Below are 135,271 nucleotides of genomic sequence, written 5' to 3'. Positions count from 1 at the left end.
TTCTGAGCACATCTTGAATTCGTGGTTTTAGTTTTGGAACATTCTTGGCATTATCTCTTCAAAAATTTCTTCTGCCCAATTCTCTTTCTCTCTCTTCTCCTCTGGGACTGCCGTTTCAGAGAGACTTTTTCCTCCATGCTTAATTTGACTCTCTTCTATTGATTTGTTCTCCAGCTCACCAATCTTCTCTTCTGCTGGGATTAATCTGCTTTTAAACTCATTTATGATGTTTTTAATTTTAGTTACTGTATTTGTCAATACTAGAATCTCCATTAGATTATTTACTACATATTTCAATCATCTGCCAAAATTCTGCAGATTATCATTTATTTTCTTGAATATAATAAACATATTTTCTAAAGTCTGTGATGAATAACTCTAATACCTGGATCTCCCATGGGCCTATTTCTATTGTCTATATTTTCTCTTGGTTCTCAGTCATTTGGTCTTTTTTTCTGTTATGGTTGGTAATTTCTCATTGAATGCTAGATATTGTATATAAAAATCATAGAGATTAAGTCAGGTTCTGGATACTGTTAATATCCTCCAGAGAAATTTCCTTCTAGTAGGCACTTAAGGTAGGACACCATAACCCAGGCTGATTTAAATAAGGTTTCAGCAGACAACCAAAGCAAAAATAGACAAATGGGACTACATCAAACTTTGAAACTACGGTTCATCAAAGGACACAATCAACAGAGGGAAAAGGCAACCTATGGTTTACGAGAAAATATTTACAAGTCATAAACCTGATAAGGGGCTAATATCCAGAATATATAAAGAACTCCTATAACTTAACAACAAGAATTAAATAACCCAATTTAAAAATGTCCAAAGGATTTGAATAGACATTTCTTCAAAGTTGATATACAAATGGCCAATAAGCATATAAAAAGTTGCTCCATATCACTAACTATGAGAAAAATGCAAATCCAAACTGCATTGAAGGGGCCGGAGCAGCCTGTGGCAGTAGCACCTAGGGGCTGCCATTTTACCAGGGTGTCTGTCTGCTGGACGGTAGAGAATGTGCTGAAAGCTGAGGTTCTGCGAAGATTATAAGGACGTGCTATGGGATAAAAAGGTGTGTAGAAGTCTTTGTACCTCCTTTCATGGGAGAATATTTTCCCCCAGAGTTCAGCTACAGGAGTTCTGAGGAGGTGGAGACAAGATGGTGGAATAGAAGGACTTGAGCTCACCTCCTCTCATGAAAACAGCAAAATCACAACTAACTGTTGAACAACAATTGACAGAAAAGACTGGAACCTACCAAAGAAATATGCTACATCCAAAGACAAAAAAGAAACCACAATGAGATGGTAGGAAGGGCACATTCGCAATACAATCAAATCCCATACCTGCCTGGTGGGTGACCCACAAACTGGAAAATAATTATATTGCAGGTGTGCTCCCACAGGAGTGAGAGTTCTGAGCCCCATGTCAGGCTCCCCAGCCTGGGGGTCTGATATCAGGGGGAGAAGCCCCCAAAGCATTTGGCTTTGAAGGCTAGCAGGGCTTGATTGCAGGAACTCCACAGGACTGGGGGAAACAGAAACTCCACTCTTGGAGGGTGCACACGAGGTCTCATGTGCACCAGGACCCAGGGAAAAAGCAGTGACTTCGTAGGAGCCTGGGCCAGAACTACCTGCTTGTCTTGGAGAGTCTCCCTGGGAGGTGGGGGTGGCTGTGGCTCACTGTGGGGACGAGGACACTGGTGGTGGAGGTACCGGGGAGTACCCATTGGCGTGAGCTCTCCTGGAGGCTGTCATTTTGACACCAAGACCTGGCCCCACCCAACAGCCTGTAGGCTCCAGTGCTAGGATGCCTCAGGTCAAACAACCAACAGGGTGGGAATACAGCCCCACCCATCAGCAGACAGGCTAATTAAAGTCTTCCTGAGCCCCTAGCCCCCTCTAAATGCATCCCTTGACACAGCCCTGCCCACCAGAGGGACCAGACCCAGCTCCACCCACCAGTGGGCAGGCACCAGTCCCTCCCACCAGAAGGGCTGCAAAAGCCTCTAGAACAGCCTCACCTACCAGGGGGAAGACACCAGAAGCAAAGAGGAACTACAACCCTGCAGCCTGTGGAACGGAGACCACAAACACAGAAAGTTAGATAACATGAAATGGCAGAGAAATATGTTTTATCTTGCTCCCTCACCTGAAGGTAAGGGAGCAAGATAAAACCCCAGAAGAACAACTAAGTGAAGTGGAGACAGGCAATCTACCCAAAAAGGTATTCAGAGTAATGATAGTAAAGATATCCAAGATCTCAGAAAAATAATGGAGACACAGACCAAGAAGATATAAGAAATGTTTAACAAAGAGGAGATACAAAGAACAAACAGAGTTCAAGAATGCAATAATTGAAATGAAAAATACACTAGGGACTTCCCTCGTGGTCCAGTGGGTAAGACTCCACACACCCAATGCAGGGAGCCCGGGTTCGATTCCTGGTCGGGGAACTAGATCCCGCATGTATGCTTCAACTAAGAGTCCGCATGCCGCAACTAAGAGTCGCATGCCGCAACTAAGAAGTCCACATGCTGCAACTAAGAAGTCCACATGCTGCAACTAAAAGACCCTGCACATGGTAGCAAAGATCCTGCGTGCCTCAACTAAGACCCAGCACAGCCAAAATAAATAAATAATAATTTTTTTTAAAGAAAGAAAAATGCACTAGAAGGAATCAACAGCAGAATAAATGAGACAATAGCCAAGACATGGAAGTAACATGAATGTCCATCAACAGATGAATGGATAAAGAAGATGTGGTACATCTATACAATGGAATACTACTCAGCCATAAAAAAGAACAAAATAATGTCATTTGCAGCAATATGGATGGACCTAGAGATTATCATACTAAGTGAAGTAAGTCAGTCAGAAAGACAAATATCATATGATATCACTTATATGTGGAATCTTAAAAAAACAATACAAATGAACTTACTTACAAAACAGTAATGGACTCACAGACATAGAAAACAAACTTACGGTTACCGAAGAGGAAAGGTGGAGAGTAGGGATAAATTAGGAGTTTGGGATTAACATAAACACACTATTATATATAAAACAGATAATCAACAAGGACCTATTATATAGCACAGGGAACTCCACTCAATATTCTATAATAACCTATATGGGAAAAGATTCTGAAAAATAGATATATTTGTATGTATAACTGAATCACTTTGCTGTATACCTGAAACTAACACAACATTGTAAATCAACTACACTCCAATATAAAATAAAAATTTAAAAAAAAGAAATTCCTTAGTTCTACATACTGTTAAATGTCTTTTAAAAAAAATTGCATCTAGAGTGGATGTGAAATACATGTGATCTCTGAAAAAAAAAATGATTGCTTCATTGTGAGATAAATGTAATTACTCTTCAGTAATCATGTGAAATAATGAAAATTCAGTACTGTGCTATAAATACTGATAATTTTCCAATCATTTTTAATTTAATAAGGAATTATTTCAGGGCCTTTGAGTATATAACATGTCTTTCTAAAAATTAAAACTATCTTCTAATTTATGTAGCTACCTATTCTTAGGACTTCAATATTTACTTCCCAAATATGATTCAGTATGTTTTTGAGTGAGATGGGAGGGATTATTTTTAATCCCTTTACTGTTGAGGATTCAAAAAGAATTTTTCCTTAAAACAGCTTAAATAGTTTTGCTTTTTAAAAACTTACATACAAATTAATTACAACGAAATATAAAATTTCAGAGAAAAACGGTAAAAGCCATCTAAACATTTTCACAGACAACTTTCTCAATATACAGGCACAGAGATATATGCATAAAATTTTATATAAATAGGCTCATATAATATGTGCAACCTTTAAGATGTTTTAGTACTTTTTTTTTTTTTTTTTTTTGCTGTACGGGGGCCTCTCACTGTTGTGGCCTCTCCCGTTGCGGAGCACAGGCTCCGGACGCGCAGGCTCAGCGGCCATGGCTCACAGGCCCAGCCGCTCCGTGGCATGTGGGATCTTCCCGGACTGGGGCACGAACCCGTGTCCCCTGCATCGGCAGGTGGACTCTCAACCACTGCGCCACCAGGGAAGCCCTGTTTTAGTACTTTTATCTTTAAAATGAAATAATGTATTTTATATACATGCACATCTATGTATACACACACATCTATGTATACACACACATAGGTGTTGCTGAGTTTTAGTATTTCATTGACTTGGAGGCATAATGTTATCTGTGGGCAGATTAAAAGCTGATAGTGCTTATATGTATATTATAGGTTTTAATAAGTTTTTTATTCGGTGCATACTATGTATTAAGATTGGTGAATTGGGAAATGTTAAAGCAAGTATTAAGATCCTAGTATCTAATACAGCTTAGCAATACAGTAGAAGTTTTCTCATCCATTTATTCATTTATTCAATAATATGAGTTGAATTATTTGAGACTATATATTAAACTTACATTGTGGGTTGAACTGTGATAGGCAATTAGGAATATAAAAGTAGAATGATTTGGATTTGTTGACAGTTGGGAACTGTTGGATGTACCTGATTAGAAAAGTGGCATCTTGAAATATATTAGGAAAGTTAATCTGGCAGTTCCATGTCATTTGAGTCAAATAAAAAGAGACAGTATAGCCTAGTGATAATAGCATGGACCTTAGAATTAGAGGGACTAGGGTTCAAATTCCAACTGTGTCCAATAGAGAGACCAGAAATAAACCCACACACCTATGGTCAATTAATCTTCAACAAGGGAGGCAAGGATATACAATGGAGAAAAGACAGTCTTCAGCAAGTGGTATTGGGATAACGGGACAGCCACACGTAAATCAAAGAAGTTAGAACACTCCCTCACACCATATACAAAAAGGAACTCAAAATGGCTTAAAGACTTAAACATAAGTGGATGGACATAGAGTCCGTCATACAGAGTGAAGTAAGTCAGAAAGAGAAAAACAAGTATCGTACATTAATGCATACATGTGGAATCTAGAGAAATGGTACAGATGAACCTACTTGCAGGGCAGGAATAGAGACACAGACATAGAGAATGGACATGTGGACATGGCGGGGGAAGAGGGGTGGGATGAATTGGGAGATTGGGATTGACATATATACACTACCATGTGTAAAATAGATAGCTAATGGGAACCTGCTGTAGAGCACAGGGAGCTCAGCTCAGTGCTGTGTGGTGACCTAGATGGGTGGAATGGGGGTGGGGGGGTGGGAGGGAGATATAAGAGGGAGGGGATATATGTATACATATAGCTGATTCACTTCGTTGTACAGCAGAAACTAACACAATATTGTAAAGCAACTATACCCCAATTTAAAAAAAAAGACTTAAACATAAGACATGACACCATAAAACGCCCAGAAGAGAACATAGGCAACATGTTCTCTGACATAAATCGTACCAATAGTTTCATAGGTCAGTCTCCCCAGGCAGTAGATATAAAAACAATAATAAACAAATGGGACCTAAACAAACTTACAAGATTTTGCACAGCAATGGAAACCATAAACAAAATGAAAAGACAGCCTACAGAATGAGAGAAAATATTTGCAAATGATGTGACTGACAAGGGCCTAATTTCCAAAATATACAAACAGCTCATACAACTCAACAACAAAAAAATAAACAACCCAATCGAAAAATGGGCAGAAGACCTAAAGAGACATTTCTCCAAAGAAGATATACAGATGGTCAATAGGCACATGAAAAGATGCTCAACATTGCTTATTATTAGAGAAATGCAAAGCAAAACTACAATGAGGTATCACTTCACACCACTCAGAATGGCCATCATTAAAAAGTCTACAAATAACAAATGCTGGAGAGGGTATGGAGAAAAGGGAACCCTCCTACACTATTGGTGGGAATATAAATTGGTGCAGCTACTATGGAGAATAGCATGGAGGTTCCTTAAAAAACTAAAAATAGAGTTACCACATGATCCAGCAATCCCACTTCTGGGCATATATCCAGAGAAAACCATAATTCGTAAAGACATATGCACCCCAACATTCATAGCAGCACTATTTACAACAGCCAGGACATGGAAGCAACCTATATGTCCATCAAGAGAAGAATGGATAAAGAAGATGTGGTATGCGTATATATGTAACAGAATATTACTCAGCCATAAAAAAGAATGAAATAATGCCATTTGCAGCAACAGGGACAGGGAGGGACCTAGAGATTATCATACTAAGTGAAGTAAATCAGAAAGAGAAAGATAAATACCATATATCACTTATATGTGGAATCTAAAATATGACACAAATGAACTTATCTACAAAACAGACTCAGCCATAGAACACAGACTTGTGGTTGCCAAGAGGGGAAGTGGGGGGAGGGATAAATTAGGAACAGGGGTTAGAAGATATAAACTATTATATGTAAAACAGATAAACAACAAGGTCCTACTGTATAGCACAGGGAACTATATTCAATATCCTGTAATAATCCATAATGGAAAAGAATATGAAAAGAATACGTATATATCAATATGTATAACTGAATCACTTTGCTGTACACCAGAAACTAACACAACATTGTAAATCAACTATACTTCAATTTTTAAAAATTAGGATAAAAAAATAAAACCTTACAAACAGTGAAAAAAAAACTTAATTGAAATATTGCCTCACCAGGCAGAGCCCCGCACCCCTGGCCTGGGGAAACCTGCTTCCCTAGAATGTGGGCCTGGCTTCCCTATGGGTTCTTCTGGAATTACTCCCGGAAGCCGGTGCTGGAGCTCGGGCTGAATCGAAGTTTAATCACGGCAGTTGGTGCTAGTGCTCGGGGATCCAATCCTCCCGTAAAACTCGACCACGTCTCAAACCCAGGGCTGGCGTCTTGGTGGAGGAGCATTTGAGTTAATGGAGGGCTGCGTCCCAGCGGAGCATGGGCCGCGGGGGGCCCACCTGGTCCCCTGTGCCCTCCACGCTTCTGGAAGGGCCGCTCAGTAATCGGGGCTGGGGTCCCCACCGGGCAGACTCACGCACACTTCAGTTTAGGGGCCCTCACGCTCTCCTCAACCCTTTGGGGAGGGGGCGTCCTCCCAGTTAGGATTCCAACCCTGGGCGCGGCCGGGGTGGGTAGAGACATAGACTTGCCTTGTCCAGGGCCCGAGCCAGAGGGGTCGGCCATGCGCTGCTGAGATGAGGCCCGGGTCCTGACCTCGCGGAGCGGGCGGGGCCAGCTGGTGCAAGGGACCGTTGGTGGCCTGGCCCAAGACCCCCTCTCTGCTTCCGCCTTAGTTTACAGAAGCAAGGTTAGCTGCGTAGGTGGCTGTGCTCGTATTTCTGCGTAAAAGCGCTCACTAGGCGCCAGGCCCTCCCCTGGGAGGGCTTTTCGGCGCCGCTAGGAAGTCTCCATGGAAACCCGGCCCTAATGTGACCCCCGCGTCGGCCGAGCGCAGGCCCGCGGGCTGGACTCAGTGAGGCTAGGACGTGGGTGTCGAACCGTAGAAAATGACCTGTGGGGAAGCTGAGGGGAACAGGCCCACTCGGTTCCGGCACTCAGCCTTCCGCGTTTGGCGGCGAATTGGAGCGCCCTGGGTCCCCCAGCAAGTGCGTCTGGGGGCCGACCCGGAGAGTCTCCACCATTTTCTAGTTGAACCTCCTTTGGCCTCAGTTTCCTCTTCTGCAAAATGAGGGCGGCACAGCGTCCGCCTCCAGAATCACTGACCAAGCCCCACTGCGCCCCCTCGGTCCCCGTCACGGGGTCTGACCCCGGAAAGTGCCCCTAAGAAGGGAGAAGGCCTCCCTTCTGCTTTTGCTTCTCTTAGAACTGATTCTTCCCCTCGTGGGAATATGGGTTCATGCAGGACCGTTCCCGGTGAAAGTCTCTCCACCACCAACACGGCTGCCTTCAGAGCGTCTCCCCAACACGACACTGGCCACCCCGCGAGCCCCTTGGACATATTGGTGGGGAGCCTGAGTCCGCTCAGGGTCGCAAACACGCTGCGCCCGTCCGTCCTTCGTACGTCTTCCGTCTGTCCTTCGGTGCACGTTACAGCTCTGCCCGAGGAGGTGAGGGGTCAGCCAGACACACGTGAAAGAAACCCTACGACAATAACAGCTTAAACTTAGGGGCCTGGAGGTGTCCACCTCGTTGGCCCTGCATCCGGTCAGCAGGAAGGAGGGCCTGGGGCTGCAGGGGGGCGGGGTGGGCGGCACCCAGTCGGACCTGGGACCCTGGTGCGGAGCAGAGCCCCGAAATGGCCAGAGGGGAACACGGGGCTGCCAGAGTGGAGAGTGAGCAAGCCTTTTTAATTTTAATAAAATGGCTTATTCTATGACTATATAGGGATAGGTATCTTTAACTTCTAAGTTTTCTTTATCCCTCGTCCTGAAAGAAAGCAGAGTGCAGTGTTCTGCGGCAGCTCCACAGTGTACAGGGATCACAAATCAGGAATCCTTTCTTCATAAGAGTGAACGTCTGTATTCTTAGAACCAGAAAAATAAATCCCGTCTCTCTCACGCTCAAAAAGAAAAAAAAAAAAGGAGAGAGAGAGAGAAAGAAATATTACCTCACACCCATTCGGATGACTAATATGAAAAACAGGAAATAATGAGTATTGATGGGAATGTGGAGAAGCTGGAACTCATGCATTGTTGGTGGGATTGTAAAATGCCGCAACCACTTCAATAGAACTACCATATTATCCAGCAATCCCACTTCTGGGGATATATCCAAAAGAATTGAAAGCAGGGTCTTGAAGGGATCTTTGCACGCTCATGTTCATAGCAATATTCACAGTAGCCGAGAGGTGGAAGCAACCTAAATGTCTATCAGTGGATGACTGGGTAATCAAAATGTGGTATATACATAACAATGGAATGCTATGCAGCCTTTAAAAAAGAAAGAAGTCCTGTCACATGCTACGACATGGATGAACCTTGACGGCATTATGCTAAGTGAAATAAGCCAGTCACAAAAGGATAAATACAATATGATTCCACTTACATGAAGTATCTAAATTAGTCAAATTAATGATACAGAAAGTAGAATGATTGTTACCAGAGGCTGAGGGAAGGGGGCAAAGTGGAGTTGTGTTTAATGGGTATAGAGTTTCAGTTTTGCAAGATGGAAATGTTCTGGTGATTTCTTTCACAACAATGTAAACATACTTAACACTACCGTACACTTACAAATGGTTAAGATGATAAATTTTATGATATATATTTTCTATCACGATAAAAATTTTTTAAACCATTCTCTGCTATTCCAACATTTAGAACTTTATTAGATAAATAATAGTGATAATAGCATCCATAACAATGTCAGCAGGAGTAAAAATTTCCATTGAATGAGAGCCTAAAAACAATCAAAATCAGGCGTCAGTTTTTGTAAGTGTTCGTCTATTTCCTATTTACATTTACTCCTGGGGTACAGCCCTTAAGGGCTCCCTACTGATAACCTAGGGTGTTTATTGGGGTTATTCATCCTTAATGGCTCTGAAACTCCAATTTTTATCCTTCATCCTTGTAAGACTGCCAGAGATCTGCTCAGATCCTCAGGCTGTCATCTGCCAATAGTGAATCAGCAAGTGTCCCAAAGGAAAAAGTGGCAGTCTGTCAGACTTACCTCTCTGTGCTTCTCTTCTCCCTACGATCCCTCAAATCTCTGCTGCCTTTGATTCCTTCAGACAGGAATTTGAGATATTTTAGTCAGATTTCTAGTAATTTTCAACAGGGGCAATGGTATCAAGCTATTCTGCTATATTTAGAAGTTGAAATGCTTGAGTTTTTTTTTTTTAAAAAAAAGATTGACTACAGAGACCTTGTCAGTGGTGGTTTGGATTACAGACTAATATGAACTCAGATGTACGGGATCTGAGCTGGAAAACCCTAGTGGAGTCCAGTCTTTATCATACACTGTGAGATCTTGGGAAAGCCTCAAATACTGGGAAGCTTAGAGATGAATTTCTAGTGTGTGGACAGCATGTGTACAGGTAGGTTTGATGTGCATTTTTAGCCTCATCTTTGCTCTGTTTTGTCTCCATCTCTATTCATCTTTCATCTTTTGCATTGTTTTAATATATGCTCTTCTGACACATCATGTTTCATTGTTAGTCATCTTAAATTCTTTCTGGAACAAGGCAGTATGGTAATCGATTTATTCATTAATTCATTCATTAAAATAAACATGCTTACTCCCTGAACCTGTTTTCTCACCAATAAAATTGGAATATTGATTCCTTACTGCGTTTACAAGATTGAGGTCAGATGATATGAGATAATGTATGTGAAAGTGCTTTGTAAAGCAATGTACTGGCATGATTAGTTTATTTGAAGCTGGGAGTCACGTTGAATATCTTTTCTTCTTTGCCCTCCATATCCTGGCCATTAGCATGTCTTGCCAATTTAACCTCCTACATTTCCGTCAAATCTGTCCACCTCTGGGACTTCCCTGGTGGTCCAGGGGTTAAGACTTTGTGCTCCCAACGCAGGGAGCCCGGGTTTGATCCCTGATCAGGGAACTAGATCCCACATGCCACACTAAAAGCCCGTGTGCCAGCAACTAAAGATCCCGCGTGCCGCAACTAAGACCTGGCGCAGCCAAATAAGTGAATAAATATTAAAAAAAAAAAAATCTGTCCACCTCTATCTTCACCAACACTCCTCTGACCAGGCCACTGTCATCTCTCACTTGAACCATTACAGTTGTTCCTTATTGGTCCTCTGTCTTCCACTTTTGCCCCCTTTAAATAACTTATTATCCCTATTTTAGCCAGTGTGGGTTGTTTTTGTTTTTTTATTTTTGCGGTACGTGGGCCTCTCACTGTTGTGGCCTCTCCCGTTGCGGAGCACAGGCTCCAGACGCGCAGGCTCAGCGGCCATGGCTCACGGGCCGAGCCGCTCCGCACCATGTGGGATCTTCCTGAACCGGGGCACGAACCCGCGTCCCCTGCATCGGCAGGCAGACTCTCAACCACTGCGCCACCAGGGAAGCCCACCAGTGTGGTATTTTTAAAATGAAAATCTGCTTGTGTGACACTGTTGCTTAAAATACCATTCAATAGCTCCCCAGCGATCTAAGGATAAAATTTTAAATCCTTAACTCAACTCTGCAAGAGGAGCCCTTCCCTTACTTCTCCCTATTATAATCTGTGCTCCAGTCCCATGGCATTCTTTCAATTGCTTACTGCCTTAGGGCCTTTTCACAGGCTGTTCTCTCTCCTCCCACCCCATCCCTTGTACCATTGCCTAGCTCACTGTTTACCCTTCCAGTTTCTCAGCTTAAATATCACTTTCTCAGGGAAGCTTTCCTTGACCTCCACATCTAGGTCCTAGAACTCAGAACTTATCTTTTATAGCACTTGTCACAACAGCAAGTAAATAATTAATGGTTTAAGCACTTAATACTGTCTGTTTGCCCCTGCTGGAAATATAAGCTCCTTGGTGGCAAGTACACACCCAGCTAATTTATTACTATATTACCAGTCAGTGCCTAATACAGTTCCAGAATCACAACAGTGCTCAATAAATATTTGTGTCACGTGAATAAATGAATCCTTCTTGGGTGCACACCAGCTGAAAGTTTGTTGTTCTGTCAGAGGCTGGGGCGTTGAAAGGTGTGGGTGCAAGAGGAAGCAGGACAGACCTTTCTGGTCACTCCTCCCTACATCCTCCTCACATCTCCCACTGGCCTTTCCCCAGCTCCCCCAAAACACAGTAGTATCTGTCTCATCACAGGCTTCTCTAAAAGTGGCCCAATGGAAATACTGCCAGAGAGTGGATATTTGTGAAGCTCTATGGAAACTGTATCAGGAAAGAGAAGATTCTCTTTGCTAGTGCCAGAAGTGGAACCCCAAAAGGGGAGCCAACCCACAACTCCCCCATTGTCCTCCCAGGTAGGGGGCTCACAGTGGTGAAAACAGTTTTCTGGTCAGCCTTTTCTTACTCCTACAAGTTTTGGGGTTTTTTTTGTTTTTTTAATATTAACACATAATATATTCCTGTGGTACAAAGACACTAAAGGACATAAAGAAAAAAGCCTTACTCCCAGGCACTGAATTTTCCTATATAGAAGCAGTAACTTTCCAGAAACATTCTATGTAAACACAAGCAAATTTATATATATTCTCACACACACACACCTTTATACAAAGGTACATACTGTTCACACTGTTCTATACCTTGCTTATTTCATTTAACAGTATAGCTTGGACAGCTCATTGCAGCTCAATATCAACAAAACAAACCACCCAATCCAAAAATGGGCAGAAGACCTAAATACACATTTATCCAAAGAAGATATACAGACTGCCAACAAACACGTGAAAGAATGCTCAGCATCACTAATCATTAGAGAAATGCAAATCAAAACTACAATGAGGTATCACCTCACACTGGTCAGAATGGCCACCATCAAAAAATCTACAAACGACAAATGCTGGAGAGGATGTGGAGAAAAGGGAACCCTCTTGCACTGTTGGTGGGAATGTAAATTGATAGAGCCACTATGGAGAACAGTATGGAGGTTCCTTAAAAAACTAAAAATAGAACTACCATATGACCCAGCAATCCCACTACTGGGCATATACCCTGAGAAAACCATAATTCAGAAAGGGACATATACCACAGTGTTCATTGCAGCTCTATTTACAATAGCCAGGACATGGAAGCAACCAAGGTGTCCATCGACAGATGAATGGATAAAGAAGATGTGGCACATACATACAATGGAATATTACTCAGTCATAAAAAGAAACGAAACTGAGTTATTTGTAGTGAGGTAGATAGACCTAGAGACTGTCATACAGGGTGAAGTAAGTCAAAAAGAGAAAAACAAATACCATATGCTAACACATATATATGGAATCTAGAAAAAAAAAAAAAGGTTCTGAAGAACCGAGGGGCAGGACTGGAATAAAGATGTAGAGAATGGACTTGAGGACACAGGGAGGGGGAAGGGTAAGCTGGGACGAAATGAGAGAGTGGTATGGACTAATATATACTACCAAATGTAAAATAGCTAGCTAGCGGGAAGCAGCCGCATAGCACAGGGAGATCAGCTCGGTGCTTTGTGACCACCTAGAGGGGTGGGATAGGGAGGGTGGGAGGGAGACGCAAGAGGGAGGGGATACGGGGATATATGTATAGCTGATTCACTTTGTTATACAGCAGAAACCAACACACCATTGTAAAGCAATTATACTCCAATAAAGATGTTTAAAAACAAAACAAAACAGTAAACAGCAGAAAAATCACATTCTTACCCCATTCCCTAGCTCCCCTCCCCACAGGCAACCAATGGTCTTTGTAGTTTCTTTTATATCCTTCTATAGATATGCCATATATATGCAGGCCAGTCCAGCTGCACCTGAGAGAGCTTCTGGTGACCCAGTCTCAGAAGCCCAGATAAAACCCAGGAGGCCAAAGAGGACCAAATAGGAGATCCTCCTCTGTGTCGTGTCCTTGTTGACTAAACAAGTAGAAATAGGAAAGACATAAGCCCTAAGTCCCAACAGAGTTCCAAACCTTCTGGTAGAGTGTCTCAAACCCATCAGGCTTGGAAGAGGCAGAGCTCTTGCTTCTGCTTTTAGGACATTTATTTTTCACCAACAAATTCCACCTGCTAATCTCTTTCACACAGATGAATCGCAGACACACATGTTCTCTCTTTATACTATCAAAATGGCCCATGAACATCTAACAGCTTGCAGCTCATGATATGTTTAGGCCCTGAATTTGGAGTTGGATATGGGCCTCCTTCCAGAGTCTTTCAGTGTCATCCAGGTAACATCTCTGAGGGTCTCTTGAGGCCACTGAAGCAAGAGGCTTAGAAGCTTACCTGGGCTTCTCCAACTGTCAGATCTTGCCCCCCTCCACCCCCCACTCCAGCCTGTCAGACATACCCCTGTCTGGGCCTCCTGGCACAAGAGATAAAACGAGAAAGGGGAACTCCTAGCAGCTGGTCCAAGAGATACCAGAGGAGAAGGAGCAGGAGAGACAAACATGTGGGGAAGCAGAAGGAAACTCCAGTATTTACAGATTCTTAAGCCAACAAAAGTGCCTTCATCATTTTCTGTCTGGAAGACAGATTCAGAGAGGAAGCTCAGAGCAACAGTTCAAGACAGGCATTTCCTATAGCCAAGTGGATAAGAGCAGCCTGCAGCCATGGGACAAGGTGAGCCAAGCCTGCTCTCCACAGGGCTTACTGGGCTCTCAGTAGCTCCTCCATCCTTACATGTTTTCATTAAAAGAAGCAGGATGGTGGTGGAGGTGACGATGATGTGACCGTGACGGCGAGGTGGTAGTGGGTGCTAATGGTGGTGGAGGTGATGGCGGGCGGTAGGGCTATGGTAGGGGGATAGTAAATGGGTGCTGCTGCTGGTGGAGGGGCTGAGGTGTGGGGGCTGGCAGTGGGTACTGGTGGTACTGGAGGTAATGGTTGTGTGGCTCTGGGGGGAAGGGTAGTAGTCGGTGCTGGCAGCAGTGGAGATGACGGAGGTGGATTATGGTGGGAAGTGGTGGTGGGTGCTGTGGTAGCGATGGTACTGGGAGCGTGGCTATGGAGTGGCAATAGGGTAGGTTGTTGGTGGTAAATTGGTCATCGTCATGATGATGGTGGTAAGATGATGATGGTGGTTAAACGGATTTGTATTCTTTATCCCAGGATCATCCTAACATGGCTCTTCTCACTGGGTTGTGGTACATCAAAGCTAAATGGGAGAGAAGGAAGGTAGGAGCCAGGGAATCCAACTAAAAGGGGCAGAGGCAGACACCAAGCCGGGAAACAGGCAGCAGCAGAGAATGCAGAAATCTCAGGGGCCTCTGTTAGCACATTTACATTTACAAGTTCTCGATGTAAAGTGAGAACTGCCTGAGGGGACGTCATGATACTCACAGGCCCCCTTCTTGTAGCGTTTTTCTGGGCTGCATGGTACCAAGGGTTTAATGAGCCTTTAGGTGAAAGAGCCACGTGCAATCTCGAGTGAGTTGCTTCTGCTCTCTGGGCCTCACTCTTCTCACCTATAAAACAAAACAATTGGACTCAGTGATTTCAAAACCAGCTCTAAAAGTTGTCTGATTGTGTTCTTAGGAAAAAAATGAGTAGGGGTGAGCAAAATTCTGGATTTTATTCATTGCTTCTGGATTGGGACCAGAAAGTGGGGTTGACAATGAGAACAAGCTTCGCTCTTATTAATAATAGTAACAGTCCTACTTAATGGGACTTACTATGTGTCTGACATGGTGCCAAGCGTATTATACACATTACCTCATCTGCTTTCCACAACCCTGCAAGGAGGGATGATTGTTCTAAGGAAGAGGAAACTGAGGCTCAGAGTAGTTAAGTTACTTGCCTGAGATTGTACAGCTAGTAAGTGAGTTGAGCCAAAGATTTAAACCCTGGTCTCTGACTCCAGCGTCTCTGCATTTACTGACGTTGTCATATTTGCCTAGTCTCCATGATTTCTTTCTTTTCACAACAGGCCTGGGGATCAAGAGCTGCGACTTCCAGGCAGCAAGAAACAATGTAGAGCACCACACCAATGACATCAGCTCCCAGCGCCTCATTGTGAGGAGGGGGCAGCCCTTCACCATCAGCCTGAACTTCTGGGCTCCAATCCGCACATTTTTGCATACCCTGAAGAAGGTAGTCCTCATTGCACAAACTGGTGAGTGGGGCAGGCCTCGACCTCTTTGGCAGCAGGACTGGGGGTTTCTTCCTCTTGCCCACCAAGGGGCACATGGCTCACACTGCACCTGGGCCTCCAGAAGTCCTGCCCACTGGCAGGGCCTGTGAGGATGAGATAATATGCATAATAAGTAGCATTTATTATGATTCAGAAGTTTCTCAGCCGCATTATCACTAAGGGGTTCCTTTGTTGCATATATAATATCCGTTTTGTAGAAAAGTCTGAATGGGATTTAACCTAGGCTAAATATAACATTTAATTGCTACTACTTGCTGAATCTGTACTACATGTCAGATATTGAGCCAAGGGCTTTACATGCAATATCTCATTAAAACCTCACATTGGGGGCTTCCCTCGTGGTGCAGTGGTTAAGAATCCTCCTGCCAATGAAGGGGACACGGGTTCGAGCCCTGGTCCAGGAAGATCCCACATGCTGCAGAGCAACTAAGCCCGTGTGCCACAACTACTGAGCCTGCACTCTACAGTCTGCAGGCCACAACTACTGAGCCTGTGAGCCACAACTACTGAGCCCATGTGCCACAACTACTGAAGGCTGCGTGCTTACAGCCCACGCTCTGCAACAAGAGAAGCCACTGCAATGAGAAGCCCGCGCACCGCAACAAAGACTCAATGCAGCCAAAAATACATAAATAAAATAAATAAATGTATTAAAAAAAAACAACCTCACGTTGGCCCTATGAAAGAGGTATCATTACTACACCCATGTTATACACTATGAACCTTTTCTAGATTTAGGTCCATGAGCGCTGAGGACCTGTGCTCTCCCATCACCCTTTACTGCCTCCCATTCCTGGATGGGCTGCTTTCATTCTCCTCCTAATCTAATTTTCACTTGCTCCATCTTTGGGATACTTCACTTTGTTACTCTGAGTTGTGGCAAAGAGATCCAAATGACCACTTCATCTCTGTATGACTGCAGGAGAGCAGCCTTCCAAGGCCAACCAGACCCAAGCCACGTTCTCAATTTCCAGTCTTGGGGACCGGAAGTGGTGGAGTGCAATGGTGGAGGAGAGAGATGACCAGTCCTGGACTATCTCTGTGACCACACCCGCAGACGCTGTCATTGGCCACTACTCACTCCTGCTGCAGGTTTCAGGCAGGAAGCAATGCCTGGGCCAGTTCACGCTGCTCTTTAACCCCTGGGGTCGAGGTGAGTTTGGACCTTGGCCAGCCTGGGCTACAAAGGACTCAAGGCCCCGGAGCTGGGGTGCGACTGCTCCAGGCCTCAGGATCCAGCTCCCTCTAGGGCGGCACTAGCACTCAGCTCCTGTGGTGCCTGCCTTCCGGATGAATGGCCTCTCAGACCGAGGGTCCTCTCTTGGGGTCATCGTGGAAGAAGCAGCCCACGGCTTCCCACTGAGAGCAGAGGCTTGTCTGGTGCTGGCTCAGGCTATTTGGTCACAGGAGCTGAGACTCACTGAGATGACCCTAGGAGAACTACCCTCTTTTATAACAGGACAGGGGCCAAGAGCTGGAAAGCGCTTCAGGAAAAGAGGCGACCTGAGGGACGGGCTTCTCTGTTCCCTCCCTGGGCTCCCATAGTCTGTCTCCAGGGTGAATCCAGGTTTTGTGGCACCTGAAGTTTATATAATTTGGGGGACCCTCTTTCAGAAAAAGAACACAGAATTTTGAATTGCTAAGGCTCCTCCCTGGGCTTATAGGGGTCTGTACTGGTGGGGGGCCCAAAGCTGCAGCTTCAACTTCACAGTAAATCTTCCTTTCTGAGCTCTCTGCTTTTCTCCACTTGTTAGTTCTGTCCTTACTACAGACTGCTGGGTTCTCTCCACAATGACCTATCCCAATATCTGCCTGGAGCAACAAATCAAACAGCCAGCCTCTCTAGCTCAGCAGCCTCTGGGTGGACTTCCTGGGGTCAGGTGGCCTCCAGTGGCCACCTCTGGCAAAGCTCAGCTCTAGCTGTCGGGACTATTTCATCTAGAAAAGTCATCAGACATGGCTGACATGCTCCAAACAGGAGCTAAGAGAACATTTCCTCTTCCTGCCCATTCTGAAGACTGAATCTGTCTTCCCTTTAGAATCTGCCACCCCCCACCTTAAACCTTTGTGTTCCCTGAACGGTTGTTTGGGGGACGGGCAAAGTTTCCTCCTGCTTGCCTGTCCCTGCTACGCCAGACAAGCCTTTTCCTTTCACGGCCTCATTACGAGGCAGGGCTGGGAACAAGGGGAAGTAGAAGAAATCTTACGAGGTTCCTGCACCCCAGTACCTGATGCCCTTTCTATATGGCACCTGAATCCCAGTGAGCTCCCTATCTCCACTTCTTTTGCCCAGGCTGGGGTTCTGCAGTATCCCCTCTTTCAGGTGGCCCTGTCTCTCCTCAGTTCAGGCCCTTTGCTTCTGCTCCAAGGGGTTTGCCAGGTTGAACAATGGATGAGAACTAGTGTCCATTGAGGTGCCCTTGCCCCATGTGGGTGAGTGTGGATTCAGGGCCCCTTCAGCTGGGGGAGGCCCCATGGCTCTCCGTACACTGAAAGACCCTCAAGCCATTCCCTCCAAAACTGAGGGTGTAGTGTACCTGCCTCGCTGACTTTGAGCCCACATCCAGAGTTAGACCCTGATGGCCAGAGCAAAGACACAGCAAAGACAGTTCTGGGACAGTGCTTGGTTCAGAGGGAGCTCACAGTCTTGACTCAGTGCCAGGATTCTTGCCTCCATGCCTGGCTTGTAGGGACCTGTGTAGGGAAGGCCTCTCTATGGGGGTGAGGGAGGCGTGGAGGGGGGCAGGGTCTGTCTGGCCAGGAGTGAGTTGTTGACACTGCTCACCTGGGCGGTAAGAGATTTTCAGAGGTTATCTGGGACTCAGTCTCATCTTAGCATACTTGGAGATGGGGCTCTCCTGGATTCAAAAGGAAATTTTGCACCCTGTAATGAAAGAATCCTATTCATAAGCAGGGACTTTATAAAGGGGGGAGGGGCTACACCCAAGCAGAGAAGAGGAGGGGCTGCTACCTATGCTCTGAAAATGTACTTCCCACAGCCTGCAGGGCCTGGGGCCAAACACCTCGGTTTAAAGTGATTTCCAAAGAAGTGATGTCCAGCTGACTTCACAGACAGTACTAAGGATGGAGGGGCAGGGGCCCAGGGCTCCTTGGGCCCATGGTTCTGTGATCTTCTGTCCCAGGTTTTTCAGGGATTCTTGATTTCTAATATGCCATCCTTCTTTTACTTTGAGTACCCTCATCCCAGTTGGATGCCTGGGGGATGGTTTGGAAATCCTCTTCTCTTTCTAGTCACCAGGAACTAGTCTACCACCCCCCACTTCACCCCTAGCACTAGGCAGAGGGAGACACTTGGCAAGCAGAGCAGGTCCCTCTGCTGCTCCCAGCTTCCTAGAGTGGGTGATGGCCTCCTTAAAGCCCCCACCCTCCTCATGATCCCCAGCCCAACCCTCGGATGAAGACAGCAGGAGAGGCAGCGGGGAGAGACCATAGGAGTCCCAGACCCACTTGGACACCCTGGGTGGAAGCTAATGCTCTGGCTACCGCTCTACACATACCTGCTCAAATTCCCTTCTGCTCATGCCTGTCAACACGTTTGATTGGTTTTTCGGAATCACTTTTTTTTTTTTGGTTGAACTTGTGAGAGAGACATAACAGGCCCCCTGGGACGCTCCCTGGGCTGTTGCCAAATTCTCTTGGTTCACTAGCACTCTGGCTGCAAGTATCTTCGGGAACCAGCAGGCCTTTTAAGGTTGGCTTGTTCCTGTTGGCTGGCTGACCATGAAGGCCACCATGGCTGACCCAGGGACTCTGACCCCCTTCCCCACTCTCACCAGAGAGGAGCCTGGATCCCAGTGTGGGGTGAAAAGAGGGGGTTCCTCCTCAGTCCCCATCAGGCCTGGAGCTGAAGAGAAGGCCTGCAGCTGAATCCCACCTGAGCATGGAGGGCAGAGGCCTGGAGGTGGAGGGCAAGCCCAGTATCCCCCAGAGCCTCATTCTTGCCTGCTTCTCTCCAGAGGATGCTGTGTTCCTGGCGAATGAAGCTCAACGCAGGGAGTACTTGCTGAACCAGAACGGCCTCATCTTCCTGGGCACAGCTGACTGCATCCAGGCTGAGCCCTGGGACTTTGGCCAGGTACAGGGGCCTCCGGGGAAGCCTCAGGGACAGTGAGTGTCCCATAACCTTCAGTACTCAGGTCAAACAGACTGGGCAGGTCCAAAATCCCCTGGTCATGAGGCCATTTCTTTATGCAGTTTCAGCCCCGTGGTACCTCTCCTCCCTCAGAGCCACACTAGACCATCCTCCACAGCTTCCAGAGTTATCTTCCTAAAGACGACGCAAATCAAACCTCTGTTAAATTCCCACCATCTACAGGATAAAACACAAATCCCCGGGCTTGACACGCAAGGCTCTTCACAGCCAGGCCACTGCTTTCCTTTCCCCAAGAGCCACTCCATGCTCCAGCCCCTGGCCATCCCTTGAATGTGCAGGCTGAATGTTCCCTCTGCCAGGAATACCTTCCCTCCCTTATCCCCTGGAAAACTCCTACCCATCTTTTAAGGCCCTCTGAAAGCCTTCCCCAGCCCCCAGAGGCAGAGTGACTCTCTCCACTGTGCTCTCTGGGTGGGCATCTCTCCTAGAGCCCTGGCCATGTTGCTGAGATCTGTAGCCTAAGCAGCCACATGTCCCCCTCACTCCTAACCCCGGGCTCCTCAAGAGCAGGAGCTGCCGTCTTATCTGCCCCCACACAGGACTGCCCTGTCAGGGGCAGTGGGAGCAAATGACACAGAAAACGATAGAAATGAGAGGACTTGACACGGCCCTGGCGCTCAAGAGCTCACGCTATCAGGAGTCAGACGACAGAAGAGGCAAAGGGCTGGAGTGCCGGGCACAGGGACCAGGCAGCCCTGGGGGCAGAGGGAAAAGCCAGAACTCCCGAGGGGGCAAGGCAGGAAGGAGTGGAGCCTGAGTCTGGAGAAGGACGAGGGGACGGGGTTGACTTGTGGGAAGAATGCCTGACCTGCACACCCACCATCATGGCCCTGTGTGGTCCTTATAGTTCGAGGAGGATGTCATCGACCTCAGCCTGGACTTACTGAGCGTGGACAAGCGGGTGGAGAAGTGGGGCAACCCCGTGCATGTGGCCCGTGTCTTGGGTGCATTGGTGAGTGAGGACAGGGTCGGGAGGGGGAGGTGACGAGACGGCAGCCCTCTGACAGAGCTGCCCCACCTCTACGGTCCTGGCGATCTTCAAATCACAAGTGGTCCCCTCCTCCCAGGGTGTGGGGGACAGTCCTTGAAGAAGGTTCTGAGTGAGGAGGGAAGGACAGTAGCATCCACAGGGGAGAGAAAAGCACAGGGAGGTGTCATCCCTCAGGACACAAGCCAGCAAGGACTAAAACTGGCCCGGATTTCCTTGGCCCCTCCCTTCCTCCCCACCCCCAGCCCAACCTGGGGGCTTAGGTCCCTGGGAGGAAGGGGGTCACATCCATCTTACCCAGTGTTTGCTGCTAAGGTGGTCAAAGGCATTTGTTCTCATTTCTAAATTATTCCCATGAAGGTAGCTTGGTGCTTTCCTGTTGTCCTTAAAAGTTCTCTCACAGGAATAACGTGTCCCGCATTTCCTCATGTGGCTCCGTCCACGCCTCTGAAGAGCTGGTGAGGGACAGGGCCAGCCTGCGAGGGGGAGGAAGCTTGGGATGCGTGGGCCTCGAGGCCCCAGGTGCAAACACTTACAAGGAATGGGAGCCAGGCAGGCCAAGGGGCAGCCCTCCTGCCGCTCTTGTGTCCTGAGTTTTGTTTTTCACGATGGTCCATGAAGCCCTGCTTCTGGAGGACTTGTTAAAAAGGAGGATTCCCAGGAATTCCCTGGTGGTCCAGTGGCTAGGACTCAGTGCTTTCACTGCCCAGGGACACACAGCTTTAACAAGTTCCAGGTGATTGCCATGCAGGTGGTCTGTTCACGCCCCCTTGGAGAACTGTGATGAGCCCTCCTTGCCCATTCACATTTCCCCAAACAGCTGCACGCCCTCAAGGAGAAGAGTGTCCTGCCCACCCCGCAGATCCAGACCACCGAGGAAAAGGCCTTGCTGAACAAGCGCCGGGGCAGCGCGCCCATCCTGCGGCAGTGGGTCAAGGGCCAGGGGAGGCCCGTGTATGATGGTCAGGCCTGGGTGTTGGCCGCCGTTGCTTGCACAGGTACAGAGCAGACTTGCCTGACGCACCCAAACGTCCCCTTGGCGACGGCGCAGTGTCTGCCCTGCTTCTTGGGTTGCCCCTCCTCCACCCGCAGCACTTCCCCGCCTCCAATCACACCCATAACTGCTTCCGGTGCAGTTATAACTGCTTCTGCTTCCGTCTGGCCAAGAAACCAGCTACTTATCCCAAGCAACTCCTCCCAACCAGCTGCCGCTCCTTTTGCCCCTTCGGCAAACTTGGGCCCATCTGGCGAGCTCTGCTCCCAAACTCACTTTTCCCCAAAGCTTCCCCTGGCCCTGCCCCAGGAAAGCAAGCCCTGCTGTGTATCCCGTAAGCCTCCCTCCGCTGTGTACTCTGCCTGCTGTGTAACTGGTTTGTTCCTCGTTTCTGGGCCCTCATATGGCCTGGGTCTGGCTGGTGTCAATTCTAACTTTCTGGTGCCTGTGCCCCTTCTCTTTCCACAATGTCACCTGGCATTTAAGATAGTGAAAGTGCCCGGTGTCCAGAGGAGACCCTGAAAACGCTAGCCATGTACCCTGCCCTCCACATCCCAGGCCTCTCTGGTGCCCTGACCCCCTGCCCCCTTCCATGCAGTGCTGCGAGGCCTGGGAATCCCTGCCCGCGTCGTTACCACGTTCACCTCAGCCCAGGGCACTGGCGGGGGCCTGCTCGTAGATGAGTACTACAGTGAGGAGGGGCTTCTGAATGGAGAAGGCCACAGAGGCAGAATCTGGTGAGAAGCCCGAAGGGGATGAGGTCCCAGACCTGGAAGGGCTCCAAGCCCGCGGGGTGTCACCCATGGGAACCCCAAGGGGCCCTGCTGAGAGTAGGCCTTCAAGACTCTTGACAGCAGCATGCTGATGGTCAGGGTGAGTTGTGGAGTGCATGCCCCTTCCCAGGAGTGTTGCAACCACTTTTATGCAGCATCCTCCTATCCCCCTAGTAACAGCTCTGTCATTTCTAGGACCACTTCGGGACTCTTTTTTTCCCCATTTGAGTTGCTTCCTTTGCTACCTTCAGGATCTTCCAGACTTCCACGGAGTGCTGGATGGCTCGGCCTGCTCTGCCCCAGGGTTATGACGGATGGCAGATTCTGTACCCAAGTGCCCCTAATGGAGGTGGAGGTAAAGCCTGGGCATGGGCCCAGGACTTCCCTGGGCTGCACAGAGCTGCAGGAGGACAAAGAGTCCTTCGGAGAGGAAAGAGGGGTAGCAGGTGGTCCAAAGGGGGTCTGCATCCCCTAAAACAGGAGAAGCGCCAGGAATGATAGTGACCAGCAGAATGCTGACCTGATGCCCACAGGCTCAAGGGAACAAATGAGTTAGCCATCTTGGCCCCAAGGTCTCAGGGAGACTAGCCCCCCTCAGAGCAACAGGTGAGGGAGCTGAGTCTCATGGAAGGGCAGAGGGTCTTAAGACAGCTTGTAGAGTGGGACTTCTGGGGTTCTGGATGTGGATGAAGAGGATATCAGGATAGGCTCAAGCTCAGAAAAGGAGTCTTCAGGAGTTATAAAAGGATGGCTCTTCCTTTCCCAGGAACAGAACTGTCACAGAGCCTGGCACATAGGAAGTGCTCAGCAAAGGCAACCTATCCCTATCATGTCTGTAGTCAAGCTGGCTTAGGAACTCCCGTGTACTCTGTACCTCTGAGGTTATTACCTGTCCAGTTTCTGAGAGGGCTCCTGCCATAGGCCATGACCAAAAAGTGTTGTCGCTAAATAGTGAGTTTCACCTCAGCAGTGCCCTCTCAGAAACCTTGCCTAGTGCCCACCTCTGACCTTGATCCCAGGGGAGGGACAATAGGGCATAGGATGGGGACTGCTGTTGTGAGCTCTGACCCAAGCTGAGGTCTGGGTGTGGTTCCTCTCGCTCACCGACCTTTCTCCCTTTCTCTCCCTCAGTCCTGGAGGCCTGTGATCTGGTCCCAGTCAAAGCAGTCAAGGAGGGGACGCTGGGGCTGACCCCTGCAGTATCAGACATTTTTGCCTCGATAAATGCCTCATGTGTGGTCTGGAAGTGCCACGAGGATGGGACACTGGAGCTGACCGACTCCAACACTAAGTATGTTGGCAACAATATCAGCACCAAGGGTGTGGACTGTGACCGCTGTGAGGACATCACGCAGAACTACAAGTATCCTGAAGGTACTGGGCAGAGGAGGGCCCTGAAACAGCAACAGGAGGAAAAGAATGGGCCAGACACACGCAGGCCAAAGAGAGGTCCTTTCCCCATCATATAAAACAGGATTTCTCAGCCCTGTTTGACATTATTCACATTCTGGACTGGCTAACTTCGTTGTGGAGGGCTGTGCACCATAGGACATTCAGCAGCATTCCTGGCCTCTATCCACTAGATGCCGGCTCCCCCTCAACCACTGCCATCAGTTGTGACAACCAGAAATGTCTCCCAACATTTCCAGATGTCCCCTGGGGGCACAACTGCCCCCAGTTAAGAACCACTGCTATACAACAGCACAGTTAATACCAAGCCCAGCTGCCAAGAGATGTTCTCCCTCTTCTGCTCTCCTTCAACACCCCCCAAGCTGATTTGGAGCCCACCACTGCAGTGTCCACCCATTTGTCCAAACAAGAAGCCCTGCACTGTCCTTGAGTCTCCCCCATCACCACCCCACTGTACTCTCACACCCATCTCCTCATCTCCTTCCCCATTGCCTGTAGGTCATCCAGGGCCTCATCATCTCTCGTCTAAAGTATTGCAGCAGCCTCCTAACTAGACCCCCACCTCCAGTCTCCCCATCATTACTCTATTTTCAACTTACAGTTTCCAGAATGAGCTTCACAAGACACAAATATAATTATGTTACAGAATATTCCTGTTCCAGAATATTCCATGGCCTCCATTGCCCTTGGAATAAGTCCAAACTTCTTCACTTAGGAAGATTCAAGTCCCTGCAACTTGTACAAAAACTAGCTCTCTCACCGTTCAAGGGGCAAATTCATAGCACTTGAAGAACTTGATTCCGTGAGTGGCTTGGAAGAGATACACTGTATCTGTGGTGGGTCTAACACAGATCTTTTTTTAGCTAAATATGGACCTAGAGGTTTGCAAAGCTCATGTGGCTTTGGCATTTGAATAGCAGCGGGGAAATGAACCTTAATCCTGGGCTGCTATTAGAAGGGTCTACAGCTGCTGGGTAAGAGGTCTGCTTTGTTTATTCCATTCTTCAGGATCTCTTCAAGAAAAAGAGGTGCTGGAGAAGGTCCAGGAAAACAGAATGAAACATGGGAAAGACGATGGCATCCATCCTCCCAGTCTCGAGACTGATGATCCTTTACATTTCTTCTTGGAAGCACCCAGCTCCCTAGCCCTGGGAGGGGACGCCCGGTTCTCTGTGAACTTGTTAAACCCTAGTGACCATGATAAAGAGGTGCAGCTGGCTGTTGGGCTGCAGGCAGTGTACTACAATGGTGTCCTTGCTGCCAAGCTCTGGACGAAGAAGCTTGTCCTTACACTCAGGGCCAACTCAGGTAACTCTCTACGGCCCCCCTCCCCAGACACTCCACACACCCAGCTCCCACCCTGGGCAGGCAGCAGCCATACAGCACCCCCTGCAGATCTGAAGAGATAGCATCTAGCCCCTGGTGTGCCCTCTCTCTCTCTCTTTCTCTCTCTCTTTCTCATTCAACACATATTTATTGAGCTTCACACAGGGAAAAAAACCCACAATTCTGATTGCAGTTATATAAGCAAACAGACAGTGTAAGAAGTGTTTGATAAGGTAAATAGAGTACAATGGCAGGTTAGCGTCTTACCCAGGCTGGAGCAGGCTGCCCCCAGGTAAATTGGGCTGCCCTCTGTCTTGAAGGTTGAGTAGGACAGTGTCAGACAGTAAAGTGAGTCAAGGGCGGGCTTCCCTGGTGGCGCAGTGGTTGAGAGTCCGCCTGCCGATGCAGGGGACGCGGGTTCGTGCCCCGGTCCGGGAGGATCCCACATGCTGCGAAGGGGCTGGGCCCGTGAGTCATGGCCGCTGGGCCTGCGCGTCCGGAGACTGTGCTCTGCAACGGGAGAGGCCACAGCGGTGAGAGGCCCGCGTACCGAAAAAAAAAAGTGGGTCAAGGGCATTCCAGGAAGAAGGGACATATGCTCAGTTTCTTCCTCCTCCTTCAGATTCTTATTTAATTGAGTTGGCATGGGATCCAGGCACTGGTATTTTTTCAGAGCTCCCTGGGTTATTCTAGGGTTGAAATTCCCTGGACTAGAGCAGTTGTTCTCCAACTTTGCTGCATATCAGAACCACCTGGGGGAAGTTTGATGGTCAGCCTGCACCCCAGACCAATTAAGTCAGAAACTCTATGGTTTGCCCAAACATCAGAAAAAGTTTTAAGTCCTTGGGTGATTCCAATGTGCAGGCAAGAGACTCAGTGGAATAGTGCTTGTCTACATGATTGCAGCAGCCTCCTGATGGGTCCCCCTGCCTCCAGTCCCTCCACCCTGATCCCTTTCCAAGGGAGGGAGGGATGGAGTGTGGGAGTGGTGTGAGAGCTGGACAAGGCCAGATCATGAAGGGGCTTGTAGGTCCTGCTGAGGAGTTTGGGTTTTGTTCTCCGGGCAGTGGGGAGCTGGCGGGAGGTTTTAACCAGGGGAGTCAATGTGATCAGAAATTCATGGGCAGAATGGAATGGAAGGGGTCGTATTAGAGTCGTGGTTCTCAACCTTGGCTGCATGTTGAATCACCTGGGGAATTTAAAAAATACTGATGCTTGGGCCTCACCGTCAGAGTCTGTTATAATTGATTTGGGGTGTGGCCTGGCACTGGGATTGTTTTATAAAGCTTTCCATATGATTCTAATGTACATCCAATGTCGACAACCACTGGATTGGAGGTTGGAAGGTTTTGTAATAATCAAGCCAAGAAATAAAGGACAAACTAAACTAGCTGCACTTTTCAAATGAAGTCATATTGAAGAGGTAGGCTAGATTGAACTTGTGTATGTGGGGAGATGGTGCTTCCAGCTTGGGTGAGCCTCCAGAATAGGGCAAATGGGGAAGAGCAGGTTTGGGGAGAAAGATGTTGAGTTCTGTTTGTGGCATGTTGGATTTGAAAGCCCATAAGACATCCAAGCTGTGACGGCCAGTAGGCAGCTGGAAACCTAAACCTGGTATTCAAGATAAAGGCCTGTTTGGGGGTGGGGGGAGTGGGAGAGGACTGTGAGAGAGTGAGGAGGAAACCCAGGCAGCACAAGCATGTTGGGGTGCAGGGGGCAGTCAGGGAAAGAGCAGAGTGAGAGACTGAGAAGTGAAAGAGAGGATGGGGGCACGAAGCAAGGTCAGCAGAGAGGCCATGAGAGGTCAGGGCTGAAAAGCGTCCACTGACAGAGTGGTCTGACAGAGAAGCAATGGCAAAGACCAGGTTCCTGGGGCTTAAACAGATTGAGAGTTGAGGAAGTGAGACAAGGTGTGCAGTCCTTCCTGGAAGAATGGATGGAAAAAGAAGGGAGACCTGGTGGTAGTAAGCCAGGGACACTGGGGAGGAGGGTATTCTTTGTTTTCTTTTAAGATGAGAGACAGCAGAATCCACTTACATGCTGAGGAAGAATCAGCAGAGAGAAAAGGACGGAAACCTCAGGAGAGATGGGTTATAATTGATGGTGCAATCCTTGGGGAAATGAGAGGCAACTAGAATAATTATAGCTCACATTTATCGAGCACTTGTTTTTGGCAAACATGGTGTTAAATGTTCTATATGCATCATCTCATTTATCTTCATAACGACCTTATGAGGCAGGAACCATTATTATCCCACTTTACAGATGAGGAGACCACGACACAAAGAATTAAATAATTTGCCCGAAGTTACACAGCTAAGCAGTGGTGGGATCAGGGTGGGGCACTGATTTAAAAAGCAAAGGACTGAACTTGGGCAGGGGGGATGCCTCACCCTCCGGGGGGGTTAACAGCACGGGTAGATGTCTATGTCTGTAGGTTGCGAATGAGAACATGAGCTCGAGAGGCTTCCTCAAGGACGAAGGATGGCTTCATTTTCTCTGCAAAAGGGAAAGAGCAGAAGCAGAGAAGGGGAGGGGACTAAGCATACATATATTCAGCCACGGCTGGGTGGCAGGTCTGAGACCAGCACTTAATGACTGTCTCGTGAACCACAAGCCGTCCCTCCAGGTAGGCATTGTTATTAGACAAGGAAACAGGCTCCAAGAGCTTCACTTGTTCTAGTTCACAGGGGCCCTTTCCCCAGCCCTGTGGAGGTGGTCCATCAAGAGTGTTAGTGGCGGCAGTGATGGTGGTCACGGGTGGGTTCTTGACTGAGTTCAATTTTGAAATTGCTGTGAGGAATGAGGCATCTTTCTGGCTTCAGTGAGGTCCCGACTCCTTTGCGTTGTGTGTGAAACTACTGCTTGTTTCCAGGGCGCGTGCACTCACCCCTGGGTGCTGACTCCACCTGTCATATGTTTCAGCTGAGAAAATCTCCACCTTCCTGTCCTTCTCCAATTTTAAACAAAACCCGCCAGAGAATAGTTTCCTCAGACTCACCGCTATGGCAACACACTCCAGCCCTACCTGCTTTGCTCAGCAAGACATCGCCATTTGCAGACCACACCTTGCCATCGAGGTAGGCACCAGTCCTTCCCCATATCACTGGCATTTGCCGCTACTCAGGTCCCCATTTCAGAAGGCACCGAGCCCCTCAAGCTTCAGAGCAGGTGACCGTGCTGAAGAACTACCAGGAAACGCTGGGTTGAGAGCTCCTTCTCTTGAAAGAGATCGTTTCTTATACATGCTATTAAAGTTTAAATCTTCCAACTTTAGTTCAGATTAAGTAAAGTTTTCTAAAATTGGGGTCTTCCCAGTTGCTGCCTCTATACTTACAGAGATAATAACAGCCTATGTTTATTTAGCACTTTGTACATGTGCCAATGTATTTTCACCTCTTTTACTTCTTTTAATACAAAAGCCCTGGGAGGTGGAATTGTTCCCATTGTTCAGAGGAGGAAACAGTCCCAGAGAGCATCATGTCCACAATCATAAAAATAGGACATTTTAGAGGCTTAGGGCTCTTGGTCCAGTACTCTTTCCACATGTCTACCCAGACCAAAACGAATGTGACCTGGTCTCTGCTCTGGAAGAGGTTATTACAGTTGGGCAAGGGAGACACAACGTGTGGTCTTTTATGTCAGAGCTTTAGGAGAGGTACAAAGTCGCTCTGGGACAAGTGAAGTAAAGGGGATTAATTCCAGCTGGTGGGTTTGGGGAAGACTTCATGGAGGATGTGGCATTTGTGTTGGGCCTTGAAAAATGGGTAAGCTTTCAGTACAGAGGTGGGGGAAGGCTGTTGCAGAGAGAAGGCTGAGTAAAGAGGCCCAAAGGAGGGGAGCCTGAGGGGTGCATTGAGGCTCCGAAGGTGCCCGAAGAGGCTGGCGTGTCTTGCAGTCAGGGGAGGAACAGATGAGCCTGCAGGTAGATTGGGAGCAGATCAGGAAGGGCTCTGAATGCCAACCGAAGCTGGATTCTGAGGACAATGGGAAACCCTCCAAAGTTTCTAAGTGAGGGAAAGGCACCATCAGAGGTTGTCAGTGATGGGTCAAGGGTGAGAGTAAATGCAGGAAGAGCAGGTAGAGGGGTAGAGAAGTCAGCTGTGGAGTTTGGGTGAGGATGGCAGAGCTAGGAGAGTAACTGAGGAGGCTTCAGGGAGGGTGGCCAGGAGGGGAAGGAGTGACTGCAGCTCTGTGCTCTTGGCATCTCCCACAGATGCCAGAGACAGCAGAGCAACATCAGCCCCTTACGGCCTCAGTCAGCATCCATAACTCCTTAGATGCTCCCTTGAAGGGCTGTGTGATCTCCATCTTCGGAAGGGGACTCATTCACAGAGAGAAGAGCTACAGGTAAGAGACCGCAAGCTTCTCAACCCACAAAAACATCTCAACTGGTCAGAAAGGCAGGAACCCAAGATCGATGACTGTCTTTTTGCTTTGTCTATTGAGACAGAGAAAATACCTGCCAGAGTTGAACTAAAGGATTAGGGCCTCTCTCATCCTGGGGCCACCAATGTGGGTGCAGGAGTGACGGAGGAGGCTCTGTGCCTCTCGGGCACCTGACGCTGGCCGCGGTTCTGGTCACACAGGGAGAGCCTGGGTATTGCTGGTGCATGCAGGTGAGGGGGTTAGGGCTGGGTGGGAGGGAATGCCACAGGGAGGGTAGGCTGCCTCTCAGTGAAGCCAGAGAGCTGCATTCTACTAGTGACAACACAATACAGAATTTTGTTTATTTCTACATTCTCTTTTACTCCTATTCCCTACCCCCATTCCCACTACCACCCTTCATATCCCTTTTTTAGTATGTATGAGTACTGTTGCTTCATGAGTACTGTATTCGTAACTTACGTAAACGGTGTTACGTCTAATTCTTTTTCTTTTCACTCAGAACTATGTTTTTACGATTCATCCACATGTCAAGTCCATTGCTTCTGCTACATATTACTCCATCGTGTACACCCCCGACTTCCTACCACACCACTCCACAGCGCCTCCAACTCTCAGACACTACAGATATACGTCCCCTTACATACTCGTTTGAAAATCTGTGGGAGGTGGGGGGAAATATGCACAGGAATGGAGTAGCTGAGACATAGGATATGACCTGGTTTGACCACGTGCTATCAGATTGGCTTGCATAATGGCTGCAAGAGTCTACAACTCCCTCCAGCAGTACTTGACAGTTTCTATCTTCCTACGATTCCTCCATTCTTGGCAATACCCAGCTTTGTCTTTTTTTCCAGTCTAACAGGATAAGGTAATATCTCATTATTGTTTTAATTTGTAACTCTTCATATGTTTATTAGCCTTTTCCATTTCCTCCTCTGTATAGTTTGTTTTTAACTTTGCCCACTTTTCTTTTGGTGTTCCTGCCTTTTTTCCTTGTTGATTTGTGTGTGTGTGTGTATATACACAAACCCTGTATAGTCTAGATTAGTGCCTTGTTGGTTTTAGATGTTGTATCTTCGTTCATTATTGCTCCTTCTCTCAAGAAGTCCACAGCATCTTCTGCTGAATACATACATACAGTTTAGAGTTCACAATGCCTACTCCTACCACCCATGAGGTCCCTCACAGGTTGTCTGGTTGTTGAGCCACTGCCTCAACCTCAAGAAACTCAGTGGGTCAGTCTTGCCCGTAAGTTGAGAGGAGGGACTACCAACATTTAACCAGACTTCTGTGTTCTCCCAGCTCAACTGTGGGGCAAAGCTCCTCAAAAGTATCTGCACCATTCCCTCAGTCAACATAAGAAGGTCCACAGGCAGACTAGAAGGTTGCTAATAGGGCTGCAAAACACCACCTGTTGACATACTGACATCTCAATATGCCCACTGGACCCACTGCAGTTAGCAACGAGGGTTCCAAAACAGCCTTCCCAAACATACTATTACTAAGAACGAGACCAGACTGAAGTCGCAGGTGATAAACGAAACAACAGGTGTAACTTGGAAGCCCTTAGAATAGGATGTTTCTCTTCTCAAACATACAACTGCTCACCATAGGAGGCTCCTGCCTTCCATCCCCTTCAAACCTCCTCTGTTTTAACAGCAAGGTACTTGGATGTTTATTTCTTCAGAGTCCACTTCTTTAAGCAGGTAAGGATCAGAGGCACTGGGACCAGCAAAGCAATGACCCTGGGACAGAACTAGCACCTGCCTTTTCCTTTATTTCAGATTAAGTTCGGTGCAGTCCAGAAACACCTTGCGCACCCAACTCGAGTTCACACCAATGCAGGTGGGGCTCCAGAGGCTCACTGTGGAAATGGACTGCAACATGTTCCAGAACCTAACCAACTTCAGAAGTGTCACTGTGGTAGCCCCTGAAACTCCAGCTTAAACTTCCAGCTCCAGCATCACTCTCCCCAACCACCCCTTGAATCTACAATCTAAAATCGAATGTGCTGGGAAGAGAAACTCTGCTTATCAGACAAGTAGATCTCTGTTCAGGTTGACCAGAAGAGTGACCAAGAACAAAACTACATTCCCAGAAATCAATAGAAAAGACATTCATTCATTTCTGTCACCCCAGCTCAAGGCACCCATGAAGACTAGTTGTCTTAGAACGGAAACTACTGGGCTTGAGGAATAAAAAGAAGCCTTTGTAAAGGTACTCAGATAAGTAAATTCAGATTTTTTGAGTCCAGGGTTCTTCATAACCATTCACTGTTCACTCATACATTAATTTATAAAGGAAAAGAACCTAACATTTAAATCATTCTTGTATTTCTAACGAAATGGGACAATATTAGCTAAAAATATGATTTTTAGGTAATCCTAAGATTACACTGACCAGTGCCATCCCTGATCATTATCCTTAAAGATCCAAAGATGACTGAAGAAAGTTATAAAACACACAGCATGAGACCTGAGCACAGAATGATATTCTAGATTCAGCTACAGATAAGTCCTTATTAGAGTTAAATATTATTAAATATTAAATATCCCACAATTAAGTCTGATGTTAATAACATAAATTTGGTCCAGTAGAGAAATACACAATTATTAAGTATAAAGAAAATAGGACCTATAAAGAAAGATAAAAGAACTGGACTCCTTTTGTACAAAGTTACAAGTTTTTTTGTTTGCTTACATTTTGTTGCTTTGATACTCTGTTTGATTTTAGTTCCTTTTCCTTATAACACTTTTTAAAAGTACAGAATGGCACTTTATAAAAGTAAATTAAAACTCTTAAAAAAATAAAATAAAATAAAACTCTTGACTCAAGGAATTTCGACCCCAAGTACACACTAGTCTCTCAAAAGAATGGCTGCTGGACTTGGAGGGTACTATGCTAAGTGAAATAAGTCAGACAGAGAACTATAAATACTGTATGATATCACTTATATGTGGAATCTAAAAAATACAACAAACTACTGAAGATAACAAAGAAGGGTGGTGGGAATTAAAAAAATGGATAGCTGCTGTTGCTGATTATACCTAAAGAGACCATGGGGACATCAGAAGGGCAGATGTGATGAAGTACATCTATACAAGACAAAGGACCAGCAATAGAAGTGTGGAGACCTGTAGTACATACATAAGGCCAAGTCAGGTCACCAGAATATACATCACTGTGTACCTTGCTCTCTAAGATATGACCTTCCAGGTTTACCATGCTTTCCAAGATGTGATTTTCCAGACTGATGCAAAAATATAATTAACTGGCGATGGTTTTTCAAAAGGATTAACTGAAGAGGCCCTTAATATTATATAAACTCTTATACATTAAAAATTTTTTGATTTATAAAAATTTTGTACTTACATTTGGGGATACGTAATACAGAATAGAGAACAACAATACAAGTATGTATAAGGAAAACAACCCTGTTCAATAAGGTGAACAAACCTAACAACTGAGCTTGTTAACCTAAAAAAACAGCCAATTATTTTACCAGCAAGATGGGTTTATTCAGGAATAACAAAGAACTGCAATTCGGGTCAAACAGGCTATAGTAAAAGCCACAGGCAAGTCCCACAAATGAAGGAGTAAAAAGGAGGAAGCTGGAGTTCTGAACAAAATTCCATGGAGGAAAGCAAGAATTCAGGGTGATGAGGGGTTCTCACTGGCTTAGTAGCTGGGGTAGTCAGTTTCTCCTAGGAGAGGCAATATACATCATTCCTGTCTGTAACTGACAGTCCTTCCTGTTATTGACCTAGAGTGGTACTGCATGAGAGCCGCGCGCCACCCCCCCCCCCCCCCCTCCCGGCCCCGGCCCTTTCTGGCCTCTCAACTCCATTTTAAAGAAGGTTTCCCTTTATTAATTTTCACAAGCTCAATACCAATAGAGGTATGGAGTAAACTGGAATAATATTCAGAAGAACCTTCTGGTAAGAATAATTATATTCTATAACATGCTGAAGTACTAAGAGGGGTTCTGGAGACATCTGCTCTAAAAAAAGTCAAGTCTTTTTCTTCTAAATGTATTTCTGAGCAGAATCAGATCTTTAGACCTATAAACCTAAACAAAAGCAATGTTGTTAGTCTCAACCCACATATTTCTGGTAGAAAAGACTTTGGAAAGGTACTCATTTAACCACCAGCAGGTTAGCATTTTATTGAGACTATCAACATCTTTAACAATGAAACGACACACGTTATTGCAAATAGGGAATAAGGCAGCTTCCCCAGGAATCTCTGAGAGGCAACTCAAGAACAAAAACTCATAGTTATCTTTTATATCTGGCACAGAAAAACATATCATATTCATATGGTTTTTAAATAATTGCCAGTTTGGCCTAATCAACAAACTTTGGTAATAGTGTCTCTTGATAAGTATAGATAGGACCTCCCTTTCGATCCAGAAAGTATCCTAGCCCCATTCTAAAAGCAGACATCAGAGCTTGGCTGCGACAGTAAGAAAGGGAGAGAGGCGAGTACAAATGAGCCTGAAAATTCATAATTCAACTTCATGCTGAGTGAGCTCCTTGATTCTGTTCATGCAATGATCAACAGCATTAATAAGTAAAGGGATCCAACTATCTTCTGGCTGTGGGGTCACATGACTTGCTCTGCAAATGGAATGGGAAAACCAGGAGTTAAATTTATTATACTGTCAAGGAAAAACCTATCCTCAAAAGGGAGCACAGGGAAAATTACAGTAAGAAAAGGCAAGTTTCTCTGCAGAAATACAGCTGCTCCACAGGTAAAGTTGAAAGAAAACACTACACTCACCTTCTACTCCTCAAAATGGGGGTTTCGGAGTTGAGAATGGCTATATAGGTTTATTCTCAAAAAGCTATTTGGGGATAAGTCTTCATACTCACTTTGTAATTTCAAGTGCCTTCTTTAAAACGGATACAAGTTTTGCACACTAGAAAAAAACAAGAGAAGTTACTCACCCTGAGCCCCACCATAAAAAGGAAAGGAGGGAAAAATAGGGGGTGGGGGGGAAGGAGAGCTAAAATATTTTAATACTCAAGTAATAAAAAGTCACTGTTAAAAAGTCATTAAGTATTATTACTTAATAATCAAGTAATAAAAAATCCATTGGAGAAAACAGTGAAAAACAAAAATGTTGATTAGATTAGGGTGGTGGGATCATGGATTCTTCTCTATTTAGCAAAATCTTATTAATACTGTTGCTATAACATCTTTTTTTTAAAAATAAACTTATTTATTTACTTTTGGCTGCATTGGGTCTTCCGTTGCTGTGCCGGCTTTCTCTAGTTGCGGTGAGCAGGGGCTAGTCTTCATTGTGGTGTGCAGTCTTCTCATTGCAGTGGCTTCTCTTGTTGTAGAGCATGGGCTCTAGGCACGCAGGCTTCAGTAGTTGTGGCATGTGAGCTCAGTTGTGGCTCGCAGGCTCTAGGGCGCAGGCTCAGTAGTTGTGGCGCTCGGGCTTAGTTGCTCTGCGGCATGTGGGATGTTCCCAGACCAGGGCTTGAACCCGTGTCCCCTGCATTCGCAGGCGGATTCTTAACTACTGCACCACCAGGGAAGCCAGCTATAACATCTTTGTAAGTTTTTCTATATTTAAAATATTTTTTAATTAAAGAAAACAGAAAAAGGAAGAATATAACCTGAATTTGTCCCAATTGCTGATAGCTCAGGATATATAATAGCAGAAACAACTGGATTTTTTTTTTTTTTTTGGCTGCATTGGGTCTTCCTTGCTGCACAGGTTTTCTTTAGTTGCGGTGAGCGGGGGATACTCTTCACTGTGGTGCGCAGGATTCTGATTGCAGTGGCTTCTCTTGTTGTGGAGCATGGACTCCAGGTGCGTGGGCTTCAGGTGGTCACAAAGCACCAAGCTGATTTCCCTGTGCTATGCGGCTGCTTCCCACTACCTATCTATTTTATGTTTGGTAATGTATATATGACCATTGCACCCTCTCACTTTGTCACAGCTTACCCTTCCCACTCCCCATATCATCAAGTCCGTTCTCTAGTAGTAGGTCTGTGTCTTTATTCCTGTCTTACCCCTAGGTTCTTCATGACATTTTTTTTTCTTGGATTCCATATATATGTGTTAGCATACGGTATTTGTCTTTTTCTGACTTCACGCTGTTTGACAGACTCTAGGTCCATCCACCTCACCACAAATAACTCAATTTCATTTCTTTTTAAGGCTGAGTAATATTCCATTGTATATATGTGCCACATCTTCTTTATCCATTCATCCAACGATGGACACTTAGGTTGTTTCCATCTCCTGGCTATTGTAAATAGAGCTGCAATGAACATTTTGGTACATGACTTTTTTTGAATTATGGTTTTCTCAGGGTATATGCCCAATAGTGGGATTGCTAGGTCATATGGTAGTTCTATTTGTAGTTTTTTTAATAAATTAATTAATTTATTTATTTTTGCTGTGTTGGGTCTTCGTTTCTGTGGGAGGGCTTTCTCTAATTGTGGCAAGCAGGGGACACGCTTCATCGCGATGCGTGGGCCTCTCACTATCGCGGCCTCTCTTGTTGCGGAGCACAGGCTCCAGACGCGAAGGCTCAGTAGTTGTGGCTCATGGGCCCAGTTGCTCCGTGACATGTCGGATCTTCCCAGACCAGGGCTCGAACCCATGTTCCCTGCATTAGCAGGAAGATTCTCAACCACTGCGACACCAGGAAAGCCCCTATTTGTAGTTTTTTAAGGACCTCCATACTGTTCTCCACCGTGCCTGTACCAATTCACATTCCCACCAGCAGTGCAAGAGTGTTCCCTTTTCTCCACACCCTCTCCAGCATTTGTTTCTAGATTTTTTGATGATGGCCATTCTGACTGGTGTGAGATGATATCTCACTGTAGTTCTGATCTGCATTTCTCTAATGATTACTGATGTTGAGCATTCTTTCATGTGTTTGTTGGCAATCTGTATATCTTCTTTGGAGAAATGTCTATTTAGGTCTTCTGCCCATTTTTGGATTGGGTTGTTTGTTTTTTTTGTTATTGAGCTGCATGAGCTGCTTATAAATTTTGGAGATTAATCCTTTGTCAGTTGCTTCATTTGCAAATATCTTCTCCCATTCTGAGGGTTGTCTTTTGGTCTTGTTTATGGCTTCCTTTGCTGTGCAAAAGCTTTGAAGTTTCTTTAGGTCCCATTTGTTTATTTTTGTTTTTATTTCCATTTCTCTAGGAGGTGGGTCAAAAAGGATCTTGCTGTGATTTGTGCCATAGAGTGTTCTGCCTGTGTTTTCCTCCAAGAGTTTGATAGTGTCTGGCCTTACATTTAGGTCTTTAATCCATTTTGAGCTTATTTTTGTGTATGGTGTTAGGGATTGTTCTAATCTCATACTTTTATATGTACCTGTCCAGTTTTCCCGGCACCACTTATTGAAGAGGCTGTCCTTTCTCCACTGTACATTCCTGCCTCCTTTATCAAAGATAAGGTGACCATATGTGCGTGGGTTTATCTCTGGGCTTTCTATCCTGTTCCACTGAACGATATTTCTGTTTTTGTGCCAGTACCATACTGTCTTGATTACTGTAGCTTTGTAGTATACCCTGAAGTCAGGGAGCCTGATTCCTCCAGCTCGTTTTTCGTTGTCAAGATTGCTTTGGCTATTCGGGGTCTTTTGTGTTTCCATACAAATTGTGAAATTTTTTGTTCTAGTTCTGTGAAAAATGCCAGTGGTAGTTTGATAGGGATTGCATTGAATCTGCAGATTGCTTTGGGTAGTAGAGTCATTTTCACAATGTTGATTCTTCCAATCCAAGAACATGGTGTATCTCTCCATCTGTCTGTATCATCTTTAATTTCTTTCATCCGTGTCTTATAATTTTCTGCATACAGGTTTTTTGTCTCCTTAGGTAGGTTTATTCATAGATATTTTATTCTTTTTGTTGCAATGGTAAATGGGAGTGTTTTCTTGATTTCACTTTCAGATTTTTCATCATTAGTGTATAGGAATGCCAGAGATTTCTGTGCATTAATTTTGTATCCTGCTACTTTACCAAATTCATTGATTAGCTCTAGTAGTTTTCTGGTAGCATCTTTAGGATTCTCTATGTATAGTATCATGTCATCTGCAAACAGTGACATGCTTTACTTCTTTTTCGATTTGGATTCAATCTGGATTTCTTTTATTTCCTTTTTTTCTCTGATTCCAAAACTATGTTGAATAAGAGTGGTGAGAGTGGGCAACCTTGTCTTGTTCCTGATCTTAGTGGAAATGGTTTCAGTTTTTCACCACTGAGGACGATGTTGGCTGTGGGTGTGTCATATATGGCCTTTATTATGTTGAGGAACGTTCCCTCTATTCCTACTTTCTGCAGGGTTTTTTATCATAAATGGGTGTTGAATTTTGTCAAAAGCTTTCTCTGCATCTATTGAGATGATCATATGGTTTTTCTCCTTCAATTTGTTAATATGGTGTATCACGTTGAATGATTTGTGTATATTGAAGAATACTTGCATTCCTGGGATAAACCTCAGTTTATAATGGTCTATGATCCTTTTAATGTGCTGTTGGATTCTGTTTGCTAGTATTTTGTTGAGGATTCTTGCATCTATGTTCATCAGTGACACTGGCCTGTAGTTTTCTTTCTTTGTGACATCCTTGTCTGGTTTTGGTATCAGGGTGATGGTGGCCTCCCAGAATGAGTTTGGGAGTGTTCCTCCCTCTGCTATATTTTGGAAGAGTTCGAGAAGGATAGGTGTTAGCTCTTCTCTAAATGTTTGATAGAATTCACCTGTGAAGCCATCTGGTCCTGGGCTTTTGTTTGTTGAAGATTTTTAATCACAGTTGCAATTTCAGTGCTTGTGATTGGTCTGTTCATATTTTCTATTTCTTCCTGATTCAGTTTTGGCAGGCTGTGCATTTCTAAGAATTGGTCCATTTCTTCCAGGTTGTCCATTTTATTGGCATAGAGTTGCTTGTAGTAATCTCTCATGATCTTTTGTATTTCTGCAGTGTCATTTGTTACTTCTCCTTTTTCATTTCTAACTCTATTGATTTGAGTCTTCTCCCTTTTTTTCTTGATGAGTCTGGCTAATGGTTTATCAATTTTGTTTATGTTCTCAAAGAACCAGCTTTTAGTTTTATTGATCTTTGCTTTGTTTCCTTCATTTCTTTTTCATTTATTTCTGATCTGATCTTTATGATTTCTTTCCTTCTGCTAACTTTGGGGGTTTTTTGTTCTTCTTTCTCTAATTGCTTTAGGTGCAAGGTTAGGTTGTTTATTCGAGATGTTTCCTGTTTCTTAAGGTAGGATTGTATTGCTATAAACTTCCCTCTTAGAACTGCTTTTGCTGCATCCCATAGGTTTTGGGTCGTCGTGTCTCCATTGTCATTTGTTTCTAGGTATTTTTTGATTTCCTCTTTGATTTCTTCAGTGATCACTTCGTTATTAAGTAGTGTATTGTTCAGCCTCCATGTGTTTGTATTTTTTACAGTTCTTTTCCTGTAATTGATATCTAGTCTCATGGCATTGTGGTCGGAAAAGATACTTGATACAATTTCAATTTTCTTAAATTTACCAAGGGTTGATTTGTGACCCAAGATATTATCTATTCTGGAGAACGTTCCATGAGTACTTGAGAAAAACATGTATTCTGTTGTTTTTGGATGGAATGTCCTATAAATATCAATTAAGTCCATCTTGTTTAATGTATCATTTAAAGTTTGTGTTTCCTATTTACTTTCATTTTGGATGATCTGTCCATTGGTGAAAGTGGGGTGTTAAAGTCCCCTACTATGAATGTGTTACTGTCGATTTCCCCTTTTATGGCTGTTAGTATTTGCCTTATGTATTGAGGTGCTCCTATGTTGGGTGCATAAATATTTACAATTGTTATATCTTCTTCTTGGCTCGATCCCTTGATCATTATGTACTGTCCTTCTTTCTCTCTTATAATAGTCTTTGTTTTAAAGTCTATTTTGTCTGATACGAGAATTGCTACTCCAGCTTTCTTTTGGTTTCCATTTGCATGGGATATCTTTTTCCATCCCCTTACTTTCAGTCTGTATGTGTCCCTAGGTCTGAAGTGAGTCTCTTGTAGACAGCATATATATGGTCTTGTTTTTGTATACATTTAGCCAATCTGTGTCTTTTGGTGGGAGCATTTAGTCCATTTACATTTAAGGTAATTATCGATATGTATGTTCCTATTCCCATTTTCTTAATTGTTTTGGGTTCGTTATTGTAGGTCTTTTCCTTCTCTTGTGTTTCTTGCATAGAGAAGTTCCTTTAGCATTTGTTGTAAAGCTAGTTTGGTGGTGGTGAACTCTCTCAGCTTTTGCTTCTCTGTAAAGGTTTTAATTTCTCCATCAAATCTGAATGAGATCCTTGCTGGGTAGAGTAATCTTGGTTGTAGGTTTTTCTACTTCATCACTTTAAATATTTCCTGCCAGTCCCTTCTGGCTTGCAGAGTTTCTGCTGAAAGTTCAGCTGTTAACCTTATGGGGATTCCCTTGTGTGTTATTTATTTTCCCTTACTGCTTTTAATATGTTTTCTTTGTATTTAATTTTTGACAGTTTGATTAATATGTGTCTTGGCGTATTTCTCCTTGGATTTATCCTGTGTGGGACTCTCTGTGCTTTCTGGACTTGATTAACTATTTCCTTTCCCATATTAGGGAAGTTTTCAACTATACTCTCTTCAAATATTTTCTCAGTCCCTTTCTTTTTCTCTTCTTCTTCTGGAACCCCTATAATTCGAATGTTGGTGCGTTTAATGTTGTCCCAGAGGTCTCTGAGACTGTCCTCAGTTCTTTTCATTCTTTTTTCTTTATTCTGCTCTGCAGTAGTTATTTCCACTATTTTATCTTCTAGGTCACTTATCCGTTCTTCTGCCTCAGTTATTCTGCTATTGATCCCATCTAGAGTATTTTTCATTTCATTTATTGTGTTGTTCATCGTTGCTTGTTTCATCTTTGCTTCTTGTAGGTCCTTGTTGAATGTTTCTTGCATTTTCTCTATTCTATTTCCAAGATTGTGGATCATTTTTACTATCATTATTCTGAATTCTTTTTCAGGTAGACTGCCTATTTCCTCTTCATTTGTTAGGTCTGGTGGGTTTTTATCTTGCTCCTTCATCTGCTGTTTGTTTTTCTGTCTTCTCATTTTGCTTATCTTACTGTGTTTGGGGTCTCCTTTCTGCAGGCTGCAGGTTCATAGTTCCCATTGTTTTTGGTGTCTGTCCCCAGTGGCTAAAGTTGGTTCAGTGGCTTGTGTATGCTTCCTGGTGGAGGGGACTACTGCCTGTGTTCTGGTGGATGAGGCTAGATCTTGCGTTTCTGGTGGGCAGGTCCACGTCTGGTGGTGTGTTTTGGGGTGTCTGTGGCCTTATTATGATTTTAGGCAGCCTCTCTGCTAATGGGTGGGGTTGTGTTCCTGTTTGTTAGTTGTTTGGCATAGGGTGTCCAGCACTGTAGCTTGCTGGTCGTTGAGTGAAGCTGGGTGCTGGTGTTGAGATGGAGATCTCTGGGAGATTTTTGCCGTTTGATATTATGTGGAGCTGGGAGGTCTCTTGTGGACCAGTGTCCTGAAATTGGCTCTCCCACCTCGGAGGCACAGCACTGACTGCTGGCTGAAGGACCAAGAGCCTGTCATCCACATGGCTCAGAATAAAAGGGAGAAAAGGTAAGAAAGAAGAGAAAAGAAAAGAAAAGAAAGAAAGAAAAAGAAAGAAAGACGGTAAAATAAAATAAAGATAAAATAAAATAATTAAAATAAAAAATAATTAAGAAAAAAATTTTTTTAAAAAGTAACAATACAAACAAAAAAAACCAGACGGATAGAACCCTAGGACAAATGGTGAAAGCAAAGCTATACAGACAAAATCTCACACAGAAGCATATACATACACACTCACAAAAAGAGGAAAAGGGGAAAAAATAATAAATCTTGCTCTCAAAGTCCACCTCCTCAATTTGGGATGATTCGTTGTCTATTCATGTATTCCACAGATGCAGGGTACATCGAGTTGATTGCGGAGATTTAATCCGCTGCTCCTGAGGCTGCTGGGAGAGATTTCCCTTTCTCTTCTTTGTTCGCACAGCTACCGGGGCTCAGCTTTGGATTTGGCCCCGCCTCTGCGTGTAGGTCCCTGGAGGGCGTCTGTTCTTTGCTCAGACAGGACAGGGTTAAAGGAGCCGCTGATTCGGGGGCTCCGGCTCACTCAGGCCGGGGGGAGGGAGGGGTACGGATGCAGGGCGACCCTGAGGCGGCAGAGGCCGGCGTGACGTTGTACCAGCCTGAGGCGCACCGTACGTTCTCCCGGGGAAGTTGTCCCTGGATCCCGGCACCCTGGCAGTGGCGGGCTGCACAGGCTCCCCGGAAGGGAGGTGTGGAGAGTGACCTGTGCTCGCACACAGGCTTCTTGGTGGCGGCAGCAGCAGCCTTAGCATCTCATGCCCGTCTTTGGGGTCCCTGCTGATAGCCGTGGCTCTCACCTGTCTCTGGAGCTCCTTTAAGCAGCGCTGGTAATCCCCTCTCCTCACGCACCAGGAAACAAAGAGGGAGGAAAAAGTCTCTTGCCTCTTCGGCAGGTCCAGAGTTTTCCCCAGACTCCCTCCTGGCCAGCTGTGGTGCACTGACCCCTTCAGGCTGTGCTCACGCCCCCACTCCTCTCCCTGAGATCTGACCGAAGCCCAAGCCTCAGCTCCCAGCCCCGCCCAACCCGGCAGGTGAGCAGAGAAGCCTCTCGGGCTGGTGAGTGCCAGTCGGCACCGATCCTCTGTGCGGGAATCTCTCTGCTTTGCCCTCCGCACCCCTGTTGCTGCGCTCTCCTCCGTGGCTCCGAAGCTCCCCGCCTCTGCCACCCACAGTCTCCATCCGCGAAGGGGCTTCTAGTGTGTGGAAACCTTTCCTCCTTTACGGCTCCCTCCCACTGGTGCAGGTCCCATCCCTATTCTTTTGTCTCTGTTTATTCTTTTTTCTTTTGCCCTACCCAGGTACGTGGGGTGTTTCTTGCCTTTGGGGAGGTCTGAGGTCTTCTGCCAGCATTCAGTAGGTGTTCTGTAGGAGTTGTTCCACGTGTAGATGTATTTCTGGTGTATCTGTGGGGAAGAAGGTGATCTCCACGTCTTACTCTTCCGCCATCTTCCTCCGACTTCCGGCAGGTGGATTCTTAACCACTGCACCATCAGGAAGCCCGTGGATTTTTTTTTTTTTTAATTTACTTACAGAATTTTAGGAATATCAATAACAAGATAACATGAGGATGTATGTATGCTTCCAATACACTGTGCATTCCTTAAAATTTTATTTGGGGTAACTGACAAGGCATATTGCTAAAGATGTTTATTTCTTATGAAGTCAACTTTTAAAAAAGTGTATGTGGAAAAAAAAAAAGTTAATGCCCAAAAGGATCCTATTGTACTCCAAGGTGTTTGCACATTGTGAAGATACATTTGATCACTCTAATTTCCACTGTCTAATTTACCAAATATTATTAGGATTGATACATCTGATGGTAAAATATAAGCCACTGGCAGTTTTGCTTCTCTTTCCAATAAAATGAGACATAAGAACTTGAAGTTTATAAAAATAAGAGAATAGAACTCTAGCACAGGACCCAGGACTTGAAAGAATACAATAAAATCAGATTTTTATAAAGAGCTTAACCCTTGTGGTTAAATTACACAATGTGTTGATATTAAAACAGAGTATGTTTCTGAAACACCTATTTTGGCCTATATAGGAAATTAGAAACTTGTGACTTTAGGTTGAAAGAATCCTAAAACACTGTAGTAATTAAGACTTTCTTTTCAAAGCAGGATTTTCCACGGTCTTTGGGTTTTTCTAAATGATTACCCAAGTGGTTATGGAAGAGAGTACTACCAGAGCTCGTGGCTATTAGAATTCAAATTCAGCTTGATAAAGATCAAGCACAAACACATCGTGACATTACTGTTGTACTTGCATCCAAGTGTAACAAATAAACATATTCCCTATAGCTTAAAGGAAATACTAGTGATTACTGAAATTCTACCTATTAGGTCTGTAGTTATTCCCTCAAAGCCGGTACTTACATTGATTCGCACAGTCGGATGGCACACGGGTGGGTATATGCTCAGAGCCAAATCATCCACACTTAAGGGGAGAAAGCAAAAATAACCATTAACAAAGAAGGAAGAAAGCTCAGCTAGGTGGTCTCCAGTACACAAGTAAGGATGTGACTAGTGAAAAAATGACTCCCAGAAATGCGTATCAGTTCCTTAAATTGGGCAACCAATAAATAACCAATTCAACTGGTATTTACGGAATACATACATACCCTGTTTCACTAGGAAGCTGGGGGGAAAACCTCCCTTGACCAGTAGGATGGGACATAATTAATTTAGTTAAAAATGTGAGGATCTGAAACCATAAATTTAATAACTAACACAGGCAGGGTTCATCCCTGAATGCCACTAAAGTGGGCACCACTTTAACCAAGCAATCAAGTTATTACTATACCACCAATAATGGGACAAACTAACACCATGTGCCTCCCCGATATGATATGATACAATGAAAAGCACAAAACACTCAACTATGTGATATTCTTGCCAAAAAGTGTTTAACCTGAATATAATTATGAGAAAACAATCACATAAATCCAGATTGTTGGATATTCTACATGGCAACTGACCCGGATTCTTTAAAAATGTCAATGTTAAAAAAATACATTAAAAAAAAATAGTCAATGTCAAAAGAAGCTAAAAAGGACAGGGACTGTTGTAGTTGCAAGACACCAAAGAGAAGACAACCAAATGTGGTATGACACCTTGATGGAACCCTGAATTAAAAAAAAAAGCTATAAAAGACATTGTAGAGACAACTGGGGAAATCTGAATATTAGATAACATTATTATAAATTTTTTAAATGTAATACTAAGAGTAAGAATGTTTGTTCTTAGGAGATACACACTGAAATATTTAGGGGTGAAATGTCATTGAAGTCTGCAACTTACTCTCAAATGGTTCAGGGATAAAAATGGCACATCTACTTCAATTTTTAAAAAGCTACCTCTAATTATAAAGAAATAAACCAATAGAGAAAAAATTGTGAACAATAGTTGAATCTAGATGGAGGTATAGGTACTCACTGCAATACTTTTTCAACCTTCCTGTAGGTTTGAAAATTTTCAAAATAAAAAGGTGGGGAAAAACCTTGGGTTGACGGCACAAGTTGACATCAGAATGCTGCTGCTCAGAGGTTTTGAGTGGAGATCACGCTTACCTAGGGCTGATCTCATCAGAAATGTCCACAATGTCATCCAGCTGAGCCACCTGATCCTTCTTCCCATTCTCTGCCACTGAGAGCCGGATTTTCTTCAGGCAGGCTTTGGATGCTCTCACCAGTGCAAGGCATGGGATTATGAGCTCCTGATCTTCCTCTGACCAATATGAGTCCCGATTGCTTGGACATCCCAATATATCCTCCTCATCACCGTGGTTGTCAGAGTTGTCCTCCTCAATGTCACTCAAGAGGCCATAGTAAGGGTCACATTCTTCCACAGCCTAAGGCACACCATGATACATGTGAATGCCAAAAAAATAAAAAGGTGTTGTACTTTCAGCATCATGTCCGAGTTGTCCCCAAACTTTAGCCTGCTACTTCCCTAATGGCTACAGAGTTGAATTACTTCATAAACCCTCTTCTGACTCTCCTAGTGCAGCAGTGGAACACAGGGGAATGGTACTAAATCACACACCAGCACGGGGTGGGAGATAGGAGATGGAGGACAGGAGTGAGGATGGGACCTATTTGGTCGACGCTCAGCACATCTTCTCTCTTTATAACCGATCCTCATCTAGACACAGAGTTGCCTTCTGATGACCATCAAAGACAGAGGTCCCCTCACCTGCTCCATTTCCTCATGTGCATCCTTCACAAGATCCACACTCTTTGTCAGCACTGAAAGGGCTGCAGCTTTGTTATCTATGAGTGAAGAATTGGAAGTACTACAATTAGAGAAGAAACCCAACAATTCTCTTAAGTCTGCAAAAAGCAACAATGTTTCCATTTGAAAGGAGTGCCAAGGACAGTCAACAAGGGCAGCAGTTTAATGTAAAATTCTTCTCACATACATCCTCTGGGTACTCAGACAGGGGCTGAAAAGTTTTTTGTCATTCACCACAGGAAGAAATAAAATGGTCATATGATGTTTCTCATCATGGTCCTCTTGGATGACCACTGCTTTTGGCCTAGCAGGCTCTACCTCATAACTGTTTCAGTGTCCTCAAAATACTGCCCCTGGGGCAGGACCAGAAGAGGAAACCATGTCTTTCAACGAGAGACAGAGCCACAGCCAGAGAGTGTTTGAATTTAGAAGTTATGAGAACTAAAAAGACTGGCAAAAAGTATTAATACCTGTCTTTTCATGTTGGTGATAAACCAGATCTATTTCACTAAGCTCTTTATCTAAGTAAAAATACATATATACTACAAAAATGGCAGCTAGATATGAGAGGTCTATCTGCTTTGGCCAGCAGAGTCGATGTCCACTTTGCACTCTCACCCACCTCTTGGGATCCGAGGCACCTGCTGGCACGCCTCCCAGACACTGTTGTAGGAAATAAGGTTCTCCGGGCTGCAGAAAGGAATAAGGATGTATCAATAACCTAGGTTCCTGTTTCCTAAAAGGTCCTTTCTGCTGGTCAGTTATCAGTAACTTTGCTGTTAAAATGAGTTTTTCCCCCCTCCCAGAAGCAAGGAACCCCATTAACCAATAACCCCAACTGTGGCATCACTACCTCTGAGTTGGAGTGATATAAAGCACTTCCACAAGCTGAGCCATGCCATCCACGATGTCCAGAGTAGCACTCCGTACCAGCTTTCGCAGGGTGATACCTGTAGCCAAACCCAAAGACTAAGCAGCCTGGTCGTCACCAAAAATAAATTTGAAAAAAACCAGTGGCTTCCTGACAACTGTGGATAAAACACTTTAAATTTAAACCACATGAGTAGCCCTGAAGATCCATGAGACATGTACTCATTTATAATTATAGCATGATTATAATCAAGGCATGAATATACAAGCAGGGCTGGAGGCCACTTAACCTATAAGGGAGCTCAGGAACAGCATGTGATGTAATATGGGTGGAGGAGCCTGGGGACTGCCTGGGCCTGGGGATGGGGCTGATATCCAACCAGCATCTGTGGCAGTTATAATGTTAGAGAGAGGGAGGAGCCAGGGAGAATTAAAAATGTTAAGAGTCAAGCAAGGGCTTCCCTGGTGGCACAGTGGTTAAGAAGCTGCCTGCCAGCGCAGGGGACACAGGTTCGAACCCTGGTCCGGGAAGATCCCACGTGCCGCGGAGCAACTAAGCCCGTGTGCCACAACTACTGAACCTATGCTCTAGAGCCCGTGAGCCACAATTACTGAAGCCCGCATGCCTAGAGCCTGTGCTTCACAAAAAGAGAAGCCACCGCAATGAGAAGCCCATGCACCGTAACGAGGAGTGGCCCCCGCTCGCTGCAGGTAGAGAAAGCCCGCGCTCAGCAACAAAGACCCAATGCAGCCAAAAATAAATAAATAAAATAAATTTATTAAAAAAAAAAAAAGAGTCAGGCAAGGCAGGGGAGATGGGAACACAGTATCTGAACCTTAGCACAAAGGCTTACTTATGGAGGTCACATATATTACGTAACTACCTTTGACTGCACTTTATGGGAGAAAGTTACATTACATGCTCAAAATGAGGAAAAGGTAGAAGTTTCAGGATAGAAGCTGTCATAGTAGCAAAGATCTATTCCATAAACTGAATGCTTACGTGTATGGAGTGGCTTACCCTGATCCTTGGGAAGCGAATAGTATACTGCAATAATTGCCTTGATGGAAGCATGGACTTGTTCAGAGAACTTCTGGGTTTCCTATGAGGTGATAAGCCAATTTCAGAAAGAAAAAAGGAAATGGATTAGATCAATGTGGTCAACCCATCTACTGTGGAAGAGAGCAGACATCTGTACAGCATCATCAAACATTTTCTGAAGTCTTATTATGCGTTAGGCCCTGTGCTATTCTCATAACATACCAGAGAGGAGTTAGCTGGATACCAGATACTGAGCAGACAACTGATTAAGACATGAAGAAACAGCAGGAAAAACTTATTCCTGATACTCTATATCCCAAGATATTTGTGATCTGTTTTGAGGTATTCACCATACCTTAGACCAGGAGTTGGCAAACTAGGGCCCAAGGGCCCAGTCAGGCCCAATGCCAGGTTTTGTAAATAAAGTGTTACTGGGACACAGCCACATTTTTTTTTTTTTTTTTTTTTTGGCTACATTGGGTCTTCATTGCTGCGTGCGGGTTTTCTCTAGTTGTGGCGAGCGGGGGCTACTCTTCATTGTGGTGAGTGGGCTTCTCATTGCGGTGGCTTCTCTTGTTGCGGAGCACGGGCTCTAGGTTCGCAGGCTCAGTAGTTGTGGCGCACGGGCTTAGTTGCTCCGTGGCATGTGGGATCTTCCCGGACCAGGGCTCGAACCTGCATTGGTAGGCGGATTCTTAACCACTGCACCACCAGGGAAGTCCCAACACTCTTGGTTTACATATTGTCTACAGCTGTGTTCACACTACAGGGGCAGAGTTGAGGTCTGCAAAGCCTAAAATGTATACTATCTGGCCCTTTACAGAAAAAGTTTGCCAACTCTATCTTAGGCCATTAACCAGTTGTCTGTCTCTCTGCCTCTGTGTGTGTCTCTGTCTCTTTCTAACAGAATCTCAGTATATCTAAAAGTAATTAGCATGGACTCTACAATGCTCAATGTTGACTATTTTTCTTCGAAGCAGTCACTGGCTTTCTCTTACCTTCTTTGTCCTCACTTCTCTGCTCAATTCTAAGCCAGCATTATGCAAAATGTGGTCCACAGATTGGTGCCAGTCCATAAATGGTCTGTTACCAGTCTGGGATGGATAAATACAATGACTGAGAGCACTTAGAAACTTTTATGCCAATTTGACATTGTTTCAACATTCAAACATATAATTTCATAAAAATACCAAGCCATAAGAACTGGAATTAAAATGAAACAAAACAAAAAAACCCCCAAACATTCTTTAATAGAACTAATGTGCTGAGATCCTAAGAAAGCAATTGTGATTCAAATATATATAATTCAAATAAAACCATATTCTAATTTTTCATCAATGAGTAAAAAACCACTGTCCTGAGCATGTACAGAAAAATAGTTCTATTCTTGCTCCTCATGGTATCTTACTAGCTGTGAATTTTAGCCACAAGTCCTAAGTGTATTTGGAAGAAAGGAGTCAGCACATAAGAAAAATAAGGTAACATTACTACTCCCTTTGAAATAAAGATTGACTTTCTTCAACAAACTTTTAAAGTACTTTCATACAATTCTCTTGTTTCCTCATCTCAGATCTCTGAGGTATGTAAGTGGAGAGAGTTTACTACTGTAGGTGCAGCAAGAGAAGATTTTTTCATTTCAAAACATCTAGATATATAATTGAGAAAGAGAATGAAAGTATTGACTATGAAAATAAAATAAGGCAATGAATATGTCATTTTGAAACAAACTTACTCCCAAATTAAGTATACCTAGCTCTAGAAAAACTGAGCATAGAGCATACCTGGCCACAGCCAACAACATTTACTTTCAAGTATTTTATAATAAAGTTTTATAATAAAGCACAGAGTCTTTGTTCTAGCAATTCCACTTCTGGGAATTTTTACCGATATATAGATATACACAAAGACTGTATTAGGCAATCTACCACAGCACTATTTATAATATAATAGTTACAAACTGGAAACAACTTAAATGTCCACACAGTACTGGTTAGATAAATTATGGTTATGTCCACTCTGTTGAATACCATGCTGCCATTACAAAAAACTAAGCAACTTTATATATGCTCCCAAAAATCAATTTGCAATCTATGTTGTTAGTTTTTTATAAAAAGGTCCAGAAAAGTGTTTATGGTATCCTATCGTTTGTGTAAAAAGAAGCAGGTATATATACGTAAGTGTGTACATGCACAGCATGTATATGGAATAATACAAAAGGAACAAGGGACAGGAGATATAAACTTTTTAGCACATTTAACTTTGATATCTTTTGAATTTTATACTGTCTACATTATTACTAATGTAAAAAATAATTCAATGTAAAAGAGTATTATGTAATATAACAAAAAAGGTGTAGCTTAGACATTAGATAGAACCTAATTTAAATCCTAGCTCCACTACTTATCCACCTTAACCTGAGCGTCTGAGCCTGCTTACTCATCTGTCAGATGGGGATCATGTATGTGAAAACACCTAGCAAATAGCAAGTGCTTTTTAAAAAAAATTATCATAAGGGAAATAACCAGGATGAACTTCAGAATGAACCAATATTTAGAAGAGTTGCCCACCCCATGACAGCTACTGCATTTGGCAATTTGATCTTCAGAACAATCCTGTAATGTGAGAACCACCATCTTACTTGACAGATGAGGAAATTAAATCCCCTGCTTTCAATGTAAAACGTGGAAAGAAAATGAGAGGATTCCTAAGGAATAACAAGGCATCACAAGAACTGTAGGAAAGTGAAGCCCACCTGTGGTGACGGCAGTGGAAGTCGAGAGAAGACTTCAGTCAGAGTCGTGGCTGCCCTTGACACTGCCATAGCTGCCTCACCTGGGAGGTGATAGAGGAGGGGGCGGGAGCCAATATGTTAGTGCCAAAAGGATAAGGCTCCAGCGGCTGCATGGACTTTGAAGATAACGCGTTCCCTCTCCACCCTTGCCGGCTAAGACGTCTCAAAAAAACAACCCCAAATCAGTGTTTTCTATCTCAATCTCAGAGGTGCCGAGGATGGGTAAGGCGAGGTATCCCCACAGACAGGATGGGGCAGGGGAAAGCAGGAAGGAAAGGGGTAGGGACGCTGCAAGAGATGAGAGATGGCAGCCTGCAACAGGAGAGGCACTCACGGAATCTCCTCCAAAAGGTTTCCCGATCAAACTCCTTGGTGGTCTCCCGGGCTTCGCCGACTAGTGGGCGCGGCGTGCGGACCGGGCGGCCGCAAAAGAAAGAGCACAGGTAAGCGGAGTCACCTCCAGACCCCACCTCCTCCGCCCGGACCCCGCCGCCGCCACGGCCTCGCCCCTTCCCACCCAAGCCCGCCCCGGCCGTCGCCCGTCCCCACTACGTCAGCTCACCCCGCACTCCAGGAAGGAGGAACCGCAGCTCCCCTGCTAGGTGCCGGAGCTGCTCCAAAGCCGGAGGCAGGGTGGAGTCTGCGGCTGCAGGTGCAGCCGCGCTCGCCATCTCAGCAGGACGCGAGGAGTCCGCGGCCTAAGCCGCTGCGGGAGCCGCACTGCCGTGACCGCCCCACTTCCGGGCCGCGGGTTCGCTTCCGGCAACAACCCGCCCCGCCCCGCCCCTGCCCAGAGGCCCAGCCGCGCCTCCTTCCGCGCTCCAATGCGCGGCTACACCTCCTCTCGCCCCGCCCTGCCCCGCCACGGCGACACAGGCAAGTCCCAGACCGAATTATGATCATTCATTTATTGATATTTAATTACTCGAAAACACCCCCGACTGAGGAAGCAGACAGCCCATAACCCTGCTGGAAAAGAGGACTCAGAACTAATCAAGGGTAGTCAGGGTCAGGCTCAAGTTTGCACTGGTTCCCTGCCCCTAAAGTGGCGCCCTTATAGGCTGCTGAGTTCCAGACACTGTGCTAGGTACTTTACATGAGGTAACGTAAAAAACACACTGGGTGGGCCGCAGATACTCCCATACCCACCAGCCCCTGGCCTGTGGATCTCCTAGATTAGGGCTTTCTCTTCACAAAAGTAAATCAACCCTTTGCCTTGTTGGGGAAGGAAGGAATCATGGCATTATTTAGAGAATTTTCTGCAGTCCATTCTGCAGGAATCAGTAGTGGGTAATCCCCTCAACTCCCAGGCGTCCAAGGAACGTCCAAGGCTTGCCCACCAATATTGGCCTTCCGTCTGCTGCTGGGGCAGAGGCCTGGGCAACACAGGTGGATGATGAGACATGGCCTTCAGGAGCTCAGGTGGCTTTTTAACTGCACTATGAAGGTTCCAAGCTCGGCAGAGTTCAGTGTCCACACACAACGAATGAGAACAGGCGTCACCAGTGTCAACCAGGTCCGCAGAGGGGAGAATAATAAAGCTAGAGTACCATATGTCATATGAAGAAAGTAGCAGGAATAAATCTGCCAGATGTACAGTAGTAACATAAGTAGGTGAACAGGTACAATTTTCAAGTATTTTCCTTGATGGAGATGAGACTTGAAGCTGTGACCAAAGCACCGCTGTAGCAAGCTCCAACACAGGTAAACCATCAAGGGGATGTTAAAAAACACCAGCTGGAAAGAGCGAACAGGACCATTAGCTTATTAGCAAGCCCTGGAAGGGTCAGGTCTCACTAACATATTATTGGTGGCTCTTAAAAATATGTTGCTTTCCCTCTTGGGGGTTAACTGATTCTTTATGCTTCAATCACACTTGCTTATAACACTCACAATAGTTGACTTGTAGTTAGTTGTTTATTTTCCTGTATCCTTTTGTTCATCTTAAAGGCAAGTGTCATTTCATTTATGTTGAAGCCCTCAAATAATGTTTAAGGTAGAAATGAACTGAATATGTGGGTGTACAGACACACACACATATGTACTGGACTCTGTTTTTTGTTTTTTATTTTTGGCAGAGTGGGGGGGACTTGGGTATCAGTATTTTTTCTTCTCCCTGCATTTTTATGTGAAGTGGCATAATGAATACTGGAATACAAATTAGAAGATTTAAGTAATAATCCAAGTTTAACTACTATATGAGTCACTCATTCACCAAATAATTATTGAACACCCATTATGTGGCAGATACTGTGCAAGGCTCTAGACAAGGGATACACACATGGGTGACCAAGTTGGAAAAGATGCATCATAGAGCTTACATTCTAGTAGAGAGAAGAGAAACCAAAAAGAAAAAAAAAAAAAGGAGGGGGAAGATAATTACAGATTGTGATGAATTCAATGAAGAAAATAACTGGGTCACAGGAGGTAACTGGGAGATGGGCCCTCTGAGGCCTGAAGCACAGAAATGAGTCAGTGGAAGGAAGTGCATTCCAGGCAGAAGAAACAAATGAAAAGCCCAGAGGTGGGAGAGGTTAGCTGGAACATGGTAAGCCAGGTGGAAACTGGGGCAGTCAGCATGACCCAGACACGTCACTGATTTGCTTAAAGGGTTTTAAGCTGAGAAGTGAGTGAGCTGATTAAGATTTTAAAAGGACCACAGTGCATGCTCTGTGGCAAACTGACAATAGGGAGGCAAGAGCAGCAGTGGGAAAACAGTTAGGGGGTTACTGCAGCAGCCCAGGCAAGAAATAATTATTATTTAGACAAGGGTGGTGGTAACAGTAATAGTGGTGGATTCAGCACATGTATTGGGGGTAGATCAAATACAGTACTACTTGCTGATGAACTAGATATAAAGTATAAAGGAAGGAGAAAAACTGAAGATACACCCTGGAGAAGATACATCCTGGATAATTTATTGAAATTGGAAAGAACTGGGGGAGGAACAGGTTCAGGGATAGAAATTAAAGGTCCTGTTAGAGGTATATTAAGTTGAGATTCCTGTTAGATATCTAAGGAAGATGCAAAATGGTGGTTGGAGGCACCTGAGGTGCAGAGAAGAGGTCTAGGTCAGAGATATTATAGATTTAGGGGCCATGGGCCTAGATGATACATAAAATCCATTCTTAGTGTACTATTTATTAAAATATGACTATAAGCCCACCTTTTGGTAAGGGTCAGGTTTTACTTGGAATAAGAGTGCTCCTGAGAGACAGCCTCCATCTACATAATAGAAAACTGAACTAGACCCAGATCTAGTCACATATAAAATGCTGCTAAACAGAGAATATTCTGGTCTGTGGTCAGTGTTCACTAGGCAAAGATCTTCCCTACTTGTCTGTCTCTAATCCTGCTGATCATGTTTTACTGCCCTCTTATGAGGCTGTGAACTCATTTCAAACAATGTTTTTGGATCTCTTATACAACTCTAGATCATCACCTCAGATTTTGATTCATTAGCCCCATCAGATGAGTACAAGAGAAAAATTGTTAGGTAAATAGTTTTCAAACCCATTTACAGAAATTTGCTATAGGTCTGGGTTTTTTATTGGTGTTTGTTCTAAAGGAATGTCAATCCAAATGTAAACCTAACATATCAGTGTTTCATAAACAAGTGTATTGCTAGGACATCACTAGAAAGCTACCACTGGGTAACTGACCCACTTTTCTTGTGTGTCTATTTTTCTTTTCCTCCCTCTGAAACAATTTCCTTCTTCATTATCATAACCAATTTTGTTTTACCCAGAAGTCTCATTTATTCTACCGTAAGTCTCTTCTTTCACTGTTTATCGATGAAAAAGCACAGTGAAACAAACAACAAAAACAAAAAGCTCTTTCACCTCTTATAAAACTTCCTGCCAAAAATGTATTTTAGATGTTTACAAGAGTGGTGGAACAAAGAGCTTAGGAAGCACTCTAAAAGCAAACAAAACACCAGATACTAAAGACTGCCCTGCCAGTAAATTTGGGATTTGGGATTTAATTCATAACTATTATGCAATTAGCCCAACAAGGCCAAGATGTTCTTAAATTGCGTTTCTGACTTCTTACCTGGAGAATTCCAACTATAAACGTTACACTGCCTTGTAGGAAATGTCCGTCAACAAAGATCCCAAAGGAAAAGCAGCAACCCAATTTGCCTTTAGTGATTTCACCAACAAACCATGGTCCTGAAAGAGGCAATGAACAAGAAAGGAAGTTAAAGAACTATGACTGATTACATACATCATGACATGCATTTACAGAAATAATGAAAAAATATGAGACTAGTCATCTATAAGCATTTATTTGTATAGCTTTTCTTCTTTGCTAATCTCTGTGTTGCACTCAATATCCTAGCTAACCAATTATTTGCTCCTTTGCTCCATATTTCTCTAGATTATAAAATTGCCTGAGTACGTGCTATACCTGGAATAGATTCCAGAAACAGATAGGAGTACGTTCACAAATTTTAGAAGTTTCTATTACAGTAGTAACCTCAATATAAAGCATTAACATTTCCTTTAAGAAGCAAAAAGGTACTCCATAGATACCACAGTTAATTTTCCAGATAACTGAGATTTACTCCTTTACGCAATAAGACTTCAGCCACTTTAATCATTCTAAAACACTTCTTTCTTATAAATATTAATGAATGTATTTTAACCTTTTCTGGCTGACCCACAGTCATTACTTTGTACATCAACTACATACTCAGGGTTAACATGTACAAAGTTTAACTCACTTCTTTATTTTAATTTTTCATCTGCAATGCCAGAATGACTTTTCTCTACCCCGTATTATTTACTGCCCCTTCTCAATGTTCAGGCTTCTAGAACTACTATATTGTCAAGAGTGATTCAGGGACAGTCGGATTTCCCTTCTCAAAATGTAATACCATCATTTGCTGGTAAGGGTAGATTTCAACTGGGACTTCCCTGGTGGTCCAGTGGTTAAGACTCCACGCTCCCAATGCAGGGGACCCGGGTTCAATCCCTGGTCAGGGAACTAGATCCTGCATGCCACAACTAAAAGATCCCACATGCCACAACGAAGATCCCACGTGCTGCAACTAAGACCCGGTGCAGCCAAATAAATAAATGAATAAATATTAAAAAAAAAAAAAGAGTAGAGTTCAACTTTAAAAAGTCATAGGTAATTTTCTCAGATATATATTATATATACTCCATTAGATACACATTAGTTTTAAAAAGTGTTTCCCCTTTAAGTTTCAACCTTTAAAAATGAAACAACTTCTCCCCTTCTAATGTTTTCCTTTACAGCCGGGAACCAAATCACCTGCTTTGCCTCCTAGTGGAAGACTAGTGTGTAAAACAGCTTCAACCTATCTTCTAACAAGAAAACCAACCTCAAAAGGGGAATCTGGCATAGCTTGTTATACAGAATTGTAAAGGGTCGTATTATTTCTTTAACTACTTTCTGTTCTCTGGTGGGAGTTACTAATGAGGAAAGAAAAGTCCAAAGATGGACTAAAAGTAGAAAACATAGACTAAGCAACAAATAGTCTAATCTACTCCTAAATGACTCTTAGTAAGGAACATTAGTAAAAAGCTTTAAAAAGAGACTCACAGTGCTTTCTGCTTCCATAAGTGACTAAGTGATTTTGTCAGTATTGGGTATAATAATTAACATAAGAGAAGAGCTCAAATGCCTGAACTCACTGCTCATCTCAGTTTCTCTCTTTTTTGAGCTGAGTTTTTAGGAGTCACACGGTAGTAAATAGTCACTCAACTACACACTAGGCATTGTGCTTAATGCTGGGCATAGAGGGGAACAAGATAGACAGGACATCAATGGATATTCTAATGAGGGGAGAGATGATATATACAGAAGATAATCATAAATTCTGATAAAGTAATGAAAGAAATAAAAAGTATGGTGAAATAGAGGATAAAGCTTTAAGGTGGTCAAAGAAGGCTGCTCTGAGGAGATGGCATTGAAGCTGAACTTCTATCTTCTATTAGGTTTCTACACAAATACTAATTGTCATGGTCCTCTCAGCACCCTTAAGTTAACTTGGTGTTGACTAAATGTCCTTTAAGTTAGGAAAGAACTTTATTTCCCAAGATCATGTCACAGGAAGTGACTTATGAAAGAGTGGTGTGCCGGTCATTATGCTCTCAAGAACCTAAATGGCTACTGTTAAAATTCTCAGTATATTCTTCGGCAGAATTCTCCACAATCTCAGGTTTCCTAATTGACTTACCCAGCACTGTATAGAGTGTCAGCAACAACATAGAATAGTAGAAGATGCTTATTTTGCTCAAGACATGAAGGGAAAATGAGGTCAAATTTACAAATCCTGGAGGTCCTAAACAGAATAAATTTGAAAAATCCAGTGAACACCTGCAAAGTTCAAGTTTTTTATAACATTTTCTAGAAGACTTCCATGGGCATCTACTACATTTTCAGCAAATCATTTGTTATATGGATGACACCACTTTAAATTCAGAAGTTGGCAGGAATTCTGATAAACCAACTCACTTAGAATTACAGAGGGTAGAAAGGCAAAGCAATGGTGTAGTTGTGACACACACACACAAACACACATATACTCTGTGCTCAAAGGATGATCAAATCCCTGTTTTCCATGAGATTTAGTATCCAAATGTACAAACTTCCAAAAGTTGCATCAAAATATATCAAAGGCCACCACAATGTTCATTGCAGCACCATTCACAATAGCCAAGACATAGAAGCAACCTAAACATCCACTGACAGAGGAATGGATAAAGATGTGGTACATATATAATGGAATATTACTCAGCCATAAAAAAGAACGAAATAATACCGTTTGCAGCAACATGGATGGACCTAGAGATTATCATACTAAGTGAAGTAATTCAGACAGAAAAAGACAAATATCATATGATATCACTCATATGTGCAATCTAATTTTTAAAAAATGATACAAATGAACTTATTTACAAAACAGAAACAGACTTACAGATATTGAAAACAAATTTATGGTTACCAAAGGGGAAACGTGGGGGTGAGGGATAAATCAGGAGCTTGGGATTAACATACACACACTACTATATATAAGATAGATAACCAACAAGGGCCTACTGTATAGCACAGGGAACTCTACTCAATATTCTGTAAAACCTATATGAGAAAAGAATCTGAGAAAGAATGAATATACATATATGTATAACTGAATCACTTTGCTGTACACCTGAAACTAACACAATATTGTAAATCAACTATACTCCAATAAAATTTTCTAAAAACTATATATATATAGTACTATATATACTATATATATCAAAGGCATATCAAACAAATATCAAAATTTAATCTTGGGCTTCCCTGGTGGCGCAGTGGTTGAGAGTCCGCCTGCCGATGCAGGGGACACAGGTTCGTGCCCCAGTCCAGGAAGATCCCACATGCCGCAGAGCGGCTGCGCCCGTGAGCCATGACCGCTGAGCCTGCGCGTCCGGAGCCTGGGCTCCGCAACGGGAGAGGCCACAACAGTGAGAGGCCCGCGTACCGCAAAAAAAAAAAAAAAAAAAAAAAAAAAAAATTTAATCTTAACTATGAGTATCTGTCCAAATATTCCTTTCCCATATATGATACAGCTCTTAACTCACAGCTATCCTCTTACTCCAACTGAAAGGGATCCACAAAACTCCAAATTAGCATCTCTTAAAGGGAATTCCCTGGTGGTCCAGTGGTTAGGACTCTCTGCACTATCACTGACGAGGGCCCAGGTTCATTCCCTGGTCAGAAAACTAAGATCCCACAAGCTGTGTGGTGCGGCAAACACACACACACAATACAATGCCAGAAAGCCCAAGCATAAGGGCTTCATTCTGCAGCCACAGACTAAAGCATCACAGTTCCTCAACCCCAGCCAGCCATTTCACTCATCTGCAGCCGATCATACACTGGTTAGCATAAGACTATGATGGCAAGCTCAGTACACACTGAGCAATGCTAGAGGTGTACTATTTAAAGGTTTAAAGGACTGGCTCCAGTGAAAGACAGCCTGATGTAAGTTAAATAGCACGTCTTCCCTAATAGGCCAGCATATTCATTTTATACTCATAAAACTGTTCAGCCTGACAGTTAATTTCAGACAAAGCCTGATAACGCATGGCCTTTCTCACTTTGTGTGTTTCATACTTGCTACTCATTCATCTCTCAGCTTCTTTCTTGTTCTAGTCTGGTACTTCTCAAAGTATTAATCTACATATCCACCTATAGTAATTATTATTTATTATAAATACATCATTCTTTAGCCTTAGAGGCAGCTATGCTTTAAACTTTAAGCAATGATTCTCTACTTTGGCTACACATTAGAATAACCTGAGGGAACTTTTAGTAAATACTTATGCCCAGGTCTCACCCTCCAGAGATTCTGACTTAATTGGCCTGGGGAAGAGGGGAGCTGGGACAGCAACCCAGCTGATTCTAGGCAGCAGGACTGAAAATAATGCTTTAGACAGAGCCGTGCTTCTCAGCCCTGACTGCACATTGGAATCATCTGGGGTGCTTTAAAAAATACTGATGCTTAGGTCCTACCCCCAGAGATTCTATGTAAACATTGAGGGTGTTGTGTAGACACTGAGATGTTAAAAAGTTCCCCAGGAGATTCTAAGGTGTAGTCAAAGTTGATAAGTGTTGTTTAAAGAAAAAGAAAAAAACTAACCTGGGGTCAGTCTCTTATTAGCTATGAGAAATTGGACAGCCTACATAACCCCTGCAGTCCTTAGTCTTCTAATCTTTAAAATGGGGACAATAATACCTACCTCACAGGATTGTTGTAAGGATTAAGTGAGATAATGTAGGTAAAAATATGTTGTAAATTTTAAACAACTATACAAAAATACTGGTATTCCCACATGAAGCTGAGCCCTCCCTCAAATCTTTATTTATTTATACTGTGGGCAAGAAAATATATATGTGCAATAATGCTTCTTGAACTTTTTCATAGAATTTAAAAATATATATAAGCAGACAAACATTCAGTAGGATATGTATACTACCTATTCAGTTCATCATTTTACTGTTTAACCTTTACTACAGTACTCACTTCCCCCACAATCACTTCCTGATCCCAGGGACTTCATCCAAGCCAAGAAGGGATAATGAACATTTAATCCAACAAGTATTTATTGTCTGTAATGCACAAACTGGGTGCCGTGGAAAAGAGAAAAGAAGTAGAAAACAAGAGCTCCTATATTGAGGAAATTACAGTCTGATTGAAGAGAAAATGTATATACATTTGAAGTGGTAATGTAAAACAAGGTCATTGGCTAGTTAAATACAGAATTAATCCTCAGGAAGGACTGTTGGGATTCAGAGAAGCAAGCGCTCATTATGACCTAGAATGGCTGGAGAAAATGGTATGGAAAAGAGGGTTTGAGGTGAGCATGGTAGCTTGAAGGATGCACCTCACAGAGCTCAGGCAAAGATAATTTGCATTGATATTTATCACTTGGTAATAGTGAGGACATTATGGGATACACTAAAGTAAAGTCTTCTAAGATTAAGGAACCATGGTGACTAACCTTTATGCTCTGGATATGCTCGATAACGAAAAGCAATGAGAATGATGAGCTGGATCAGCACAATCATCACAAAAAGGACCCGGGCCTGCAGAGAAATAGATATTCACATGACATACATACATGGATACAGCTTCAGTTTTTTTAAATGGCCTAATTAACAAAAATGGAAATGACATCATTAGCAGAAATGACTATATGAGAAAAATATACAGTCAAAGAGAATTGAACATCTGACCCACCAAAAAAGATAATTGTAAGTTGCCTCAGCATTATTCTTTCAAGATTTGGATATGATACCTGGACCAATGTTGAAACTAAGTGATTTCATACAGTTATATAAAGTGATCAAATTAAAATAGTCTACTTTCACTGTACTAGGATAAGTATAATTTGTACTGTTTTATTTAAAGTTGTATAGGAGTGAAAAAAACACAACAGTACACAGTACACTGCAGGCTGAGTGAACAGAGACTGCATTTCCTTATGCTTTCTCTATCAAGAAGTCACTCACTTGGAGATTAATTCACAGTAAAGAGACATTTTATCTAGGTTCTTGTTTCTCAAAGTATGGGTCCCAGATCATCATTGGAATCACCTTCAGCCTGTTGGGAATGCAGAATCTCAGGCCCCATCTCAGCCCTACTAATCAGAATCTGCCTCTTATTAACATTCCCAGGTGATTCATAAGTACACCAAAGTTTCCAAAGCCTGATCTAGGTGACCATTAAAAATTCCCAAAAGAGGGCTTCCCTGGTCGTGCAGTGGTTGAGAGTCCGCCTGCCGATGCAGGGGACACGGGTTCGTGCCCCGGTCTGGGAAGATCCCACATGCCGCGGAGCGGCTGGGCCCGTGAGCCATGGCCGCTGAGCCTGCGCGTCCGGAGCCTGTGCTCCGCAACGGGAGAGGCCACAACAGTGAGAGGCCCACGTATCGCAAAAAAAAAAAAAAAAAAAAAAAATCCCAAAAGGAAAATAAATGACACAAAAAGATTTGTAAAAATGAGATGCAAATGCCCATTAGTCATATTTTTTAAAAGTTCAATCACACAAGTAATAAAAGTAAATTAAAATAATAAGGAATTCATTTTAAGTATGTGAGGATATATACTAAGGTATCTCTGGAAGATGAAATTAAAGGGGGTTTAAATTTTCTTCTGAACATTGTAGCGTATTTTATGTCAATGCCCAGGACAGGGAGATCTGAGGAAAATAAAGTGTAAATTGCCAGAGCTTCTCTGAAAGACAGTTTGACAGTGTATATTAAAGAAAAAATCCCATTTATTCATTCAAGAAATATTTATTTGAGGGCCTACTTGTGTTAGGCATATCAAAAAGACAAAGATCTCTGCCCTCATGGGGCTTATATTTTAATGAGAGGGGACAGACCAAAAACAATGAATATAATAAATAATTTAAAATTTTGGGTAATTATATAATAAATGAAGTATATAGAATAATGTGTCCACTATTTGATCCAACAATTCATTTCCAGAAATTTCCAAAAAAACTAATATGTATGACTCACAGACTTAGAAAACAAACCAGGGGCAAAGGGTGGGGGGAAGGGATAGTTAGAGAGTTTGCGATTGACATGTACACACTGCTATATTTAAAATGGATAACCAGGGACTTCCCTGGTGGCGCAGTGGTTAAGACTCCACGCTCCCAATGCAGGGGGCCAGGGTTCAATCCCTGGTCAGGGAACTAGATCCCACATGCAATGCTGCAACTAAGAGTTCACATGCCACAACTAAGGAGCCGACGAGCCACAACTAAGGAGGCCACCTGCTGCAACTAAGACCCAGTGCAACCAAATAAATAAATTAAATAAATATTAAAAGAAATAAAATAAAATGGATAACCAAAAAGGACCTCTACTATATAGCACAGGGAACTCTGCTCAATATTATGTAACAACCTAAATGGGAAAAGAATTTGAAAAAGGATAGATACATGCATATGTATAACTGAATCACTTTGCTGTATACTTGAAACTATCACAACATTGTCAACTATACTCCAATATAAAATAAAAAGTTTAAGAAAAAAAACTAGTATGTGCAAAAACTTAGTTATAAGCAGTATTTTTATAGTAGAGGGAAAAATTGGAAACAAATGTCCAACAAAAGGGAAATAGTAAAATAAATTAAGACGTATCTATGATAATATAATGCAGCCAATAAGCATCATTTATAAAATAAATGTGATGTGAGAAAACAGTCAAATTCCTCAGTAGAAAAAATCAGACAGAAAAAAGAGAATGAAAAGTATATTACCATTTTATATTAAAAACTCATATCTTAATGTAAATAAGAGAAAAATAAATAGAGAGTATCATAATGAGAAATACAATGGCTATAATGGCTAGTGTGATAAAAGAATGATGTGGGGCTGATTGTACTTTATTTCTAAATTTTCCAAGTTTTCTATATTAAGCATGTATTATTTATGTAGGAAGAAATATTATTTTTGAAAGATCCCAATCCAATTTAGCACAGTCCCTATAATTCCCTTAGTTATCCTTGTTTTATGGCACTAGGTAGAACTAGGTCCCAAAACAGGTACTATATGTCCATGCCTCCACTTCAAAATCACTGTATTCTTCTAGACAAGCAACTAAACTTTTAATTTTATAAGGTTCCACTTTCTCATCACATGATTATTATATTATTTATGACTTTGGACCTACCAAATTAAAAACACACATAACACTTAGTTGAATTTACTCACCACAGTACAATGGTCAGTAAGGAGAATAAATGATGCCAGAGGATCAAACCTGAGGTGAATGTCCTCTCGAGCAGAAAATATGTGGTGAACACTTTTACTTCTTCCAGCAGAGTCCTAGTTATAAGCACAGCAGAGAAGCAACCCTCATGTACAAATACGTACAATGTTCCAAGATTAAGTTTCCAATAACTTGTCAGTTATCTCAGAATAAGCAATATTTTTTTCATTTACTTTTGATTCTTCCTATAAGCACTTTAAATAAAACTTCTTTTAAACCCTGTAATTCTAGATTTGAACTGGAAATATCAGCATGTATTACAATGTATTCTCTCTTTTAAAAAACAGAAATCTGTATTTCCCTCTGTTTACTGAAAAGCCCTAAAAATAATAATGAACTCAACAACAATGAGCTAGCTGGGCTAGTGCCCAGATTTTGGTCTCAAAATAAAACTTATCACTACAAGAAACCAGTGCTCTTTAGAGAAATAGGTGATTCCAGTTCTTGAGTAAGAAATGCAAAAGAACTTGAAACATCTTCTACCAGAAAGCAAGAAAACTAACAAGGACTACAGGGATTGTATCAAAGGACTTAGTGGCCAACTTGGACAGGCTCCCACTAGTCAAACAATTGAGCATCAAAAAGAATAAATGCAATGGATTGAAACGTACCAAATATATATATTTTTTAACTATGAATTAATAATGATACTAGAAGACTCATTTAGTTACCTTTGGCAGAAGCTAGAGAAGTAACTCATTACTTTGAAAACTGGTTTAGAACAGGAAAGGTGGAGGAAGAATGAAGACTTATCTTGCCTTTCCTGTATGAACTCTATATCTCGGTACCAAATAGATGAGGCAAATTTTTTCTTTGTGGGACTATTCTAATTAATACTCCTATAATTAGGAGTGTAATTTGAATATCACCATTTTATAACTCTGATGAAATAATGGATCTAGACTGAGATTATCAGTAAGTGCTAATCCCTCAGTGAAAAGCTGGTTGAGTACTGAAAAGCTGAATGGAGGATAAGCCTGCAGTGTGCTGGTACTGGCTTGACTGACCCACAAGGGCCAACTGCTACATATTCAGGAATTTTGCAGACCAGCTGATGTGTCAGTAGCTTAAAACCAGCTACAGGAGAAATATTTATACTATGGAAATTGGTATAAATCAGGGAGACGCTACAAATCAGGGTCCTCCCTTCAAACCTGCCCCAAGCTGGTTGTTAAATATTTACCAGCATACCACTGGGTAGGGTCAACAATATCTGCATACATTGATCAATCTTAACATTATTAAAAGAGAGACAACCAGATACTATAGGCTTCTGATAAAAGCATAAAACACCAAATGAAGTATTCCTGCCAAAAAACAGACTCAGATCTGATCTAACCTCAAATCTAACTACAGTAATAGAAACTAGATGGGGTAGAGGAACATGCTATATGATAACACATGGATATAAACAGCAAAAATCCAGAATACAGAAACAGTACAGGATAAAAGATCCAGTTTCCAAAGCAAAACAAATTGAGAGGGGGAAAAAAAAGGAGGGTGGAGAGGGAACCTATAGGTTAAACGACACTGAAGAGACAATCACCTAAATGCAATATTTGAGCCTTGTTTGGATTCTTATTTGAACCAACCAAACGCAATTATATGTGACAAAATAAGAAAACTGAACACTAGCTGGATAGTTTGATATTAAGGAATTACTGTTAATTTTTCAGGTGTGATATGGTACTATGGTGACTTTTTTTTAAAATAGCTCTTATCTTTTAGAGATATATACTGTCATATTTACACAGATGAAATGACATCGTGGTACAGGGAGGAGAGAAGTGGATGGAGTACAGATGAAACAAGACTGGTCAAAAGTTGATAATCTTTGAAGTTGGGTGAAGGATACATGGAGATTTATTATAGTATTATCTCTTTCATATATTTTAAAAATTCCTCATCATAAAAAGTTTTAAAATAGCAAAAAGAACTTGTACTGGTGTTTATCAAACTTTTATTGCTCAAATGTTCTAACTCTGAATGACAAGTTCTTAGGGTTTTTTTTTAAGTTCTTGTTTTAAAGCAGAGATTTTCTTTAATTTTGAGATATAGAGATTTCTAGAGTTTGCTCTTTAAATTGGCAAAGGAGGCACAATAATCTTAAATTCTGGTTCTCAAACTTTAATGCACATCAGAATCACCTGGAGGGACTGTCAAAACAGATGGCTGGGTTCCATCTCCAGAGTTTCTGATACATAGGTGTGGGATGGGATTTCTAACAAGTTCCTAGGTGATGCTGACGCTACTACTTCAGAAACCACACTGAGAACTGATCTAAAGGTCCAGTTGGTACTAGGGTGCCCGGAACTTTACAGATAGTCAATAAATACAGTGAATAGGTAAAATATAAGATAATAAATCGATGTCTTCTCCCATGAATTTTTCTTTCAGACTTATCTATGGTATACTGTATTTAAAAGGACAGAACTTTCTCACTGATGAATGAGGGGACAGGTTCCCTGTTTAATATTCAGTAGACTAATTTTTTTTTTTTCAGTAGACTAATTTTTTAAAGTTATACTCATAGACATAAAACAGATCAGTGGTTGCCTGGAAATGAGGGTGGAGGGAAGGCAGTTGCAAAGGGACATAAGAAAACTTTTGAGGGTGATAGATCATATTGATTGTAGAAATGGTCTTAAGGATGTATAAGAAAGTCAAAACACACAAAATTGTACTCTTTAAATATATGGAGTTTTTTAATATAAATTCTACCTCAATAACATAAGAAATGTTAAACATATAAAAAGTATATGTGATTTCACATTTTTACTAAGGATTCAACTAAGCAGGCAGAAAGGTTCAAGAAATGTGAGCTATGGTTTCTTCCTCATAAAACTACAGAAGCTGAGGTTCGGAAGCAATCCAAAGATTTGGAAGTTCCCCATTCCAACAGTGAGCAGGTCTCCTATGGTTGCTCCTACTTCTTCCCCATGACTGTAAAGATAGGGAACAATTTATTCTATGTGCACTTGTATCTTCAAGTCTTTTTTTTTTTTTTTTTTTGCAGTATGCGGGCCTCTCACTGCGCCACCAGGGAAGCCCTTCAAGTCTTTTTAAAATGAGCCAACTTCTAATATGAAAGACATTAAGGAGTTCATCCCCAGGAGTCCCTCCTTCCACTTTCTACCCATGAGTGTCTTCTTCCTCCTAAGCAGAACACTTCAAAGATGGGTGGTACTGGGCTTCCCTGGTGGTGCAGTGGTTGAAAGTCCACCTGCCAATGCAGGGAACATGGGTTCGTGCCCGGGTCCGGGAAGATCCCACATGCCGCGGAACAGCTGGGCCCTGTGAGCCATGGCTGCAGGGCCTGCGCGTCCGGAGACTGTGCTCCACAACGGGAGAGGCCACAACAGTGAGAGGCCCGCGTACCCCCCCCCCAAAAAAAAAAGATGGGTGGTACTGCAAAGTGCCTTCTCTCGTTTCCTCATCTATGAATTGGGGATAAAACTACCCACCACATAAGATTGTTATACAGATTTCGTAAAAAATTCTAAGTGTCTGGCATCTCCTTAGAAGAAGCTCAGTAAATAGCTCCTTCCTGCTCTAAATCCTTCTCTGTGACAAATACAAAAAAGATAATGAAAATAATCACATGTGTTTTCTGAAGGATTACTTGATAATCTTCAAACCAAGATTTAACATTAAAAGATTAAACAGTTTAAAACTTCATCAAATCATAAAGTTGTAGAAATTGACAGATTTTTTTTTCCAGAAACTAATTTTTTAGCACAGTCTATCCCCTAAAGTGTTTCAAATTGTTGATGAAACTGCTCTATTTTGGTGATGATGATCACTTTCTACTCTGGCAGGTCTAGTGAATTAAATGCTCCCCAAGCTGAATCAGAAAAGGGACAGGCAGACAGTTACTGCATGTGCTATCAATGCCCACTCCCCAAACAAAAAATCCCTTTGATGGATGCCTTAAAAATTATTTATCCTAGAGCTTTCAAAATAGTGACACAATTTCCTATACTTGGAGACAGCAATCAAAGGCGTGGATACGTAAATATTATGTTTTCTGACTTATTCTATTATCTTCAGGAATATTGGGGAATGTGCTCCCATTATTAAAAGATTCTGGCCAAAGTTGGAAGAAAACAGAACAATGATTCCCTGGGGATAAAAAGAGGGGACTATAGCCAGTAGTTGCACACTCATGTCCTCTGCCCAGTTTTTAGTCTAAAAGTAGAATTATTCCTGAGTGTCCATTTTCAGAACATACTAAATCCAGTGTATTCAAATTTTTTATTAACTTAGTTTCATCTTATCAATTGACAAAAACAAAACAAAACAAAACACAAATCGGAGTTCAATGTGGTTACAGCCTAATCATTCACATAGCAAGTTGAAAATTACTAACTTACCTGGACGATTACTTCTATATTATGTGTCCTATTACTGTAGTTTCTTGGATTCCACTTTAGTATGAAAATAGGACCAGACAAATGACTAGCTTGCCCTAAATGAACTCCATCAATCTTAACTGCGACTGAAGTAATGGAAGATAAGGAAAACACCAAGACTCTAAAATGAGAGCATAAATGCATGGTTTTAGGTATTTGGCATTGTTTTTATAAAGAAGAATAACCCTATTATAACCTGAAAAGATGTAAGTACAGTTGGCCTTCCGTTGGTTGATCTGCGAGTTACTGGGATGTGGAACCTGTGGTTTCTACCAACCATGGATCGAAAATATTCAGAAAAGAAAAATTTCAAGAAAGTTCCCAAAAGCAAAACTTTAATTTGCCTCTCGTCAGCAACTATTTACATAGCAGTTACATTGTGTTAGGTATTATAAGTAATCTAGATATGATTTAAAGTATAGGGAGGATGTGCATAGGTTATATGCAAATACTACACCAGTTTATATAAAGGACTTGAGCATCTGTACACTTTGGTATTCCCAGGGGGTCCTGGAACCAATCCCCCAGAGATACCGAGGGACAACGGTAAGGCAGACCATTACATTGTACAAATGTTCATATGACACTCTTCATATGATCTGGTTTCTTTCTAAATGGTGGCTTCTGGAGTTGTATAATTCAGCCAACCTGAATTGGTGAGAAATCAGAAACTATTCTAAATCTAAATCTGATATCCAGCTCCTATCAAGAAACCTGACCAAGAGATGTATGTTCCACTTACCTAGTGATCAAAAGAAATAAATTAAAGCATATTGGTACCCTTTTTTTCCAGAATAATTAGTAAATTTTTTTAAAAGTACAATATCCAATAATGATAAGAGTGCTGTGAAACTGGCACTCATATTGCTTGGTAACATTATAAATTAGTATCTGTTTTAAAAAGTAATCAGGTACCTTGTGCACTGCTGGTGGGAATGTGAAATGGCGCAGCCACTGTGGAAAACAATGTGGAGGTTCCTCAGAAAATTAAACATAGAATTACCACATGATCTAGCAATCCCACTTCTGAATATATACCCAAAGAACTGAAAGCAGGGACTGGAACACATATTTGTACACCCATGTTCATAGCAGCATTATTTACAGTAGTGAAAAGGCAGAAGCAAAAATGTCTATCAACAGATGAATGGATAAACAAAATGTAGTGTATATATGCAATGAAACAGTGAATACTCAGCCTTAAAAAGCAAGGAAATTCTGAAACATGCTTCAAAATGGATGAGGACATTATGCTAAATGAAAGAAAGCCAGTCACAAAAGGACAAATACTGTATGATTCTCCTATGAGGTACCTAGAGTTGTCAAATTCATAGAGACAGAAAGTAGAATTGGTGGTTGCCAGGGGCTGGGGGGAGGGGGAATAGGGAGTTAGTGTTCAATGGGTACAGAGTTGCAGTTTTGGAAGCTGAAAAAAATGGTGATGATGGTTGCACAACAATATAAAGGTACTTATTGCCACTAAAAATGCTTAACATGGTAAATTTTATGTTATGTATATTTTACCACAATTTTCTGAAAAAGAATAATGATTTTAGTTGCAAAAAAAAAAAGTAATCAGGCAATCTTTATCAACAGTCACAAAGGAATTCAAACTATTTCACCTAGAATCCTATTTCCAGAACTCTATCTAAAGCAATTATTCAAATGAAGGAAGAATCTATATGCATCAGATGTTCATCCTCAAATTAGAAAAAAATCTGAAAGTTCACCAATAAGATAGGAAAATGGTTAAACTGTGGTCCATTCTCTCTGTTGACAGAAAAAAAATAGCAATTAGAATACACGGTGCCCTATGATTACGACTGTGTAAATACAGGCCTGAAAGAGAATGCCTGAGAAGGAAAACTCATGTTAATAATAGTTCTATTGGGGTATGGGGGGGGAGTGGGACAGGGATACACATATAATCCCATTACTCTATTTTCCAAAAGTTATGTTGTACTGCTTTTCAAAATAAAATTTAAAAGAGTATATTAAAACAAGTGCCCTTATGTTTGCAAAAGGTTATGTCTCTTTGCAAAAGGAATGTTAATGTCTCATTAAGATTCTATTTAATACTACTCAGCCATAAAAAAGAACGAAATAATGCCATCTGTGGCAACATGCATTCAACTAGAGATTACCATACTAAGTGAAGTTAGAAAGACAAATACCATATAGTATCACTTATATATGGAATCTAAAATATGACACAAATTAACCTATCCATGAAACAGCAACAGAATCAGGGACATAGAAAATAGACTGGTGGTTGCCAAGGGGGAGGGGGTGGGGGAGGGAAGGACTGGGAGTTTGGGATTAGCAGATGCAAACTGTTATATATGGGATGGGTAAACAGCAAGGTCCTACAGTACAGCACAGGGAACTATATTCAATATCCTGTGATAAACCATAATGGAAAAGAATATGAAAAAGAATATATACATGTATAACTGAGTCACTTTGCTCTCAGAAGTAATTAATACATTGTAATTCAACAATACTTCAATAAAAAATAAATTAAAAAAAAGATTCTATTTATATGCACTGTCAAATTCATATGCCAAATGATTTTTCAATTCCGGAAGGTTTACATAGCTTTTGCTTTTTTGAAAGGCTATGTAGCAAAACAAAAAAATATATACTTCTGATATATGATGTAAATTTTTTAAAGTAGGATACAAATGAATAGGTACATTATGATTACAGCAATGTAAAACCATGCATATAAAAAAGCAAGAATAAAAGACAAAAATAATAATGGTAGGATTATGGGTTTCTAGATTTTTTTTTATTTCAGCAGCTTAAAAATTATATACTTTTTAACTGAATAGGAATGAAACAGTAGGCAATTTATATAATGTTTAGATTGCTGAGAAAACTAAAGTAGAGCATCTCATAGCTTTCACATAAGAATGCAATCACAGTGACTTACTCTTCATCAATATCAAACTGAAAGTAAATTCTGAAAAACTGCTACATACCTGATGTGTGTTGAGTGAAGGAGTCTTTCTAGTGGTTCATGTTTAGCAGAACTATAGAGGAGTGATTTAGGATTAGTGATAAGAACCACAGGCCACTCGCCAAAGATCAAATCTGCAAAGCTAAAGAGGTCATGATCAAAAGCAAAGATCCGGTACCTAGACACCAGAGGACAATAAGGTAATTTAGTTACTTCATATTATAAGACGGCCTGAAGGATATATACAGAACAAATGTAAAACGATAAAACTATACTTTCTGAGATCATGAATTTGAATGCAGAGTAAATAATATTGTTCCTCTTTCTTCCCTTGCCCTTATCACTTTATACATTTTGGCACATGTGACATGTGTCACAACTGGGATCTGACTGAAGCAATGAATTTTTACTGTGTCCTAGAACAATGCCTGGTACATAGCATGTACTCTTTAATTTTTAAATAAATGTTTGTTGAATTAAGTCATTTGATTTCTATACTTTAAGACTATTTTGAACCTAAAACATTCATCATAAGTCTAATAATATCTGACATTCTTCATCCCATCAACAATGCTACATAAAATATTAAAATAAACACACTTAGAAACCTTTAATTCTTCTTTTAAACTTTTATTTCTATAATTTCAAAGAAAACAGCAAAAGTTAAGTGGTTTTGATTTTCTAAATGCACAATGAAAGGTAAAACTATTCACTAAAAAGTAACCAAAGTTTTGTATTTTCTAACTTTTAGAACTAAGGAGAGAAATGATTAGCTATGGCAGAAACAATAGTGCTCACCAAATACTCCACGTGCTCCCCTGCATTTCCCAGTCTCCCTGGTATTAGGTTGGGGCCATGTGACTAGTTCTGGCCAATGGGCTGTGAACAGAAGTGACACGTATCACACTTCTGGTCCAAAGTACTTAAGAATGGATATGAGTTCTCTGTGATCTCTTGCCTGCCCTGGAATTGAGGTGTTGAAATAGTCACATTATAAGATGGAGGAAGTCTGAATCCCTGAGTTACCCCATGGAGGAGAATTTCCCTGACTTATACTGATTTACATAAATGAAAAAATAAACATCTGTTGTGTTAAGCCATTGATATTTCTAGATTTATTTGCATCCACAACAAAGCCTAGTCTAACATTACTAATACACTAACTGTTTTTAAAAACTCTCCTAGGGAATTCCCTGGAAGTCCAATGGTTAGGACTCCATGCTCTCACTGCTGAGGGCCGGGGTTCTATCCCCAGTTGGGGAACTAGGATCCCACAAGACACAGCCAAAAAAAAAAAACCTCTTCTATTGTACTAATATAATTTAAACGTTTATAAGGGCAGGTAAAGGTTAGGTCCTTTCAGTAAAACAAACTCCAAATAAAACCCCAGGGTTGGAATACAGGAGAGCAGGTGGGAAGAGAAAGAAAGGAAATGGCTCCATAATTAACATCACTTAACTTGTAACTGTAGCATTTATAAGAAATAAAGAAGCTGATCAAGGGTAAGGAAGGCTACCTGGTAAAGGCAATTCCAGCCCAGCCCACAGCCTCACAGTCATGAACAGACAGGTCTTAGTTCAAAGTAATTACAGTTGCCAACTAATCACAGGCTTCAAGCATAGCTCTTATACAGTTTCTAGAAAAGCCAACTGAAATGAATAAGTTCCTTCCAAGATATAAAGCTGCTTTTTAATGAATGGGAGTACAGTTGACCCTTGAACAATGAGGGCGTTGGGGCACCGACCCCCAAGCAGTAGAAAATCCGAGTATAATTTCCCAATCAGCCCTCTGTATCCTCAGTTCCACATCCACAGATTCAACTAACCACAGATTGTGTGGTACTGTAGTATTTTGTGAAAAACATCTGAGTATATGTTGACCTGCACAGTTCAAACCGTGTTGCTCAAAGATCAACTGTAGTTATTAGAAAGATAACATATTCAGCTCAACAAATATTCACTAAGTACCTAATATCTTCATAGCACTGGGTTTGACTAAGTTAAAGAGCAATTGATAAAAAACAATGAGGTGATACTTATTTATATTTAAACTTGCACTTAGTTATTCTCAAATATATCTATTTCGTTCTTCTCAATAAATATATATTTAACTATACTGTATCCTTTTGATAAATAAGTTATGTTTTCTCTTCAGAAGACTTTAACCTTAGATCTACCATATGACCCAGCATTTCCACTCCTGGGTATATATCCAATTTGAAAAGATACATGCACCCCAATGTTCATAGCAGAATTATTTACAATTGTCAAGATATGGAAGCAACCTAAGTGTCCATCAACAGAAGAATGGATAAACAAGATGTGGTACATATACAATGAAATACTACTCAGCCATAAAAAAAGAATTAAATTTTGCCAGTTGCAACAGTGATGGACTTGGAGGGTATCATGCTAAGTGAATAAGTCAGACAGAGAAAGACAAATGTTGTACGATACCACTTACATGTGGAATCTAAGAAATACAACAAACTAGGGAATATAACAAAAAAGAAACAGACTTACAGATATAGAGAACAAACTAGTGGTTACCAGTGGGGAGAAGGAAGGGAGGAGGGGCAAGATAGAGGTAGGGGTTAAGAGGTACAAACTATTACATATAAAATAAGCTACAAGGATATATTGAACAGCACAGGGAATACAGCCAATATTTTATAATATCTATAAATGGAGTATAACCTTTAAAAATTGTGAATCACTATACTGTACAACTGTAACTTACATAATATTGTATAACTATACTTCAATTAAAAAAGTGTTTAATAATAATAATTTTTAAAAGACTTTAACCTTAATAAAACCAACTATAATCTGTTTGAAGAACTTAAATCACTAACATGTTGTAGCAATAACTAGAAAGGCAAATATCAAATTCAGGGAAAAAGATGACGTATTTCTAGCCCTAGTGTTTCTCAAAGTATGGTCCATTGAGCATCTGGTGGGCTTTTTAAAAAAAAGCAGTTTCTTGTGTCCTAACCCAGACCAACACAGCCAAAATCTCTAGAGACAGGGCCTGGTAATTTTTATTTTTCATAAGCTCCTCCATAGATCTCGTGTATACTAGATTTTGAGAACTATTTCCTAGAGGATGCATTTGAAAAGCCAACATAACATAGTGATGGCAAACATAATTGCTGCAACAAAGTTTTTGCATAAGGATAAAGACTGCCAGATACATATATTCCTTCAAAAACATAGAGATATCACATGTTTTTCCTTAACTGGGATCACTCACTCATGATAGTGATCAGAAAACTATCATTGCTTTAGCAAAACTTACACGTATAAGTTGTATTCTGTGGGGTAGTTCCCTTACCTTCTGTTATCCTTCCAGTCTCCCACCTCAAGCTCCAAAGTGCCCTGGAAGTGACGAGTGTGCAAAACAGGCATCAGTCCACCAAGTGTGTGGAGGTGCCCACACAAATAAGCTGTAGCCGAACTAACCAATGAAAAATAAATGAAATAAATGAACAAAGATAACTTGTGATGCCAAACTAATAAAAATATCTCTTCAGAAAAGCAAGATACGTAGAACAACATAAAAGAATTAAAAGCAATTCATTTTGATTTTGGAAGCTTGCCTCACCTCATTATGGACCGAATTCCTGGTGATGGAGAAAGGATAGTGGATGTTGTGAAGTGTCCAAACCAAATACTGTGGTTGCTCCGACTACTTTCCTTGGCCAGTAATGAAAGATCCTCCATCTGTTTCTGAAATCAGAGAAAAACAGAAGGAGCTTTAATTAGAGCTCAGGCTGAAATCTAATGTCAAGAGGTTACACAACTCCCTTGAGGTTTTATAATATTACGTCTAAAGCTTAAACCCTACTAACCAGTGACCTGTATGGACCTCTGTAAGTTTCAAACTGTTTAAACATACAATTCATTTGATCCTAAAAATAACTCTGCACTAAGGAGGACAGGGATTATTCCCATTTGATAGATAAAGAAACAGAAATAAACAATCTTTAAATTACATAAATTTTTTTCTTTATTTATAAATTTCTTTGCAGCAATGAAGAAGAACCACTAATCTTTTCAGCCCTGTATACCACAGTGCAATTAATAAAGAGGATATTGAAACTAAACTTCTAAAACAAGATGAACATATGTCCACAGAAAGCCTTGTACCTGAATATTTACAACATTCTACTCATAACAGACAAAAACTAGAAACCACCAAAAAATTGCAGTATATCCATACCCATACAACGGAATACTACTCAGCAGTAAAAAGGATATACACAGTAATAGGGATGAATCTCAAAAACATACTAAGCAAAAGAGGCCAGACACAAGAGTACCTACTGTATGATTTCATTTATGTAAAATTCTAGAACAAACAGCACTAATCTATACTGACAGAAAACCCATCAGTGGTTCCCTGGGACTGCAGGTGAAGACTAACAACACAAGAGAACTTTCTGGGGTAATGGAAATGTTCTGTCTTGATTGTGCTGACAGTTACACCAGTATATACATTTGTCAAAGCTCTTCAAATACTCAAAATGAGTGCATTTTATTGTCTGTAAACCATCCCTCATAAAGATGATTTCTAAAATAACTTGTATATATAAATATATACATTAATATTATCTCCAAAGTGCTTATAGCAATGAATTCCTGGGCCCTACTTTCAGAGTTTCTAATTCGTTAAGTCTCGGACAAAGCCTAGGAACCTGCATTTTACAAAACAGCTGCTTTTCATGCAGATTATCAAATCATACCTTAAAAAACACTATTCTAAGGGGTAGGCTTTAAAATAATAAGCTGATCAACTCTGTCTAAAGACACTCAGTAGACAGGAAACAAAATATACCTTCCTTAAATAAAATGCCTAATAAACCCAAAGCATTTAACAATATTCTGCTCAAGTTTCTTTGAACCCTCATATCACTTTAAATCTTTCAGCACTTAGCAAATTCTGCCTTTTATTATAGTTATTTCTGTATAGGTCTTAAGCCCCACCAGTACATTAAATATTCTAAGAGGCCAAGCACTTGATCTTATCACCCTTGTATTCTTATATATGGACACATATGTCTTGCATTTGGGCACGTGCTCAATAATGAGTTGACATTTGCCATACCAAGAAATAATTAGAGGTTCTCAGATGTGACTTTCCATACAGTTTTAATCCAGCAACAATTTTCACCGAGCTTAACGAAAAATACTTTAAAAGAAACTTATTTAGGACTTCCTTGGTGGCGCAGTGGTTAAGAATCTGCCTGCCAATGCAGGGGACACAGGTTCGATCCCTGATCTGGGAAGATGCCACATGCCGTGGAGCAACTAAGCCCGTGCGCCACAACTACTGAGCCTGGGCTCTAGAGCCCACGAGCCACAACTATAGAGCCCACGTGCCACAACTACTGAAGCCCACACACCTAGAGCCCGTACCCTGCAACAAGAGAAGCCACTGCAATGAGAAGCCCGTGCACCGCAAGGAAGAGTAGCAAGTACACCGCAAGAAGAGTAGCCCCCACTCATCACAACTATAGAAAGCCCGCATGCAGCAATGAAGACCCAATGCAGACAAAAAATAAATGGAAAAAAAAAAAAAAGAAAACTCATTTACTTCGATGGTTGCCCTTCTCGTACCAAAAAAATATAGACCATTAGTTAGAAATGGCAACTGTGGGGATTTAGGAATATACCATATAGTATACAAAGCTGTATGCCCTGCGCCTTGCAAAGTGCATGCTGCACTTAGTACATATTTATTTTATTTTTTAAAAATATTTATTTGGCTGCGCTGGGTTAGTTGCGGCATGCAGGATCTTCGTTTTAGTATAAGGGCTCTTTTAGTTGCAGTATGCGGGCTCTTAGTTGTGGCATGCGGGATCTAGTTCCCTGACCAGGAATCAAACCCTGGTCTCCCACATTGGGAGCAAGGAGTCTTAACCAGTGGACCACCAAGGAAGTCCCAGTACATATTTAACAACTGTTTACTGAATTAATGTAAAATGTGAGGTACTGCTTTCCCAGATTTTGGAACAAGGACAGGGATAACAATAATAGGGTTCAAGTAGTCGATAATTTCTTCTAGCCATACCTGTAACCACAGCAGAATTTTCCTCAAGCATTTCTAGATAAGAACTTGTTTACCTAGTATAACTTTAAGTGAGCCGCATGTATCTGGGAAAAGATAAAATAGGTTAGCTGCAAAGGGAAGTGAGATTTTTTACTGTACCTGATCTAAAATTCCAAAGAAATTAAAAGGTCTCTTAGGCCCTGGATTTACGGTGGCATCCAAAGAGATGAAAGAATAGTTGCCAAAGGGAGTACTGTGGACGTAATGGAAAGAGCCATCCCTACGTACAGCAGAATATTTCCTAAAAAATACAAGACAGGAAAGTTTTAGTGTAATCATAAAATAACAGAATGAGTTTAAATTCCTGCCCTAATATCACACTATATTTTGCCTCCCTTTGAAAAGGAAATTTCCATGATCTGACAGAGAAATACACAAAACTAGATCCACAATGGATACATCGATTAAAAGAAATTTTAAAGATTTTCTCCCATTGTCTCCAAAGATTCAGGCAAACATATTCATCAGTAACCAAGCACAAGGTCACCAAGCAAAGCAGAGAAGTACGTGGCTAATTTAGGTGGTCCACTAAACATTTTAAAAGAGATTAGTCAGAATCCAGGGAAATGGTATTTATCAATCATCAAAAATTTTAGTGAGGGCCTTCTAAGTACCTAGCAGAATTCTTGGTATAGTGAGATACAACTGTTTACTTCTTGAAACAGGACTGCAGAGGCTTAAGTCACAATAAAGCCTTGCAAAGATGAAGTCATCAAGCCAGGAGAAAAATGTTAGGTCTCGGCCAGTAAATCTTTTATCGGTTCCTAAAAATATATTGAAAACATACACAGGGTCCACATCCAGTAATGAAAGTCCTCACCACCTTAAGTATCAACAGTATTCAAGTGTCCAGAAAGTTGGAGAGTAAAGATGGGTAACAGAGTACACAGCGTCGGCACTCATTAAGTATTTATTGAATAAATGTGAAAGAAAGTATAGATTATATTTGGAGCATACCTTTATTATTCAAATGTCAGAACATTATAAGAAAATATCTAAGTGTCTTATATGATGTTTTACCTAAGAGCACATATGAAAAAAATACAAATAAACTTCTGAAATTTAATGTGCTATCAGGGAGCTATTTTTAAGCAACAGCCAACAAATATATCATAAATAAATATATTATCATAGATATTACAATTAATAGTCAATTAGCTCCTCTTGGTATATGTTGAATTTCTATTTCAGGGTTTTTTCCTCATTAAGATTTGTATTTATATTTTTCCTGGTTAGTTTGTTTTCAGAGTTATTCTTCAGGATCTTATAATCTTACATATGTTGTTTTCTTTCCTACATTTTTGACATATTAAAATCCAACTATCTAAAATAAAATCCAACTACTTGAAAGCAGAGGTTAAAATATACAATAGTTTTTGAATTCTGGATTTTGGCATCTCTGAGTCACTGTAGAGATCAAGATTTAACCTTAAGATTTTTTTCCTTCCAGTTGATATTTCTGTAATGTCTACATCTCTAGCAAAATGTCACATATTAAATCCGGATAAAGTTTAGGTGGTTAGAAACAAAAATATAAAGGTAAGAAACTTTAAAGTGACTAATAATTTTACCTTCCCAATAACTAATCAGTCCCTAAGTCCTACTGATTCTTTGAAAATGTCTGTTAAGCCCATTCCCACAGTCGCCATCAAAGATACAAACAGTTAATAAGAAGTGAAAGATTTTCATCTCTGTCCTTTTCCTTCCTCACATTAACAAAAGAGGACAACCTCCTCTTCCAAGTTAAGATGACTCTAGTTATATGTTAACTAATGCTTTTTGACCTACCATCCTCAAATTAATGTCACCATCCCCATATCCATGACCCTTTTTCAGACAGGTATGTCTTATATTCATTTCAGGCCTTTTCCTTATGATGGTTAGACTGCTGCAGGATTCTTCGATTTGGTCTACACAACTCTAATCTCTCTCTTTTTCTTTTTATCCCTATCCCTATTTTGTTGTGTGTCTGCCCTTTATAAAATACTATTTTCATTGTTACTTATCTCCTTAGGAACCTATACTGGATTATAAACTATTACCCATCACATCTAAATTTTTGTGCTTGTCACTTGTCACTTGACACCTCCATAAATTGGCTCTACACTATCTACCCAGTGTCACACCAATCCTCAATATGAACCTTTATTCTGGTGATAGCAGTTTCCTTACTGCCCCCCAAAAGCTCATTCCAGCTTTCTTAATGTATTTTTTAATTTTTTAAATTTATTTATTTGGCTGCATCGGGTCTTCATTGTGGCATGCAGGATCTTCGTTGCAGCATGTGGGATCTTTCAGTTGCAACATGCAGGATCTTTTAGTTGTGGCATGCAACTAAAGCTCTGTTTATACTAATCCTTTCAAAATATACCCCTCAGAATTTCTTACTTCTCCAAATGCTACCCGTCTTTTTTAAGACTGGACACAATTTTCACTTCTTTTACAAAGTCTTCTCTAACTTGCAGCTAGTAGATAAGTAAGTTCTAGAGATCTAAAGCACAGTACTTATAGTCAACAATACTGTATTATAAACTTCAAAGTTGCTAACAGACCAGACCTTAATTGTTCTCACCACAAAAAAAGAAACAGTAACTGTGTCACTTGTGATAGGGTTATTAGCTAACCCTATGGTGACAGTCATATTGCAATATATAAATGTATCACATGAACACACTGTATACCTTAAACTTACACAATGTTATATGTCAATTATATCTCAATAAAAAATAAAGGCTGCTCTATGTCCACCCCATGATAACCTCTGCCTTTTCTGATTTCTCATAGTGATAATTAAGTGTAATAAATAATCTAGGGCTTCCCTGGTGGCACAGTGGTTGAGAGTCCGCCTGCTAATGCAGGGGACACGGGTTCGTGCCCCGGTCCGGGAGGATCCCACATGACGCGGAGCGGCTGGGCCCGTGAGCCATGGCTGCTGAGCCTGTGCATCTGGAGCCTGTGTTCCGCAATGGGAGAGGCCACAACAGTGAGAGGCCCGCGTACCGCAAAAAAAAAATAAAATAAAATAAAAATAAATAAATAAATAATCTAGCATTTCACAGCCATTCCTTCATGGTTTTTTTTTTCACATTCCTTTCTAATTGTTTCCTGAACAAATTTTATCTCCCGTAGCTAGACTTACTTGAAGCTAGAGGCCATATTTTTTAATATTAGCTCTTGTATCTCTCACACTATCCAACTAATCATAGGCTCTTAAGACTTGCTACTTGACGGACTGACAGTGTAAAACAAAGCTACTGAATACCCTGGAACAGAAAGTGAAATTACAGCCAAAAGAAGAATTCCAATATAGTAAAACTAGAGAATGGGCTTTCTAACTTAAATATCCTTTCATATTCATTGCCTTTTTCATATTCATGCACATAAAATTTTTTTTTAATATTTGTATGACATACTGGACAAACCAGCAAGGGGTGAACAACTGGGCTCTTCGGCCACCCCAGAGGCTAAGAGAATCAGTATCTCAGCATTATTAAAACCCACAGTACTCTGGTTGACAAGCTCTGATCTAAACGGTTTATTCTGTGCATCCATGGCAAAAAAAAAAAAAAAGTCTTATAGAATATTAAAAGTACCATTAGTCGACAAAAAGCATTAAAGTATATGAAATAAAAATAAAAGGGGGCTTCCCTGGTGGCACAGTGATTGAGAGTCCGCCTGCCGATGCAGGGGACACGGGTTCGTGCCCCGGTCTGGGAAGATCCCACATGCCGCAGAGCGGCTGGGCCCGTGAGCCATGGCCGCTGAGCCTGCGCGTCCGGAGCCTGTGCTCCGCAACGGGAAAGGCCACAACAGTGAGAGGCCCGGCCCGTGTACTGCAAAAAAAAAAAAAAAAAAAAAAGAATAAAAGGGACTTCCATGGTGGCGCAGCGGTTGAGAATACGCCTGCCAATGCAGGGGACATGGGTTCGATCCCTGGTCCAGGAAGATCCCACTTGCCGTGAAGCAACTAAGCCCGTGCACCACAGCTACTGAGCCTGCACTCTAGAGCCCATGAGCCACAACTGCTGAGCCCGCGAGCCACAACTGCTGAGCCTGCATGCCACAACTACTGAAGCCCGTGTGTCTAGAGCCCATGCTCCACAACAAGAGAGGCCACTGCAATGAGAAGCCCACGCATCGCAATGATGAGTAGCCCCTGCTCACTGCAACTAGAGAGAGCCCTCATGCAGCAACGAAGACCCAGTGCAGCCAAAAATAAATAAATATTTTTTTAAAAAGTATAAAAAGAAAGAAGAGGTCCAAGCAAACAAACAAAAAATGAATCACCAAAATAATAATAATAAACTAAAAGGCTCCTTTTCTAAATTACCAGAGGTTCTTTTCTCTGTTAAAAAATGTTTTCACCCATTCAGTGAATTGATTGCACCCTCCCTGTAACAGACTCTACATTGTGGTCTGTCGTCTGTTCATTACAGTACCTGTAATAATTCTCAACACTCTCCAGACTTGGAATGTTGAATGCATCTAATTAAAAAGAAAAGAGCAAACATCATCTATATTAAAAAGAAAAATGCAAACATATTAATGACTAAAGAAAAATGACAATTCTTTCAATAACACTTTAGATGATAGATGCCAATTAATTAGATTGGCATTTAATTTTAATTTTTAAAACTTGATAATAGAATTCAGGTTATCTGGAAACTTATCTAAAGCACATAGTATACTGAAGAACAATAAATATTTTGAATAATGTACTACTCAGAATAAATCAATTTGAAGTTATAAGACTGGACCACTGTTGCTGCTGTTTTAATTGTGTGATTCTGGAAGCCAGGAAGGACTGGATTCATGCCTGATATATGGATCCATGTCATGGGCTTCTAAACAGCAGATGACTTTGATAACAGGGCCAAAGCCCCTCTTTTTAAATCTTAAAAAAGATTCAGTAACAAAGAAGTTATATAATGGTAAGGGAAAAGGTTAAGGACATCATAGAATACTTATCTGGAAATATAATAATTTCATAGAGCTTGATTGCTTGGTTGCAATAGGCTAAAATTGTTTATCAGCTTTGACTTCCAAGAATCCACAACATTTCTAATAACCTTAGAAAGTAAGCTGAAAGCTCAATTTAGGCCAAAAGAAATATTATTGTGTATATAATCCTCTTGCTAAGAGAACAATTCTGTTAGAGTTAAATCTTCTTTTTTTTTTTTGGCTACACTGCATGGCTTGTGGGATCTCAGTTTCTGAATCAGGGATTGAATCCAGGCCACGGCAGTGAAGTGCCGAATACTAACATTTAGACCACCAAAGAACTCCCTATTATAGTTAAATCTTAATAAAGATTTATATATATATATACACACGCACACACACACATATATACCATAAGCATTTATGCCTATACAAGTCAAATTAAATGATTATGAACTCCAAAGGACTATCCAAATCATTTAATCACAAAACTCCATTTGATATTTGTTACTTTAAATATATCAGTAGTTTGGCTTGGAAAACTTTTTTAATATACACAGATTTGCTTTTATTGCAAAAGAATTTGACTTGTACCCTTAATTAAGATCAGGGAAAAAAGGGAATGTAAACATACCAGAGAAAGTTGTAAGCCAGAATCCTATTTTTAATTTATAATTTCTAGCTGCTTTGTAAGAACTATAGTTGACCCTTGAACAACACAGGTTTGAACTATGTCAATCCACTTATATGCAGATTTTTTTCAATACATACATACTATAGTACTACATAGATCCTTGGCTGGTTGAATCTGCAGATGCATAGGGCCGACTGTAAAGTTATATCCGAATTTTTGACTGCTTGGGGGTCAGTGCCCCTAACCCCCACATTCTTCAAGGGTCAACTGTTTTTATAAAGAGGGATTTTTCGATCTAACCAATAGCTGTGTATTTCACCAGATAGAATTTTAAAAGATAGCTTTTTAAAAAATATATAAATAGGTACTCATCAGCAATGAATAATCAAGTGAAGCAAACAAATGAAATACTTAAGTAACCAATAAGAAAGTCAACCTTTATGAAACAAACAGATCTACCATCAGGACTCTTGGAAAACAGTTCAATTCCTTATTAACACAACAATCATAGTCTAAAAAATGGGAAGGAGTTATCCATTTCTCTCTCCATGCATATTGGAATATATTTGTAATTTTAATTTTTAAATATATATACAGCAAAATTCAATCTTTGTGATGTACAGTTCTATGGATTTTGACAAATGCATAGTCACGTATCTACCACCACAATCAACATACAGAACAGTTCTATTACCCCGCAAAATTATCTCATGATGCCTCTTTTTAGTCAGCCTCTCCCTCCATCTTCAACCCTTTGCAACCACAGATTGTTCTCTGTCTATAGTTTTGCCTTTTCTTGAATGTCATATAAATGGAATTATACAGTAATGTAGACTTATGGGTTTGGCTTCTTTCACTTAGCAAAATTATATCTTTTTAAACATCCATCTGCATGGATTTTGCTATATGCTTTTCTTCCATGTAAAGAAGAAAGAAACCATACCAGTTTCCCCCTCAAGGTCTAACAGTGACATCTGAAGTTTTAAAATCACATATTATCATTGAATTTCACAGTTGTGGCCTTTAGTATACTTAAGCTTATGTTACAATGTCCCATTTTGTAATTTTACAATTTAAATTGGAGAATCTAGGCTCCTGAAGGAAAAAAATCTAGTCTTAATTATAACTGGGACTTGACTCTTACCATGATTTCCTTTGATATCGAGCCACTTGGTTTTTTCCATGACCCTTGTCTTCTTCAGAATACCCTGGTAAGTTTGCCATTCTGCCTCCTGCTGCCTAGATCCCAAATTTTCCTTTGTTTTGGCGTCTGTCAGGTCTCCTGTAGGTTTACATAAGAATTGAATAACAATGCAAAATAAAGCTGGGCTGGGGGTTCAATTTTTTTTTAATGCACACTGAAGAACAAAGATATTTAAAGTACTCAACATGTATTAGCATAACCACTTATGAATCCATCTCTGTCCAAAGCAAGCCACTGAAAATAAGATTCTCAGCACGGGCTTTATTTGTTTCTTATAGGTTAGCAAGTGCCTATTTAACTTCCTGTGATATTAGAAATAGGTTGTGAAAACTGTATCTTTAAAGGGAGCAGTACAAAATGCATCTTGAGACTCTGATGAAATGAAAACTCTTTAATAAGAAATTCCAACACTTTGGGAAGGTGTAAATATCTATGGTAACCTTATTTTCCAAACCCCAAATCAGGATATGTGATCTGACCAAGTATTATTTTTATGGCAAGAAACAATCTGGAAGGTGTAGTTTGGAAAATGAAATACCAAAATTTCTGGGAAACTAGACAGACATTTGAAATTGAGATTGTCCATAAAATGAGGACTCCATCATATCAGCAGAGGTGTTTCAGTAAGGTGGGTGAAAGATGAATCCCCCAAGAGCCGGGGTAGATGCTCCTTTAGCTGCTTCTCCAACACAGTTGGGAGCAAAGGGTTTGGGTTGTTTGAACACTCTAGGGAACCAACTCACAGAAGTACCAAAGGATGCAAAAAAAAAAAAAGTGTCCTGAGTTACCTGAAGCCTCAAACAACTGACAATATAAGATTAATACTGTAAGGAAAATGGAAAAGTTAAGAAAAAAAAAAGAAGAGGAAGAGGAGGAGGAGCAGAACTTTTCATTTCTGGTTAAGGGGCTTTCTCTAAGTCTCTCTCAAATCCAGAGCTGCAATAACGACAACAAAAAACAGATAACAGACGGCAGACGGAACACTAACGCGAGAATCATGAGCCTTGCTTCCACCGCTTGGCCAAAACCTTGCTATGGCAAGTCATTTAGCCCGGATCTTGACTCAGTTATCCATAGACAAAGGAAATTATAATATCCTATCTCCTCTACAGGAGGAGGACTCACCTGAGGCTGTAGCTAAAGTTCCCCTAACGTCCCCAAATTAAAAGGCTGCAGCCCTGTTTTCATTCTACCATCCGGACCACAGAACAACATGACAGCACGGCAATCCTCCCTACCTGTTGCTAGGACGAGAGCTGGTTGAATGATGTCAATAGTTTCAGAACAGAACTTCTCTAAGTCTACAGCTCTGCCTGGATCGCGAAACCTGCTCAGGTGAATGTCGGATATCTGCCGAAAGCAGGTGTTAAACAGAGATATCTGAGTCAGGAGGAGGCAGCACGAACAGAGACCCAGCGGCTCTCTCCGGCGGAAGTAAAAGGCAAAGACGCAGTGCATCAACGAAACCCCCAGGGAAGGACGGAGCACCAACCCCCTCTCCCCCAGCCCAGAGTGTGGGCCCAAACAGGAGCGGGTCGCGACCCCGCGTTAACTGCTGGCGTCTCACCGCGCGGCGCCAGCTCTGCACCCACCCAGCCCCCGCCTGAGCTCCCGCTGCGTCACCTGCAGACCCCAGAAGATGTTGCTGGCTCCGAGGCCCGGCGCAGGGTGCGGGCTCCGGGGGGTGCGGGGCTGGGGCAGTGGCGAGGGCGGCCCAGCCAGGCCGTAGTGCTCCAAGAGCACTGCCGCTAAGGCCGCGGCCGCCAGCCCGGCGACCACCCTGACGGCCAGCGCTGCGACCATTCCCGCCGGGGCGCGGCACGCGAGTGCGGGGCCGGGTCAGGGACCGGCCGGGACCCAGCGGTGCCCACCGGGAGCTGCTTTGGCCGCACTTCCGGACTCTATGGTCGCGGGGCCTACGGCGCCGGTCTGGCCAGCCGGCGCTGGCACCTGCGCCTGGCTGTGTACCTGCAAGCCGCCCGCGGCTCTGGGCTCGGTTTGCTAATGCAATGCGGGGTAAAAAAAAAACCTTGACACCCACCCACCCCCCGCCCCCAGCGCCACTCGCAGTAGCCTTGGGGTGGCAGGGAAGGAGCCCGGGTCTGGGAGGCGGAGGCTAGCGTCCTGACTCCGCCTTAGTCAATCATGCCGGACCTCGGTGATCGGTTTCCTTGCAACCCAGAGTTAATACCTACCGAGCGTACTTCACAGGGTTGTTGTGAGAATCAAAGTATGTATGAGGACGCCTTTTAAAAATTGCTGCACACATGTGGCAGGTGGCTTTCTCTGGTTCCTTCTGATTATTAACAAAGTCGCTCTGTAGGTTTTCTATAGATTTAATCCGTATGTTTTGTGAAAGTTGTTTTTTCCTAAAACTGATTTCATGTACACTTGGTTGCATACTAGTCTAATACGGTGGTGTGCCATTCATTTAATACATTTTAAAATACTTCCTATGGGCCAGGTACAAGAGAAGAATTACATTAGGGCCCTGCCCTTAATTTATCTAACCATTCCCTTATTGTTGAACTTTTGGATTGTTTATTATGTTCTGAATAAACATTTTTGAATAAACATGTTTTGAAAAATATTCTGGATAAACATATTTCTGTTCTCAATAAACAGTTTTATATGAATACAGCCCCCTTCTTAACCCCTTTTTGAGTTATTTTATTGGGCTGTGTTGCCAGTATTTAAGTTATGCCTATTTCAATTCATTAAATATTTTTTTAGTACCTTTGGAATTCAAGACATTGATCTAAGCAGAAAACATAAAGAAACATAATGGTAAGTAGCTAAAAAGTTCACTATCTTAGAAGTTTATGTAGCAGAGAGAAATACATAAATGAGGTTGAGAAGAACATGCCATTTTGCTACAAGTGACATTGAGATATAAAATGCTAGAGGAAGGTTAAAACCTGGAGAGATCACTTCTTTGGAGAGACTCTGGAAAAGTTTAATTAAGGAGGTGGCATATAAAGGATGGATAGTATTTCTGAGTGGCAGAGATTGGGGGCAGGATGGGGAGAAGCACTTTCCACCAGGACCTAACAACATGAACCAGAGCATTAAGGTGAGAAAACGCAGGTCATGTTGAAGAGACAGTGAGAGTCTTCCTTATCCAGGGGTTGGGCATCTGTGGATTCAACCAACCCATAGGGGTGTGGAAGCTGCAGATACAGAGGGCCAAATTTGGGACTTGGGCACCCAGTGGTTTTGGCAGTTGGGTGGTGGGGGGTGGAAGGTGGGGACAGACTCCTGGAACTGAAACAGGAGGGAAGGGGGCAGGGCACAACCTTTAAAAGAATGACATAGATGTTGAGGATACAACAAAAACTGGTTAGAACCACCTAGGTCCAAGATGGCGGGAGATTTAACTTCCAGTAGACCTTGAGCCTCATTATATGCTCGTTGTAATATATTAGCATGCTAAATGACACACCACACCCACAGGCGCCATGACAGTTCCGAGGCTGACCATAAAAGGCCAAAAAGTGGGCCGAGGCCCAATTCCTGGAAATCCCTGCCTTTCCCCCAAAATAGTTGAAATAATCCTCCCACTCATTAGCCTATGAAATTACCCAGCCCATAAAAAACTAACCAAGCCGTATTTCGGGGCCACTCCCACTTTCTGAGAGGGACTACATTTCATTCTGTCTTTGGAGTGTGTTTCTCCCATGGCCACTCTCACCTTCTGATATGGACTGCATTCTGTCTATGGAACGTGTATCTCTCTAAATAAACCTGCTTTCACTTTTCTATGGCTCACTCTTGAATTCTTTCCTGTGCAAAGCCAAGGACCCTCACTTGGCGGCCAGTCCCACAGACTCACTCAAGACCTGGGACATGACCCTCTTCTTGTGCCCCCTTTTTTTTTTTCCTGCAACAGAAAGCCTCTATAAATGCCAAGAGTGAATATAGATCTGGCAATGGCATAGGGAACCAATTAAACAGAGGGATGTGGCAGAGAGTCCTGTTAAAAGAATACTGCACTAATCCTGTGTTACGATCTGAATATGTCCCCACAAAATTCATATGTTGATAGTATTTGGAGGTGGGGGCTTTGGGCTCCAACCTCCTGAATGGGATTAGTGCCTTTATGAAAGAGACCTTAGAAAGATCCCTGGCCCCTTCCACCATGTGAGGATGAGGCAGGAGATAGGTGTACCCCAGGCTGAGCAGCTGGAGTTTGTCCCCTGTGGGGTGACAGTAGCAGAGAGGAGCTGAGCCCTGCCCAGATAAAAGATAAAGAGACCACATATTTCTCATTCTCGAAGTCAAGGAGACCTTCCCAACTACACATGTGCAGAAAGGCTCCTTGGAGGTCAAAAAGGGAGTGACGTCAACCTACCCATAGGCCTCTTCGCTAGAATCCATCTTGGCTAAGAGATGTGCATGTGTGCACACATGGGAGGACCCTGAGATAAACCAAATAGGGACTCAGAACCAGGCAGAGCAAGATGATTGGCCAGAGGAAACCCAGAACAAATGCCCCATATAAGTGATTCAAACTACCATGAGGGTACAACTCTCTCTCTGCCACCGCCCCTGTGTGTCTATTCACAGGTACTCTTTTTCCTCCTAATTAACACTTTACTTGTTTCACTACTTTCTGTCTCCTGGGGAAATTGATTTCTACAAAGCCAAGGGCCAGGGCCTTGTCACTATGTTGCAATGTAAATAGCAGTGAGAGTTTTCTTTCTTCTTCTCCTGAGAGCAAGGAAAACAAAGGGAACAGCAAACAAGCTAGAGAAGAAACATAACCTGGCCTGAAAGAGTTAATCACTCCTTGTTTTATTTAACTGTCACTAATTTGTAGTAACTAGATTTGTACTTTACAAAGCTAATCTCACTCCCGGACACTATGTAATTTACATTTGACACCTATCACCCCCAACTCTGTGTGAGTTACATCCTCACACAGGATGCCTGTCACCCCCTAACCTTATTACCTCCAAGCACTTACATTCTATATGCCCCTGGTAACAAATCACCCCCTGTAGTTTTTGCATTTCAGAAACAAGGTCACCGGCCAATAAACCAGAGGCAAACAGACACAATTACCAGCCTGCAGGACCTCAATTACCCAACAGCCTGACCCCAGCTATGACTGTTTTGAAATAATGCAAAAGAAAGGAAGAATGCAAGACTTTCACTACTTTGATCCTTATCTTATACCCCAGACTGCGAGCCCCACATATAAAATCTTACCTGATTCCCAAGGAGTGGGGGGACACAGTTCTTGAGACACTAGCCTGCTGTGTCTTCCCTTCAGCCTGGCAGAAAAATAAAGCCATCTCTCTCTTTCTCCAAAATCCCTGTCTCCATATTTCTGTTCGGCATCAGTGCACAGGGAAGCCCACATTTCAGCAACAGCTGGACACTGTCCCTGGTGGTCTATTGGCTAGGATTCAGCACTCTAACTGACACGGCCTGACTTCAGTCTCTGGATGAGGAAACAAAATCCTGCTTCAAGCCACTACAGGCCTAGGCCACCCAAGGTCAAGGACACAGCAAGAAGTCAGCAGTCTGCAACCTGGAAGAGTGTCTTCACCAGAACCTGACCACACTGGCACCCTGATCTTACACTTCCAGCCTACAGAACAGTGAGAAATAAATGTCTGTTATTTACAAACCACCCAGTCTGTGATATTCTGTTATAGCAGCCTGAATGGACTAAGATATCCAGGTGGTGGGTAATTACAAAGGCCTGAAGTAGGAAGGTGGAAGAGTGTGACATTGAGATTAGAAAGGAAGGATTGTAAAGACAGAGACTACAGAATTTGACAGCTGATTGGATATTTGAAGGAAGAACAAAAGATAGCTGAAAGTTAGTATAAAATTTGGAACTCTAGTGATGAAAAAAACTAGGGCTATAGTGTATGTGTAGAGACCATTGTCCACATGAATAAAGTTTTTGGTTTTGTCTAATACTGTGCCACTAAAAAACATCTGGATGAATATCTTTAAAGCAAATTTGGAAGATATGGTTGAGATAATCTGATTTAAAACACAGGCAATGTAGCATATAAAAAATGCATTTGAAGAGGTTTTGGAGGAACCTACCTCAAAGATACGAAAATCATTTTCCAGAAATGGAATACAACAAGAAGCCATGTGATAGATGATAGGAACAGACTTGCTGTAAAGACATCTTGGACAGAGAAACATGGTTTAAAGTCACAAAGGCCAGCAGTTTGAATTTCAGACACTGAATTGTAACCAAGCTGCTTCACCCAAGGTGCTCAAAGTGAAACAGATCAGAACCCTATGGGGCCATCCCTCCTTTCTGTGTCCCCCATCTCTTGTTTGTAGGAGATGGGCTTCATTCAGCCTCCTTAAACTTCCCTAAGTTCCAAAGGGCAGGTTCAAACAGTTGCTAATCAGGGAAGTGAAGGGATACAGAGACAAGGGAGGAGCCACCAAGAAACAATAGTGCAGCCTTGGGGCAGGGTCCTGGTTCCTCAGGAAGGAATATATACATAACAATACCTTGAGTTCTGCAGGAACTAAGGCCCCCACCCAGGTGGAGGATGGTAACTTCAGACTGAGCACAAGATTCCTGGAACACCGCCCTGTTACCTCACCACCGACCAATCAAAAGAAAGCCACACACCATACAGCCCGCATCCCAAATTTTGCCTATAAAAACTTTTCCCCCAAAACCATCAGGGAGCCCAGGGTTTTTGAGCATGAGCCACCTGTTCTCCTTGCTTGGCCCTGCAGTAAACCTTTCTCTGCTCCAGGCTTCAACATTTTGATCTACTTGGCCTCACTGTGCATCGGGCACACGAACTTTGTTCAGTAACAAAAGTGAGTAGAAACAGGAATTTATTTATGTCATGATGGTTAATGATTCTCCAGAGAAATACTGGTTTGACCAGCTAATCACTACAAATTAGTATAAAAGCTGGTTCTCAGTTCCTGACAGTCAAAGGAGAAAGGTAGATTTCTTGTAATCTCATAAAGATAGCAAGCAGCAATTCACCATGAAAGCAAACTTTCCTAGAATTAAAGTGAAGGGAGAATCTATCACTTGGACATTTCACAATACAATGTACATTGTCATCAAGACTCATAAATTGAACTATATGACTCATAAACATGAGTATTGGTGACAATGTACATTGTATTGTGAAATGTCCAAGTGAAGGATTCTCCCTTCACTTTTTTTTAAATTATTTTATTTTTTTTTTGGCTGCGTTGAGTCTTTGTTGCTGCACACAGACTTTCTCTAGTTGCGGCGAGTGGGGGCTACTCTTCATTGCAGAGCGGTGGCTTCTCTTGTGGCAGAGCACGGGCTCTAGGCACGCGGGCTTCAGCAGTTATGGCGTGTGGGCTCAGTAGTTGTGGCACACAGGCTTAGTTGCTCCATGGCATGTGGGATCTTCCCGGACCAGGGCTTGAACCCGTGTCCCCTGTGTTGGCAGCCGGATTCCTAACTACCGCATCACCAGGGAAGCCCCTCCCTTGCCTTTAATTCTAGGAAAGTTTGCTTTCATGGTAAATTGCTGCTTGCTATCTTTATGATAGCAATTGCCATCAGATCACTATTTCTATACTAACGTTATTTTAAAATGTGAAACTGTATTATTAAATCATTGTTCTGTGAAGTCATTTTGTTACCCAGTGAGGTCCATTTGCTCGACACACAGTAAGCCAAACGCTGAGACTCTGAGGATTATGGCTGAGAAAGAGTTTATTCACAAGGCAGCCAGACAAGGAAATGAGAGAACAAGTCTCAGATCTGCCTCCCCAAAGGCGACGGGGGTGGGATATTTATGGGATAAGCAGGGTGGTCTTAGGCATGGGGAAAGGTGATTGGAGGTAGGGGAAAAGCTGAGGTAATTGGTGTTCTGTGCAGGTGCATGTGGGTTACATGTTTCTGCATATTGAAAATGGAACTGCTTAGCATGATTAGAGGGTGGAGTTTTCCAGCTGTCTCACATCAAGAGGCTATTCATCAGACACCTGCCCTGGCCCAGTTTTAAAGGTCACACAGCCCCAGCCAGCTTGCACTGGGCAAGAGCTAACTGCAAGTTTCTGTGAAACAACTGGGCTGTGTGAAGATGGGAAGGTGTGGAAAGAAAAAAGAAAGAAAGAAAGAAAGAGAGAGAGAGAGAGAGAAAGGAAGGAAGGAAGAAGGGAGGGAAGAAAGGAAGGATGGAAGGGAAGGAAGGAAGGAAGGAAGGAAGGAAGGAAGAAAACCTTAATCAATGAAGGCCATTTACAGGCAGAGGGGTTTTAACAAGCCGTTCCCACACCTGTTGTTCTGTAAGACAAGCTCAACAATTTTCATTAGTTACCAGCTTCTGTTAACGCTATGGAGCATGGCTTCAATTTCCATAGAAAGCTAAAGTAGTATAATCAAAAGACTTTTACGTGTATATAAATGTTTTTAAAAATTATTTTTCAAAATCATGATAAAATACATATAACGTGTTATATATCTATTAACTGAAAAACCCACACAACCTAAGAGCAGTATGTTTCAATTTTATTTACAGACCTGACTGAGAACTATAGCCCAGGAGACAGCCTCTCAGATAGCTCTAAGGAACTGCTGTGAAGAGGCAGGGAAGGAGCCAGGATATATGTGAATGTTTTGCTGTAGTTTGCTGTAGGGAAAAACATGTAGTCAGGCATAAAAACATTACTGCTAATCACAAAGAACAGATATTTCAAGTGAATGATTTTAGCACTTTTCTCTATATGGGAAGATGCAAGAATCTGGGGTCACAGAAATTTTTCCTTAGATATGCATCTTAACTATCTAGGTGCCCTTATATCCAAAGCACAGAATGCTTCTTGTTCCATCCTGAATTTTCCTCAGGGTGGGTGACTGCAGTGGGTTGCAACTTAATCCTTGAAGAACTGGAATGGATGGCAACATTCCTTGTTTTACACATCTTAACAATGTTTAAGTGTACAATTCAGTGGCATTAAATACATTCACTTTGTTGTGCAACCATCACCTCTTTCCATCTCCAGAACTCTTCAGCATTCCAAACTGAAATGTGTAACCATTAAACATTAATTCCCTATTCTTGCCTCCCTACCCCAAGCCACTAGTAACCACTATTCTACTTTATGTCTTTATGAATTTGATTATTCTAGGTACCTCATATTAGTGGAATCATACAATATTTGTCATTTTGTGTCTGGCTTATTTCACTTAACATAATGTTTTCAAGGTTCATCCATGTTGTGGCATATGTCAGAATTTCCTTTCTTTTTAAGGATGAATAATATTTCATTATGTGAATATAGCACATTTTCTTTAGTCATGAATCTGTCAATGGACATGTGGATTCTTTCCACCTTTGGGCTATTGTGAATAATGCTGCTAAACATCATTATGTACCGGGTATTTTTTTTTATATAAATTTATTTATTTATTTTTGGCTGCTTTGGGTCTTCATTGCTGCGTGTGGGCTTTCTCTAGTTGGGGTGAGAGGAGGCTACTCTTTGTTGCGGTGCACAGCCTTCTCATTGCAGTGGCTTCTCTTGTTGCGGAGCACGGGCTCTAGGTGCACAGGCTTCAGTAGTTGCAGCACACGGGCTCAGTAGTTGTGGTGCACGGGCTTAGCTGCTCTGCCGCATGTGGGATCTTCCCAGCCCAGGGCTCAAACCCGTGTCCCCTGCATTGGCAGGTGGATTCTTAACCACTGCGCCACCAGGGAAGTCCTGTACCGGATATTTTTAAAGCTTTTTAAGGAACACTCCTTTTTTAAAAAAATTGAAGTCTAGTCGATTTACAATATTGTGTTAGTTTCAGGTGTACAGCAAAGTGATTCGGTTACACACACACACACACACACACACGCACATATGAATATATATATTCTATTTCTAATTCTCTTCCATTATACTGTTGACAAAAAATTAATCAGTTCATCTAAGAAAGAAACAGAAATTTTTATTCAAGCCAAATTTGAGGATAATAACCTGGGAAAGCATCTCCAAAAGCTCTGAGAACTCTTCCACCCATTAGAAGTCGAGGCACAGTTATGTAAGTTTTTCAAGAAAGAGGGCTGTACATTAAATTACATATTATTGACAGTTTACACAATCCAGATCTAAGTGCCATGGGACCCCTTATCAAGAAGGAATATTATCTTTAAGGAGTCATCTTATTGATGGTAGGAGAATGTTGCTCTTGACAATCGAGCAAGTATTTCTGATGAGGGAGGTTTGGTCGATGCATAATGCAGTTAAACAATGCACAGTGCAGGGAAAGAGGAGGCCAAAGGACATAGAAAAATTTTTATGTTTAAAAGAAAAATTTCTATGTTTAAATTTTTCTTATCTTGCCATAAAATATGAATTTTATTTCACAATAGCTTATTACAAGATATTAAATTTAATTCCCTGTGCGGTACAGTAAGTCCTTGTTGCTTATCTATTTTATATATGATAGTGTGCATGGTGGGGAGAATAAATTGGGATTGACAGATGCACAAGGAGCACTCCTTTAACTCCTTAGGAAACAGAAATTTGAGGGGAATTTTATCTAGGTAGTTAAGGCTCTGTATAAGGAACCTGAAACACCTGCAAAAGTAATGTCAGAGATCAAAGAAATTCTGATGCATACTACAACATGGATGAAGCTTGAGGACATTATGCCAGTAAATTAAGCCAGTCACAAAAGACAAATACTGAATGATTCTGTTACCAAACAAAAGTTCGTGTCCCTGACTCACAGTGAAGCCAAACAAACTGAAACATTGGAATTTGTAGCAGAGAAAGGTTTATTGCAGGGCCAAGCAAGGAGAACAGGTGGCTCATGCCCCAAAAGCCCAAACTCCCCAGTGGTTTTAGGGGAGAAGTTTTTATAGGAAGAATTTGGAGTAAGGGCTGCAGAGTATGTGACTTCTCCTGATTGGTTAGTGGTGACATAACACGGTGGTGCTCCAGAAATCTGGTGCTCTGCCTGAAGTTACCATCCTCCACCTTGATGGGGAGGCCTTAGTTCCTGCAGAACTCAAAGACATTGTTATGTATACTTCCTCAGAAGGAACCAGGACCCTGCCCTAAGACTGAACTATTGTTTCCTGACTGCTCCTCCCTTGTTTCTGCAACCCCTCCATTCCCTGATTAGCAACTGTTTGAATCTGCCCTGTGGAACTCAGGGAAGGTCAAGGAGGCTAAATGAAGCCTATTTCCTACAAGCAAGAAACAGGGAGGGGACTTCCCGGTGGTGCAGTGGTTAAGAATCTGCCTGCCAATGCAGGGGACAGGGTTCAAGCCCTGGTCCAGGAACATCCCACATGCCGTGGAGCAACTAAGCCTGTGCACCACAACTACTGAGCCTGCGCTCTAGAGCCGAGGATCCACAACTACTGAAGCCCGTGCACCTAGAGCCTGTGCTCCGCAACAAGAGAAGCCACTGCAATGAAAAGCCCGTGCACCACAACAAAGAGTAGCCCCTGCTTGCGGCAGCTAGAGTAAGTCTACGCACAGCAATGAAAACCCAACAGAACCAAAAATAAATTAACTAATTAATTAATTTTTTAAAATGTAAGTGTTAAATGAGCGGATTGAAGTGGGTGTATTTAAAATTCAATTAAAAACAAAAAAAGAAAGAAACAGGGACACAGAAAGACTTTTGTGCCCAGGAGGGCCCCACAGGTCCAGGTTTCAATTCCATTTATGTGAGGCACCAAGACTACTAAAATTCACAGAGACAGAAAGTAGAATGGTGGTTGCCAGGGGCTGGGGAGAGGGGGAAATGAGGAAATAATGTTTAAGAGGTACAGATTTTCAGTTTTGCAAGATGAAAAAAGTCTTTGAGATGCATGGTATAGTGATGGTTGCAAAACAATGTGAATGTATTTAATGCCATTGTACGCTTAAAATGTGCATGCCCACAATGTCCACTTAAAAATCAAACTGAGTTCCCCTAAAGCCAACTTCTTCTGCAGAGTTTATAATTAACCTCTCTATCCAAAACTTTATGCCCTGTCTGTCCCACACTTGTTCTCTCTCAAGATTGAGGAGCATCAGGAGAGGCGCCTTCAAGATGGCAGAGGAGTGAGATGTGGAGATCACCTTCCTCCCCACAAATGCATCAAAACTATATCTACATGTGGAACAACTCCTACCAAACACCTACTGAATGCTGGTAGAAGACCTCAGACTTCCCAAAAGGCAAGAAACTCCCTGTGTACCTGGGTAGGGCAAAAGAAAAAAGAGAAAAGAGACAAAATACAGGGATGGGACCTGCACCTCTGGGAGGGAGCTGTGAAGGAGGAAAAGTTTCCACACACTAGGAAGCCCCGTCACAGGAGGAGACAGGGAGTGGCAGTGGGGGAAGCTTCAGAGTCACAGAAGAGAGCACAGAAACGGGGTGCAGAGGGCAAAGTGGAGACATGCCCGCACAGAGGATTGGGGCCGACCAGCACTCACCAGCCTGAGAGGCTTGTCTGCTCACCCGACGGGGCGGGTGGGGGCTGGGAACTGAGGCTCGGGCTTTGGAGGTCAGATCCCAGGGAGAGGACTGGGGTTGGCTGCACAAACACAGCCTGAAACGGGCTGGTGTGCCACAGGTAGCCGGGAAGGAGTCTGGGGAAAAGTCTGGAACTGCCTAAGAGGCAAGAGACCATTGTTTCGGGGTGCGCGAGGAGAGGGGATTCAGAGCACCACTTAAATGAGCTCCAGAGATGGGTGCGAACCGTGGCTATCAGCTCAGACACCAGAGACAGGCAGGAAATGCTAAGGCTGCTACTGCAGCCACCAAGAAGCCTGTGTGCAAGCACAGGTCACTATCCACAACTCCTCTCCTGGAAGCCTGTACAGCCCGCCACTGCCAGGGTCCCGTGATCCAGAGACAACTTCCCCGGGATATCACACAGCACGCCTCAGGCTGGTCCAATGTCACACAGGCCTCTGCCAGCACAGGTTCGCCCCACATTCCGTACCCCTCCCTTCCCCCGGCCTGAGTGAGCCAGAGCCCCCTAATCAGCGGCTCCTTTAACCCCCTGCTGTCTGGGTGAAGAACAGATGCCAGAGGGCAACCTACACACAGAGGCGGGGCCAAATCCAAAGCTGAACCCCAGGACCTGCACGAACAAAGAAGAGAAAGGAAAATCTCTCTGTGCAGCATCAAGAGCAGTGGATTAAATCTCCACAGTCAACTTCATGTACCCTGCATCTGTGGAATACCTGAACAGACAATGAATCATCCCAGAATTGAGGTGGTGGACTTTGGGAGCAACTGTAGACTTGGGGTTTGATTTCTGCATCTAATTTGTTTCTGGTTTTATGTTTATATTAGTTTAGGATTTAGAGCTTATTATCATTGGCAGATTTGTTTATTGATTTGGTGCCCTCTTCCTTTTTTATACATATATATACTTTTTTCCTTTTTCTCTTTTTGTGTGTGTATGTGTATGCTTCTTTGTGTGATTTTGTCTGTACAGCATTCATTTTGCCATTTGTCCTAGGATTCTGTGTGTCCGTTTTTTGCTTTTTTTTTAGTATAGTTTTTAGCACTTGTTATCACTGGTGGATTTGTTTGTTGGTTTGGTTGCTCTCTTTCTTTCTTTTTTATTACCTTTTAATTTTTTATTTTAAATAATTATTTTATTTTAATAACTTTATTTTATTTCCTTTCTTTCTTTTTTTTCCCTTTTATTCTGAGCCATGTGGCTGACACGGTCTTGGTGCTCTAGCTGGGTGTCAGGCCTGAGCCTCTGAGGTGGGAGGGCCAAGTTCAGGACATCGGTCCATGAGAGACCTCCTGGCTCCACATAATATCAAATGACAAAAGCTCTCCCAGAGATCTCCATCTCAATGCTAAGACCCAGCTATACCCAACGACCAGCAATCTACAGGGCTGGACACCCTATGTCAAACAATTAGCAAGACAGGAACACAACCCCACCCATTAGCAGAGAGGCAGCCTAAAATCATAATAAGTTCAAAGACACGACAAAACACACCACCAGATGTGGTCCTACCCACCAGAAAGACAAGATCCAGCTTCATCCACCAGAACACAGGCACTAGTACCCTCCACCAGGAAGCCTACACAACTCACTTGACCAACCTTAGCCACTGGGAGAAGACGCCAAAAAAAATGGGAACTATAAACATGCAGCCTGCGAAAAAGAGACCCCAAACACAGTAACTTAAGCAAAATGAGAAGACAGAGAAATACACAGCAGATGAAGGAGCAAGGTAAAAACCAAGCAGACCAAACAAATGAAGATGAAATGGGCAGTCTACCTGAAAAAGAATTCAGAATAATGATAGTAAAGATGATCTAAAATCTTGGAAAGAGAATGGAGAAAATACAAGAAACCCTTAACAAGAACCTAAAAGAATTAAAGAGCGAACAAACAATGATGAACAACACAATAAGTGAAATTAAAAATTCTCTACAAGGAATCAATAACAGAATAACTGAGGCAGAAGAATGGATAAGTGACCTGGAAGATAAAATAATGGAAATAACTACTGCAGAGAAGAATAAAGAAAAAAGAATGAAAGGAATTGAGGACAGTCTCAGACACCTGTGGAACAACATTAAATGCACAAACATTCGAATTATAGGGGTCCCAGAAAAAGAAGACAAAAAGAAGGGACTGAGAAAATATTGGAAGAGATTATAGTTGGAAACTTCCCGAATATGGGAAAGGAAAGAGTCAATCAAATCCAGGAAGAGCAGAGAGTCCCATACAGGATAAATCCAAGGAGAAACACACCAAGACACATATTAATCAAACAATCAAAAATTAAATACAAAGAAGAATTATAAAAAGCAGCAAGGGAAAAACAAGCTTTAAATGATACATTAAACAAGATAGACTTAATTGATATTTATAGGACATTCCATTCCAAAACAGCAGAATACACTTTCTTCTCAAGTGCTCATGCAACATTCTCGAGGCCACATCATATCTTGGGTCAAAAACCAAGCACTGGTAAATTTAAGAAAACTGAAATTGTATCAGGTATCTTTTCTGACTACAATGCCATGAAACTAGATATCAATTACAAGAAAAAAATCTGTAAAAAATACAAACACATGGAGGCTAAACAACACTGCTAAATAACCAAGAGATCACTGAAGAAATCAAAGAGGAAACCAAAAAATACCTAGAAACAAATGACACTGAAAACACGACACTTCAAAACCTATGGGATGCAGCAAAAACAGTTCTAAGAGGGAAGTTTACAGCAATACAATCCTACCTCAAGAAACAAGAAACATCTCAAATAGACAACCTAACCTTACACCTAAAGCAATTAGAGAAAGAAGAACAAGAAAACCCCAAAGTTAGCAGAAGGAAAGAAATTATAAAGATCAGATCAGAAAGAAATGAAGGAAACGATAGCAAGGATCAATAAAACTAAAAGCTGGTTTGGGGGCTTCCCTGGTGGCGCAGTGGTTGAGAGTCCACCTGCTGATGCAGGGGACACGGGTTTGTGCACCGGTCCGGGAAGATCCCACATGCCGCAGAGCGGCTGGGCCTGTGAGCCATGGCTACTGAGCCTGCACGTCCGGAGCCTGTGCTCCACAATGGGAGAGGCCACAACAGTGAGAGGCCCGCGTACCACAAAAAAATAAACAAATAAAATAAAATAAAAGCTGACTTTTTCAGAAGATAAACAAAATTGATAAACCATTAGCCAGACTCATCAAGAAAAAAAGGGAGAAGACTCAGATCAACAGAATTAGAAATGAAAAAGGAAAAGTAACAACTGACACTGCAGAAATACAAAGGATCATAAGAGATTACTACAAGCAACTATATGCCAATAAAATGGACAACCTGGAAGAAATGGACAAATTCTTAGAAAAGCACAACCTTCTGAGACTGAACTAGGAAGAAATAGAAAATAAAAACAGACTAATCACAAGCACTGAAATTGAGACTGTGATTAAAAATCTTCCAATAATCAAAAACCCAGGACCAGATGGCTTCACAGGCGAATTCTATCAAACATTTAGAGAAGAGCTAACACCTATTCTTCTCAAACTCTTCCAAAATAGCAGAGGGAGGAACACTCCCAAACTCATTCTATGAGGCCACCATCACCCTGATACCAAAACCAGACAAAGATGTCACAAAGAAAGAAAACTACAGGCCAATATCACTGATGAACATAGATGCAAAAATCCCAGCAAAATACTAGCAAACAGAATCCAATAGCACATTAAAAGGATCATAGACCATTATCAAGTGGAGTTTATCCCAGGAATGCAAGGATTCTTCAATATATTTAAATCATTCAATGTGATACACCATATTAACAAACTGAAGAATAAAAACCATATGATCATCTCAATAGATGCAGAAAAAGCTTTTGACAAAATTAAACACCCATTTATGATAAAAACCCACCAGAAAGTAGGCATGGAGGGTACTTTCCTCAACATAATAAAGGCCATATATGAGAAACCCACAGCAAACATCACTCTCAATGGTGAAAAACTGAAAGCATTTCCTCTAAGGTCAGGAACAAGATGAGGATGTCCACTCTTGCCACCATTATTCAACATAGATTTGGAAGTCCTAGCCACAGTAATCAGAGAAGAAAAAGAAATAAAAGGATACAAAATGGAAAAGAAGAAGTAAAATTGTCACTGTTTGCAGATGACATGATACCATAGATAGAGAATCCTAAAGATGCCACCAGAAAACTACTAGAGCTAATCAATGAATTTGGTAAAGTTGCAGGATACAAAATTAATGCACAGAAATCTCTTGTATTCCTTTACACTAATGATGAAAAATCTGAAAGAGAAATTAAGGAAATACTCCCATTTATCATTGCAACAAAAAGATACAGTACCTAGGAATAAACCTACCTAAGGAGACAAAATACCTGTATGCAGAAAACTATAAGACACTGATGAAAGAAATTAAAGATGATACAAAAACAGATGGAAAGATATATCATGTACTTCAATTGGAAGAATCAACATTGTGAAAATTACTATACTACCCAAAGCAATCTATTGGCATAGACACCAATGGCATTTTTCACAGAACTAGAACAAAACATTTCACAATTTGTATGGAAACACAAAAGACCCCGAATAGTCAAAGCAATCTTGAGAAAGAAAAATGGAGCTGGAGGAATCAGGCTCCCTGACTTCAGACTATACTACAAAGCTACAGTAATCAAGACAATATGGAACTGGCACAAAAACAGAAATATAGATCAATGGAACAGGATAGAAAGCCCAGAGATAAACCCACGCACATATGGTCACCTTATCTTTGATAAAGGAGGCAAGAATATACAATGGAAAAAAGACAGTCTCTTCAATAAGTGGTGCTGGGAAAACTGGACAGTTACATTTAAAAGAATGAAATTAGAACACTCCCTAACACCATACACAAAAATAACTCAAAATGGATTAAAGACCTAAATGTTAAGGCCAGACAATATAAAATGCTTAGGAGAAAACGTAGGCAGAACACACTATGACATAAATCACAGCAAGATCCTTTTTGGCCCACCTCCTAGAGAAATGGAAATAAAAACAAAAATAAACAAATGGGACCCAGTGAAACTTAAAAGATTTTACAGCACAAGGGAAATCATAAACAAGATGAAAGGCAACCCTCAGAATGGGAGAAAATATTTGCAAATGAAGCAACAGACAATGGATTAATCTCCAAATTATACAAACAACTCATGCAGCTCAATATCAAAAAAACAAACAACCCAATCAAAAAATGGGCAGAAGATCTAAATAAACATTTCAGCAAAGAAGACATACAGATGGCCAATAGGCACATGAAAAGATGCTCAACAGCACTAATTATCAGAGAAATTCAAATCAAAACTACAATGAAGTATCACCTCACACCGGTCAGAATGGCCATCATCAGAAAATCTACAAACAATAAATGCTGGAGAGGATGTGGAGAAAAGGGAACCCTCTTTCACTGTTGGTGGGAATGTAAATTGATACAGCCACTATGGAGAACAGTATGGAGCTTCATTAAAAAACTAAAAATAGAACTACCATACAACCCAGCAATCCCACTACTGGGCATATACCCTGAGAAAACCATAATTCAAAAAGAGTCATGTACTACAATATTCATTGCAGGTCTATTTACAATAGCCAGGAAATGGAAGCAACCTAAGTGTCCATCGACAGATGAATTGATAAAGATGTGGCACATACATACAATGGAATATTACTCAGCCATAAAAAGAAATGAAATTGAGTTATTTGTAGTGAGGTGGGTGGACCTAGAGACTGTCATACAGAGTGAAGTAAGTCAGAAATAGACAGACAAATACCATACGCTAACACATATATACGGAATCTAAAAAAATTTAAATGGTTCTGAAGAATCTAGGGGCAGGACAGCAATAAAGACCCAGACGTAAAGAATGGACTTGAGGACACAGGGAGGGGGAAGGATTAGCTGGGACAAAGTGAGTGAGTGGCAGGGACATATATACACTACCAAATGTGAAATACATAGCTAGTAGGAAGCAGCTGCATAGAACAGAGAGTTCAGCTCTGTGCTTTGTGACCACCTAGAGGGGTGGGATACGCAGGTTGTGAGGGAGATGCAAGAGGGAGGAGATATGTGGATATATGTATATGTATAGCTGATTCACTTTGTTATACAGCAGAAACTAACAAAACATTGTAAAGCAATTATAATCTAATAAAAATGTTAAAAGATATTAAAAATAAAGTAACAGGAAAAAAAAAGAAAAAAAGATTGAGGAGTATCAAAGAAAAGGGGGGATTAAAACTAAGTAGGTCCCTGCAGGCCTTCCTAGACCTTCCCTGAGCTCCAAAGGGCATATTCAAACCGTTACTAATTAGGGAAGTGAGAGGATGAAGAAACAAAGGAAAAGAAGTCAAGAAACAATAGTGAGGTGATAAAGCAGTCCTCATTTCTCCTGAAGGGATATAGATAACAATCTGATACATATCTTTGAGCTCTTCTACAGGAACTAAGGCCCCCACCTAGGTGGAGGATGGTGACTACATGCCAAGCACAAGCACATAGAGCCCAGACTGGCTGAAACCAGAAGACTGAATATTGTGATTCCTGAAACACCACCCTGTTACCTCACCACCAAACAATCAGAAGAAATTCATGCATCCTGCAGCCCTTCCCCCAAAATTTGCCTTTAAAAACCCTTCTCTGAAGACCATCAGGGAGTTCGGGTCTCTTGAGTATGAGCCACCTTTACTTCTTGCTTGGCCCTTGCGATAAACCTTTCTCTCCTCAGAACTCTGACATTTCTGTTTGTTTGGCATCACCGTTTGTCAGGTGCACAGACTTGGGGTCGACAACAAAAATGTACACAATGTACACTTTAAAAATTAAAATAGTAAATTTTGTGTTATTTATATTTTACCACAATTCCTAAAATAAGAATAAGTAGTAAACTAAAAAAAAATAGAGGTAGGAGGCTTGAACCTAGGTCACTATTAAAATGATCACCATTCATAAGTCATTTTACGGTTGAGTAAAAGAGACAATGACCAGATAGCCACTTTGGAATGAGTCAATCAAGGCAAGTTTGGTTAACTTCAAATCTATTCTTTACATCTATTTAAATGTATGAAACAGATTTACAAACAATCATAAGATTGTCAGCTTTCACTTTCCTGTGATACAAATACTACTCTGCCGTCCCTTCAATGAAGCATGAATCCACAAGCTTTAAATTAAAAAAAAAAATGCAGAGGACTAATGGCTTCATCAAAAGTCAGAAAAAGCACCAAAATCAGTCATTAAAACTAAATACTACCAGAAAAATATTTTGGTCACATTATTATTATTTATTTTTAATATTCAAAAATTAGCCTTTGGGACTTCCCTGGTGGTCCAGTGGCTAACACTCTGAGCTCCCAATGCAGGGGGCCCGGGCTCGATCTCTGGTCAGGGAACTAGCTCCTACATGCTGCAACTAAGAGATCGCATGCTGCAATGAAAGATCCCGCATGCTGCAACTAAAGAGCCCACATGTCACAACAAAGATCCCACGTGCTGCAACTGAGACCCAGTGCTGCCAAATAAATAAATAAATATTTTTAAAAATTAGCCTTTATTTCTTAAGCTGGTGGCTGATACACTGGTATTCATTCTACCGTTATTCTTTTTTTTTTTTTTTGCGGTATGCGGGCCTCTCACTGTTGTGGCCTCTGCTGTTGCGGAGCACAGGCTCCGGACGCGCAGGCTCAGCGGCCATGGCTCACGGGCCCAGCCGCTCCGCGGCATGTGGGATCTTCCCAGACTGGGGCATGAACCCGTGTCCCCTGCATCGGCAGGCAGACTCCAAACCACTGCGCCACCTGGGAAGCCCTCTACCGTTACTCTTTAACTTGTACACATGTTACATGTAATCTATAGTAGTATAAAATATTTAACACAAAATTCTTATGAGATACATTTAATAAAAATATAATAAATTCATACTTTATCCATCAAAGTATAAAAAATATTAAAATGTACATTCAGCTTACAACTTATCCTAAGTATTTCTACTTACAATTTATCCTACGGAAAAATATGGATGTTTATAGAAATTTACCAGTAAGTATGTTTATTAAAGCAAAATTTAGGAATTCCCTGGTGGTCCAATGGTTAGAACTTGGCACTCTCACTGCTGGGGGCAGGGATCAACCCCTGGTCAGGGAACTAAGATCCCTGGAAGTCGCGTGGCCAAAAAATAAATAAATACATAATTTTAAAAATTTAAAAATAAAGCAAAATTTATAATAGGAGAAAACTAGAAACAAACTACAGTAAATGTTCCACAATAAGAGTCTTAAAAATAAAATGTCACAGCCATATAAGGGAATTACATGCAATAATCTTAAAACAATTTTGAAGAAAAATATTAATGTTATGAAAATATGTTAATAACATAATGAGTATTTTATAAAGCTGTACAGTATAATGTCACTTTACACACATACACACACACACACACACACACACACACACACACACAGAAAAAAGCCTGGAAACATGTATAGCAAACTGTCAATAATGCTTATCTTGGGATAGTGAGATTTTATGAAATTATAGGTTATTTATATTTTCTTCTCTTTGCTTATACATATTTTCTGAGTTGTTAACAATGACCACGTAAAGAGAAAAAAAATTTTGTTTGTTTTGGGTTAGCAAATTTTTTCTATAAAGGACCTGATAGTAAATGTTTCAGGTTTAATGGACCAGATTGTCTCTTTTGCAATTATTCAACTCTACCCAAAAGAAGCCAGAGTCAATACATAAATGAATGAAGTGGCAGCGTTCCAATAAAACTTTGCATATGGACACTGAAATTTGAAGTTCATGTATTTTTCATATATTATGAAATATTCTTCTTTTGATTTATTTTTCAACCATCTGAAATGTAAAAACTATTGTTAGCCTGAAGGCTGTACAAAAACAGGCAGCAGGTGGATTGGGGGCCACATTTTGCTAACCCCTGCTCTAGGACAACTATTCTTATCTTACACAACTCCTTTTCCTACAGTGATGAATTATCTTGGTTTTTCTATATGTTTTGTTTTTCAAGTTCTTAGCACTAATTGTCTGAACTTCTACTTGGCATTTTTAAACACTTCAAGTATTGTGTCAGTCTGATTTTTCAGAAGCAGCGTCTCCCAGAGCTTTCTAATTTCTAACCTGGTCTGTTTTTTCACCATGTCTGGTGCACAGCTGTTGTCTGGGTATCTGCTTTCACTCTGTGCCTAGGGATTTCTTTTGCCTTTTATCTCTGTTAGTAATACAGTGCTCCATGTATTGCTTATACTCAGCTCACCTCCATTTTTTCAAGTTTCAGTGTCCACATAGAAAGTTTTTAAAATTAAATTAAATTAATTAATTAATTAATTTTTGGTTGCATCATGTCTTAGTTGCGGCAGGCAGGATCTTCCATTGCGGTGCACAAGATCTTCAATGGGGCGTGCGGGCTTTTCTCTAGTTTTGGTGTGCAGGCTCCAGAGCACATGGGCTCTGCAGTTTGCTGCACGCGGGCTCTCTAGTTGAGGCGTGCGGGCTCAGTAGCTTTGACATGAACTTAGTTGCCCCATGGCACGTGGGATCTTACTTCCCTGACTAGCGATTGAACCCGCATCCCCTGAATTGGAAGGTGGATTCTTTACCACTGGACCATCCGGGAAGTCCTACCACACATAAAGTTTTATTGGAACACTGCCACATTTTAAGGGAAAAGATGCCTGTATAGAATATATAGTTGGTTGGCAAGCTGCATCGACAGGTTCTCAAACCATCGTGGGTCCATCATGGGTCCCATGTGGGTCCTCTTCCTAGAATTTACTCAGATCCTGGACAAAGAAATTTGCTCATGTCTATTTAATGTGTTCACCAAACCACTTGAACCCCAGGATTGAAGTAGTCGTCTGCAAACTAGGGCATATAACTCCTTCCAAAAAACTAGATTTTTTAAAAAATTTATATTTTATTTTTGGCTGTGTTGGGTCTTCTTTGCTACGCGCGGACTTTCTCTAGTTGCGGCGTGAGGGCTTCTCATTGTGGTGGCTTCTCTTGTTGCGTAGCACGGGCTCCAGGTACATGGGCTTCGGTAGTTGTGGCATGAGGGCTCAGTAGTTGTGTTTTGTGGGCTCCAGAGTGCAGGCTCAGTAGTTGTGGCTCACGGGCTTCATTGCTCCACGGCATGTGGGATCTTCCTGGACCAGGGCTCGAACCCGTGTCCCCTGCCTTAGCAGGCAGATTCCTAACCACTGTGCCACCAGAGAAGTCCTCCAAACTAGACTTTATTCTCCTGGTAGACTGAGCTATTTCCTGCATGTCTTAACAAAGTTCTTTCCATTGAGCATTTAGTCTCATTCCTTCCCAATCACTTCCACATCTCCACGCCCAGGAGCCTCAGTGAAGAGCACATTCCCTAGAGTCTTATGGATCTTGATTCACATCCTGACTCTATTTCTTCCTAGTTGTGTTACCTTTGGCAAATTCTTTATTTGTCTGATCCTCTTTTTCCACACCCTTTCCCCTCCACTATGGCTGAAATGCTCTTGTGTTTCATCACCTGCAGTGCCAGCATCCTCTGACCAGAGTGCCCTAAATGATCCAGGGCTTAGATCCAGGGCTTAGAGTAAAACCAAGATCCAGGTCTATTTACGCCCCCTAACCTATGTCTGACTCAATTTGAACAAGCAATCTGAGTTTCACTCCAGAAATGATTCCCTGAGTGTGGAAATCCTTATCTCTAAAATGAAGCTAGCCCTGACAAGCCAAGCCAAACTCAGAAATGAAATTTCTGATCTGAGGACTGATTCTTCCAAAATTGGTGCTGATGTCTCCAACCCTGATTACTTCTCCACATTCTCAGGACTTTCCTCATTCTAACAGAGGGTTGATCCCAGCTGTGGGAATGATCTTAGTCCAAGACTAAAGACTACAGTGGACCACCCTCTCCACATCCTTTGACCCTATTGACCTCAATGACCCCTGCTTCTTAGCTTAATATGGGAACCTCTTTCTTCAAGTGAATCTGCCCCCAAATCGGTTTGCTATGGTCCACAGCCTCCCTGAGAGGACAGATAGCCACCCCCCCTCCCCCGTCCCACTTTTCTCAGCTCAGAAATCAGCACTTTTGGGACAGGTAGCAGGAGTAGAAGCTGCGAAGAAACTGAATCAGAAAATGAGGACAGTGGTACCATTCTATAATTTTCTTTCTTTCTTTGCTTCTTCTTTAAAATTTATATTTCCTTTAGTAAGCACAATGTAGTGGGATAACTGAGGACATGGAAAGGAGACGTGACCCATGAGCCCCCCCCCCCGAAAACTGGAGGCTGGCGAATAAGCCAGAACTGCAAACAGTCCTGATTGCTTTGAGCACCCCCCCCCACCCCCGGCAAACCGGGGGCATGCGAATAAGCCAGAGTTGTGAACAGTTCTGAATGCTTCGAGCGCCCCCCCGCGGCAAACCGGGGGCCTGCAAAAGAAGCATTGAGTGCTTTGGGCACTGATCCATGAGATGTCCTCAGTATAATCAGAGTGGTGGGAACGCAAGGAAATGTCCTTGTGCTACTTCAGTATAATCAAAATAATGGTGGGAACTTTATGCTGTTCTTGCGCTCAAGGACGAAGCACGGCAGGTGCTCACGAAAGCCAATTATTGCTTGTATAATTAATAAAAACATAGGTTGCTGCTTTGGCACTTCTGAAATGTTAAGAAAACAAGTCTTAAAGTGTAAATCTAGATAATGCTTTAATAAAAGTTACCACAGCAAGACAGACGGCGCTGTTTTGCCTGAGCGAGCGGCAGCCCTCTACTGCTGTGCTTTGGCACAATTCATCTCGTGTGATGAGCTTACTTTCCGCCCTGTCCTAAGAAACTACAACACACAAGACTCAGCTTAGGTTCATATTGTTTTGTTTTCTAAACTGATCATGAGATAAGACGAGTCCCCCTCTCTGAAGACAGGCTAACTTTTCCACCCCAGAGCAAACAATCATCATTCAAACCACTAAGCATTCACCATACGTAAATAAATGCCTTTTCAAATTTGCAGAGGGTATACTGGATTTGCTTCCATACATGTTTCATTTTTACACCTGTGTTCCAACCCTGCAACATTCAAATTGCTGGCATTTAAGAAATCATGCCTGGTCCCAGACTTCCCTGGTGGTCCAGTGGTTAAGACTCTGCTTCCACTGCAGAGGACGGGTTTGATCCCTTGTCTGGGAACTAAGATCCCACATGCTGCGAGGTGCAGCCAAAAAGAAAAAAAAAAGAAAGAAAGAAAGAAAAAAAACAGTCCCTAATGTTAAAAAGTAAGGAAATATTTCTTGACAAGGAACATGATGACCCAACTGAGACAATCCAGGAACTCTAGTCAATGAACAAGACAAATAAAAGGCTAAGAATAACCACTCATGTAAATTACAAACTAACAGGAAGCTGGGATAATCTTACTAGAATAGTAAAAATAGACAATTTTTACAAATGGAAACGTTCAATTCAATGTAGATGCTTAATTTGTACATACATAAACATATATATTAGCTTTACATCCTTTATATTTATTCAAGTTCTGCCTGCACATGATTTTTTTGTTTTCCCAACTTTCTGAAGTTGCTCCCCCCACACACACACTCCCTCCACACCAGGTGGCTTAGTCCCATTAACAGTATTCCTGACAGGAGAGCTCAGGTGTCTCTTCACGTATCTCCAAAGCCTCGGCTGGGAAGGGAGGGCTATTATTTTTATCCAGAGCTCCCAAAGTACCTGAACAGAGAAAATATGAAGAAGTTTGGCCTCTACTGAATCCCCCCAGGTTCCCCCCACCGCACCCCGCCGCGTGGCATGCAGGATCTTTGTTCCGTAATCAGGGATCCGGATCGAACCCGTGCCTCCTGCAGTGGAAGCGCACAGTCCTAACCACTAGACCACCAGGGAAGTCCCAGAAGTAGTCTTTTCTTAGAACACAAAATATATTTTTCCCATAATCTAGGACAATTCATCTTATTACCCAAGAATTTGGAACCTGGCCATGATTCTCCTTTAGGTACGTTCAAATCTTGACAGTCTAGTGAAGCCCTGAATGTGGAGCCAGGGGACAGCCCTCATTCAACACGACCTGCCCACGGTGATCAGGAGATTGAGCCACAAGAGGGACACTAGGCAGTATTAACTAATTTGCTCTGCCTCCTAGGGAAGCGCTTCCTGGCAAAAGCTCCAGCCCTTCAGTGACGTTATGGGGGCGGGGCGGGGCGTTCCGAGTGGAACCCGCCCCTCTGCCGCTGGCCGCGCCCCTTAAAGCCCCGCCCAGTCGGTGGTGGGAGGCTGCGGTTTCCATGGGGACGATAAACAGCGCCAAGTTTTTTTCCCTTGTCACTTCAGTTACCCGTGTCATACCCATGATATGATGATATCCCCTGAGCATTGGAAACCAGAGTGTGAGGAGCCAGTGCTGGTGAGCCGGAGTTCGAGCAATGGGGTCTGAAGTCGGTGCCTGGGGTGGGAGTGGTCCTGGGTGGCCTGCCCAAAGAGAGGTGGAGTTCCAAATTAAAGGACCTCAAGCCAAATTCCCCAGGCGCCAAGGACTGTTGGGGGTTAAACACTAATACTTAGGGAAGGAGTTGGGAGTTGAGTAGGGCAGAAGGGACAGAGCCAGGACTAGGGGAAGACCAAGGACGTGGGGGGACGCAGTACAGGCCAAACTTCTTCATATTTTCTCTATTTAGGTACGTTGGGAGCTCTGGATAAAAACAATAGCCCTTCCTGGGCTTCCCTGGTGGCGCAGTGGTTAAGAATCCGCCTGACCATGCAGGAGACACGGGTTCGAGCCCTGGTCCGGGAAGATCCCACATGCGTAGGGCAACGAGGCTCGTGCGCCACAAGTGCTGAGCCTGTGCTCTAGAGCCTGTGAGCCCGCGTGCTGCAACTGCTGAGACCCGTGTGCCTGGAGCCCGTGCTCCACAAAGAGAGAGGCCACCACGGTGAGAAGCCCGCGCACTGCAATGAAGAGTGGCCCCCGCTCACCGCAACTACAGAGGGTCCGCGTGCAACAACGAAGACCCAACACAGCCAAAAATAAATAAATAAAATAAATAAATTTAAAAAATAATAATAGCCCTTCCTGCCCAACCGAGGCTTTGGCGGTATGTGAAGAGACACCTGAGCTCTCCTGTCAGGAATACTGTTAATGGGACTAAGCCACCTGGTGTGGAGGGACTGGGAGGAAAACTTCATTTACCCTCTTAAGTTTGGTATTTGGGAGCCTGTGAATTCAACTGAAAAAAGACAGATTGACAGGAGAAAAGGAATACAAGTTTATTAATATTTTTTACATGCATAGGAGTTCACAGAAAAGAGGTAACTCACAGAAGCCATTAGGCTTGGGAATTTATATACCTTTCTTAACGAAGAAAGGGCTTGGGCTTCAAGGGAGATCATTTGTGGGGAAGTAACTAGGAAATATATGGGGGAACTAATAGAAGATAAGGGGCTACTTTTTTTTAGTAAGATTTGTTTATGCAGGCTCATCTTGGTGCTGGCTCTGTCTCTGGTGATAAGGTCTCTCTCCTCCTCCTGGTCCAGGAGAGGGAGGGAGGAAATGTATGTCACCTTCACAAAAGGAAATATATGCCGTGATTTTGGAGAGATAAAGGCAGAGAACCCTTCCTATATCTGTTGATTATGAATTGCCTTTAGCTCAAAATAATCCTTATGCTAAAATGGCATATTTTGGGGTGTTATATCCTGATTCCCTTCATGGCACTATTTTCTAATATAATTTTTATTTTACTCAAAATTATACATGCTCTCAGTTTAAGGAATCAATATTTCAACAGATTTGTGACTAAGAAAGTGGCATTTACTACCAAGAAAATGTTGGGTCCCAAGTGTTCCCCATTCACAATTCCAGAGGAGACTTTCAATTCTGGAGCTCACTCTTTTTTATCAACCTCCATATCTCTCTTGACATGCCAATCATGATAGTTTTGGGCTCTCAGGATTAAGTGATATCCTACTGACTCCCACCTAGGAACAAACCCTCTTTCACAACCACCACAAGGACTACCTTAATTCATACCCAGACCCCTCCTCCCAAAACAGTTGTATCACAATTTTGGTTAAGTCAGTATTCAGGGTTGACCTCAGTGTAACTATGTAATTTCTACTCGGAGCAGAGCTGTATCATTTTCTAGGACAGGGGTAGACACACTTTCTGTAAAGGACCAGATAATATATGTTTCAGGTTTTGTGGGCCATCTGATCTCTGTAGCAAGTACTCAGCTCTGCTGTGGCAACATGAAAGTAGCCAGAGACAAGTGGCAAAGTTCCAATAATACTTTATGGACACTGAAATATTAATTTCAAATAACTTTCACAGGTCACAAAATATTATTATTCTTGATTTTTATGACCACTTAAAAATGTAAAAACCATTCTTAGGTCAGAGTGATACAAGCACTGGGACAACCATAGTTTGCTGACTACTAGTAAAAGCTATTAGCAGATTATTGCCTTAGATCCCTTTATCTCATCAAATTACTGTGAATCTCTATGAACAAAAAAGTATCTTTCATTACATGCAGGTGGTTATATTCAAAGATAAATTATTTTGAACTTCAAAACATAAAGCCCATATCTGAAATGCAATATTTTGGGACCTAATTATTCAAACACTACAAGATCCATTCAGGAAAAACGTACAGTGAAAATAGAAAAACAACAACAACAACACACACACACACACACATAAACTTAACAGTTTACCCTTAATAGTTACTGAAAATTTTGACATAGCCAACTAATACAAATACAATAACAAAAAAAAAAATCCGACAAAACAACCCTGATATATGTTAATAAGATATGGAATGAGAGCATTACATTCAAGACAAATTATCTTTAATTTTAAAGCATCTTTGTACTCTCAAAGAAAGATTTTCATATATGTTGTTTTCTTGGGAAATTGGATGCCTAGGAAAAGCTTGTATAACTTAAGTGACATGGTGTAAGATAAATTATTACAATATCCTTGCCTTTATGATTACTATAGGTTCTGGTTAAAGTAGTTCCTGGGAGTGTTAAACTATGTCACTTAATTTGTTTTAGTTTTGCTGCCTTTTTATTATTGTGACAAAAAGTGTATGTATGTGTGTATTTATGACAAGAACAGGACCTTTCAGTAAATTTACTCAATTCTGTCACCCTTTTATCACTCTGAAAATAAATTAATGTAATATTCCTTTTTTCTTCCTCATCATGTTAAGAGCTTATCTTCTCTGTTTCCACTAATTTTCCTTCATCCCCTTTTTCCTTTCACTCTTGTCTGCTCATTTCCCCTTCTTCTTATTTTGTCTCGTGCCTGGAAGGTCATTAGACTCTTCTATAACCCAACTCCACTTGCCCTTCCACAGAGGTCACAAGTCCTTGCCTTCTTCATGCCTTGTCTCCATTTCTTTCACTCAATTCTCCCTTTCTTCTTTTTTCTTCCCCCAAAGTCACAATTATTGTGTTCTCCTCTTTTTCACTCTCTACCTTCAGTTTTGGCCTTAATGAAACAATAAGGCAGTTTTGGAAATTTTAGGTAAAGATAGCACATCCATTCAATCCCACGCAGCCTTTTTTGGGTCTCCCTGGTTTTTTATCCACATGATTATCCCCACCTAGCCAGGTCTTTTTAGGTCACTATTCTTTCTTTTATTACTTTATTCATAGACTTATTTTCCCACTTCTACTACCCTCCCTTTGTCATTATCTCTTCTCCAGGAGTACCTGTTGGTTTCAGGCTGAAACCACACTTTTCAGGCAATATACTATTGCGGCTAAGAACCTCAGACGTATCTGTGTTGAAGCCAGCTCTGTCACTTTTTAGCTGTGTGACTAGGCAAATCTTGTAACCTCTTTGACCCACTGTTATCTTACCTCTAAAATGAGGACTATAGCAGTCTTTGCTTCACAAAACTGTTTTAAGGAGTAAATGAGATAATACATTTGGGGTTAATGGATTTTCTCATGGGCTCACTGCCTAAGCCCTTTCAATCAGCAGCAGCTCAGCTTTGTCATTCCCCACATCTCTCAAAAGCTTAAGCTCCTCTGTATCTCCATCCTCTGCCATTCTCCTCCTGAGTTCCTGAGCTGCCTTCTGTTCTGAGATCATCAGTCCCCACCTTTAGAGCTTCATGTATAAAGGCCATAAATTATATCCTTGGAACATGTTAATATAGAAATAGCTCACATATAATTCAATTACAGTTTCTCTGGCCCAAGACAATACTACCAAATCCACATACATTGTTAGGTAAGGAAGTTATTGCATTGAAATATGGTTTTTAAAAAGTTAAAAAAAAATAGTAGGGCTTCCCTGGTGGCACAGTGGTTAAGAATCCGCCTACAGTGGCACAGTGGTTAAGAATCCGCAGGGGACACGGGCCTGGTCCGGGAAGATCCCACATGCTGCAGAGCAACTAAGCCTCTGTGCCACAACTACTGAGCCTGCGCACTAGAGCCCGTGAGCCACAACTACTGAGCCCGCGTGAAACAAATACTGAAGCCCATGCACCTAGAGCCCGTGCTCTGCAACAAGAGAAGCCAGCACAATGAGAAGCCCGCGCACCACAACTAAGACTAGCTCCTGCTCGCCACAACTAGAAAAGCCTGCACACAGCAACTAAGACCCAATGCAGCAAAAAATAAATAAATAAAATTTTTTTAAAAAGTAAAAGAAATTTTAAGGTAGGCATCTTGGCAGCCTCTTGGATCAATGGAACATACCGAGCAAGAGCTAAAGAGGAAACAATACAAAAGAGTTGTACTCCCTCTCTGCTACCTGCTAGTTTTTGAACAGAGAACTTAAACAGATACTTAGTTTTTGAACTAGTTAACTTAATCAATAAATCAAATATTTGTAACAACACCATGTATTTGTATGGCACTTGATAATCGACAAAGTAGTTTCACATATGTTTTCTTGTTTAATTATTGCAACTACCTAATCAGGGAAATTTTTTCATCACAGCTATAGATGAGAAAATTGAGGCTGAGAGACTCTATGAGACTTACCTAATTCTTTGCAGGTAGGAAGTGGTGAAATCAGGATTCAAATCGCTGGCATTCGGAGTTCCATAGTCTCCACGTGTCACACAGCCTCACAAGAGCATAGGCTAAACTGAAGAAGATAAGATTTGTCTTTGGGCTTTTTTAGCTGCCTTTTTCCAGCCCTTTGTTTCTCACCATTCCTATCTGTGTTGGAAACCATGATGTGCAGCCCAAATCCCCCTTCAGGAATGAAGGACTTACTTCCCTAGCTGCTGGCAGTGCTGCTGGCTGCATTGCCTCAGCTGGAAGGGAATAATTGCCTCTGCTGAAGAGGCCTGCCTTGTTCAAGGTGACCCCTCTTGCCATGGCTGCCACATCTAAGGACTGATCAATGTGAGGATATAAAGGCCTAGCCACCCTGGTCCCAATTCTGAAGAGCGGGTCCAGCTTCAGAAATCCCCAGGGAGTTGGCTGAGTCCTTCATTCAGACTGCATTGCAGCTCAGCTTCTCCCTCAGCCTAGTGATGTTTCTTTCCCATTCTTTCCCCTTCCTACAGGTATTGATCCCAAGAAATCTCCCTAATAAACCTGTATGCTAAACTCTGCTTCAGTCAGTTTCATTTGAAACCCAACCTCTAACACCATGTACAATTCATAGAACTTGGATTTCAGGCATCTGTTAAACTAATCCCTACTACAAGGTAATCTGATAGGAAGTTATCCTCCTCAAATATAACTTGCATTTTAAGAAGGCCTCAGGCTGAAAACTCTAAGATCCCTAGAAAGAAGCCTCTGATTATGAAATAAATATAAGTGCTAGTTTCTAACCTGGATTTCTAAATTATTGTGGGACCAATGAATATTTTGTGAGTTGATTTTTTAAGATTGTATTTTAAGAACCATTTATAAATTTCAAATACAATAATTTGTATCGTGTAGTATTTTAGTCTTTTCTGAGTTTTTTCCATAAATTTTAAGCGTCCATGATATGGCAGGCAGCCACTCTGTGCTATGTATACAAAGCTGAGACAGACTTCCTGCTCTCAAGAAGCTCACAGCCTAGTAGGGTTAACAGGCATTGAAATAACTCCATCACATGATAAGTACAGGGCCAGAGGCATTTAAAGTGCCATGAAAACACAGAACAATTCCACCTGTTGGAGAATGAGAGAATCAGAAAACTCAGAGGGAGTCATATATAAGCTGATCCCTAAAGCAGCAGTCAAAATCTCTTTATAGAAAGAGTTGTGGTGAAGGAGGTGGGCACTCTAGGCCAAGGGACTAACCTATGTGAAAGCACAGAACTATGAGATGGCATGGTGTGTGGAAAACACAGTGTGGATAGTTTAAGAAGAGGGGTGGCAAGGGAGATAAGACTAGCAAAAATCATTTCAAGCTAGGTTGAGAAGGGCTTTGAATGCCATGCTTAAGGGTTAAGTTTTATCCTAGAGCAGTTGTCTAATACATTTAGGTAAGAGTCACATGATCAGATTTATTCTTAATAATTCTGGCAGGAGGACAGAGGATGATATGAGCAAGAGAGAGGAAATAAGGAGACCAACTAGGAAGGCTGCTCTTCCCTAATCTCGATGAGGAATATCAAGGGTTTGTACCAGGCAGGAGGAATTATGTAGGCCCTACTATCATCCTATATACGAAAATAATCCCAGCGAATGAGATCAGTTAAAATGGAATCACCCAGGGGTTCTTAACTCTGATTGCTCATTAGGATCACGTGGGGGAGGTTTAAAAAAATGAAAATTCAGGTCTCACCCCTTTCTAATTAAATCAGAATCACTAGAATGAGGCCTGGCATTGGAAGTTTTAAAAAGATCCCAGGTGATCCTAATGTGTAACCAGGGTTGAAAGCCTACAGCATAACCCATATATGAGTATTCTAAGGAAAACCGTTCTGAGCATGGCTGTCCCAACTGACTGTGTCATCCTGGGGCATCCAGAAAGTGTCAGTTGTTAATGTGTCAAACAGTAAAATGGCACCTGAAAAATGACCTTGTAGCTTACTTACTCACAAAAGTTACTGTGAACTGATGTTAATTGAAAAAAGTGTGTCTTTGCATAAGAATCAAAGAAATTAATAATCTTATTCTAAACTAGGCCAAACCACACCTTGGTCTAGATAAGAAAAGAGCAATGATAAATCATAAGTTTGTATCTATTTTATCTGGTTCATGCCCTGTAAAATGTCTAATATAAATGTGCTAGGATGTTAAATGTTTGCCAGATACCTGATGAAGACATTTATATTATATAAAATGGTAAAAGAGACTTAAGTTTCTTTTTTTAAAAAAATAGGAGGTAGGAGAGTGCAGTGGCTAAAGGCACAAATTTTGAAGCTAGTCAGAACTAGGTTTTGAATACAGGTTTTATTACTTAGTAATTGCAGGTTTGAACAAGCAACCTCACTTGTTCAAATTTTAATTTCCTTGTCTGTACAATGGTGATAATGAGAACAACATCATGGGATTGTTTTGAGAGTTATTTTAACATACTTTAACATGCATCTAAAACCTTTCACGCAGTAGTTGACATTTCTATGTATGTGTCTTGGTTCCTGCACTTAAGGAACTAACATATTAGAGCTGTATAGCTACTAGTTCCTCCAAGGGGAGGGAAAGATCCACCACAACTGGCTAGATCAGGAAAGACATTATCAAGGAAGCTTTTTGATCTGGATAGATTGGGTATCCATCTACTATCTATCTAGCTGGGTATTCAGTATTTTTTCTATCTTAAAAAAGAGGTAGATTAAAATATTTTTTACACAAGTAAGAAATATTAATTGTAAGAAAAACTAGAAAATACACAAAGTAGAAAATAAAAGTTTCTGGGACTTCCCTGGTGGTGCGGTGGTTAAGATGTGCTCCCAATGCAGGGGGCCCGGGTTCGATCCCTGGTCAGAGAACTAGATCCCACATGCATGCCGCAACTAAGAGTTCGCATGCCACAACTAAGGAGCCTGCCTGCCGCAACTGAGACCTGGCACAGCCAAATAAATAAATAAATAAATACTGAAAAAAAAATCTTCCTAAGTCAATAAGAATGCCTCTACGACAGTAGTTCTCAAATTGTCGTCTCGAGATCCTTTTATACCTTTTTTTTTTTTTTTAAGCTGAGCCACGTAGTGTGCCAGATCTTAGTTCCCCAACAAGGGATTGAACCTATGCCCCCTGCAGTGGAAGCGCAGAGTCTTAACCACTGGACCGCCAGGGAAGTCCAAGGTCCTTTTACACTCTTAAAAATTAGGGAACTTGATTCTTGAGGTGCTAGCCTGCTGTGTTTTCCCCTTTGCCAGACAAAGATTAAAGCCATTTTTCTTGGGACTTCCCTGGTGGTCCAGTGGTTAAGAATCTGCCTTCCAATGCAGGAGACGTGGGTTTGATCCCTAGTCGGGGAACTAAGATCCCACACGCCATGGGGGGAACTAAGATCTCACATGCCACAGAGGCAACTAAGTCCGTGTGCCGCAACTACTGAGCCCACGCTGTCTGGAGCCTGCGTGCTGTAACTACTGAGCCGGTGTTCTGGAGCCTGAGTGCCACAACGAAGAGCCTGTGCGCCACAACAAAAGATCCCACATGCTGCAACTAAGACCCGACACAGCCAAATAAATAAATAAATAAATTCTTAAAAAGAAAAAAAAAATTAGGGAACTCCAAGTTCTTCTGTTTATGTGGGTTATATCTATTATATTTATTGTATTAGAAACTAAAACAGAGGAAAATTTAAAAATATCAATTTGTCTAAAATAACAATTACCAACCCAATACATGTTAAAATAAATAAAATTGTAAGTGAAAAATAGATTATCCAAAACAAACAAAAAGTGTGGCAATGTTTTACATTTTTGCAAATTTCTTTAACAGAAGACAGCTGGGTTCTCGTGTCTCTTTCTTTTTTTTTTTTTTTTTTTTTGCGGTATGTGGGCCTCTCACTGTTGTGGCCTCTCCCATTGCGGAGCACAGGCTCCAGACGCGCAGGCTCAGCGGCCATGGCTCACGGGCCCAGCCGCTCCGCGGCATATGGGATCTTCCCAGACCGGGGCACGAACCCGCGTCCCCTGCATCGGCAGGCGGACTCTCAACCACTGCGCCACCAGGGAAGCCCTCGTGTCTCTTTCTTCATTCCATCTACTGTGATATGTTGTTTTGGTTCAAGTATATGAAGAAACTCTGGCCTCACACAGATACCTAGTTGGAAAAGGGAGTATTTTAAGTGTTTTCAGATAACTGTGGATATTATTCTTTGAATTTACATCAGAACTGGGCCAATAGTAAAATCTTAAAGATCAATTCAATACGGAATCTGAAATTTTTGTACTCCATAACATTAAATTCTACTGGTCTATTTAGCAATGTGAACAGATCTTTTACCCATGCTGGATTTCATAACATCCTGCATTTGTCATTTGGAAAATATTGGTTCATTGACTTATACAGATCTTCCAAATGTCAATACTTTTCATTACACAATACCCCCCAAAACCACGTTTTAATATCCTACCAAATTCACTGGGACTTTGTCAAACTCACAGTGGCAGATACAAGTTCTCCACAAAACATTCACTTGAAAGCTTGAATTTTATTGTAGACAAAAACTGTTGTTTTCCTTGATGAGAATGGCTTATTTGTTCATATTTGAGAAAATGCCTGCCTTCTCATTCTATCTTTTACTTGCTCCAGAATCTCATAACCCTAGAATATCTGTCAGTTGTTTTAAGTAAATATGGTGTTCCATGAAAATGGTGGCTGGTTCAGCTAGCAACTCCATCACAGAAATGTTTCTCTTCAAGTCAACAATCATACTTTGGATACAGCAGAAAAGTTTTATGTGTGCTTCCCATTTCATCATACAGAATATTTAAAAGACTCACAGGTTGAGATTTAATAAAATTAATAATTTTTACTGTTTCATCAAGAACATTGTTAAGAGAAACAGCCCCCCCCCCGCCCCGGCCCCCTGACTTTTTCAAGTGCAAGGGAATGGTGGTGAAGAAATTACCAGTGACTTTGGTGCCTAGTTGTTTTTGGTGCCACTGCCTTTATTTTGTGCTGCAGCCAGCAGTTTCATCCACCATTGCCTCTGCAGCAGTAATTACAAATACCAACATGGTTGTTTAAAAAGACACGTAACTTCTTTGCCATTACCATAAAAAGTTTTTACCTCACGAACTTTCCGAATCTTGGGAACTCTCATGGGGTCTGTGGGCCACACTTTAAGAACCAATGTTCTAAAATATTTTTAAAGGCTACAGAGTACTACACTGTATGTGTGACCACAGTTTATTTAGCCAGTGTCCTTTACTGCGGGCATTTGAGTTGTTTCTAATTTTTCTCCATTGCCAGTAATGATGTAGTTAAAACTTCACTTGCACCCTGAATTATTTCTCTAGGATACAGTCTTAAAAATGGAATTGCTAGGCCAAAGTGTATGCATTAAAAAAAAAAAAAAAAGGATCCGGAAGGTTGCCACATTGCTTTCCTGCAGGTTTACCAATTTACACTTGCATTTTACATAACAATATATGAGTATCCTTCCAGCTTATCAACAACGGTGATTATCTTTAAGAAAACAAACAAAAAAACCTCACCAAATTTACAGGCAATAAATGGAATCCATTTTTCTTTAATTTACACTTATTTGCTTACTAGTTAGGTTTTTTTCATATATTTATAAAAAATGATGAGTATTTTGTTTTTTAATAAATTTATTTATTTATTTATTTTTGGCTGTGTTGGGTCTTTGTTGCTGAGCGTGGGCTTTCTATAGTTATGGTTAGCGGGGGCTACTGTTCGTTGCGATGCGCAGCCTTCTCATTGTGGTGGCTTCTCTTGTTGTGGAGCATGGGCTCTAGGCACGCAGGCTTCAGTAGTTGTGGCTCGCGGGCTCAGTAGTTGTGGCTCACGGGCTTAGTTGCTCCGCGGCATGTGGGATCATCCAAGACCAGGGCTCAAACCCGTGTCAATGCATTGGCAGGAGGATTCTTAACTACTGTGCCACCAGGGAAGTCCCCCAAATTGATGCGTATTTATGTATTTTGTCCATTTTTAAAATCGGAAGAGTCTTCTTTGGGATTTTATCCTTTGGTCTGTCATGAGTGAGTGTTACAGAAATTTCTACCCAGTTTTTGTTTACTTTTTAACTTTGTGTAACTTATTTTTATATGTAAGTTTTTAATTTTGATGAAATTACCTATCAGTCTTTTTATATTATCTGTCTATATTTCTGACATTTAATATTTTCTATATTTTATATTTTCTGCCTTTTCTGTCATGCTTTAAAAAGCCTTCTCCACCCCAATATTATACAAATACATTTACTTATTCCTTTACTTTTTTAAAGCAGTTAATGCCTCAATTCATTATTTTTATATACTATTTGAGGTAAAGACCTAACTTAATCTTTCCCCAAATAGTTAACTACTATTAACTCTTTCCAGAACGTTAGCTTTTTTCCTTTTATTAAAAAATACGTTTTAAAATTACTTCTTTTGTAAACAATTTACAATACAGAAGGTAAAGTAGCTCTAGACCACCTCCCTCCTCTCCTGTTCCTCAGAGCTAACTATTAATAGTTTGCTCTGTTCCCTTTCAAGACTGTTACTTTCGCATTTAAAAGGTAGGTAAGTGCCAAACCATAGTTTGTGGCAACTTGATTGCATTTTCCTCCCACTTAATTTATCTTTATCTTTTCACACAGAGCTATTTTGTTCTCTTTAAGAGCTACACGATGTTCCATAATGCAGATGTACCACGTTTATTTCGTCTTTCCTCTGCCGCTGAATGACTAGGTTTCCCATTTCTCGTTACTTCTTCACCACCTCTCCCAAGAGCTGCTGGGGCCCAAGCTTTCTTGCGCGCATGTGCAAGTTCCCACAAGCTACGCTCTTAAAGAGAGCTTATATTTGAGTATTTTTTCATTTTGTTGGCTCTGGGGAACCAATGCAGGTACTTAGGAAGGCAAAACACACCCAACAACCGCCCGACCAGAAAGAGACTCAGAGCAGGTTCTCACTTAGCCCCGACAGTTTTCTTCCTTTCATAATGGACGCTGAACTTGTTTTTCACCTCGTAAATGCAACAGTTCCCAGCACCGAAACCAGCTATACAACCACTCGGCCACCAAGCACTGTGACTAAAAAACAAGTGGAAGAAACAGCCGCACCGGCCGTGACGCCTGCTTCCGGAAGCGGACCGGAAACCGCTGTTTGATTCTGCGTCAAACCCGACTTCAGGGGCCGTCGTAAAACTGTCGCCCTTCGTCTCTGGGACCGGCCACAGGGTCCCACGCGCCTCCGGCGGGGCGTGTGGATTTGCGGGTGTCAGTTTTCCTCAAGATGGCGGAGGAGGAGGCTGGGGACGCAGAGAGGATGGAAGTCAGCACGGAGTTGCCTCAGACTCCACAACGACTGGCCTCTGTAAGTCCGTGTAGGCTAGTTGCTTTTGTCCCCCCGAGTCCTTCCCTACCGCGTTCAGGAGGATGTGGGGCTTCACCCCTTACGGTGGCTCTGGGGAGCGGGAGTCGTATGGATTGATCAGAAAGGAAGCCACAGAATAAAGTTAGTCATCACCCACATTCCTGCCGGCCAAGTCTCCGGTGTATAATGACTGTCATTTATTAGCCGTGACGAGTTCAAGCTTGTCTCTATCCTGAAAAAGAAAGAACTGGTAATGTTATTAGATGGTCTGGTGTAGGGGTTTGGAGGAAGAGCCATTTTCCGACAGACGTAGTGTTAACCCCTCCTAGACGATAGACGTCCAGGACGCAGCACCTAGTGTTGTATTGCATAGCTGGCTGGGTGGGGCTTCATAGTGACAGGGAATGCTGCCTCTGTCAACTCACGTCAAGATATAGGGTGTAGGAGTTGTAGTCCTTCGTTGTAGCATCTTGAGAACCCAGGCCTAATCCTCCGTGGAGAAACCCATCATCTGTCGTTGCTTTTTACAGGTGAAGAACAGACTTTCAGACATTTCAAGTCAGAGCGATACCATTAATTAATATCGGAATCTATACTTTGCCCTTGTATTTTGAAAACCAAAAAAAAAAAAAAAAAAGGGAAGGCAGAGACAGTGAGTAAATTTGAGTCAATAGTCTGACTACAGGGAGAAAGCTGACTGAGGAGGATAAGAGGTAGGGGGGCAACATTAGGGAATGTTCTGGATGTCCCCAGGCACCTAGTGGGGAGGTATATAGAAAATATTCAAATATTGGTCACTGCATGCTGTGAAGAGTTTTATTAATTTATCTTTATTGGTGCATATAGAAAGGTGTGGGATTACACCTCTTTCTGAAGTTTCTTTGGTTTGTAGTTTTAATAAAATCATTTTTGAAGTATTTTAACCCTGCAGACACTTGAGCATTGTTTTATGAGAGAACAGAGTGAGCTCCAGAAAAGAGTCCACCTCAGGGACTGAAGAGACTGGCTGGGAGACAGAAATCAGGTGGGGAAGGAGTTGGACTAAGGGTTTGGCCATCAACTAGGGCAGTGCTTGCAACCATCCTCTACCCCAAGTAGCAGTTCAACCTCATTTCACGTATTGAAGGGGGAAGCATGTGTTTGAGATGATAAGAAATGAGAAGATAGGGAAACTTTAGAAGCAGCTGAAACATCTGGTCTTAATGTAAAGCTGTGCTTCTTACATTTTCTAAGGAGTGGAGAAACTGTGCTGTGGTCAGAAGTGTTATCGTAATTTTGTATTGCTAAAGATGACTAGTGTTTATTTAAAGCTTTGATATATTAATTCCTTCCAGGTGGTACCAAAAAACCTCATCAATCTGGATCTTACTTATTTGAGATTGGAGATAATGGTACAGGAATTCAGCTAGAATTATGTTGCAAACTCTTCAATATTAGATTTCTTTGGGCAAGGTTTTGGGTTTTGCAAGATAGTAGGTAGATGACAAGAGAAGTGTAAAAGCCTCAGGTAACTCACACTCTAGAGACACAGGTAGGACAAGTGCTCAAATTTTATTACAAGATAGGGTGATGTAAGTGAATGAAGACTTGTGACTGGTGAGCCTCCTGATCACTTTTTTGGCTTGGCTCTCTCTATTTTAGAACTCCAGACATCTTCCTAGTTTCCTATTCTTTTTAAAAATACCACCTTCAATTTTATCCTGACAATGGAGTAAGACACTGGCTTTTCCAGTTTACTTCTTCTTCTCGATTAAGTGAAGTGATCTCAGAGATTCTTTAACATTTGAATGATTTGAATCTTAAATCACCATTGGGAGGCAGGGGAAAACAAAATAGTAAATATGGAACAGTTACAGAGGTCTAAGAAATCTTACCAATTCCATTAGAGTCTTGTCCCTGGGTATTATATAGTTTCTGTTATTCTTAAATCAAACTTCCTTCTTAGAGCCCAGGTCTTTTTTTACTGTCATGTTGCAGTCAACAGGCATGAAGTCTCTCAAATTCCTGACATCACATAACATGCAATTAGAGTGAAGTAATAGGTATGAATTATTGGACATTTATTAGAAGAGCCATTGCTTAAGAATAATTAGGGGAGTTGATTCTGTAGGTCTAGGGTGGGATCTGAGAATTTGCATTTTCACAAGCATGCACTGCAAATGAAGTCCTGGTCTGTGGGCCACAGAGTAAGATTTAGCCAGAGACATTTAGAAGTTCTCAGTATAGAGTTGAAAGTTGAGGTTGTGGGGATGGATAAGATCTTTGAGGAGGAAAGTCTGTGTTTGTGTGTGTGTTTATACATACACAGAGAGAAAGAGACGGTCACACAGAGAGGGAGGGAGGAAGAGAGGGAGAAGCGAGGAAGACAGGAATGATTGAATTTCAGGGATAGACAGTGGAGGAAGGAGCTAGAAAGGGAGCAGACAAGCAGGTAGGAGGTGAGAGTAGTGCAGTGTCATAGGGTGTAGTTTCTAGGAGAGGGTAGTTTATTGGGTCTAGGGAGGTGAAGAGTGAGAAAAATTGGGAATTCATAGTATGTGGAGTGGTCTGACAGAACTTCTGCCTTCTGTCTTCATTAACTGGATTTTCTTCATTAAGTCCATCTCAAAAGATGCCTCCTGGTATGGTACTAAACTCTTTTCTTTTCCCTGTCTACATCTTCTGCCCATGTGATTTCATCCAGTTCTGTGGCTTTAAATACCATCTGTATTCGTTCAGTTCCCAAATTTGTATCTCAGGGTCATCTCACTTTTGAGCTCCACAGTCACAAGTCCGTGTGCCTCCTTGACATATCCACTTGGATGTCTGAAAAGTGTTTCAAACGGAGAAGCAATTAGGAAGCTACTACAGTAACCAAGCCATAGTTGCTGGTGGCTTGTACTAAAGCGATATCACTGGAGATGAAGAGAAGTGGATGGATTGGGGAGAGATTTTGGAAGTATGGTAGAAGTAGAAAGATTTGTTTATGGTTTAGGCATGAGGGAAAAGGGAAGAAACAGATGACATCTGGATCCCCAGTTTTTGACTTAAGTATTCATGATTGTGGCTGTGTCATATACTGAGAGGGAAGACCAGGTTTTGGGAGGGCAAAGAAGGGAGACATCAAGTTTTGTTATCCCTGTCTCAGTAGATGACACTTCCATAATAGCTCTTGAATACAAACAACTCTGTCTGTCTCCACTCCATCTCTTTAGTCCTAGCCACCATCTGTTGCCTAGGCAACTGCAGTGGCCTTTTAACTGGTCTCTTAGCTTCTGTTTTTGCCCTCTTCCAGTCCATTCTCCACAGAGCAGCCAGAGAAATCTTTGTAAGACTAAATCAGATCATGTCAATCTCTTGCCTAAATCCTTCAGTGGTTTCCCATCTACTTGGAAAAAAATCTAAACTCATTACATGTTCTTCAAGATCTGGCCTGATCCAGCCCCTCCATCTCCCCTCATTTTCTGTTACTTTCTCTTCATTTACTTTTAGCCACCCTAGCTTCCAAAATAAGTCCAAGCTCTGTCTTACTTCAGGGCCTGTGCCTTTGCTTGCTGTTCTTTTTCATACAGTGTTTTTCCTTGATACTTACCTTGTCTAAAAGATGGGTTCCTTTTACCATTCTCTGTCAAAGCACCCTGTTTATTTCCTCCACTGCACTTATTACAATCTGTGATTACTGTATTGTCTTTATTTATTTAAATGTCTGTTTCTCCTACCAGAATGTAAGTTCCGTGAAGGCAAGGATCATGTCTGACTTGATCATGATCATTTCCTGATCATGTCAAGGAAAAATTATCTACAATCTCATGTGTATAGGGGATCTTTAAGAGATAACATAGTCTTTTTATAGTGGACTTTAAAATATTGAGATATAGAGGAAGGAATGAGAAGTTATATGCTATTTTCAGTGGAGGTGATTTTCCTTAGAAATCTGTATCTCTTATTTTAGGCCAGAGCACAGCTTTCTGTAGTAAGAACATACTTAGAGTGAGAAAACGAGGATGAAAACCAAAGTCTCTCTTTTTAAAAAATAAATAAATTTATTTATTTATTTTTGGCTGCATTGGGTCTTTGTTGCTGCGTGCAGGCTTTCTCTAGTTGCAGTGAGTGGGGGCTACTCTTGGTTGCGGTGTGCAGGCTTCTCATTGTGGTGGCTTCTCTTATTGACTAGGCATGCGGGCTGCAGTAGTTGTGGCACGCGGGCTCAGTAGTTGTGGCACACGGGCTCAGTAGTTGTGGCACACGGGCTTAGTTGCTCCACGGCACGTGGGATCTTCCTGGACCCGGGATTGAACCCGTGTCCCCTGCATTGGCAGGCGGATTCCATAGCAGAACCTAGTGACAGTTATTTTTTCATCAGCATCTCCTAATTTCTATTGTAGGCAGCTAGGGAAAATTCTGATTTTCAGTACCAAATTCTGTAGAGTCCGATGAAGTTAAGTTTTAAAACTGCAAGTCAAGAGTGACAGCTTCGGGCTTCCCTGGTGGCGCCGTGGTTGAGAATCTGCCTGCCAATGCAGGGGACACGGGTTCAAGCCCTGGTCTGGGAAGATCCCACGTGCTGTGGAGCAACTAGGCCCATGAGACACAACTACTGAGCCTGCGCGTCTGGAGCCTGTGCTCCGCAAAAAGAGAGGCCGCGATAGTGAGAGGCCCGCGCACCGTGATGAAGAGTGGCCCCAGCTTGCCGCAACTAGAGAAAGCCCTCGCACAGAAACGAAGACCCAACACAGCCAAAAATAAATAAATAAATAAAAATAAAAAATAAAAATTAAAAAAGAGTGACAGCTTCAGTCCTACTAGTAATTTATCTAGTAATTTATCTGGATGAGCTGGTGCTTGAGCCTGACTGCTTATGTTTAATAACAGACATTGTCTTGCAAATAAAGAGGTTTTTGTCCTCAGTACTGCATAGGGTGTCTGTCTGGGTAGATATTATATAAATCAGTGATGCAGGATGAACCAATGCAGTATCCTGCCCGTCCTTTCTTCGTGTGTGCTGGCTTTGAGGGTTACCTCTGATTTCTTTGAAGGTGTTAATCGTATGTTGTGTTCTGTGAAACAATTTTCTTTAAGCTTTTAACTCAGATGGCTTAAAACAAACTATTAAGACCTCTTTAGTCCTGAGTGATTTCTGTGAACTCCTATGTGTTCTTCTAAGATATTCTGGTTAACATGCCTCCTGTTGAAGAAACAAAAGTTATTTCATGAGTTTGTTTTTTTAAAGCATTTGGTACAGCTTTTTTTTTTTTTTTAATGTTGTTATACCCTGTAGTAAGCTAAGTGCTTATGGAAATACGCTCTACTAAATAATGCTATTGAAAGACCCCAGAAGAGTTATTGTGCTTCCATAAGTGCCTACTTGATATTCAGGAATGACATAGGCCCTGTCCAGAATGGAGTTTGTTTTTGATCACTTGAATGTAATTCTCCTTCTAATAGTTTACTTGATGCTATTCTTCAGAACGAAGTCTGTTTGACTTGTTTGGAGGAGTGGGGCTATAACCACTTAATGTGTCTTTATGGACTACCTTTTAAAAGTCCTTTGAACTTTTGATATTGTTGGATAAGCTAGAAATGACTTTAGCCACAGGGGAAAAATCTGTAAATTTATGCATTTATGTTTTTATATATACATACTCTGCCTTCCAATCTAAGAAAGAATTTTAGTTGTATTGGAAATATTCAATACAGTAGAAAGAGAATATGAGATATGTACCCCATAGTGTAGGAAACCAGATTTCATTCATCCAGAGACTTAAAGGAGAGCTTAGAAAATTGGAGCATGAGCCTATGGTCAGAGCAGAAAAGGAAGAGAAAGGCTTAGAAGGGATGGTATGCTTTCGAAAACTAAATTCTGACAGCATGAATATATGTATATTATCTCAACAGGAAAGAAGAGAGAGGGGCCTTATTTGTCACACTACTCTATATTTGATTCTGGCTAATTTTATCAATGCCATGAGGACATAGTAGACTTATGTACGAAACAACACAAGGCTTAACAGACATAGGACCGATATGTTATAGGACACACACATAAAATCTCCTTAGGCTAAATTTTGCATCAAAACTAACAAGGTGAAATTTAATTGCCATGAAAGTAAAGACTATGTCTAGGACTGGATATTTGTGTGTAGGACTAGGTCTCTTATGTGAATGATTTGAGGGTTTTAGTTTTCTGCAAACTCACTAAGTCATAATGTGATGTGGCTGCCAAACAAACAAAAAAGCGAACTTTTAAAGCAGTTTAGTGTCCTGGATAAGGAAGGTAATAAGCAGTCCCACTCCTATGTACAGAGACATATTGTGCATGTTCTATGTAAGAGAGAGAGTGCATGTTCTATGTAACATGGAGAGTGGGCTGGATACCATGTCATTAGGGATGGCTAAATTTCATTTCTAGGAATGAACAGATTTCTTTAGTTTCTACATTCCTGTTTAGCCCTGGAATAAAGAAACTAATGAGAGACATAATATTTAGCTTCATTTATTTGATAGGTTGTTGGGTGAAAGAGCAGAGTAATTTGTATTGGATTATTTCAGGCAGCATAGGATAAAAGTTACAGGAAGGTAGATTTTGGTTTAATTATGAGCTGTAAGAATGGAAGTTGGCTGAGTGGATGTGTTCAGACAGGCTTAGGGAGCTGATTATCAGATATGTTTTAGACAGGGTTTCCCTATGGGATAAGTGGGTGCACTAGGGGTTTTGTTGTTTGCTTGTTTTTAAACTTCATAAACCTGTCAAATAGTATTACAAGAAAATTTAGTATAACCAAAAGATTTCTTGGTGCCTAGAGGTGCTACAATTACTAGTCCAGTACTTGCTTTGAGCAGTTCTGCCGCCTCCAAATTTTGTTATGCCTTTAAAACAGGGGAATTAGAAACAGAATTACAGGCCCTCCATAGATGTCTATCAGTTATCTAAGGAAGGGTAAATTGTGATTTGAACAAAAGGAACCTAGTGTACTTAAAGTAAGTTCTGTTTTCAGACTGATGTTACCAGTCATCCCAGTCCCTGGGTCAGAGTTGAAAACATATTTTTTAATCTCCATGGGGATGAGGAAAATGTTTGGAATGTTTGGGGATTTAAATGTTGTGAGAATTTGTTTTTACAGGACAGTCAATTGGGAAAGTCTTCCCTTAACTCCAGATGTTGAAAAAAGTTTTTTTCCCTGAACATGAAAATAAAAATTCCTTAATTTAATCATGTCTCAAATTGGAGAAAATACTAAAAGCAACCAACCAAAGAATCAAACCTACTCCAGTCACCAGTAATTCCTGAACATGTCACCCAGTAGAATACATCCTGTATAGTTTTTCTTATCTAGAAAAAAACCCCAGAAATCTTAGTTGAAAAAAATTTTTTCATACTTGCAGCAGTCATCTAGGAAAAAATATTTGTGAAACAGTGTAATTGTACTTTATCTCCTGTAAGAATTTCGTAAACAGTTTTAGAAGGCTTAATGTTATTATTTGCTTTGTTCTCTTTAGCAAGAAGTCTATAACTTTCAACAATGACTGAGACCTTTTGTTAAGTACTTGAGATAGGCTTGTGTGAATACAAGGATTTGGAAGGAAAGTTCCTTCCCTCAAGGAGCTGAAAATCTGGTTGAAGAGGCTCGATGTACACATTTAAAGGTAACTAATGTTATCTGGCAAAGGTACAGGTGCTGAATGAGTACCTTCTTTAGTAAGTGCTGCATTGGAGTTACAGGGGAGAGAAATTTTCTTAGATGGGTCAGTGAAGTGTTCATGGAGGTGGGCTTTGAGCTAAATCGACCTTAAGGAACAACTAAGGTGGGGGGAGGTGGAAGGATAGAGAGCTAGTGGTAAGGTCAATGGAGAGGGCATTGATGGCATCAACACCAAGACATTCTGTCCAAATCATCCAATTATGTAAAGATAACATTTTAAAATATCAGTTCCTCAGACTGAGACATGTAATGACAGGGATATAATTTAAGAATATTTAGTGGTATTCATTTAGAGGGAAAAATTAAAAAGAAGGCAAAGCTTTGTTTTTTGTTTTGTTTCACTATTAAAGTGAAATTGAGCAAGTCTTAAGGGTAAATTTAAAAGAATAATGTATTTATATTTGGTTAAGTAGAATGAACACTGAACTCTGGGAGTCAGGATACCTAAGTTCTATTCCTGACCCGGATAGTATTCAGTCTTGAACAAGCCAGTTTACTTTTTCCTTGTCACTCAGTTTTAAATGAAGGACTTGAACCAGAATAGATCCCTTAGGTTTTTGGTGATTCTCAAGTTTCTCATGTTCTTGAAAATATTCTTGAAAACTAGAACAGAAACTAGTTCTGTGCCTTCCATAATTAGGAAGGACAGAAAAAGGTTTTTGTTTGGTGTATAGGACTGAATATACAGGATTTTTTTTTTCTTTAGTGCTGTTTGAAGAAAAGAACTTTAGGTACTCCATAGAACATTAAATCTGCTAATTATAGTTGTTGCCAGGTATGCAGAGAACACAAGTTGTTGGTTTGTGAGTATCCTAGAAAAGTTGGAGTTAGAATATTGGAAGGTTTAGTTCATTTTTTAAAAAAAGATTTTAGTAAAATATTTAAAATTTTACAGTTAAAAAATTACTCCCAAAATATGGAATCACTGTAAGGATATTATTCATATTAGGTAAGCAGACATACAAATTCCATGAAAGTATGCTAAAATCCCACTACCCACTACTGTTAACATTTTGGTATATATTCCATCTAACTTTTTCCCCATGTTAATATATATAACACTTAACCAAAATGAGATTTTATACACACTGCTTTGTAACCTACTTTAATGTACTGTGTATCTTCAATGCCTTTCCATTAGATGGAAATAGACATCTTCAGTTATCAGCTCTTTTTTTCTAACTTCTTATTTTGAACTCATTTTAGACTTTTAGAAAACTTAGAAAAATAGCACAGACAGTTCTCTTATATCCCTCACTCCTGCATCCCCTAATGCTAACATCTCACATAAATGTAGAACAATTATTAGGGACCAGAAATTAATATTGCTACTAACTAAACGACAGACCTTATTCAAATTTTACCAGTTTTCCTACTAATATCCTTCTTCTGTTCCAGGATCCTATTGAGGATCCCATCTGACATCCCACCTGTTTGTCTCTTCCAGTATGTAACAATGTCTCACTTTCTCCATAGTCTGCTTCCAGTTTGTAAGTGTCTTGGTCTTTCCTTGTTTTTCATAACCTTGACATGACTACTCAAGAATATTGAGCAGTAATTTTGTGTCATGTTCCTTAATTTGGGTTTGATATTTTCTTAAGTTAGGAATGAGGGCATACATTTTTGGCAAGAATAACACAAAAATGGTACCATATCGTTCTCAGTGAATCATATTAAGGGATTCTTGATATCAATATTTCTTATTACTGGTGATATTTATCTTAATCATTTGGTTAAGTTGGTATCTGCAGGGTTTCTCTACACGTACTATCTTTTTCCCTTTGTAGTTAATAAGTATCTTCAAGGGAGATACTTTGAGTGTATTTGGCATCATTTTATTTTATTTTTAAAAAAATTTAAATTGATTTTAATTGGAGTATAGTTGCTTAACAATGTTGTGTGTTTGGCATCATTTTAAATGGGTGTATATCCTATAGTTTTTTGAGTGGCTCCCCCACCCTGCCCCTTGAGTGCAGAGGTATTGTCACTTGTCAAACAAGGTCAAACAGAATTACATTGTTTGAAGTAAAAAGTGAAAATTCTTAGACCCTCTCCACAATTCCTTTTCTCCATGTAATCACTGTAAACAGTTTGATGTTTCTCTTTCTAGACACTTAACTCCATGTTTAGGAAACATCTATACATATATCTATACATTTATATACATGTGTGTATGTTGAATTAGGAAACTCAAATTTGTAGAAATACATAAAGTAAATATAATTTAGGTTTTCATTTAATTTACAAAAATGAAATTTTATTATTTTAAACTTGCTTTTTCGGGCTACAGTATTTTATGATATTCTGACTGCATAGAATGGTATAGATGCATCTTTATTGATAGACATTTAGGTGGACGTTTTTTCACAGTTACAAGTAACATTGTGCACACAGTGGAATATATATATATATATATATATTTTTTTTTCACAGTAGGGCAGGTGTGGCTAAATGATAGATTCCATCATTTCTTTAAACTATTCCCCTATTGATGGACATTCAGGTTTTTTTTCCTGATATGAATAACTTTGTACATGAAATGTGTAGATGGCAAAAGCTTTAAAATGATTTCTAATAGATAATCTATATAGTAAAAATTGAAATAGTAAAAATGGGTATGTAGTGAAAAATAAATACAGGGGTCTTTCCACTGTTAACAATGTATTTTGAATCCTTTCAGAGGTTTTCTACTCAAATGTAAGCATATATATATATATCTCCTCTTCATTCTCTTCCCTTCTTTATAAATGGTAGCATACAGTACTTAATGTTCTGTACCTTTTGTTTTTTTGTGTGTTTTTTTTAGTATTAGTTGTTTTTTTTGTTTGTTTTTTTATACTACAGGTTCTTATTAGTCATCAGTTTTATGCACATCAGTGTATGCATGTCAATCCCAATCGCCCAATTGAGCACACCAACATCCCCACCCCACTGCGGTTTTCCCATCTTGGTGTACATACGTTTGTTCTCTACATCTGTGACTCAACTTCTGCCCTGCAAACTGGTTCATCTGTACCATTTTTCTAGGTTCCACATACATGTGTTAATATACGATATTTGTTTTTCTCTTTCTGACTTACTTCACTCTGTATGACAGTCTCTAGATCCATCCACGTCTCAAAAACTGACCCAATTTCGTTCCTTTTTATGGCTGAGTAATATTCCATTGTATATATGTACCACAACTTCTTTATCCATTTGTCTGTTAATGGGCATTTAGGTTGCTTCCATGACCTGGCTATTGTAAATAGTGCTGCAATGAACATTGGGGTGCATGTGTCATTATAAATTATGGCTTTCTCTGGGTATATGCCCAGTAGTGGGATTGCTGGATCGTATGGTAATTCTATTTTTAGTTTTTTAAGGAACCTCCATACTGTTCTCCATAGTGGCTGTATCAATTTGCATTCCCAACAACAGTGCAAGAGGTTCCCTTTTCTCCGCACCCTCCCCAGGATTTGTTGTTTGTAGATTTTCTGATGATGCCCATTCTAACTGGTGTGAGGTGATACCTCATTGTAGTTTTGATTTGCATTTCTCTAATAATTAGTGACATTGAGCAGCTTTTCATGTACTTCTTGGCCATCTGTATGTCTTCTTTGGAGAAATGTCTATTTAGGTCTTCTGCCCATTTTTGGATTGGGCTGTTTGCTTCTTTAATATTGAGCTGCATGAGCTGTTTATATATTTTGAAGATTAATCCTTTGTCCGTTGATTCATTTGCAAATATTTTCTCCCATTCTGAGGGTTGTCTTTTCATTTTGTTTATGGTTTCCTTTGCTGTGCAAAAGCTTTGAAGTTTCATTAGGTCCCATTTGTTTATTTTTGTTTTCATTTCCATTACTCTAAGAGGTGGATCAAAAAAGATCTTGCTGTGATTTATGTCAAAGAGTGTTCTTCCTATGTTTCCCTCTGAGAGTTTTATAGTGTCCAGTCTTACATTTAGGTCTCGAATACATTTTGAGTTTATTTTTGTGTATGGTGTTAGGGAGTGTTGTAATTTTATTCTTTTAAATGTAGCTGTCCAGTTTTCCCAGCACCACTCATTGAAGAGACTGTCTTTTCTCCATTGTATATCTTTGCCTCCTTTGTCATAGATTAGTTGACCATAGGTGTGTGGGTTTATCTCTGGGCTTTCTGTTTTGTTCCACTGATCTTTCTGTTTTTGTGTCAGTACCATATTGTCTTGATTACTGTAGCTTTGTCTAGTCTGAAGTCAGGGAGTCTGATTCCTCCAGCTCCATTTTTTTCCCTCAAGACTGCTTTGGCTATTCGGGGTCTTTTGTGTCTCCATACAAATTTTGGGATGATTTGTTCTAGTTCCGTAAAAAATGTTATTGGTAATTTGATAGAGATTGCATTGAATCTATAGATTGCTTTGGGTAGTATAGTCATTTTCACAGTATTGATTCTTCCAGTCCAAGAACATGGTATATCTATCTCTCCATCTGTTGGTATCATCTTTAATTTCTTTCATCAGTGTCTTATGGTTTTCTGCATACAGGTCTTTTGTCTCCCTAGGTAGGTTTATTCTTAGGTATTTTATTCTTTTTGTTGCAATGGTAAATGGGAGTGTTTCCATAATTTCTCTTTCAGATTTTTCATCATTAGTGTATAGGAATGCAAGAGATTTCTGTGCATTAATTTTCTATCCTGCAACTTTACCAAATTCATTGATTAGCTCTAGTAGTTTTCTGGTGGCATTTTTAGGATTCTCTATGTATACTATCATTATCATGTCATCTGCAAACAGTGACAGTTTTACTACTTCTTTTCCAATTTGTATTGCTTTTATTTCTTTTTCTTCTCTGATTGCCTTGGCTAGGACTTCCAAAATTATGTTGAATAATAGTGGTAAGAGTGGACATCCTTGTCTCGTTCCTGATCTTAGAGGAAATGCTTTCAGTTTTTCACCATTGAGAATGATGTTTGCTGTGGGTTTGTCGTATATGGCCTTTATTATGTTGAGGTAGGTTCCCTCTATGCCCACTCTCTGGAGAGTATTTATCATAAATGGGTGTTGAATTTTGTCACAAGCTTTTTCTGCATCTATTGAGATGATCATATGGTTTTTATTCTTCAATTTGCTAATATGCTGTATCACATTGATTGATTTGCATATATTGAAGAATCCTTGCATCCCTAGGATAAATCCCACTTGATCGTGGTGTATGATCCTTTTAATGTGTTGCTGGATTCTGTTTGCTAGTATTTTGTTGAGGATTTTTGCGTCTATATTCATCAGTGATATTGGTCTGTAATTTTCTTTTTGTGTAATATCTTTGTCTGGTTTTGGTATCAGGGTGATGATGGCCTCATAGAATGAGTTTTGGAGTGTTCCTTTCTCTGCAATATTTTGGAAGAATTTGAGAAGGATGGGTGTTAGCTTTTCTCTAAATGTTTGATAGAATTCACCTGTGAAGTCATTTGGTCCTGGACTATTGTTTGTTGGAAGATTTTAAATCACAGTTTCAATTTCATAACTTGTGATTGGTCTGTTCATATTTTCTATTTCTTCCTGGTTCAGTCTTGGAAGGTTATACCTTTCTAAGAGTTTGTCCATTTCTTCCAGTTGGTCCATTTTTTTGGCATATAGTTGTTTGTAGTGTTCTCTTAGGATGCTCTGTATTTCTGCGGTGTCTGTTGTAACTTCTCCTTTTTCATTTCTAATTTTATTGATTTGAATCTTCTCCCTCTTTTTCTTGATGAGGCTGGCTAAAGGTTTATCAATTTTGTTTATCTTCTCAAAAAACCAGCTTTTAGTTTTATTAATCTTTGCTATTGTTTTCTTTGTTTCTATTTCATTTATTTCTGCTCTGATCTTTATGATTTCTTCTGGTAGCTTGGGGTATGTTTGTTCTTCTTTCTCTAGTTCATTTAGGTGTAAGTTTAGATTGTTTACCTGAGATTTTTCTTGTTTCTTGATGTAGGCTTGTATAGCTATACGCTTCCCCTTAGAACTGCTTTTGCTGCCTCCCACAGGTTTTGGGTCGTTGTGTTTTCATTGTCACTTGTCTCTCGGTATTTTTTGATTTCCTCTTTGATTTCTTCAGTGATCTCTTGGTTATTTAGTAATGTATTGTTTATCCTCGATGTGTTTGTGTTTTTTACGTTTTTTTCCCTGTAATTCATTTCTAATCTCTTAGCGTTGTGGTTAGAAAAGATGCTTGAAATGATTTCACTTTTCTTAAATTTACTGAGGCTTGATTTGTGACCCAAGATGTGATCTATCCTGGAGAATGTTCCATGCGCACTTGAGAAGAAAGTGTAATCTGCTGTTTTGGATGGAATGTCCTATAAATATCAATTCAGTCTATCTGGTGTATTGTGATATTTAAAGCTTATGTGTCCTTATTTGTTTTCATTTTGGATGATCTGTCCATTGGTGTAAGTGAGGTGTTAAAGTCTCTCACTATTATTGCGTTACTGTCGATTTCCTCTTCTATAGCTGTTAGCAGTTGCTTTATGTATTGAGGTGCTCCTATGTTGGGTGCATATATATTTATAATTGTTATATCTTCTTCTTGGATTGATCCTTTGATCATCATGTAGTGGCCTTCCTTGTCTCTTGTAACATTCTTTATTTTAAGGTCTATTTTATCTGATATGAGTATAGCTACTCCAGCTTTCTTTTGATTTTCATGGAATATCTTTTTCCATCCCCTCACTTTCAGTCTGTATGTGTCCCTAGGTCTGAAGTAGGTCTCTTGTAGACAGCATATATATGGGTCTTATTTTTGTATCCATTCAGCGAGCCTGTGTCTTTTGGTTGGAGCATTTAATCCAT

At 41.4% G+C, this 135,271-nt stretch overlaps 4 protein-coding genes across 14 annotated transcripts in view; 2 read left to right on the top strand and 2 right to left on the bottom strand.

The window, feature by feature from the left end:
• Nucleotides 1–14,130: 14,130 nt before the first annotated feature.
• On the top strand, nt 14,131–31,672 carry EPB42 (erythrocyte membrane protein band 4.2; the record flags this gene model as incomplete). Its single annotated transcript, XM_079914168.1, is given in 14 exon segments — nt 14,131–14,224; nt 14,227–14,229; nt 15,447–15,632; nt 16,594–16,824; nt 19,649–19,767; nt 20,693–20,797; nt 21,654–21,831; nt 22,426–22,564; nt 22,852–22,955; nt 23,732–23,974; nt 25,019–25,318; nt 28,262–28,416; nt 29,553–29,686; nt 31,510–31,672. Coding segments are annotated over 14 exon segments (2,154 nt in total).
• Nucleotides 31,673–33,526: 1,854 nt separating this feature from the next.
• CCNDBP1 (cyclin D1 binding protein 1) lies at nt 33,527–51,057 on the bottom strand. 3 transcript variants are annotated; one of them, XM_079911936.1, is made up of 12 exons: nt 50,869–51,057; nt 50,641–50,700; nt 50,268–50,347; nt 47,495–47,576; nt 46,457–46,553; nt 46,226–46,293; nt 45,565–45,641; nt 44,940–45,220; nt 43,747–43,807; nt 42,663–42,771; nt 34,600–34,646; nt 34,205–34,344 (listed from the first exon to the last, which is right to left on the bottom strand). In XM_079911936.1, exons 1-11 carry the CDS (start codon nt 50,975–50,977, stop codon nt 34,609–34,611), a joined length of 1,062 nt encoding a protein of 353 aa, XP_079768062.1. In that variant the 5' UTR covers nt 50,978–51,057; the 3' UTR covers nt 34,205–34,344; nt 34,600–34,608. The 3 variants fall into 3 exon arrangements, with proteins under 3 accessions (XP_079768061.1, XP_079768062.1, XP_079768063.1); XM_079911937.1 differs by having other exon boundaries at nt 42,687–42,771; XM_079911935.1 differs by lacking the exon at nt 42,663–42,771 and having other exon boundaries at nt 33,527–34,344.
• Nucleotides 51,058–51,236: 179 nt separating this feature from the next.
• TMEM62 (transmembrane protein 62) lies at nt 51,237–84,885 on the bottom strand. 6 transcript variants are annotated; one of them, XM_079913731.1, is made up of 14 exons: nt 84,499–84,803; nt 84,114–84,225; nt 82,816–82,953; nt 80,536–80,581; nt 76,196–76,337; nt 73,589–73,713; nt 73,319–73,441; nt 70,008–70,163; nt 66,985–67,144; nt 62,554–62,667; nt 59,825–59,909; nt 56,515–56,619; nt 54,360–54,478; nt 51,237–52,043 (listed from the first exon to the last, which is right to left on the bottom strand). In XM_079913731.1, the coding sequence occupies exons 1-14, from the start codon at nt 84,676–84,678 to the stop codon at nt 51,717–51,719; spliced, it is 1,932 nt and encodes a 643-aa protein (XP_079769857.1). In that variant the 5' UTR covers nt 84,679–84,803; the 3' UTR covers nt 51,237–51,716. The 6 variants fall into 6 exon arrangements, with proteins under 6 accessions (XP_079769857.1, XP_079769860.1, XP_079769859.1 ...); XM_079913734.1 differs by lacking the exon at nt 84,114–84,225 and having other exon boundaries at nt 84,499–84,885; XM_079913733.1 differs by lacking the exons at nt 80,536–80,581; nt 84,114–84,225 and having other exon boundaries at nt 84,499–84,604.
• Nucleotides 84,886–119,963: 35,078 nt separating this feature from the next.
• UBR1 (ubiquitin protein ligase E3 component n-recognin 1) overlaps nt 119,964–135,271 on the top strand; it is a 167,885-nt gene continuing 152,577 nt past the window's right edge. For 2 of the 4 annotated variants that reach the window (XM_079915121.1, XM_079915122.1), the window contains exon 1: nt 119,964–120,805. In XM_079915121.1, the coding sequence (XP_079771247.1) occupies nt 120,725–120,805 (81 nt within the window). In that variant the 5' untranslated portion in view covers nt 119,964–120,724. Of the gene's footprint in view, nt 120,806–128,286; nt 128,429–135,271 lie in introns of those variants that run through there. The other 2 variants (XM_079915120.1, XM_079915123.1) reach the window with 2 other exon arrangements.

This window comes from Stenella coeruleoalba (assembly GCF_951394435.1).
Source record: "Stenella coeruleoalba genome assembly, chromosome: 2".
Classification (NCBI taxonomy): Eukaryota; Metazoa; Chordata; class Mammalia; order Artiodactyla; family Delphinidae; genus Stenella; species Stenella coeruleoalba.
The sequence above is the reverse complement of the archived record's forward strand: the minus strand, read 5'-3'. Positions and strand labels throughout refer to the sequence as shown.

Excerpts from the sequence above, each read along its gene's own strand:
- CCNDBP1 (XM_079911935.1), bottom strand. The coding sequence starts at position 50,977 with ATGGCGAGCGCGGCTGCACCTGCAGCCGCAGACTCCACCCTGCCTCCG. Across the intron at positions 50,348-50,640 it reads AACCTTTTGGAGGAGATTCC|GTGAGGCAGCTATGGCAGTG; the intron begins GTGAGTGCCTCT and ends ATCACCTCCCAG. Across the intron at positions 46,554-47,494 it reads TTCGCTTCCCAAGGATCAGG|GTATCACCCTGCGAAAGCTG; the intron begins GTAAGCCACTCC and ends GTTTGGCTACAG.
- TMEM62 (XM_079913731.1), bottom strand. The coding sequence starts at position 84,678 with ATGGTCGCAGCGCTGGCCGTCAGGGTGGTCGCCGGGCTGGCGGCCGCG. Across the intron at positions 82,954-84,113 it reads AGCTCTCGTCCTAGCAACAG|GAGACCTGACAGACGCCAAA; the intron begins GTAGGGAGGATT and ends GTAAACCTACAG. Across the intron at positions 54,479-56,514 it reads GACACTCTATACAGTGCTGG|GACCATGGTTTGTTGGTGAA; the intron begins GTAAGTCAATTA and ends TGCCTCTTTCAG.